Source organism: Anser anser (genome assembly GCF_964211835.1).
Source record: "Anser anser genome assembly, chromosome: 9".
Taxonomy (NCBI): domain Eukaryota; kingdom Metazoa; phylum Chordata; class Aves; order Anseriformes; family Anatidae; genus Anser; species Anser anser.
Genome location: NC_139729.1, coordinates 7214068 through 7345014, shown reverse-complemented (window position 1 = coordinate 7345014; position 130947 = coordinate 7214068). Strand labels below are relative to the sequence as shown.

Genomic DNA, 130947 nt, shown 5'->3' with positions numbered 1-130947 from the left:
ACGGCCCGGCTCGGGGTGGCACGGCACGGCCCGGCTCGGGGTGGCACGGCACGGCCCGGCTCGGCCCCGCGCTGGGCTCCCGTTAGCCAGCACCGCGGAGCCGCTCCGTGCCCCGACGGCAGCCCAGGGGCCCGCTGGGCTCCGGGCGGGGGGCACAAGGCCCCGCTGTCCCCCAGCACCCCCCCTTCTCCCTCCCTCCTGTTTATTCGTTTCGCCCCGCAGCCCCTCGCCGTGCCCAAGAAGCCTCCCGGGACCGAGCGGTGCCACCGGGCCCACAGCGGGAGCCGCCGTCGGGGCTCGGCGCTGCCAAACGCCGCCGGCAGGAGCGGCCCGGGGCCGCGGGTGTGTGCGGTACCGGCGTGTGCGGGGGGCTGCGGGCGCTGTGCGGTACAGCCTTACTAACGAGCGTTTGTTCCCAGGAATTTATTGTAGTATTCAAACTAAACTGCTGGAAAAATAAAAGAGGTAAAGTCTGCCTCGGAGCTGAAGTGACCACAGCAGGATATGACGCCAGGAGTGTTGTAAAGCCTGTCTGTCCTTAAAGAAGGTACTATTGTGCGCGGCCTTTTATTTATAACTTGGTAAGTGCCAGCAAACTCGCCTCCTTTACACTCTGAAGTGCCAGCCCGGCTTTCCACAGCGCTCTTTATTTGCAATAGTCTATTCAGCAACTGTCACTCCCGAGCTTCAAGTTATTCAGGACCTTAATCAATCAAAAGGATGAGAATCGCTCAGGTTCCCCCTTTGAAACGGAGCGAACAATGTCGGCCGGGCCGCGGCTCCGCTTCCCCTCCGCCGGGCGCGGGGCGCGGGTCGGGGCCGGGGGCGGGCGCCAGCGACCCCCCCCCGGAGGGAAGGGCGGCGGGGCGGGGGGAAACGGGGAGCTGCCGGCCGGCCCCGCACCGTCCCGCACCGCCCCGCATCGCCCCGCATCGCCCCGCAGCCCCCCGGCTTTTCCAAGCGCTTCGGGATGCAGAGGCGCAGCCCCTCCGCGGCGCGCAGCCCGGCGGAGCCCGCAGGGGACGGGGCTCGGGGACAGGTTGGTGCGGGGAGCTGCGGGGAGAGGGAAGCTCGTGTGGGATCGGCACCGCGTCGCCGGCGCCGAAACTTGGCCAAGGGGCGGCTGCGAGGCCCCAGCCCCGGCCCCGGCCCCGGCCCCGGCCCGCAGCCGCCGCGCGGGTTTCCAGGGGGGATCCGCTCCGCCGCCCTCTGCCCTGCCTGCGCGTTCTCGGCGGAGGAGTATGGAAGAAGCATCTTTAAAAAAATAAAAAATAAAAAGTGAAGAAAAGAGAGAGAGAGAGAGAGAGAGAGAGAGGGAGAGAGAGAGAGAGAGAGAGAGAGAGAGAGAGAGAGAGAAAGAAAGAAAGAAAGAAAGAAAGAAAGAAAGAAAGAAAGAAAGAAAGAAAGAAAGAAAGGAAGGAAACTAAAGAGGAAGAAAGAAAACTAAAGAGGAAGAGAGAAGGAAAGAGATAGGAGGAAGAGAAAAAAGAGAATGAAGGAGAGAGAATAAAAGAATGAGAGAAAGAAGGAAAGAAAGAGAGAGAAAGAAGAAAGAAGAAAAGAGAATGGAAGAAATGGAAGAAAATAATGGAAGAAAAGAAAAGAAAAAAAAGAAAAGAAAAGAAAAGAAAAGAAAAGAAAAGAAAAGAAAAGAAAAGAAAAGAAAAGAAAAGAAAAGAAAAGAAAAGAAAAGAAAAGAAAAGAAAAGAAAAGAAAAGAAAAGAAAAGAAAAGAAAAGAAAAGAAAAGAAAAAAGAAAAAAGAAAGAAAAAAGAAAAACTCTTTAAGACCCTTGGTGCTTGAGAGGCGCAGGCAGAGGCGGGGAGCACAGGGGCCCAGCAGCGTGCCGCCGCCCGCAGCCCGGCGGGGAGCACAGCCCGTGGCGATGCCCACCCGCGGGGAGCGGCCGCGAGTGGGGGCGGCTCGGAGCCCTCGCAGGACGAGGCGGAGGAGCGGGGTCCCTCAGCCCCGGGGCTGCGAAGTCGCCGTGAGTCGCGTTTCGCTGTCATTCGGGCGCGAGTGGGGTGTGAGCGGGGTGTGTGTACGGAGCGTGTGCGTGGGGCGGGGGTGTGTGCATGGGGTGTGCGTGGGGTGTGCGTGGGGGTCCCGGGCCGAGCCCTGCGCTGCCCCCCGAGGGCTGCGGCCCCCCGGGGCCGCCAGAGCCACGCCGGGGCCGCCGCGGTACCGGGCGGAGCGGCCCCGTCCTCCCGCAGCGCCCCGGTGGCGGTGCCCCGGGAGGGGACCGGCCCGGCCCGGCCGCCTGGCCCCGCTCCTCCGCCCCTCCTCGCCCCCACCCCGCATTGCCGCCCTTTAGGCCAGCACAGATGATTTCACGGTTTGCCAGTGGAAATAGCTAAAAACGCTCCTGCTAATTACAGAGCCCTTCCAGGCCAGGTGCACTTTTAATTGGATTAGTGAGTGCTCTATATGAAACCTGCAGCACATCAAATGGACAGTGAAAATTAGAGCTATTAGGAACAGAGGCGATCATTTCGGAACGATAACGTTGCTGTTTTCTCCTCTATTAGAAATAAATCAATTACACTGTTTCCGGGTTTGCGCGCATACATTAATTTCTCCTAAGGACTCCGGAGGGGATCTTCGCATAAGTGGGTCGTGGGGGGGCCGGGGGACAGGGCGTCGGGCTTCGGGGCTGGAAACGCTGGGGGGGGGGGGAATGGAAAGAAAAAAGGAGGAGGGGGGGGAGAAGAGAAGAGAAGAGAAGAGAAGAGAAGAGAAGAGAAGAGAAGAGAAGAGAAGAGAAGAGAAGAGAAGAGAAGAGAAGAGAAGAGAAGAGAAGAGAAGAGAAGAGAAGAGAAGAGAAGAGAAGAGAAGAGAAGAGAAGAGAAGAGAAGAGAAGAGAAGAGAAGAGAGAAAAATTAGAGAAAAATTAGAGAAAAATTAGAGAAAAATTAGAGAAAAATTAGAGAAAAATTAGAGAAAAATTATTAGAGAAAAATTAGAGAAGTTAAAGGAATTAAAGAAAGAGAGAGAAAAAAACAGTTATTTTATTTTCAGGCTATTTTCGAGCGCACCGAGCGTGTAGGACCGCCTGTTACTTCTGGTTCGTGTTCCCCGCTGCCCTCACAACAACCACCCCGCACCACAGCCGGCCGGGGGGCTGCGGACCCCCCCCGCTGTCCCGGGGCCATGCCCCCCCCCCCCCCCCCGGCCGGTGTCCCCCTCTCCCAGCACGGCCGCCCCTTCCCTCCTGCCCAGCGAGGTGCTGCGGGGCTCTGCGGGGTGCTGCGGGGCGGGGGTGCTGAAATTCAGCTCGGCTCGACCTCCTCGGCAGAGGGACCTCCGTACGACAGCACGTTGGGAAACGCCACCAAAAAAGGCACAAACCAAACCAACAGCGACAAAACCCAGGAACGTGGCCGGGGAGCGGCCAGCAGCAGCACCGTCCCCATTAATTGTTTTTTTTACCCTTTTTTTTTTTTTTTTTGGTGGCAGAAACATAATACTATTTGGCGAAAAAAAAAAAATTACCAGCAAAGGGCCGGGGAGATTAACGTTTGGAAACTTATGAAATGTAATCTGCATATCCAATTGATTCCCAGCATATCAGTTGAAAGGATAAAGATGCATATCTCCATGATGGATATTGCATTAATAGGCACATAAATAAAGGTTGAAAAGTCATCTCCGAAAGCTTTGAACCTTTTTCCTCCACTTTTACGTCCCGTGCGCACGCCCCAGCACCGTCTGAGGTTTTTTTCCCCCTTTCGAGTTCCGTTTTCATCAATTCACGGCCCCAGCGCCTGGCAGCCCGAGAGGGGCTCGGCCCCGGAGGATGCTCCGTGCAAGGACGGGGACGGGGCACAGGACCCCCCCGAACATCCCGAGCAGCCCCGGGGACCACTGCGGAGCCCCAGGACAGGGCAGAGCGCCCTTCTCCACCTCCTCGCCCCCCTGGTCCCACCGGAGCCGCCGGGACGCGAAGCTGCGGGGGTGAGGACAGGGACAAGCCCACGGCTCGGGGCGAGAAGCGGCCCGGCAGGGCTCGGCCGTGCAGGGGGGCACAAGGGACACGGCCCCCCCCAGAGCCCCGAGGGGCTCCCCTGCCGCCGGAAGGGGCGGAGGGCAGGGGCTGGTGGCCTCCTGCGGGGGTGGGAGGGAGGGAAGGAGGGAGGGAGAGAGGGAAGGAGGGAAAGGTGGAAGGAAGGAGGAAAGGAGGGGGGAGAGAGGAAGGGAAGGAGGAAGGGAAGGAGACAGAGAGAAAAGGAGAGAAGGAGAGAATGAGGGAGGGAGACAGGGAGGGAGGGAGGGAAGGAGGGAAGTCTCTCTGCCCCCCGGTGCCGCAGGGACACACGGGCGCAGCAGCCCCGCACCCCCGGGCCGAGCAGCGGGGGGCACCCCCCGGCCCGGCCTCCCCCTTCGCTCACAGCCGCGTTTCAAAACGAAGCCTCTAATCTTCGTTAACTACTTGTGAAAACACCAGCGACGATTAATTCCAGCGGCATCACGGCGGATTTCCACGGGGAGCCGTCCTGCGGTCGGACGCCAGTCCACTCAGGGTCTGGCGCACCCAAGGCTCGGAGCGGCCGAGGGGGCTCGCACCGGGAGCCGGGGGGGGGGTTCGGAGCTGGGGGGGGGGGGGACGAGGAGCACCCGTGGCCCTGCGTGACCCACGGCAGAGGAGGCAGAGCCCGGGCCTGCCGGCAGGCAGCGGGCACAGGCAGACATCCAGCCCTGTCCCCGGGGGACTCCGGGGCCGTCCCCGGCCTCCGCGCCCTGCGCCCAACGCGATGGGGCCAGGGACTGGCAGCGCGGGGGGGAAAGCAGGCAAGCAGCACGCCGAGCTCCGACAGCGAGGTCGTTCATCGGTATCTCGCCCAGAGATGGAGGATTTCACCAGTTGTTCTTCTGAAGATGAACTGGATTGGGACCTGGGAGGAGAGAAAATGAAAGGGGGAGAGAGAAAGAAAAAGAGAGGGAAAGAGCAGAAGAAGGAAAGGGGGAACGGGGAGAAAAGAAAAGAAAAGAAAAGAAAAGAAAAGAAAAGAAAAGAAAAGAAAAGAAAAGAAAAGAAAAGAAAAGAAAAGAAAAGAAAAGAAAAGAAAAGAAAAGAAAAGAAAAGAAAAGAAAAGAAAAGAAAAGAAAAGAAAAGAAAAGAAAAGAAAAGAAAAGAAAAGAAAAGAAAAGAAAAGAAAAGAGAGAGGAGGATAGTGGAAATGAAAGAATAAAGGAAAGGAAAAGAAGGGAAAGAGAAAAGAAAGGAAAGGGGAAGAGAACGAGAAAGGAAAGGAAAGAGAAAGAGAGGAGCAAGAAACAAGGCCGGCAGGAGGCAAAGCAGACCCCCGCGGGAGGGGAGCCGCCCGTGGGGCCGCTGGGGGCCGGGCCGGGCCGGGCAGCACCATCAGCACCAGCACCAGCATCACCAGCACCAGCACCAGCAGCACCAGCAGCAGGGCCGATCCCGGGGGTGCCGGCACGGCCCCGTCCCCCTCCCCGCAGGATTTCTGCCCCCGGGCACAGCCGCAAGGAGCCGAGGGCGGCGCAGCCCCTGCTCCCGGCCCCAGGTAGGGCAGCGGGGCCGGGGGGCTCGGGGCTCGCCGCTGCCCCCCGAGGCTCGCCGCCGGTGCCCCGGGGGGCACAGAGCCTGCCCGGCCCCCGGTGCCGGCGGGGAGAACCGGGAGCGGCCCCCGGCACACAGAAGGGGGTTGGGGGGCAAGGCGACCCGCCGGTACCTGGCAGAGCACCTCGGAGGTCCTAACCAGCGGCTCTTCCCCCCCTTCAGGAGGACACAGCAGCAGCTGCCGGAGCCACCAGAGCGCCGCTCGCTCCCCGCATGAGCTTGGTCCTTCCCTAAGTGAGCGGGGTGTAAATCCGTCCTCAGAGAGGGGCGTTCGCTGTCTAACCAGAAGTAAGTGCGGCTTCCACTGCATTTTGTACGGTTTCATTTCATTTACTTTAAAGCCTGCGATACTAACAGCCTGGTTTTCCTTTTTTTTCTTCTTTTCAGTCAGAAGAGTATTTTCCCATCCCCTACCATTAACTGCGCGACTAGAGTCCTCACTCACAGCGTGGAAAGCAAGCCACAAGCATCGCTCATCTCCGAGTTTTCTACACCGTAAAAAGTTTCATTATTTCCACATTAAAGGAAAGCGAATTTTGATTTATATCTCGCGCATATTTCTCAGGTTTCAGTCCTTGAAAAAAAACAAACCAAACGAAATAATTTTTCTTGCTATTACTATTAATCAAACGGTTATAAAATAACGACCTGAATGGATTTGTTAGGGCGGAAGGCTGAACAACATAGAGGGAGGATGGGGAAACTGCTTAGGTCTGGACCTGTAAGGAGCTGAAATCTAAGATTTAGATTCCCTGATAAAGAACAAGTAGGTTGGGGCGTAAATTCAAACAAAGATGTCAAAAACTTCTAGGCTATTCTTCCCAAACGCTGTATTCCAGCGAGACCAATCAACCTCACAGTATTTCATCTTACTGTAAAAATCCCCTTAAACTAGCCGAGGTGTTTCTTAACCGAAGCTATTTGGAAGAGATTACAGCCACCCCGGTCCAAAATGTCACCACCCGAATCCAAAGTTAAAAGTAAGCCCGAGCCCAGCTCGGGATCAGGGCTGCAAGGCCGGTGACAGAAGTGGTTTTTGGGGGGCAGAGGAGAAGTGTGCCAGCCGGACCCCAGTACTGCTCCTTCCTCACAACACGAGCAGAGGTGTTTTGTGCTGCACCGATCAGAGATCCACGTAGCTAAATACATCAGGTACCAGCACAGGCATCCCCCAGGACAACACACGCATTTCGTTAAGGCAGCCGTGGCATTTCTTCCAAACACCTCAACCTCTGCGCACACCCGCATCAAGGGTAAAAACAGGGTAAGTCACGGCGCTGTCTAGTGATACTACAAGCAAGCCACCAAATTTAAACGCCCGTCAGAAACATTAGAAATCAGAGCCATGAAAGACCTCTCACACAACCTGCTTCCTCGCCCGTTTGTAACATAATGAGAGAACGTGCAGTGTTTGTGTACAGATACTGCAGGAGCTGCCCCTCGCGTGGTTGAAGTGGTCAGAGGTTAATACAAACAAAGATGCAAGTTTCATTTGGCAATATAATACGTTAACAAAATAACTAACTTCCAGTGAGATTAAACCTATTTTCTAGACCAGACAGGGACCTCGGAGCTGCAAAACATCCTTAGCACAGGGAAAAGGGGCAGTGAATTCAGGAGGATTTATGCGTACACCAAGAACTCCCACAACATTAGGCAAAAAATTCTCCTACATTTTTATTTCCAGTGTCAGGCACTCGATATAGTGTCCATAAACATATCTCACAGTGTTAGTATCAAATGCACTGCTTACCCCTGACTCTGCAAGCAGAGTTGATTAATACCCATTTATCTGAATGATGTACACATTCATATCTAAATATTGGTTTCTTCAGCAGCTGTTAAATTTGACTGATGTGCACAACACACTGATATAGGAAAGAGACTGTGCCAGCCACGAACACAAGCAAGGGAGCTGCAGCAGCAGTTTTGGTTGCCATTCGCAATTGCTGTTCCCCTAAGTGACAGCTCTCAGCGCCAGGTCTCGGTACAGGACTGCACACCATTTTCCAGGGAAACTTGTAGCTCACACACATCCAAAAGTCCAGCTCTGCAGGATTTTTTTTTGTTGTTTGTTTTTTGGTACAATCCCCAGTCTTGGCCAGTTGAAAAGCGCGCCTGCTCCAGTGACACTGAAACAGGATTTCAGCTGGGAATTCACGTTAACTCTGTAGCTACGTCTGTATTCCTAAGTGTGCTAACTCGCTGTGAGGACAATTCACTCTTCCTTCATTTGCAAAAGGTATTTTATACAGTGTAATGCACAGCAAGCTACTTTGGGACTTAAGCCTTGAAAACAAACCTGAATCCCTGTGAACGGTAATTTGAGCTGCAAAAGAAGAGCACTAAGGTAAGAAGCAACAGTATTTCCATATGCACCTGTAATCTACCAACTTTAATCATGCATTTTATAGTGCAAGAAAAAATAATTAAGTTTATTCTGTTTTGGTTTCTGAAGTATGAACCCAGACAGGACTTCACTTCTCAGAGTAAGATGCTCTTTTGGATTCTCAGCCTGCATTACTATTATACAGCCTGATTTTAAAAATATCTTTTTGGAAAAATTAGACTCTGCTGCCTCAGCCCAGGCAAAAATAGAACCCAAACCACCAGTCACTTTTGGAAATTCAGGTCATCGATCTAACTTCCAGTGATGTGTGCTTCGGTACCCACTGCTGGTAGCTCCTTTTTTATCATTTGGCTTTGTGGTACATTTCTAGTAACCGTACAGGAGAGTAACTGCTCTGTCCCTATTTGTATGATAAAGGAATACAAAAGTGCCTCTCTACACAGGCCTTTTAACCAATCCAACTAGATAATCAAGGTTTTTACTCCTTCCATGCATTTACAAAACACTCAAGTGTTTTTCTGTCAAACCTGACTTTCATGAGATGATATCTGCTGTTAGGTAAATTAACACCGTATGATTACTTGCTACCTGTGGGCTGGTGATGCCGAAAGGAATATAATTTCTTCCCTGCAGTCACAGTGTTTATCAGAGACACCTTAAAATGAGAGAGCAGAAATAAAAAGTCCTATGCTATAGCACCGATGGTGCACAGTGTGTGTTAAGAGCATAACGGTGCTTTAAAAATTTGAATTGAAAATTGAAAGAAGTTGTAATGCGGTGGTGACCGTGCTAGGACGTCCCCTTACATCTGAAGGGGCAGAAGCTCCACTCTGCCCCTAGGGCTGTATCACGTACCCAGCCTTATCCCCGGCTGCAGTGAGCCCGTGAGCACTCCTCAGCTGAGAAATCCCAGGTACGATGGAGAGGAGCATTTCCCAGGACTGAACTGCTGAAGACCATATTTCAGCCACCCAGGTGCAGTGTCGGTGAGTTAAACTCTGCCCTTGCACCTGCTCTGCTCTGCCCCCTTGGACTGGCACCACTGCTGCCCAGCAGCCCACTCCAAATCATCGTCAGCGTACCATTTAATCTGACCTCCCTGTCTGGAGTCCAGCGCGCTTCCAATCCGGTGCAGGAACAGAGGGCTACCACGACACGAAATTTAAGATCTATTGGCACGACTGGAAACGGCAGTAATCTCTCAAAATTCACGTAGCCCGTGCTCTCGCAGAGGTCAAACAATTCCTGGGAAAACTTCAGGTCTTCATTTACTTTCCTGGTGCTCCCATGTACTGGCTGCAGCAGCCCCTGCCACAGGCTGTGCAACTCAAGAGTTGCAGAGCAAGAAACAGAGTACAAGAAAAAACAAAACAAACCAGCTTGCATTTCCCGTGGCTTTCCCCCATGGTGCTGTGGCATACCCTGCCTTCTCTGCTTTCCCCCCGTGTGCCTCAGAGCGCTGTTTTTCTGCTAGATGTGTGGATAGCGTAACTGATGTATACTGCTCCAGCTACATATCTCCACATATTTTTTGAACAACCAGAAAAGACAAGTGTTCTGACTAAAATAATTACAATAACAAAACACCACCAGTGACACGGTTTTTCTCTTCTGTATTTTACTTTTTTTTTTTTTTTTAACTGAAACTTGAGCAAAGTTTGGCTTTGGACAAGCGATCTGTACACTCAGAGGAACCCAAAATACAAATATAATACTGGGATTCTAGAGATGTATACAATGCATGATTTTTTTTCTGACTGGTACTGTGATGTGGGTCCAGACAAACGCTCCTGAAACCAGTGGAGTTTCCCAAAATTTGCATAAGTACAGAGAAGGATTTGGCATGTGGTCAGACTGTCCATTTTAATTTGGCTCTGAAATATTTTGAAATGTATAGGTAGGAACCTGATACGTAATATGACTGTTCAATTGTAAATAAGCCTGAAAATCCTGCTTAGGCCTGTGATCTTCAACTTTTTGTAACGTGCAAACCTCTAAACAACTTAAAGTTGACCCTCGCATAACAAATTTAAGGTTCTGGTGATTGATTTGCTTTTCTTACTTACCTTTTGCAGATCCTTTAGAAGTAGTCCACAGATCCCAGTTGAAACCATTGATTTAGACAAAATGGCAAATACTGTTTACAGAGAAAAAAGGCAAAAATAGAACTATGATACGGAATGAAAAGAGAAAGATGGAATATCAATTTCTTCCTGTAATCAGTATTTAAGGGCCCAGCTACGTAACAGCTCCTGTTGTGACTGCAGCTCCTGTAAACACGGCTGGGTCGGCGTGAGCTCGCTCAGACACCGCTGGCAGCGCATCCACGACACCCAGGGAGCCCCCAGGAGTAAAGCAGAGCAGGAACGAGCTCCAGCTGAGCTCCCCAATCCCTCCAAGGCAGCTGCGGCATGTTTACAGGAGATGGAGTTAGAGCAGTGCCCGCTGGGCGGGCCAGCCTGAACTGCGACTTACTGGAGCTTACCTGACTGCATACAGAGGCCGGAACACACGCTGCGTTCGCAGTAGAAGCACAAGCAGGTAAATCGTAACTTGGTGCATATGATGTACACACGTACATATTTGATATATTTATTTTTCTTAGAAAACATTGCTGCTGTTTATGTCCATTAATTTACATATATTTATTCTTACTACAGTATCATTTATAATAATACTTTCACTTCTATAGCACCTCCTCTTCAAGGATCTCCAATTGCTTAAAAACTTTAATAAATAAAGCCTCACATCTTGCCTTGTGAGGTAGGTCAACGCTATTATCAAACTTTACAGATGCATTAACTGAAAACAGAGAGGTTAAGGCCAAAATTTTCAAATGTTTGTACCTGAAGTCAACCATCTAAATTCTCATTTAGATGCTTAAATAAAAGTCTTGTGGTTTTCTTTGGTGCCGAACATCCACAACTACTGCTGAAGTCAACAGGGGCTAATAGTCAGGCCTGATTTTAGGAGGCATACCTTTTACACGGCCGTCAAACAACTCCAAGTTTGAAAACACTGGTCTAAATACACAACCCACGGTCAGAGCCAGAATCGATCCCAGTGATTTATCTCCTCAGGGCCTTTATATTATTAAATATAACTTTAAAAGGCTGGTGTGGATCTGGTAAATAAACGTGACACAAAAATCATATACTATTTCCACAAACTACGTCCATCATAGCAAAGGCTGTATAAATACCACTTGGGTTTGTGGTGGTGGTGTTTTTTTTTCTTTTTCTTTTTTTTTTGGGGGGGAGAGGGGTCCACAGATTTGTGATAATTAAGACTATGCACAGTACACATCACTTGTGCAGTCATAAAACACATCACACATCTTCACTTGCTGTCTTTACATGTCTACATAGTAAATTCCTTTGCACTTGTGATAAATAGAAGTGGTCAAGTAAAGGTCTATTAAGAGGATACTTGTCAGAATTCATGCAGACAGCTTGCAAAATACACATACTAAAAGATCACTTTTAAAATTCTCGAGTTGTTAAGCACGAAAATAATTACCTCATTCCAATACAGTACTGTGTAGAAACGTGGAATAAGCAGCATCATCTTATTCCCCATGTAATAGATTATAACAACTAATTAAGTTAAAAAAATTCAGGCACCAAATGAATTATCCTGCAACATAGAATAGTACCTATATAGAGTGCTCTCCTTAATATACTACAAAATCAGTTGTATGGCAATATTTTTCATTTCATAGTGTAAGTGTCTCATTGCGTTTCCCATACATCTCTGACGTGCCAACCGCACAAAACAAAAGCATTTTCTACTGGCCTTTACAGAAACTCCTAATACAGAAGAGAAACTTTCCAAGAGGGGAAAAACACCGTCTTGTGACAGCTACCCTGGCGGAAGGTAGGTGCTCGAGACACGGATTACGCTACTGTATTCCACCTTTACAGCGACGCCGAAAGTCCGTAGTTTAATGTGGGTTTCTCTCACTGTATAAAAACTGAAATCAAGGGGCCAGTGAAATAGCGTTCTCTACCACAGGACCCTCCCAGCTCTGCGTTAGAGCTCCATTAGTTAAATCATCTTCCGTAAATTGTTTCAAGTGTGCAACATAGCGCTTCAGTCTCCCACATCAAATGAGAATTTCAAAGAATTAAATAATAAAGCTTATTTTAAGCAACCAACAGAGGGCCCGGCGGCCTTCCGATAAAATTATAACAAAACCGTACGCGATACGCTGAGGGGTGCTTTGGCTCAGCCTGGTGAAGACAACACGCCTCTGTCACAGCTTCTATACGCGCTCTGCAGCCTCGTGAAAGGAAAAATACAAAACGCGCTGTTAACGCCGCGGTCCTGCCCTGCTCCCACCGGCAGCGAGGCACCCGAGTGCCTTCCAGGTGGGGGCAACAGCAAGCCGGCTTCGTGCAGGGCTCCGGCCTGCGGCAGCCGGGCAGCAGCGGCTGCAGAGGCGGAGCACGGCCCCGGCCCCGGCCCCGGCCCCGGCCCCACACCCGGCCGCCCCCCGCCGCCCCCGGCCCCCCCCCGGCCCGCGGGCGCTACGTGTCGGTCCTGCGGGCCGCAGCCCGGCCCCGCGGGGTGCCGTCGGCCGGGGCCCCGCCGGCGTTGGCCGCCGCCTCGGGCCGGTACTTGAGCCAGCAGATGAGCCAGGTGACGACGACGGAGAAGAGGGCCAGGATGCTGGCGACCGACAGGCAGATGGGCCCCACGGGCGACGGCGAGGCCGAGGCGGCGGGCTCGGCGCCGTACTGGTTGACGAAGATGAGGCCGGTGAAGAGCAGCACCACCATGGAGAGGAAGGAGACGACGACGCACACGCAGCCGGCGCTCAGCGCCGCCCGCTTGCAGCTCTGGCAGCTCTCGCAGCCGCCGCCGCCGCCCGAGGAGCGCGGCCCGGCCCGGCTCGGGGCGGCGGGCGGCGGGGCCAGGGCGGCCGCCGCCTCCCGGGCGCGGGGCGGGCGGCGGGGCGGCAGCGGCGGCAGGCGGTCCTGGGGCAGCGGGTCGCGGGCCCGCAGCTGCGGCGGGCAGGCGGCGGCCAGCTTGGTGTTGACGGGCAGGCCGTGGACGCGGTGCTCGGGCAGCGCCGTGCGGTGGCGGCACAGCGGGCAGGCGAGGGAGCCGCCGCCCGCCCGCCCCGCCGCCGGCCCCTGCTCGGCGGCGGCCGGGGGCTGCTGGGCGGCCCGCAGGTGCAGCTGGCTCAGGCACTCCTGGCAGAAGGTGTGCAGGCACTCCAGCAGCTTGGGCGCCCGCCGCTCCAGGTCGAAGTAGTTGTAGCAGATCTTGCACTCGTAGTCCTCGTAGCTGGGGGCGGCCGCCGCCGCCCCCCCGGCCGCCGCCGCCTCATCGTCCTGCCGCCCGCCGCGCCCTACGCCGCCCTTCTTCTGCGCCGGCTCGGCCATAACATGTCGCCGGAGGGGGACGGAGCGCCGCGGAATGGCGGGGGAGCCCCGGGCGCCCCTCGGCCGAGCCGCGCCTGGCGGGCGGGCGGGCGGCAGCCGCCGCCTCCTGGCCGCGCCCGCGGGCTGCGGCGAGCCCGGGCCGGGCCGGCGGCAGGCGAGGGGCGGGGAGGGGCGGGCCGGGCCGGGCCGGGCCGCGGTGCCGCCGGGCTGCCGCGGGGGGGCGGCCGGAGCGCGCTGCCCGCCCCCGGGGCCGCCCCGGGCCGCGAGGCCGCGGCGCTGAGGGGAGGGCCGGGGGCCGCGCGGGGCCGCGCTTGTGCCTGGGGTCGTGGAACGGCCCGAGCCGGAAGGGACCCGCAAGGGTCACCGAGAACAGCTCCGGGCTCCGCACAGGTCTACCCCGAACTTCAGACCGTGCGGCTGAGGGCACAGCCCGAACGCTTCTTAAACGCCGACAGGCTCGGTGCCGTGACTGCGTCCCTGGGGAGCCTGTTCGGTGCGCGACCACCCCCTCGGCGAAGAACCTCCTCCTGATGTCCAGCCTGAGCCTCCCCTGTCGCAGCTTGACGCCGTTCCTGGGGTCCTGTCGCTGGTCACCAGAGAGAACAGATCGGCACCTGCACCCCCACTCCCCCTCGTGAGCTTCTTGAAAGTAAGCTCACCTTTGTGAACTTCACTTCTGCAAATGGAGTCAGAAATCACCCCTTTTTAAAAGCCCGCACTGGCCTGCAGCCTCAGGGGCATTCTGCCCACAGTCACCTGAGGGACCCTTTCAGTGTTAGCTTGTCTGGTGCTGCATAGCATCCCCAGGGAATTTGGAATATACAAGGGCTAGATGAAAACAGTCCGTTTTTTACACTGCACCTCATTTCATTTACCTGTGAATTCTTGAAGTCATATAAATATATATTTTTAAGGGTCTTTGTCTGCTTGCTTGTTTGCTACTGCTTCCCAGTTTAGCCTTGCCTTCTAATTTAATTAGTTCATTGTTAAGTTTCAGGAGATCTTGAATGTGGGTGTATGTCAAATTATCCCAGGTGCCACCCTTTCACTTAATATTTTTGCAATTTTCATAACCCTCCAACTTTTGGTTAATTTTCAGAACACGTGAAAGTGCCTAGATCCAAGCAAATTGGAATTAATTTTTCAAGAAAATTATTTGAGGCACTGTATCAAATGCTTTAATAAAGTCCAGATATATCAACTGTGTTTCTGTTTCAGACTGCTTTGCCTCTGTCTTTTGTGTTCTGAGTTTTCTTATCTGAGTTGTATCTGCCTCGAGGTCAACTGAAACTCCACCTAATGAGTATATGAAAGTCAGCATTGGGAAAGCTTCCTGTAACTCAGGCATGAAAAGCACACAGGATAAATGGCAAAACTGAGCATAACTGAAAAATAAAAATGCTAGAGGTGAAATTAGGATGAATTTTACTTTTTTTGATAAAACTAAGAATGAGAAAAACTTGCGTTTTGTCGCAGGAACTAACTCCATCACACCCAAGCAAGGTTATCGTGTGGCATGAGGTCCTAGAGAAGACTTAATGGAAGGTAGAAGCAGGATGGAGAATTGTGACAGCAACAGATGTCCCCATCCCGGCGAGTGGTGAGCTACCGCTTTTGTCTGCAGAAGGATGCAGCTCGTATTTACCTGCTTGTATGGCCAGTGGTTCTTGTGCTGTCTGTCCTGACCCTCTGGCTGGCATGGGGCATCGTGGTCACATAGTGAGAGGCACAACCGAACGCCGTCCCATTTTCTGTTATTTTTTTCTGCTGGACCAACTCTGCAGAGCGGGTTGCTGCTGCCTGGTTGCGCAAGGTCTGCAGCCAGCGCAAGGAGAAACACTGGTGGCTGTGGTCAGGAGAGGAAACGAGGCTGGGACCACAGCAGCTGTGATTTATGTACACTTACCTCGCTGCGGAACAAAACCACTAATGATTTTAGCCCTCTTGTCAGCCCAGCGCCATGCCACCTGCGTATTGGGACAGCCTGGTCTGGAGCAAGGCTTGCACACCAGCGTGGCAGCCTGCGGGACGAGCTGCCTGCCCGCATCTGCTGGCAGCCTTCTCGGTGAGGGAGAGCAGCTTTGGTGGGCAGGCTGCTGCTCACGCGGACGTGGGCTCCATCACCCGGGTCCCCAGAGCGCCTGGCCTCCATCCCAGCTGGATTCTTCCCTTGTCCAGGCCCGTCGCTCTCTCCAGGTGGAGGAACTGGACAATGAGTACAGGTAAACATTTTCATAGGCCTTTCATTAAAGGTCTCGTGGGCTGGAATTGAAGAGAACAGAAATGTCTCCAGATTTTGGAAGAGTTACTGTAGTTCTCAAGGTCCAGATGTACTCTCTCCTTTAGTTGCTTTAATTGCAATTAGCATGTGTTTTTTGGACTGTCAGCTTGGAGGGCCTGTTCTTTAATGGAAAAGTTGTATTGGTTATTGTAAAAAAAACTGAAATGCAGCTGAGCCGATTCTGAGGGCTGACTTTTGGCTGAACCAGTGTCTGAGCCTTTGGATGTTATTCAGCAGAGGTTGTGTTATGAGTTCTGAGCAAAAGTGGCAAACAACCCTCATGAAATACACATTTTTCCACTTAAAATAATCATCCCGCAGCTGGTAAGAATTGATTTTTTAGCATTTTAAATATTGTGCCTGATTTACCCAGTGCAGCATGCCAGTTCTGTGCCGGTGTAAGCCTTGATCCCAGAGGAGTTGTAACAGTGAGAAATGAACCCACTGATGAGCCAAGCCCCAGATGTCGCAGAAGAATCCTCACGTTGGTCACAAGGAACGTACTGGCATGCATCTCTAGCATAGCAATAGAGTATTGTTTAGCTGTTTTAATTCTTTAGAATTTCTGTGTTACTGTACAATAAGCATGTTTAATGAAACTTGACATCTTGCTTTTTATTTGTAGGTAGGAAGGACGCTACCTCTGATGCATACATAAGACAGGAGCGGATCGGATCCCAGCCCATTCAAGGTAAAAATGCTACGAATCCCTTTTTGATGCCCATGTTTTCCATACATTTCAACAATTAAGTAGCTTGTATAGGACGGATGCGAAGATCACTGAAGTCGCACAGCTCTTTGGTAAGTCCTTGTGGTTTAATTTGGTATCGTGGTTGACAACAGAAGCTTTCTGCCAATGTTTTAAGATCAAGAGTGTTTTATAAAAGTCTGCTTATTGTATGAGTTTCTAGAGTGCATTACATAACTAAGTCTAGAGCACGTTTGGTAAATATTTAGAAGAGAACCGTCTTGCTTTTCATCCTTGTACTCAAACTCATTTACATGGGTTTCCTCCTCCAGCCCCATTTCCACTCACCTTTCAGGGGTAGCAAAAGCTGCACATTACATTTATGCCCTATAATTGGATTGTGGGATGCTGCAACATCATCTTCTGATTTCTTCACGTTAACATTTTATTTCATATAATGTATTTCTGAATAATTTATAATTAAAGTGCTTTTTTTACCTTTTCTGTCCTGGAACTACTTTAGCAGCTATTGCATGTGTGGTTTATTGCATTCAGTACAGAAGGGAATGTTAATTTCCAATAGTATTTGTGTGCCATTTTGGGGAGCTGAAAAAGGAAAGAGAAAGGATTATAGTTATGAGCAATTCCACACCAGTCAGAGCAAAATGTGTTGTTCTCTTAATGCATACGATATGAATGATGAAGAGGTAAATGGATGCGCAGGTACCATATTTGACACCCCTCTCCTCTCCAAAACCCTCTTTGTTGTGTTGTAGTTGCTAAATATGGTCCTGTGTCAGTTGCCTCAAGCAACGAGGAATGTGTGAAACATCCCAGATTTTCTAAAAGTGAAGCTGCCTCCTCCTGAAAGGTGAGAAAGGCCAGGAACTGACATTGTGTCTCCTTTGCAAGCCCTGACAAAACTCTGGCGCATTTGCAATAAGAGGGTGAGGGACGTGGGCTTTCAGCTGGGAATGAACACATCAGACAGCATTTCTGATTATTCCCACCCATAGGTTTTCCACATTCCTGTGTTTTCTGCATGTCACAAACAGGCAGCCGCATGGTGAGATTTGATTAAGACAAGATGAAGAAGCATTTAAAATTAGGGGTGTACGTCCACCAGTGCAATATCCTTCTCAAATAGGCCAGGTTGAATGGCAACAAGGATCATCACTAGAATTGCTACCCAGAGTGAACTCGTCCTGGACATGTTACTTAAGCCGATGGCAGGCATGGGCTAACCCTACATTTCAGGCAAGGTGGACTCCAGTGATTTAATCAAACAGTTAGTAACTGCTCTTAAATTGGTGTAGACTTCCAAGTTAGTTGCAGCTTTAGGAACAAATGTATTTTTTTAGAATTTGCCTTCTACTGAAACACACTTCTTCAAACCCTTCATTGATGGTATAGCTGAGAAAAGAATCGAGGAATTGCACTGTATGTAACTGGTTTTGGGTTTTGTTTTTTTCCAAAAAGAAAATAGCTAAAAAGGGGAAAAAATTGAACTGGGAGAAGTCCTTTGGTCTGGACAGTAGTGTGTTTCCTGCATGGCGTGGTAATAGTGAACGCTGAATTTGATGTTGGAGCGTTAATTTAGGTGCTGGTGCGGGGCTGGCAGAGCTGCGTTTGGCTTGGCTGGTGCAGCGTGCGGCTGCAGCGAGCTCAGCGAGGAGACTGGGCATTTGGGGATGAGGGACATCATGCCTCACGTAGCACCTTGGGGCTTATGTTAGCTACAGGTCAGGGCTCTGCTGGCCACATTAAAGCACCCACATTTGAAAATACTGCTAAAATGAATAATTACCCATAACAGTGGTTAGTGTAATTACTGAATAGCAGCATGGCTATTTGCTGTTGGGCAGTAACTTCCTGCCACCCAAATTGTCCTTGCAGTCTACTGAGACAGAAAAGCTATTTCTATGTGGAATCACTTAAAAAGATTATGTAGTGCTATGGGAACTTTATTTGCAATACACAATACCGATTTCAGTTACAGCTTTTGTTACAGCACATCATTGGCATTGAGTTGAAATAAGGATGGTTATCTTCAAAATAAAGTCCCGATCCAGTGAAGTTGGTAAACATTTTCTCATCAGCTTCAAAGGGGACAAATTTTTATCCTTAGTAATGACAGGGACACATTTTTTTTAACACAGCTTGGAAAAAACTGCTATTGCCCAGACCACAATATTATGTATATGTGCTTAAATCAATTTTATTCAGAATGAGAAACAGATGAAGGATTTGGAGATTTTTGCATTCGTACTATTGCATCACTTCAGATAATAAAATTGTGCTTTTTTTTGGTTTTTGTTTTAAGCTGAAGCAAGCACATGGGAGTTTCTTATTTTTTAAACAAACTTTAACATCTCACAGGAAATACTAGATTTAAAATTCACATGATGTGAACCTAAAACTGGAACTATTGCTAGCTGGAACCTAAGGGGCCATTCTATCAATTTCTCTGGGCTTGAGGTTCGTTTCAATTTTCCATTGTAGATATATTCCAGGTTTATGCTCAAGAAGCTCCCATGTTGGCAGGGGAGAAGACACTTCATAGGTTCACCTGAGCTGTCTCTAAGGTAGCTTGTGAGAGGTAGCTTGCAGAGCAGCAGGAGCTTTGAGTACCAAGTGTTAGGGATACATTAGGAACAGCCACAGACCACAACACAAAGCCTAATTTTTCTACTGTATACATCAGCAGCACGTTCACTGCGTGCGCTTCTGGTGCCCCTTCTCTAGGAAGGCATCTAGGGCAGAAAATATTCAGGAAGAGCAGGGAGGAGGAGAGGCTGGGAAGAGCTTCCAGGGGTAGGGAAGCAAATGGTCTGGGACCGCACGACCTGAGGAAGAGGCAGCTCAGAGGGGATGCAATAGTGGTCTGGTTGTCTCTGCTCAACCAGCCAAGCAGCTCAGACATAGCAAATGAATCTCCGGCATTAAAAGGGCCGAAGACTGCCAAAAGGGAGGCTGCCAACTTTTAAAGTGGCCCCGCCAAGGGTGACTGTAACTCTAGAGGGAAAGGAATATCTGATTTGTTACTTGGCATACTTTCACTGTATATTCTGTTATGCTGGCCCACTCATTTTCATAATATTGGAAAGGAAGATGAGAAGCTTGCTTCTAATGGGTTGATTAGATATTAAATATTTTGGAACAAAAAAGGCCAGAAACTGGGACGTCATTCTGATGGGGGTGAGAACTCAGGATGTTAGATTTGGAGAAAAAGCCCTCCAATTAGCTGAAAATGCAGTTCTAGCTGAGTCAAGAAAGAGACTCCTTTATTCCAATTTGAAATCTAAATTACTTTAATTGAAGAGTATATGGTTCCTGAGTTTTATGAGTAGGAATAATTGCAAATGAATTCAATTGCGATTTTTTTTTGGTACACAATTGTTTTTCCCACAAAAATGTGGACTAAATTTGTACTCCCACTAGTGAGTGCCAATTTGGAAAAATTCCACTGAATTCATTGCAGCTACCCTACTTGCACCTTCCTTTGTGAGTACAGAATCAGGCCCTGCGTGCATAATTTTTCCACTTTTAGACCTGAGGGAATATAATCGGGAGCCAGGCTGAGGTCCCATTCCAGATCAAGTCTTTCATATGCAGATTATAAAATCACTGAAAAACAAGCTTGGTTTGGCAGTTACTTTAAAAGAGACCTTGGGTGATTTTATCAACAGCAGAAGAGGCAATTCATTCTTCATGCTAGGAATCACCATATAACTCATTCTGGGAGATGCGATCTATACCGACTTTTTCACGGTGAGGGAAAAATACCGTATTTGGGAGACTTCTTAGGGCCACTTCAGGTCTCTGGAAGTTCTTCTGCCCTCAAAAACCTCATCCCATAATCTCAGAGAAATGTCTTTACCCAATTTATTTAGATCAATATTTTTGTCTTACTTATTTCTGTAGTCTTGTCTCATGTCTCTGACTGTCTGAAGCTTCAAATAAGATTTCAGAAGCTCATCCAAAGTTTCTATACTAATTCTATTAGAAGCATGGACTTTGAGTTAGCAGTGTGGGTCAGGTTTGTAGATGCCAAGGCAGGAAAGCACCCAAGGATTGCATCTTTGCTCAGCTCTTGCACTGCTAGAGACCTCGTAACCATGAAGAAGGGGAGTTAAAACATGATTTTCTCTTCAGCCATTGCCAGGAAAGCTGCTGACCAGATGGATGAGCCATGAGGGATGTGGACAATGGTAGTTAAATGCTCAGGAGTTGCTACCATTGTCTTTCAAAAGAATGTGTATTCCCCAAATGAGCACAAGCAAATAGAGATAACTATTTATTGGGCATGCATATCTTCTGTAAAACAATGAGGGAATGGCTGAAGTCTTGTTCTCGGATTATTTTGTGGGTCAGGAACATAAAGCAGTGCCTTATGAGTAGTAAGATCCAGCATGCCAGATACAGCTCTGGGTATTCAGGAACACTAAAGGCTTAGCACAGCTAAACCACAATTCTCCCCTGCAAGAAAATACTGACAATACCTGCCACTTGGTGGTATTTTGATGCATCTCAACAGCAAAGCATCTGCTCTAAGAGTGAGGCACGGGAGAAAATCATTTCTGTGGTGAGTTATAAGAGGCAGGCTCAGTGCTAGCTCCAATCTGACGTGGGATGATGGAGCTGCCCAGGCAAGCTGCCTCCTCGGTGCTGTCCCCACGGAGAGGCCAGTGAGGGCAGGAGAGCCCCATATTTCTGTCTCTCTTTTGGGTCCCTTTTCCTTCCTCCCTTCTCCAGTCTGAGGACGTTGCACCCTGCTTCAGAAGGTGCCTGATGCTCAGGAAATACATGGGTTTGTGCCGTGGTTTACGCTTCTTGCAGTGCTTGGGCCAGGCCTGTCCTGACACAGGCAGTGAAAGTCCTGCTCTGGAATGGTGCAGATCGCCTTAACGTCACCTGAAACAAAGGCAAACGCTGTCAGACTGCCTAATGGTTGTTTCTATCTACTATCCCATAAAAGATGTACGTATATATCCTTCTTGGTGTACCGCCAGTCAATCAACGTTAAAAAGTTGACATATGGGTGTGGGATTTTTTGCTGTCTTTAAAATAGTATCAATGACATTAAGGTTTGTCATGTAAATAGTAGAAATAAAGCAAAAAACCCAAGAGCTATTTATGGTTTTAGGATGGCATCTGTAGGGTGGGTGGCAGTAGAATGAAAAGCAGAGAATCTCAAGGCTCTCTGTAGCTGAATGAAAAGACTGAACATACATTTTTGGTGGTTTAAGAAGTGGTGGTTAACCTAGGTTCATGCATACAAGCAAAATAAACCCTATGAACTAACGTGCTGTCAGTAGAAGATTTTCAGAAAGGATTAGTGTTAGGCACTGTACATTTACAAAGCTCTAACTAAAATATGAAGATATACTTAGTTTATGACTGACTGCAAAAAATCAGGGAAGAAAATTGAGCAGAGGGAAAAAAATGAGCCAAAGTAAAAGAAATCAGTAGCCCAGACAGTTTGCAGGTTCTCTCCTTCTTATAGGATACAAAAACGGACCAAAACATTTGCCAGAAACTGAGGTTTTGTACCACAGCAGAATGGATTCAGTTCTGATGTCCGGGTTATCATGCAGTGGCAATGCCCAGCTCCGTGTTGCATACACGGAGCTTAGGGGAAAGAAAGAACAGCTCTCAGCCTGTTGCATTCCTAACAAATGCTTGGCAGCAGTGACTCATGCCACTGATAAACACTTAGAAAACATCATGCTGCAGCTTCAGGGATGATGGCTGAGGTTTCCTACATGTAAGGTGCCACTGAAGAGAAACTATGAAGCTGCCTGGGGGAATGGGACCTGGCTTTTAAATCCTCAGCTCTGAACAGGATGGAGAACCACGGAGCAACGTGCAGCGCACAGAGGGCTCTGGCAGTGGTCTCTGCTGGGGCAGGATAAACCAGTGCTGCTCAACACCAGTGGGTATCAATTTCTTCTCCTCTGGGAAGATTATGTGATTAATATCAACAACTCCTTTCCTTCAGTTTTCGCTCAGTTTTGTACGTGCTGGATGTGAGGGCATCCATCAGCAGCCAACAGTTTAGAGAAAACACGCCGTGGTCATGCTCTGTTTGTGCACAGGGGCGCCAAGCAAAACCGACCTTTTCAAGAATAATGGCTTGCTTGAAAGACAGGGAAGTTGTAAAAAGAAGGGCGTTACACCGCGTTCGGTAATAATTACTCAAGAACTGTCATGTTGTCACCATTTCTTCATCTGCCGAGTGAGAGTTTGTTCAAGATAGCGTGCTAAGAGATTTCTGGGAGTAAAACAAGCAAACAGAAAGCCTGTTTGTTCAGCTGACCTCTTTCAGCGGAGACCGCATCTCTGCAGGGCAGCTGCCCCACGAGACTGGCTGTTCTCGGGGAATCCATGTGTCGTGATCTAGGAGCCCCTCCATGCTCCAGACAGATGGCTTTACGTGGCCGGTTAGCAGAGGTTGCTGAATTGCCGTACCCGTGTGCTGTCCATCAGGCCAGGCACTGACTGCCCTGAGCAGGGACACGCTGGGCAGCGCCAGAGCACCACGGTGAGAGCTGCCAGGAACTCTTCCCCTGGTTTCACATATATCAAGGCAAAACTCAGCCCAGAGAGAGAGGAGTTTTCATCAGTTTAGGCCTGGGCTCTTGTTGAGACAATTTTTCCAGAGGGCTGAGATGGAATTGCGAATGAAACCAATGCAACTCTATTGATAGTCAAGGTTTTAAAAATTCTTAGGGGTTAAGTTAGTTATTTAAACACAGTGTTATTAAATTCCATTTTGTCATCATTTTCTCCAAACACTGAAACAGCGAACGTGTGGGATAAGGCTACAAATAACTAGAAATGTTGAGAACACCTCCAGGAATTTCACAGTAGAGATGCATGCAATTGAAGTGTCCAAATGATATGGTGCAGAATAATTATTTAAATGACATGCTAATCATTGATGGAAATTAGCAATACCATTTCAAGCAATGCAAATCATAAGCAATTACATAGCATTATCTGGTTACTTACACTGCAAACAGAAAAGTTAATTATTCCTACCCAAAACAGCAGCAGAAGCTTCAGCACATTCTCCTTCCTGCAGCTTTTGGAGATGCTTTCATCTTTCCAAGTTCTGAAATTCACTTTTCTTTTTGTACTTACATTCTCTAAAACTGGAAAGATGACCATATATATGGTAAGGATTTAATAAGAAAATTACGTGAAAGTTATAAAAACAAGGGTCTGCAATTCCATTTTTTCTGTGCCTAAACTTCCAGGAGTTGATGAGCAGTTTGGACCTTACAGGAGTGATATATTTAGCACACACAACACCGTGTACTGCTGGAGCTTCACATTTTTGAGACCATCTGTGCAAAGACAATTGGCTGTGTGTTCAGGGCACTGAAGGCAGCTGATGTATCAGAAACATGTTCCGATCTCGCCGTGCTGCTCAGCTGAGCTAACAAAGAAGGTGTTGCATAGAAAATGCTTTCTCGAAGCCAGAAAAGCTATGCAAAACGGGCAGGCTTGAAACCCATTACAGGTGTGTGGACTTCTGTTGCGCTTAATTGAGCTGGTTTTGTGTTACCCCCTCTCAAATGGAGATCAAATCTGGGAGAGATCCAGTGAGAACAGTGCCTATCCTGGGCTTCACATGGCAGACATGTAGCTGTTCCTGCTGCTGCAGAGCAAAGCCTGGTGAAGCATCGTGTTTCATGTTTTCTATTGACCTACGTTGCAAATTTTTTTTTTTTCCCTCAGAAACCTTCTTTAAATATAATTTTATTTGAACTTTGACATGCATTAAATCAAAAGTGAAGGATTGAAGTGCTGTGTAAACCACGTTTTCTGGTGGGGTGGTTTCTAAGGGCACATTGAACAGCACTTTGCCATCTCTTCAGCTTACTTCACAATCTTCACTTCTTCCAGATAAACTGAGAAAGCTCTAGTTTGTTCCCCGTGAGGTTGGTGGGTGGTCGGGTCTGACATGCAGTAGAAGAGTTGCCTATCCAAAATAATGTGTTCAGTAATGTGTCAACTAAATAAAGAAGAAATTGCAGGAAACTTATAAAAAGGGTAGTCAGGACATTGGTATTAAAACTATACAATTTTTAACAGTTTCCTTTGCAATTTGAAGAGTGAAAAATGCAAATCACCGAAAAACAGTGAAGGAAGATGAAAGTGAGCTGGGCTCTGAAGTATATAGAGAAAATGACTGAGGATAAAAAAGAGATACAGGATGATGCTGGTGAAGAAAATGTGGCCAACACCTGCTTAAAGACAACGTGCCATGATGCCAACGCATCGCTGGGATTTCTTTCTTCACTGCGTGGCCAAAGGAGCCAGTGTAGGTGCCTGCAAATGGTGCGGCAGAGGCATTGCAGCCCAGCAGCCCAGTGGCGAGCTCTATGGGTGCCAAGCGTGCTGGTGTCCACACCATTTCCCCCCTCACTTTCTGCCTTGGAGAAGCAATGATGTGGTGTTCGTGGGCACAAGCACAACCTGCCGCCACCTAACAGGGCTGAGGTGCTGCCCTTCGGAGTGAAGCCTGGTTGCTGGCTGTGTTTGCTCCTTCAGCCCCATTTCCTCAGTTTACGAGTCAAAGCAAGACTCGTCTGACTGCCAGGGCTGCAAACAGGCTGGCATCTGAAAGCGGAGCTGTGTTCTTATGGCAGCATTATCCTCCCCCGGTCGTGGAATTTGTACTTAGCTCTCAGCTTTGTTGATGCTGGAGGCAAAATGATACGCTGGCATGACAGCGACACGAGTTGTTGTTAAGGAAATGCTTTTGGTGCAAGGCACTATTTTCAGCTTACTAAAAAGTTATCCTTTGTTTTCTCATCTTGCGTGCTCAGCCCAGAGGTGAATTTCCTCCCTCATGAAAATGGCGCTGAGTGCTGACCAGCTGCTGGGGAGACGTTTTGGCCTGAGATGAGGTAGTTTCACCGGTTAAAACTTTTAGAATGTTCTTTGCAGCTGGTCCTTTTACACACTCTCAGAGAGCTACATAGCTCGTCCTTTGCAGCGGTCCTGCTTCCACTGCTTTTACAGAAAACTGCATTTTGAAATGCCAGAAAACCTGCATGGGGCATACAGAGTGTGGGATGGGCACTTCCTGAAGATTTCTGTGTTTCTTTTTCGTGTTTTCATCTTTCAAGGAGCCAAATCCTGAGTGTTTTTGTTGGCAGTCAGAGATAATGTGAGGCAGGTCTCAGGAAAAGGGTATTAGAGCCTTGCTCTGTAAGAGGAACATCAAGAGGAATGATTCATACGCTTGCTTTGAACAAGAACAAACAAGTTGTTCCATGAGCAGTGCCAGTGATAAAACAAGCTTCCTATAGATGTGTATTCCAAGTTACTACGAGCTTTCCACTGCAACAGTCACTTTTGTGCTCTCAGTTCTCTCACCAAACCCTCCATCGTCCCGGTGGCCTTCCACTTTTACTCTGTGGTCCTTCCTGTGATCCCATAATCTGCCCTGCAAGCATCCCTGTCCCTCTGGAAAAAAATGACCTGCTTGGGGCCACCCAGCAGCCCACACTGTGCCATTTCTCTCAAACGCTGCAGGAGTGCAGTTCCCTGGGGACCTCTGCTCCCACACCGACCGTGGCTCCGAGGTGTCGGTGGTTCACCTGGTGGTACGGGCAGGAGGGTCGTATTGGCATTGTCTGCCTGAGAAAATCGCCAAAAGCCAACCAGGAGTTTTCTTCCCTGAAAACTCTGTCACCTCAATCTAAACTGAATCGTCTCTTTCATTCTGGACATCAATCTCTGTCAGGAACATAGTGTTCACAAATCCCTTTGCTTTCCTTAGCAAAAAGAGGGGTCGTGAACTTCCATCAGCAGCTAATGCACCTCTTGCCATGCTGATTCAGCGAGGCTCAGGCATCTGGCCCCGTCAGGCATTCCCACAGATCTCCTCTGCTGGATATTTGCACCCTTGGGCCCCCCCAGCACCTCAGTGCCCCTCGAGGGTCGGAGCGCTGCTCCGCGGGACGTGGCAGGCAGCGCCCTACCCATGCGCTGACTTACCTCGCCCATCTGACTCGAGGACTGAAGGCATGCCTAAAGTTCCTTAGGACCAGGCGTGCCTCAGACCCATTTTGGTTTTTATTTTCAATGAAACTGCATTTCTGGCCCCGCTTTTTCTCCCAGTGGTTTCTGTGTGGGTGGGGAGCCACTTGCCTCACTTCTTCTGGGGCTGCCCCTTCCACACAGCATGGGAAGGGGCTTGGGGCTGGCTCCAGCCTTTTGTCACTGAGGCTACCCTAGGGACGCACGGGGGTAAGGCTGTGCAGAGTACTGCCTCTGCTAAAATAATCTCTGTGTCTGTTGAAGTTATCTGCTGCTGTCATCTAATGCCATGGGTGTCCTAAGCCACAGCCAGGAAAATGGTAAATTCCTAAAAGTACATCCCTCCTTGGCTTTTGCGGAGGCCACAGTGAACAGAAAATAAACCAAGAGCTGGAAATCATAGAATCATTAGGGTTGGAAAAGACCTCCAAGGTCGTCTGGTCCAATCACCGCACTACCACCAATGTCACCCATTAAACCATGTCCCTAAGCACCACGTCCAACCTTTCCTTGAACGCCCCCACGGACGGTGACTCCACCACCTCCCTGGGCAACCCGTCCCAACGCCTGACTGCCCTTTGAGAAGAAACGTCTCCTCATTTCCAACCTGAACCTCCCCTGGCGCAACTTGAGGCATGCCGGTTAAAACAAGCAATGCCCAGACACCTATGTACACAGGTACGGCTTTATTTCCCCAGACACGCCTATACACACGTGTATTTATTCCCCCAAACTCTGTGTGAAGACACCCCCTCGGTGCCCGCTCAGCCGGGCGGCCATTTTACGGGCTGAGGGACAAGCGCTCGTGGAGCCAGTGGGCGGGGCCTGGCGCACCTGCGGGGCGGAGCCACCCCCGGGGCGCGGCCGGGAGGGGGCGGGGCCTACAGGGGCGTGTCCGAACGGGGGGCGTGGCTTAGCGGGGCGTGGCCGGGAGGTGGGCGGGGCCTAGCGGGGCGTGTCCGAACGGGGCGTGGCTTAGCGGGGCGTGGCCGGGAGGTGGGCGGGGCCTAGCGGGGCGTGTCCGAACGGGGCGTGGCTTAGCGGGGCGTGGCCGGGCGCACCTGTGGGGGCGGGGCGGGGCCGGGCGGGGCCGGGCACCTGCGGCGCGGCGGCCGGCCGGGCGCAGCATGGCCCGCCTGCTGCAAGCCCTGCGCGGCTCCCAGCCCGTGGCGCGCTTCCAGCGCTGCTGCGGGCTCTTCCCCGCCGGCGACGAGGGCGGCGGAGGGGGCGGCGGCGGCGGCGACCCCGCCGAGGGGCCCCGGCTCCGCGCCGCCTGCAACGGGGCCGCCGCGGGGCCGCCGCGCAGCCGGGGGGGCAGCGCCGGCTGCCGGCCGCCCAACGGGGTGCGGAGCGGCCGCGGCTCGCAGGTGAGTGCAGGGGAAAGGGGGGGGGGGGGGGCGTGACTCAGCAGGGCCGCGGGCCGGGCCCCCCCCCCCCGGGGTGCGGCGGCGGGAGGGATGGGGGAGCCCGGCCGGCGGTGCTGGGCTCCCCCCGGCTGGGTGCGCGATGCTCCGGGTACCCGCACGGCGCCGCAGCCGCTGGCAGCGCGGGGCTGTGGCCTGCCGGTAAGCGCGGGCTGCCCCCCGCGCCTCCCCTCGGGCTGCCGTGCACGGCCCCGAGCCGCGCACCGTGCTCGCACCGCCTGCCCGGGCGTGGGGAGCCCTCGTCCGGCCCTGCCCGGCGCCTTCTCGGTTAGAAGAGAAGGAAAATAGGGTGCTCTTTCTGCCTCTTCGTGCTGAGCTCCAGCAAAGTGTTTCAAGGAAATTAGGCGGCCAAAAGATTTGTTTTCGCTGCCTGCTTTTGCAGCAACATGGTTAATGGATCAGTGTTGACACCAAAATCCTACCCAAGGCAATGCTCTGCCAACAGAGACGTTCACTTCACCTGGAGCAATCGCTGTGGCTTCCACATTAATAAGGAAACCAGAAAGTACCTTGCTGGAAGGGTGAACGCATCCTGGGCACAGCACCTGGCCATGAGAGCGGGAGGGTCTTTTACTACATAAAAACTCACTTCCCACTTCTGAAACACATTAAATTTAGATCTGAAGAAAATGGAGAGGGAAGGAACGGCTTGAAAAATGTTTCAGTGCAGTGTTAGAATTGTTAAGATACCTTCCTGGCCCTTGTGGAACCCGTTTATATGAGGAGGGTCTTCTGCAGCCGGCCGGGAGCCTCCTCGGGAATGGGCCCTGGCAGGCAGTCCCAGCAGGGAGGTCCAGCATTTCCATCCTGGTGCAGAAAGCAAAGTTGAATGTGGATTTTCCTTATGCTAAACAAACATACTCCATTCTCTGTTGCTAAATGGCCTGGGGTGGCCTTGATGTATCTGGAAAAAAAAAAGTGGGTTTGGGAGCCTAATACAAGTAGCAAAGTCCTCAGCTGTTAGCTTTTATGATTAGTGGTGTTTCCTTGCTCTTCTCTGTGGGCGTTTGCAGAAAGGTGCCAGAGCACCGCCCTTGTGGCTCACCCCTGGTGACCCTGGGTGGCTCTGTGCTCAGCTGGGGCATCCCTCCCTGAAGCGTGGGGGCCCCAAAGGCTGTGTTAGTGGGACAGGTGGCTTCTCTGAGGTAATAACTTCCATACTACTGCATCTTTCTTGCAATGATACAGTAGTCTAGAAGTTCTCAGGTTCTCCTGTGTGAGCTGTTGTACGGCCAGGAGGTTGGTCATACCTGCGGAGTACATAACTATGCGCTGGAGTGAGGCTGCTGCCCGTGGCTGGCCAGCTGCTGGGGCTGCAGCACCATCGCCCCGACACCCCCTTTTCTCTGCTGGCCCTCCAGCTCCCCATCTGAGGTGGGCTGGATGGGGGTAGGGGTGCTGAGGGTGCAGCTGGTGGCGGTTTGGGAGGAGATGGAGATGCCTGGCACGGTTGGATGCTCATGGGGGGGCCCAAGGGAGGGCAGTGAGGCAGGACTTGTGGGGGAGACCTTTAATTACCCATGTTTGTTGCTGGTGGTGCTGCTCATGGTGTAGCAGTGTCTTCTGTCAGGTATAACCTGCAGCTGGTACGTTCTCTAAGTCAGCAAGGCCTCGTCGCTGCTCTCAGCAGCACGATGGCTAGCTGTGCTCCTGGGCTTCGTCCCTCAGCCCCATCCGCCCCGGGAGCTGCTGTGGGATAGTGAGGCAAGGAGTGACGTGCTTGGATGTGAAGTGTTTCTTAAACATTGGATCTGCTGCTTAGTCCGTGTTCCTTGTGTTCCCTGCCAGATCAGTTAGAAACTCCTTTTCTAAAAAAAACCAAAAACAACAACAACAAAAAAAAAACTTCAAGTGAAAACACTGATATCTGAGGATAATTCATGGTGTTGCTAATGCAGTGTGCTATTTATGCCCTGGCTCAGGCTTAGTATTGAACCCAAGGGCTTTAATTGACGGTACTGATGGGTTTTATTATTACAGAAGACAAGACAATAACTTCTTATAGTTACGCTGTCTCTAGCTGGTACTTCTTCTGCACTCCTTTCTACGATTAGTTTGATTTACAGGGAATCTACATCTGAAACTGGTTGTAAGGTATTTTTCCTGATTTTCTTTGTTGCTGTATGTTTTTGTATTTGTAAGTTGCACACAAACAAATACTAACTTTCCAAAGGATTTTTCAGTGTTTTAGTGAATAGCTAAAAAAATGTTTTGTATATTTGAAACGCAGAGCGCTGCTTATCTGTAGGCTCCTGATGGAAGCTCGCTCCTGAAGCTGATATCCTGAATTAAAGGCAACAGAGGGAGGAAAAAAAAAGGAAAAAAATCTTATTTCAAGTTTTCTGTAGATATTTACTCGTTTCTTCTCCCCATTTCCTTTTCCGAGATGCTTTATCATCTCTTGCAATCTATCTTTCTGACTGTGAACGAGTGCAGTTCATATTTACTCTGTAGTTATACCTTAACTGTCAGAACTGCTCCGGGCGGGTGTGATGTTTACAGGCTGCCTGATCGCAGTTACTGATTGCACGGCTCTGCCTTGCGCCGTGGCTGCGGAGACTGATGGCCGGGGCAGGGAGGCGAGGGTAAGGGCAATGGAAAAGGTGGATGAAAATGCGCATCCATCTTGGGGCACTGATGTCCTCGAAGTGTGGGTAATTGCTGGCAGCACACAGATGAAAGCCCTGCTTTTGCTGAAGTGGGGTGTCTGGCAGCTTGACGCAGACTTGTTCCAGAGCTTTGAGGTCTCTCCTCTGTAGAGTTCCCTTGCAATAGGTTTTGCATCTGGGATTTGTTTGAAGGTTCCCATGGAAGGCAGCCACTAAGGGATGTTTCAGTCTGTAAGTGCAAGAGGCTTTCGTGAGGTGATTGTGATGGCGCTTTGGGCGATGGCATACAGTCCCATCCAAGACGGGATGGCCGGATAGCTGCAGCGAAGCCCAGCACGTGCCATTTGTGACCGGCGCTCGGTGACCTGGCAGATCTTGCTGTGGAAGCGCCCGATGCTAATAAACGTTTGTGAAACTTCACTCGCTGATGGTAATAGGGATCGTGTGTAGCTGTACGGTGCTGTTAGGGCTGCTGCTGCTGGCATGGGGGTACGTGAGGGGCCGCGGTGGTGCTGGGACCGGGCGCTTCATGACTCAGCACAGCCTGAGTCATCCCTTTGGAGGCTGCTGGACCTCGTAATGAGGAGCTGTCAGGATCCTGGGATTAATTCCCCTGCTTGGAGGCAAGCCACTTGCTGCTTTATAATTCTGCTGAATGTCTCGGGCCATTACTTCGGCTATCAAGCAGAAGAGTAGGAGTTCATCTCTTGTCGTTTTTTTCCTCTGTATGTCTGGAGTCTGGGGCAGCTTCAGTGGGCAAGGGGCCAGAGGAAATCTCTTCTCCTGGAAAATTCCTTTGGACAGCCAGTTCTTAGGTTACCTCCCGTATGTGTTTTATAGGAAGCATTTACAGGTCATCTGGGCAGTGGAAGGGAACTATTGACTGCTATGGCCTTGCAGGCAAGTACATCTGAGGTCTTGAATGTGTGCGCAGTGTTGTCTAAAGCGTGAGAAACTACATCACAATTATTTTTTTAAGGAGACTATTCAAGTTCCTGCTTCATGGGGCTCCATATCAGTTCGATGTAGTTGGCACCTGTAACTTATTTTTTCCGAGGTAAACAACCATTGGTCTAGATATAGAGGTACACGAATGCTTTCATGCAGGGTTATGTTGCTAATTTATTACCATTTTAGTACTACATTAGTCAACGTGTATTACTAGATGAAAAAGAGGTTTAATCTGTCCTTTCGGAAGCAAGTGGCAGTGCAATGTATTGCTGCGGAGCTCCTGGAGTCTGGCAGCACAAGTGCCCGCGGAGCGATGCCGTCGCTCCAGCAGCCCGTGTCTGTCCCTTTTGCAGCTAGTTAGACCTGACAGGGGTATGGCTGTTTACTTAACAGCTTAACTGGGTGCGTTGCCCTCAGCGTTCCCTATCGATGATTCTGTGTGTGTGTGGAGAGCATGCAGGTGCCTCACTTTGCAGGAGAAGTCGATGTCGGGCACCGCAGCCATGCCACGGGAGAGCAAAGGCCAGGCTGCCCGCCACCCCGGGCACTACAGGAGGAGCCCCCGGGGGAGCAGAAGGGGCACATCCCTGTGGGGTCAGTGCTGGGGTGAGCAGCGAGCTGGCACGGAGAGAGGTGTTTGTTAAGCTCCGTCAGCACCCGCTGGTTCGTGCTGGGCGGCGCGGAGGTGTGGGAGCCGCTGGTGCCACCAAGCAGGCTCCAGTGGGTCGCTGCTGCTCTGCTTGTGCCTGTCGCCGTCAGAAAGAGCTGGCATCAGCACGGCTTGCGCTAATTGCAGCTAGAAACGAGGTTAGGAGTGAATGAGCTGCACACATCCTATCTACATCTCTCATCCCCAGGGCTGCTCAGGTGGCCTCGGAGCTGCCTCTGCAGCCCTGGCTGCTGTTCAAATGCCCTGTGCCTTGCTGGGGGTCTGTGTGGCTACCACCGTGGTTGCCCTAGTGAACCCAAGCCTTGCTCGGCACTGCCTTAGAAAACTGCGCTTTGACTTGACTCCTAGCCAGGGAAGTGGTCGCTTCTCCCTGCGCTGTTGATTGTAGCACATAAAAAAATTCAGAACTGTCTGAAAATGGCATGGTGTCACACTGCCCCTTGGTCCTCCAGGAGCCTTGCTGCTCCGTGCCTCTCGAAATAGACTTCTGCTGTGGAAACAGTCTTTGGCTGGGTCCGTCACGCTGCTGGGTAGGACTAAGGGGCTCATCTTGGGTTTCCAGGTGATGGTGTATTTCTAAAACTGAGTCTTCAGCCCAGAGCAAGCTTTTTGCTCTGAAACATGACAGCAGAGGCCCGGTTCCTGCAGTTGTCGAGCCGTGCTCTCGTGCTTCTGGTGGGTTTGGCTGCGGTCAGCTGGGAGCAACCAGGAGCCAGGCGTGCTGGGGAAGCAGCGCTGTGGGGCTTCCCCTCCTTCCCGGCCCCTTCTCCAGCTCGGGAGCAGCCCGGGTGTCTGGCAGCCGTGGCAGTGCCGGGACGGCTCTGACTCAGGCGCCTTGGCAGGGAGTCGAGCAGGAGGCGGTGGTGCCGGCGTGCGGGCAGGTGGGCGCCTGGTGCTGGCGTTCTGCATCCAGAGATGCTGCTGCTGGTACTCAGCCTGCAGAGGTACGAAATGCCGTGGAGTTTTGGAGGAATTTCTTGATCTGTTTTGAGGCTGGAATCCTTGTCCTCTTGAGCAGTCGGTAATTTGCCTTCTTGGGTTCTTAGCTCATGTTTTAACTCTCTCCGCAGGTACTGCTGCAGCTATCTAACCCCTGAAACATCTTCCTCTGCCACTTTGAGGCGTAGGCTCCGTGGTGTACCTCATGAAATTGCAGTGTAATTCTGGAGAATTAAAGTGCAATTACACAAACCTGTTCTCCCACTGTAAATCAGGGAGGAAGGGCAGCCTTTTCCTTCTGTCCTTCCCTCTCCTACTTCTCTTGTGCCCTGTTCCTTCCTTTTTTTTGCGCAAGCCAGTCCTCCTGGAGTAAGGAAGATGCTGAAGCTCTTGGGAAGCTCTCCCCCTGCCTCCATCAGGGCTCCTGGAGCAGCTTGCATCCAACCTACATGACCTCTGGTGGGGACAGCAGGGCTGGTGGCTTGCTGAGAGGATGGAGAAGCTGAGCTAAGCCTTTCCAGTGCTTGTGGATAAGCAGCTGCTACGCATAAGCAGTGCTGGTGGTGTGCACCTTCCTTGGCAGGAGGCTGCTGTTGCCGCCACTTGTCAGTGGTTAAAACCAGAAGCTGAAGAGCTGGAAGCCTGAGGAGTTTCTCGGGCAGCTAGAGTAGTCACGAGAGAGATACGTTCCCACAGAGCATGCAAGGAAGCGTGAGGGTGCTGCTGCCCTCTGTGTCGGGGAGGGAGGTGGCCGCTCAGCAGTCTGAACGCTGTGGTGGAGGGTGGACCTGTTTCAGGTGTCTCCTAGTGATGTTAGGAGAAAAGGAGTGCAATTGTGACACCAGGAGACCACTCTGTGGGGAAGATCAGATGAGTATTGTTATTAACAATATCTAGAAATCCAAAGTGTAGGAGCTGGTAGGAATCGGGGTATCGGGTCTCCAGGCTTCTGCTGAGGAAGGAATTTATGAAGTCAAATGGCTTGAGTTTTTTGGAGTGCCACAAGGAACCTCTTTTGACAGAAAGCAATGAGTACAGAGGCTCTTCAGAAGAGGTTTCATAGCCACAGGGGAGGAACCAGCTGGAAATGTGGGTGTGGGGGCTGCTGCTGGAGAAGTGAATTTAGGAGGAGCTGGAGGACGAGAACAGAAATCAAATAATCTCGTCAAGTTGAACGTACAGTGGAAAACTGACTTCTGTTCAATGCCTTTTGAACAAGGGGGTATCATAAATAACTACAGAATGGAGAACGACAAGCTCGGTAGTGCCTTTGTGGAGGCAATGGTTGGAGCAGGTCCCAGGCTGAGCGTGGCCCAGGGATGCAGTGCTGTTCTGAAAGCAGCCTGCAAGAGGAACGAAATGGTGCAGGGCTGTGCCTTCAGCATCGCTGTGTCATGTCTGGTCTGCTTAGAGTTACGGTGCCCACAGGCGTGCGAAGTGCCGTGTCTGGGAAATACCAAATACCTTCTGCAGGAAGCACCGGGTGGCTGTGCTGTGCCAGAGCAGGCTCCCTACGTCCTTCCTGCTCGCCTGTAACAAGCTTCTCCCTGTCAGCTTTCTGAGGAAGGAAACACTTTGTTCCTTGTCTGCGGTAGCTAAAATAATGGTGATAAGTTTAAATTTCAGTGAGAAAGCGTCAGGCTGGGTGGCAGGGAGAGCAAAGCGCTCTGAGATTGCCTGGAGCAAGCAGCGGAGCCTCCATCGCTGGTGTCGGTGAGGACAGGTTAGACCCTGCTGTCAGTGACGTGAGTGCAATCTGTCTGTCCTGGGTGGACAGACAGACAAGGCTTCTGTTAGTCTGTCTTGCAGGAAGCAATGGGGTGTCCTCCAGCTGGCTGCAGGTGCTGTCCTTCACGAGATATCTGCCTAGCTGGCAGCCACTGCCTTATGTCTCTGAAAATCTTCTGTTTTTTTCTTTTTAATTAAGAAAGCTTTCTTTTAGGAAGATGATTCTTTTTCCTTCGTTAATTCTTCCTATTAATTGCTAAGCAGGTCCTCTGTCAACTCTAGTCTCACTTTTTTCCATTTTATATTCAAACAACCCAGCAGATTGTTACATCTATTTGTGCCCTTTCAGTGAAGCAAGGAGGCCTAATTATGTTACTTCTAGAACAATGTACAGAAATATATAATTAAGCCTGCCTCCCAAGTACTAATCAGGGCAGAAGGGAAAAGAATCTGAAGATAAGAGAGCTGAGGTGTCTTCCCTGTGGACCTGTGCTGGCCATGCTGTTGATGACGTGCGTGCATCCATCCTTTGGGGATGAAGTGGGAATGCTGGATCAATATGCACTGATGGAAGTCGTGATGAGTGGTGCGAGAGACATCGGCTAGGGAACTGCTAAGGCACCTTGCTGAGAGCTTTGCATAATGGCTTTTTGTTTTTCGTTGGTGCTTGGGATGAATTAAGCTGCTGAAATGCTACCAGAAATCCCCCTAACTTTCAGACTGCTTGTTTGTCTGAGACCATTGAAAGCACCGTGGCTGGCTGGAAGCTCTCCCACTGTTACCTCTTGCGTCTGCATTAAATGATGATTCAAGGCTGTCCCTAATAGTTATGCCATCAGCAGATGCCACTATAAATACGTGCACGGCAGCTGCAAGCTGGGTGATGCCTGTCTGTGTACCAACCGACGGGGCAGACGAGCCGTTTCTGGGAACGGGCAGAACTTTGTTGCATTTAAAGAGGGTTTTCCCCTGCTTGGTTTTTCTCCATCCCATGGTCTCTCAGGTTTCAGTTAGCTGCAGGTCCCTCTCCAAGGACAAGGACACTGCACAAAGCTCTCGTGCCCTGGCTGCATCACATTCTGGAGGGGGGGAATCACAACCTAAGTAAAAGTACCTGAGCAGAGCAGGGAGCTGCATGCTCATGAATTTGGTTAGGTGAGATTTGTCAAGCTTTGGGGCTCCTTATGTACATTTCATAGGCTGTGCGCCACTGCTCTCCCCTCTCCTGTCTTTCCAACATCTCTGCAATTGTTTCCATGCTTCTGTTCCTCCTTGCCCTGTTTCTCACGTTACTGCTGGTGCTGTGTCCTCCAACCCATCCCTGAGAGGGGCTTGTGGTGCTGCAGCCATGCAGGGCCTCTTCCTGGGGACACGGCCCCCTTGTCCTGGCACCCTGTCCCACCTCGGAGCGGCGAGTGTCCGGGCTGGTGCTCCCGAGGGAGGCGAACGCGGGTGCGCGGTAGGTGTTGCTGGCTGCTCTCCCCTGCTTGGTGGCACCCAGCTGTGCGGATGGGTGGGAGGGCTGAAGTCTCTCATGCTGTGTTCTTCGCCTTCATTTCCAAAATCTGATCCCTAATGTTTTCTTGTGACTTGGTAGGTTGTCATATTAACTAGTTACAGCTAATAAACGTAAGCGACATAAAACCGACTGCTTACAGACAGTACTGCAGCACCAATGTTTCCCCCCAGATTTATGCTCTGTGCCGTACTGCATTGCAGGACCGAGCTGTCTGGTTTCTACTGTCTGCGTGTACAGCAGCACCTAGACGGGAATTTGGGGCTTTTTTCATGTGCCTTGTCTTCAGCAGCTTCTCTAAACTTTGTGACTTTTTATAGTGCAAAAAATCCCTCAAGTAAGAAGAATCACAATGCATTAAGTAGGGTCTCTGGGGGAGAAATTCCCAATCTTCTGCCAAGTTTCTGTTGCAAGTGAAGTAATGTAGCGACTTCAAGAACCTTAATTAATTGTGCTCGTCTCCTGAAAGATCCCAAGTAATCGAGAGCTGGTACCAAAACGTTGGTTGATGGTGTCTCTGGGCCAGGCTCTGAGCCTTAGGGCTGGTCCCTGGGAGATGGGGCAGAAAAGCCAGTGCCTGTTCAGCTCTTACACGAGAGATCCTACAGGACTTGGAAGGGGGGTGGTATCTTTGCACAGCTTCTTTCCTCTTGTGTGGGGTAAAAATACATTTAAAATACTTGTTACTAGCCGTTAGCTGCTGTTGCTCTACCTCAGCTATAGAAGCTCAGTGTCCCTGAAGTGCATACGTTGCCAAACACTGGGTTCCCGTTGTACTGTGGGCAGCGTGCTGGTGCCCCCAGGGTCCCTCGGGTGCTGGTGGTGGCTCGATGGGGTGGCTCGGGGCCGGCTGGGTGGCTGCATCCTGTGGGGACGGCCCCGGTGGGCACCTCCTGCCCACCACCAGCGTGTGGAGATGGGAAAGTCGGGCTGAGCTGTAATAGCTGCTCCTGTGCGAATATTTATTTCGGGCAGGTGCTTCGTTCAGGGAGACTTGCACACTCATGTGCATCGCTTATAGTTTGAGCAGCTGATTTTTTTTCCAAGTAGATGAGAAGGGTCATTTGTTTGAAATTATCCATCTCCCGTGTCTGGGAATGCTGCGGCTTATTATACTTTTCTTCTGAAATGTTCTTAAAATTCTGGCTTTCCCTACAGCCTTAATTACTGTCCATTAAAAGCTCTCTGCTTCTGACCGAGTAGTGACAGAGATGGATGGAGGGGCTGACTCACTGCGAGAGCTCGGAGGTTACAGGAGGCAGCGAGTCACGTCAGTACGTGAAGCAGAAACTCGTCTGCTAAAGCTCAGTCGTGTAAAAGTGCAGGCTGAAAAACTTCCGAGTGTTGGAGGATGCTAAACGTTCACACAAACTAATTGTGATGGCGTCTTCCTGCGCTGAGGTTAGAATGGGAATGAGAAGGGAACACGCTCTGTGAAATGCAGTGATAGTTGCTTTTGTCAGGAAAAAAGGGACGTGGGGAGTAAGTGTTAGCTGAGTGCCGGGCTTCGGCCCTGCTGCTGGAACCAGGCAGGGACCTCTTGTGGGCCGCTGTCCTAAGGCACGAGGAGCAGGTTGGTGGGCTTTCTGTAATTACGACCTTAGGATCATGATGATTGCGAACTTTAATTACCACACGCTCTCTGAAAGCAAGCGGAGCTATTCCGAGATCCCTTTCACGCCTATCCTCTGGCTGTTGCCGTCACCTGTCACAGTTGTGGGCTTTGTCTCGCGCCTCGTGTGTGAGCCTGTTTGGAACTGCTGGTGTGTTATTTAAAAAAAAAAAGTGTTTAAAAAAGTCAAACTAACAAGTGGGAGATGACTTGTGATGGAGAAGAAGAGAGAAAAAGAAAGGCTTATAAAAACCAGTGTGGAAGGATTTGGCCCTGCCTTCTGCCTCAAAGTATTTTTAGCTCCGATTTCTTTTAGAACCTGAATAATTATAAAATTGCTTTTTTTCCCCTACAAAACAGATTATTGTAATTAGAAAACTTTATCCCTCACCCCACGAGGTTTCAAGTAGAAAAGAATTACCGTGGGGACATGTCTGATCATCTCTTATCTAAAGCCCGTAATTCCTGGTACGCTGGAGACGGTCGCCTAATTGAGGAATTAACAGTGCTGGCAGAAAGCGTTCTTTTGGGACACACAGATATGACCAAAGATGGTTTAATGATCTCAGGCAGGGGCATCAGAGCTGCTAATTGCACCGGGGGTGTTTTCTCACTGGTGTGTGAGGCTCGAGACGTTTCGGCTGAGAGCTCCGTCGCTCAGCCAGCCATCGCACGCCGCTAGATTTCCTGAGAGCGGTGCCGGTAACTGATCCGTGACCTCCATTACTAATGCATGGGGGAACGCTCCTGCAACCCGAGCGCTTCAGAAGTGTTGACTCATCTTTTCTCTTTATTGATGCAAAAATCAATTTAATATACGTTTTTTTCTGCAATAGGTGAATGAATGTAGTCTTTTTCCATCCTGCTTTGGTGGTTTTTATGCAGTTTGCCTTGTCTCCATACTGAAGGCAGATTAAGGGACTCGAACGTCTAATTGCTCTTAAAATGAGTCACAATTGAATGTCTAGACTTCCTAGACAATTTTTATGCTTTCCCACTGTCACGTAGGATGAGGTTTTCTCTCTGGTAGATTAGGCTCACAGTCAACTCCAAGCATGATAGCTTTCCTCTGAGCTTTAGGAGTTCACGTCAAAGCTGTTTTACCTAGGGAGTCTCTGAAACCTTTGTGTTCCCTTCACAGCCCTCATCTGTAGGATGTTCTTTCAGCCCCTATTTACCCAGCCAAATCCCATGCATGTCTTTTTTCTTGGGAGGGGTGAAGAGAGTTTGGCTCTCTTGCCTCCCAAATCCTCTTCATACGCATCTTCCCCTTTTTTCCAGAAGCATACAGGTGTTTGCATACAACCTGGCTGCATGTTGCAGCTGCTGCAGCAGGGCTGTAGCAGGCTGCTTGGTGATGTCCCAGTCCCAGACATCATCATCAGCAAACCCTCGCGTCCTCCGTGCTACGCGCAGCTCCGTGCGGCTTCCCAGCTCCAGCGGGCTGCCTGCCACTTAGAAGAGAGAAAAGTAAAATTTCCGGGACTGTCGAAGTAAATTTGCCTGACATAATGAGGCACATTTTAAAAGACGTAGTCCAGTAATTCCAGTTTACTGTTTTCATCTCAAAACACACTTCCAGCCAAAGTGGTGGTGGCTCTTTTTAACTGCAGATGTAGAAACTTGGAAATAAAAGCATCAGTACCCTTTTATTAAATGTAGATAATTTCCCTGAAGCAAAGATTGATCTGATCTCTGGAAAACCTTTGTAGATGTGACTGTTACCCTTAATTAGTCCTAATGGATATCTGATCTCTGCAAAGTGTAATTGAGCTGTTACAATGGTCTTTGAGTACAAAAATTGAATTTTTTCTTGATGTTTGTTCTAACAAATGATTTAGTTTAAGGGTTGGGAACCATAGCAGTGAAATACCTTGGATGTTTGATATAGTTTTCTAACTCATTAAACATCCTGTTGTTTTCAGGGCTGTCCGCAGAAATATGTTGTGAAGAACTACTTCTACTACTACTTATTCAAGTTTTCAGCTGCTCTGGGTGAAGAGATCTTTTATATCACTTTCCTTCCATTTACCTACTGGAACATCGATCACTCTGTGTCTAGAAGGATGATAATCATTTGGTCTGTAAGTATTTAAAACACTTAAGCACGTACTTAATTCTGTTGCTGTAGCAAATGAGTATTTAAGAGTAAGAATAACCTTTCAAACGAACTAAACCTCTTCAAACAAACAAAAGAACCCAACACTACAACACTATTTATATGGTTCTCAGTGTCTTCAGCCTTGCTAGGGTGAACGTTTGAACATGGACCTGGCAGTATCTTTGACTACTGCTCCCCTCCTCGCTACCTGGGGTGTTACTTGCAGTGTTGTCCATCAGAAATACTGAAGCATTCTCAAATTAACAGGCTTCAGCATTGCTTCAGCCTTCCTAAATGCACTGTAGGGGATCCAGAGTAATGTGTTTCTATTCTGGCTCTGAAAACCAGGTGGATAAACAGGCACTTTATTCTGTACAGGAATGTCTGTTCTGTCACTACCATTGCCTGTCTTGATATTTATTACATCTTTGCCCAAATAAGATTTGTTTTAGACCAAAGAAGGGAGGTAGGAAGCATCTCTGGTAGATGATGGACCCTGGAGGTTTGTTTGTCAATCTACATTGATTTGAGAAATTGAAACTTGACAAAAACTTGGATGCGATACTTAGCTTTTTTCATTACAACAGTGCTTCTCCTTTACTTAGTCAATTCTGGTTAATAATATTCTGTCTTTTGTCCAAATAACATGATTAGAAATAATAAAAAACAATTTGAATTGGGTCATACACTTAAAATGCATCCAGTCTTGGATGGAAGGCATCAGTTCTCCTGTGCCAGTAACCCTAGTCAATAATTTTTTATAAAGAGAACAGGAAGAATAACTTGCAGATGAAATTCAGAAGTAGGTGGACGCTGTGTAATTAGAGCTGGGTTTTGGCCAGGAGTACACCTACTGCTTCTGGAAGTGTGCCACAGAATGATAATTGGTAGTCACTGCCTTCTGGTTTTGCATATTGCTCAAAAGTGACTCTTCCTAGCTGCTTGTGTGCCTCTGAAGACTTGCCTTGCCTTTACCTGGCAAGGAGGCTACCTGATTACTGGCCAGATCTAGCCTGGCTTAATTAGAGTACACAAACGTGTGATATTATGACTATTAACATTATTTCTCAGTTACCAAGGGAGTTGTGGGGTTTCATTTTTATACTGAAAAGGGCAAGCTGTTTTATATATACAGACTTCTGACAATCTGTAGCTTTAGAAACATTTTAATTATATTAAGGATGAAATGGTTCGAAGTATTATGTAGACTTGGCGTTAATGTTATGGCAAGCTCAGCTGGACGGCTTATTTGCTTTTGAGCAGGAATTGGTTCATGGTGCTAGAAGGGGTCTGGGTTGGTCCGAGACACCTCGCTAACACGTGCTACAGCGGGATCGGCTTAGCTGCAGGGGAGTGCCGAGGTGTTCAGTGTGACACATCTGTGCTTTTCAGCTTACTCAGAGCTTTTTGGCAATGGCACTGGAAAGGCACCTGCCTGTGGTGGAAGGGGTGCAGGTCTGCAGGCTATCTGCCCTACCGAGATCTGAACACTCTTCTCTTTCTGTGCGGATGGTGATGATGGGCTGCGACCAGCCGTAGAGGAAAATAAATGTAGCCCAGCAGTGTCTGACAACAGCTACTAGCAGAGCAGGGAAAGCAGCAGGGAAGAAAGCTGTCTGTGTTGAGGACAGGGCAGGTACGCTGAGGCTGGTGTCCGATGGCATGGAGCAGCTGGAGCATGGGGCTGGTACCGCACCGAGGGCTGAGCAGGAGGGAGTAGGGTTCCTCCTCGTGCTGCTGGGATGAAGAGACACCACCGGTGGTGTTCATCATCCCTGGCAGCGTTAATTGTGGTACTTCATCCCGTGGGTTTGGGAATTAAACTTGGGAGCTTCTGCTCCAAGCTGGAAATGATAGAATTGGGGTCCCAGGCTGAATCAGGGGGATTCTTCCCTTAAAAATTAGAAGTATTAATGCTGTTTGCAAGGCCTTCACGACATCTTATCTGCGATAGTTTCTGCAGAGCCAGTCACCCACATTTGAGAAGGATAAATTCCAGCTGGAGCAGGGCCAGGGATGGCTAGGGAACAGGCTATTTTCTGAGCAGAGACTGAAAGCTGAGATGAGCCCCTAACCAAATGAAGTCGGAGAGAGAAGGATGCTGCCTGGGAATGCCAGGGGAGGGAAGGAGCTGCTTAAAATAAAAACAGTCACAAGAGCAGATGTGTGCAAGATAGTCGTGAATAAGCTACATTGAAGCTGGAAGCTTTGAAACACAAGGGTCAGGTTCATAGCTGCAGGAGGGCAGGAAGAAGGATCGTGGAAAGTGCATTTCAGCAGCAGTTGAGGCTGCCCTTGGTGCCTTGGTTGTGTTCCCCAGTCCCAGGTCCTCAAAACCAGCTGTTCATGTCGGTTCAGTGGGGTGGTTCTGGGAAATACGGGCTGCGGTCACATCCAGGTGTTCTGGGAGCTTAAACCATGCATGATGCTTCCACGGTGCCCTTCGTCTGGGGATTCATAGCACGTCTGTGGGCTTTGCCTTTTTCTTCACGGGCAGACGAGTGAAATACCTGCCTGGTGTCTGAGAGCAAGGCGCGGGGCTGGTGCTGAAGGCATCCCGATGTCTGCGCTTCCCTCCCTCAGCCCTTTGAAGGGGACGCTCCTCAACCTGCACAAAGGTGGCTTTGATGCTTAGTGCTCCTGCTTCAGCCAGGAAGTCCGGAGGTGGAAAACAGCTTCAAATAAAACAGCTTCAAATAAAACAGCTCTCGGGCACGCTTTAAGCTCACCGCATCTCAGCTTAAAAGGTGAAAGCTCACTTGAGTATTATTTTTCTTTAGAGTGCATAAATGTAAAGTGTACCCACGCCTCTTTTAAGCCCATGGAACTTCAATTTGCACAATATAAATAACAACCAATTGTACAATATAAATAACTGCCCAGCGTGGACTTTGGGGCGGGCGTGGAGCCGCGGGTGTGCCGGGGCGATAAGCGAGCGGCCGGGTGCCTGCAGCCGTGGGCCTGAGGACACTGCAGCCTGCCGCCTCGCCTGGCTGTGCGGAGGAACAGCCCTCCAGAGGCTTTAACCCCTCGGAAGTGCTGGCTGCCCCCAGTTCAAAGCTCAGCGCTCCGACAGCGAGCAGGAATCTGCCCGCGTTCACCCTGCCACTGCTGTGGCTGTATGGCAGCTGGGTTCCTGGCTGCCGCTTTGAAAAGCTGCTTTGCAGCAAGCCTTGCTTTTGTTGGTGGTTCTGCCTCTGTTTTTGTGGCGTTTCTCCAAAACAAGCCCCTGACAGCTGGTCAGCACACCTGCCCCAAACACGAGCTCTCATGTTGTGCCGTGCGAGAAGCTGTCCGGCTGCTTCGGGCACGTCGGTCACTGCACCCTGAGAGGTGCCCAAGGGCAGCTCCAAGGGGTGGCCTTGTGTCCCTGCACTGGGGGTGCCGGGGCTCCCCAGCCTGCCCGTCCTCGCCGTGCGTGGCCCTCTCAGGGGGAGCACGGAGCTCCCCGAGGGGCACCTTGCTGCTGCAGCGCTCATCTGCCACCCTAGGCTGCGGCTGCTGAGCGCAGGGGCTGCGAGCGGCGCCGGCTGGGTGCTTGGCTCAGTGCCTCTGCCTTGAATCAAAGTCACGCCTGCCTTGACAGCCCTGGAAAGGAGCTGGCACTTCCAGGATGCAGTCTTTGCTTCTGCTTGGCTAATCTGCTGCAAATGCCGGTTTATTATTAGTGCATCCTTATTTTTTTTCCCCTCTCCACTGTGTTCCTGATGTGCTCTGTCACTCCTATCAGCATACAGTGAGTACGAGGGAAAACAAAAGCAACATCATTTTCAAGCTGTAAATTTCCTTCCTGGGAAGGTGACAAATACTTCTGCAGTCCATCCAGGGTTTCCAGAGCCAGATTATTGAGTTGCTATTTTAGAAACAAAACCGGTGGGTTCCGAGTCAGGCTGGCACGGCCTGGCACGGCACGTCTCGGGGAAGGAGCTGCCGATGCTCTTTGACCCCACATCTCTGGAATTTCATCCACTCCCTTTAGTAGACCGAGAGCACAGCCAGGAGAGCTGCAAAATGGTGAGTTTAAAACTCGTATTCTGGTTCACCCTTGGCAGACCAGATACAAGAGTGCGAAACGAAGAACCAGCCCGACTGCTCCTGCCAACCCTCCCGGGCGGGTGGGACGGCTGGGAGCCTCCCTGTGCTGAGGCCGGGGTGGAGGCCAGGGGCCTGGCACGGGAGGAGGACGTGCCCCGCTCCCCACCCACACCTTCTGCCAAAATGCCAGCGGTCGCCTTGGTTTCCCCGGCACGAAGGCTCAGGTGGGAATGTGTGCGTGGAGAGGGACCGCGTGTGACTCGGAGCAGGAAAGGCACAGGAAAAGGACCCAGAGGCCGTTGTGCTGCTATAGCAATGGCTAATTGCGTTCCTGGAGTAAAATGTAAGGCTGCTGACCCACAGCAGCGACAAAGCCTTGCCCTGTCCTCACCGGGGAAGGACTTTGCCTGGTGGGCAGCATGGCACGGGGACAGTCCTGTTTCTGTGTTGCTTCTGGTGCTGCAGGACAGCTCCTGGAGAGGGGGACAGCAAGGAAGTCTTTGCCCGAGTGTTTTGTTAATGCTTCTTGTCTCAGCCAGCTTCCTGTGTGTCCCTTCCTAGCTATCCGCAGTTAATTACATCCTATGCCATCCATCACGATTTTGACTTTGTTGCTTCAGTAATGGAAAAGTCTCCAGGTTCAGACAAACTTCCCCATGCAAAAGCAGAGGTAGTTTTTAATATGCAAATTAAAATTAATTATGCTGAAGATGCCTGCAAATGGTTTTCCACCAGCGCTGCAGAAAACCCCTCTGGTCTGTGGCTGGTGCTGGGTGAAACGCAGCTGGTACCAGAGCTGCACGCAGAGCAGCACCAGGAGCCACGGCGTGAGACACGAGGTGGACACAAATGTCAGGGATGTAAGGAAGAAGCAAACAGAACAGTAGAGCACAAAGAGATGACTTGCATCAAGGTTCCTTTTCTTGTCCTTGGCCTACAACAGATCAAATGATGCCTTTTAGGGTGTTTAGGTTTGGAAATGCATACCCGTGCTGGTGGTCAGGTGCTGTAGGGCGACGTGCTGCAGGGCCATGCCTTGACCTGCTGTTCCCTCTTTGTCCGCAGCCACCATAAACGTGCGGTTTGCCTCCTGTAGGGTAGGCTGGGAGCTGCAGCAAGGCCACCCAGTCCTCTGATCCTGGCTTTGCGACCGAAGTGATCCTGAGTTACTGAGGGTCTGAGGCTGGGGTAATTTCTACCCGTGTTAAATTTGTTCTGGGCCATCAAGGGTATCTGGTGTTGTGCAAACAAGTAATGCAAGTTAAGTCCTGTGGGGGAAGCTCAGCTCTGTGTTCATCTTTAGCCTGTGCTCACCTTTCCATCTCCCTTCTTCTTTCCAGTGCTCCAATGTTTATGATTTGAGGGTTTGTTACAGGGCCTTTCTCACCTGCTATGTTGGAAAAAGCTGCTGCAGGCTGCTTGCTTTCTTTCCTGGGGCTGCTGGAGAATAAATCCAAAATGACAGAGAAATAAGGCCAGGAACTAATGAAGTGTGGCGTAAGAGAACACACCGCTTAAACGAGATGGACTCTTACTGTCCTCAGAGGATGAGAGCCGCCTGGAGCACAGCTCAGATGCTCCTTGCAGTGAGCCACCACGCTGTGAGCCTGTGCTGGTGTGACACCTGCAAGGCCGTGGCTGCCCCGTTTTGTCCCCGCACCTTGTGGGGCACCGTGCTGCTCCTCACCATGTGGCGAGCACCCACTGCCCCAGTGGTCCTGTGCCCCTGCGCTCTGCCTCACGTCTGGGAGCTCCGTGCTGCAGCAGCCCACTGAAAGGCAGGTAAATAAAAGGGCAGCTTTTAGCAGTGGTGTGCTTGTTGGAGCAACCCGTCAGCTCGGCTGCTGGGATGTCCTACTGCACCCATGGGTGCTGCTTCTGCTCACCAGTGCAGGACATTGCACGTAAAGCCCTGTGCCCAGGGGAGCTGAAGGTGAGGGTCTGGCACTGCAGAGAGCAGCGCTCAGCCTGAGCATGCTGGGCTCCCCTTGCTGCCCTACAGAGGCTGTCTCACCTCTCCCTGCTGTACGTGGCTATACAATGCGTTTTTAAAAAATGTATAAGGGTCAGAAATTATCCTGGAATGAAAGGAAGAAATGTGTTGTGAGAACAGCTGGTATTTTTGCTTACCCGTACACCCTCCAGCAGCCAGCATGTTTGTGGCCATCAGAGGAGCCCGAGCACAGCCTTCATTTCCAAGGTGACTCACTTCCCTTTCGGTAATACCTTTGTGTATTAGGGCTAATAATACTTCTACAACTGGAAGTCGTTATTAGAGAGGACTGCTGATAAACTGGCTTGTCCGACCTTGCTCGGAGGTGGTATCGCACCTGGTAGCCTCAACACTCTTATCTTCTGCTGCAGAGTGACTTTGCTTTCAACCCTGGCATTTGGTTATCGCGCAGTGAGGAGCAGAGGCTGCAGCAGCAGGCACTTCTGCCGGGGCTGGCTGGGTGTCAGGGACTCCCCTTGGTGCGCCCTGTGCTGTAGGGAGGATGAAGGAATGTGGCACTCTGTTCTTTTTTCTGGGTCTGGTTTGTGAACCCTCAGTCCCAACATCCTGCTCTTAAGGTGAAAGTATTTTTTAAGTGGCTGATGGGAGAGATGGATGCAGCGCAGCTGGTGGCGAATGTGGCAGCGGATGGGCATGCTGCTAGCCACGTGCCAGAGCAGCACAGCCAAGGAAGGATGTTATTTTGAGAGCTCTCCTTTCCTACTGGAAGTGCAAGAAGCAGAACGGTGAGTTGTCTTGTGCAGCAGCTGAGCAGTAGCTTTCATGACAGGTGTCAATTACCCTGATTTGTGTCCTAAAAAAGAAGTTTTGAGTTGCAGAGCTTGTTTTGCACATATCTGGGTGTACTATCCAGGGAGGGGTGGGGATACAAGAAAGCAAATGCCTTCTTTTTTGTTCATGTCCTTGTTGTGCTGCCTCTTGCACCTGTTCCTAGCATTAGATCCCTTTGGGATCTCGCAGCACCTCACTCGTGCAGAGCTCAGCAGGTAGCTCACAGAGCCCTTGCTGAAGCCACCGGCACCCCGAGCAGGTGCTTTGTTATCAGGGACCGAGGCAGGAGAACTGGTCGGTTGTGCTGCTCGTTCAGTTTTCTCCCTGCTGCCTGCCCAGGGATGCCCGGGTGGCTGCGTGGGGTGTGTTGTGCGTGGGTGGAGCAGGAGCTGCCAGCAGCAGGACAGCCCTGGTGGCCCCGTGGAGCTGCTGTGATGCTGGGAGGGACTGGCTGGGGCGGGTGGTGGTTTGGGGTGGTGGCAGAAAAACGTCTCTGTGCCTCTGCTCTGCAGGACAGGGGTTAGAAGGGACGGGTTGGGAACTTACACTTGGCCAGTGTGGGACAGGGGCCAGCTCTCCTCCTCGCACTGTGCTACTGCGGTGACTTGTCAGTGAGACCTGCTTGTGGTCCCAGCTGTGATCGAGTTACAGTGCTGTGCAGGAAAACAGCTGCTGCCTTCGCTGACCAGGATAATGGAAAATCCTTTAATAATTCAGGGGATGAACTCTACTCTTGGGGCGGTGGATTTTGCAGCAGAAAAGCTCAGATAGCCATGGTTCTGGGATGGGCAGGGTGGGAATTCCCTGTGTGGGCTGACAGCCTGTGGCGGTTCCTCTCCCCAGATCGTGATGTACATAGGGCAGGTCTCCAAGGACATCCTGAAGTGGCCTCGTCCCCTCTCGCCACCTGTTGTGAAGCTGGAGATGCGGACGGATGCGGAGTATGGGATGCCTTCCACCCACGCCATGGCAGCTACTGCCATCTCCTTCTCCTTTCTCATTGCAACCATGAACCAGTACAAGGTAAGGGCTAAAAGAAAAAGTGTTAAAAAACAAAAAAACATAAACAGCAACAGAAAACAAGCCTACTAGTCTCCTTCCAGCAAACTGCAGAAACCTCCACAAATCCAAAGCTGTTGCCACTTCCAGAGGAGCTACGTTCATTTCCACTGCTGCACACTTCTCCCTGTTATCTGTAGCTGGCTGATAACGGATACAAGAATAATTTGGGTGGAAGTCTCCCTGCTTTAGCACAAACCCAGTTCATAGATGCACTGCGGTTTGGAGGTTGTCGCCTTCCCGGTGACACTGAGGGAACCACATGTCACCTATTTTTGTCTGATGCAAGGAGAAGCATCCTTGGAAATGCCCTGACTATCGCTTGTGTTAGGCTAATAGTGCATAACACAATTTAAAAGCCTGTTTTTTGCAGAAGTAGCATCAGTTTCACTGCACTGCTGCTGTAGGCTGCTTGGGGTGATCCTATAATTATTTTTCCCAAACCTTCAACCTTTCATCTTCCTGAAAGTTTTTTCCTGGAAAACCATTGCTCTGTGATAGTCATTTTAATGTCATGTTATGAATCCTAACAGGCATTTCCTGTATTTTAGCAATAATAACTTCCTGGCTGCATCATTTTTAAGCATGTTTCTCATTCTCCTCAAGCACATTTCAAAGACAAACCCCTATAATCAGTCAAGAGGACTCATGGCCTGGCCGGGAGATCCTCTCGGGTTCCTCAGAGGCCGTGCTGCCAGCCGTCTGCTCCCTGCTGGTTGTACTGCCATCCAGATGCAGATGTGGAGCTGCTTGCAGGGGCTGAGCCTCCTGGTATAAAAGCAGCACGTCTCCTCTGTTTGTCGGGGTGCTGTGATACAACCGTGCGGGGGTACCCGCTGTCAGGAGTCACTCCATCCCCCCTGCCTGTGGTACTTTGTGCTGGGTCTGCCAAAAAGACCTGGGCAGCAGTGCTTTCTCCTCCTTGATTGATAAGCTGAGAGTGGGGCACGCAGCTCTTCGCAGGCTGCCTTGTGCTTGTTGGAAACTGCCGTGAAACAAACAAAGCTGCTGTAAAATAATTAAATGGTTTAATTGCCTCCATTAAGAAGGAAAAATCTCCCTGTACGTTATAGCGCTGTCTTCCAGAGCTGCCCTCGTCGTCAGTTACTGGACTGGACCAGCTCCCAGGCTGCAGGGGGAGTGAAGTGGGCGTAAATACGCTGGGGGCTTGGAGGAGCGAGGAGGAAATAGTACTGCACGAACCGGGGGGGACACCTGCAGCGGGGCTGAGCTGTCTGCGCCGGGGCACGACCAAGGGAAGGCTCGGCAGGAGCTCGTGCGCCCGACGATGCTGCGGGAGCTTTTCTGCGCTGACCTACGGCCAGCCTGGTCAGGCGCCAGGCTCTGGGGAGGGGATGGAGGCTGGGTTACATTGGGTGAATGCATCTCACGTTATTTTTTTTATCCTCCAGAAAACTGCCCTTTAGAGAGTGAAACGAACCCATTGGACATGTTTTCAGTGGAGCCCTAAAATGGGATTTGAATGAGTGGAGTGAAGGGCTAATGTGTTAAGCTTATTCTTTATCTAATGTGATTTTTTTTTTTTTAAATATGTTGATTTATTTCAATACTTCTCCCCATGCTAGTAGGCAACTCAGAGAGGGAATTATGTAAAAGCAGCTTTGTAAGAGGCTGATTAAACCTTAAACGCCGGAGGGAAGAGCGGCCCTGACTGCTCTAGCAGCGGGATGGCCGCTTCAGCCCAGACATCGATTTCCCCCTGCCCTGCTGCCGCAGCACTATCGATCCCGCTGCCTTCTGGGCAGACAGCATGGCTCTCGGCTCCCCTCGGGCTGCGAGGTGGCAGCGAAACCTCGGGGATCGCCTGCAGGACGCGCTGCGCCTCTCTTCTGGAGGCCCTCAGCGCTAAGGCCTCGCACCGGGCGGACACTGAGGGGCAAAATCCTGCAGGTGCCACCTATTTCCCAGGCCTGCCCCTGCTAGGGTCTTGTCTCAGCTCACACGGATCTCTTTGGACGGCTACGGTGTGTGAGGTCCCAGGCCGTTTGATTCCGTACCCCTGTGGAAGTGGGTAACGGCCTAACGTGTGCTTTTCTTTCTTTCCGCAGTACCCCTTCGAGCTCGGCCTGATGGCGGCGTTCGTGTTCTCCACGCTGGTGTGTCTCAGCAGGCTGTACACGGGGATGCACACCGTGCTGGTGAGCCACGCTGCCCTGTCCCCTGCCGTCCCCTGCCCTCGCCACGCACGCAGCGCGGCTCTGGCTGCCCGGCCTCCCGTGACGGGTGACTCGCCTCGCCCGTGCCACTGTGGCAATATGTAAGCTGTGCCTTCAGAGGCAGCTGCGAGGAAACCCTGGGGCTATTGCTACTTGAATCTGAAGGGCAATTACTGCCACAGCCAGCACCGCCACGTGTGGGTTTAAAGGCCGGGTGAGGTTGGTGCGGGGTGTGGGTTGTCACTCCGTATTTTGAGACGTTAATTGCAAGGAATGCACTTGGGCAACTGGCAGGGCTCCCTAGCGAGGCTGGTGGTGCAAGAGCACCCGTGTCCTCAGCAGGAGGCACGGCCTGGGCTGGGCACGCCGGGGAGCGAGGGGGCGATCAGAGCTGGGACCCCCCCCCGGCAGGGGGACAGCCGGGTTCCTTGGGCCTACAGGGCTGCAGTGACACCGAACAGCATTACAGGGAGCTGCTAGGAGTCAAACCTGTAGGAAACTCATCCCTACAGGGCTGAGATGCACAAATATGTTGTCCGAAAATAATCATCGGAAATCTGTGACGCAGGACGAGCTGGTTGGCCACTAGTTTAGAGGTGTCAGCCCTGCTCTGAGGACAGATTTCAGTGTAACTTACATCATGCAGTACCTGATGGGGGAACATTACTGCCCTGTTAGGGAGCTGTCAGGGGGAGCCGGCTTCTGCAGCGTGAACAGCAGCCAGCGGGCTCCACCAGCAGCTGGAGATGCATTGCTTGTTGGCTGCATGTAAAGAAATAGTGCATTTTTTATAACTAATAATGATGCTGTAATAAGGAAAATAGATGAGTGTAAGAGAGAGCCTTTTGTGTGATGGTTGTCTATAAAATATAGTCTGACCTCCCTGCCCAGGCATACTGGATCAAAACAATATCTTAAATCTGATCTGGAGCCATCCTTTCTTCACCAGTGACCTTAAGTCAATCAGTAAAAATTCTTGGCATATTTCCCTTGCTGTTCCATGATAATGAAAGACTCTTCTAAATATAGATGGATTTTTAGGGTAAAGAAGAAAAAGTCCTTTGTGCCTCTGACACTATTAAAAAGGGCTTTAAAATTAAGGGGGAAAAAAAGCTGCTCCGTGTCACCGTGAGAAATGCTGCCTTTCAGAGGGCCGAGCATCCTTCACCAGGGGCTTCTCTGTGCAGGGAGCTGGGGCAGCGCTGGGCAAGCTGCATGAACGTGGCCTCTCGCCATGCATCAGCCTCTTGTGTGTGGCCACAGGTGCTTCTGGAGGGAGGGCTGGGGCTCGGGGCCGTGCCCAAGCCGTAGGGACAGCGTGTGGCTGGGCCGAACAGCACCCCGTACCCGCTGCCGGTGGTGCTGCCTCCTGGCTTCTTAACTGAGCTCCTCCTAGAAGTGAACACCGAAGGGTATAATTAAGCAGTCATAATGTTTTAGTAAAGCAAATGAACAGGTAAAACGTATCCACATGGAGCGTAACTGGGTTTTCCCATTTAAGGACCCAGAGCACCAAGGGCAAGGCGGTTCTCCTGTGCTTTGCTGCGGCTCAGGCTCGTGCTGTGGGGCAGCCCCCGCCCTAAAACAAGCCTGTGTCGGCATTGCTGGCAGTGCTGCTGGGCCGGGGGGCCTCAAAGAGCACAGCCACTTCAGTCGGAAAGGGGTTGCCGTTAAAGGCCCTCTGCAGATGCACTCAGTGGTGTGAGAACTCTCTGTTGCTGTATTCACACCAGAAGGAATACGATGATTAGAGGAAAGGGAATAAGCACCAATGGCCTCAGCTGTTACCGGGGGAGCTTCTGCCTTGGAAAGGGATGGAAGTGACACAGTTGCCTTGTTCAGAGAGAATTTAATTACAAAACCTGCCTTCACTGCCTGAGAGTATTCCCCGTTTGTAGGAAGCAGAGGAGAGGAAGGGTCTGTCACTTCCTCATCCATCTCCAGTTATGGGGCCTGAGGAGGTGAAAAGCGGGAATAGGAGTTACCTGGAAAGGAAGAAGCAAAAATCTGGGAGCACTTTGAAGCAGACAATCTGTGATTTTACTGAGATTATTTTTGAGGAAAAAAAAAGCAATGGGAGAAACTAGGACTGGGGTTTGTTGTTGGTGGATTGTCTTTGTTTTGTTTTCCCCAGACAACTCAACTGTATTTTGGAAATGTATGTATATATTTCCTCTCCCTCTTAAAACTATGGCCCAGTTTTTGATCCTCAACTCAGTGGGATGAACAGATTTTGGTCTCACCACTGCCAGGGCATGTTGGAGTCATCTGATGTTGGAACAGCTGAGTGATGGTGTTCTCCTTGGCACGCAGTATCCCAAATAGATAGGAGAAATACCACGGCAGATCGTGTTCAGAAGGGCTTCGTCAGCTGAGGGCAGCCCCCAAAGCAGCGTGGCAGGCTTTCATCTCCCCTTTACCCTTTGGGGCCAGCCGTGGGACCTTGTGAACGCGCCACGCTGCTGAGTCTCTCCTGGCTGCAGTGCAGACAGCGCCATGCCCAGCTTTCCCTAATGGGAAAGCAGTCCTGCCCGATGCTGGGGAAGTCAAAAGGATGCCTTTTATCACCAAAAAGAAGCCTGAAAGCTGTTTCTGTAAACACAGGTAATTGTTTTTTCCTTTTCTGAAAGTACAGGGTCAGGCTGATGCCTTTATTTTGCCCAGAGCACTCCCCTGGGGACGGGCTGCTCTGTGATGCTCGCCCTGCTCGTTTTCCATGTGGAATCTCAGGTTTTTAATAACACCATTCATCCTGAAATTATCTTTAAATATTGTAAAGCTGGTAAACAAACAGTGGCACTTCACATGCGCTAGCAGTACCGTCCTCGTGGGATGGAACACAAGTAAGGCATTTCAGGGTGGAAGGGGGAGTGTTGTGTCACACCAGTGCTGAATGAAGCCAGGGAATTCAGGCAGTAAGTGGCTGCGTACAGAGCAGAACAGAACTGCTTTTTCCCTGATCGTTCAATCAAAGTAATATTTTTGAGTGCTGCTGTGTTTGGGGTGCTGGATCGATGTTCTGGGGGCTTTTTTGGTGCTTCCAGCTCCAAGCTGTGGCATTAGCTTGGTTTTAACAGGAGGCGTATAGCAGGGTCTGGCCTGCAGAAAGCCAGACCACGGGCTTTTGCAGTCCTTAAAAAATAAAAAATAGTGCTGTGAGGCCTTGTGAAATAAAAACAAGCCAAGCAGCAGGACCCTGAAGGGCCAGCAGTGAGGGTTAGAGGGCAAACCAAAACGAGGGCTTTCCAGTCCAGCTTGACGTATGCGAAGTCCCTCTGGTTGGGGCCGGGTGCTGCATGGCAGCAGGGGCTGTTTTGGGGTGGAAGTGGCCACATGGGGCTGCCGCAGTGCTGGCTGGTGCTGAGCCAGCTGCAGCATCCCTGGGGAAGGCTTTAAATAAATGTCACTGCCTCGGGCAAAATTCGCGCCTGCCCCATGTGAGAATTCCTTTGTAATTGCAGGCTGGAGGAGAGGGGGTGAAGAATGTGCTTCTGCCAGCGCTGGACATGTCCCCACCACAGGGAGAAGCTAGGGTCCCTCTCCTAAACACAGTGTGGAGATCTCAGAAAAGCAAATTTTCCTCTCAGACATCAGGGTAATCCTTCCTCTGCTGGTCTTCCCCCTAGCTGGACAGAGGAGGGGGAAGAACCATTAATCCTGCACTGCCAAATGTTGTGCAGCCCTGCGCTGGGGCTTGGCCTCACCTCCCTGTGCTCTCGGCACCAGCCTGTCCCCTGCGGCGCTGCACCCCAGGGACAAGCGAGGTGCATCCGGAGCCTGGTGGGGCTGTGGGGCACGTCCCCTCCTGGCTTCACAGCAGTGTCTGCTAAGGAGCCTCCGAAAGGAGGAAGGCCAAGCCTGTGTACTGCAAGCGGTATAAACCACTGCTCTCTGAGCTCTTTTGGTTGCACACCCCTACCAGTAAGAGATGTTTGACCATGCACCCCAATATATGTGTATTTATAGGTTATATACGTGCACTACTGTACTAATGCATGTCTACGTTACAACATACACAAAAATAGAAACTAAGGGTTTCTAATTAGCACTAAAGAAATTAGCACTACTTTTTGAATATATATATATATTTCTACCAGTAATAAATACACAAATATATTTTCTTCCCACACCCCAGAGAATCACCTCGGGCACCCACACTGGGGACCCCAGGTACAAACTGGAGCAGAGCAGGCTCTTTGGGTCTGCGTGAGAACCACCCAAGCTGTGTTACTGCACAGGGGGTCAGCAAGGGGACGGCGCTGTACCACTTGGGGAGCTTTAATCAGGTCCCTAAGCAGAGGGTGACGAAAGCTCTAGTGCCAGAACAATGCAAGGGTTAGCTGGGGAGAAGGTGCAAAATGCAGAGGTGTCCATGGGGATGGAGCCCGCGGGCATCCCAGTTTGGTTAAGTACATACAGCTGGGACAGAAAAGCATGTGAAGAGCTGCTGAATTTCTGTCCTTGATCACACAGGGAGGAGACATCAGGATGTCAGGACTCTTTTTTCTAATGTAAGGTAGACAGATAGCAGGGTGGGAAGTGACCTCCGCAGCAGTGGTGGGATTTTGGGATGTCTGTGCTGGGAACGAGCCCCAGCTCCTCTGTGTCAGTTCCGTGTGCTAGGGCCAGGCCCAAGCGTGTCTTCGTGTGTAAAATCCTCATCTAAAAGTTGGTATCGGAAGATGGATTATTTTTTGTGAAATATTGACACCTAACATTATTTTACGTTTTAGTTATCCGTAAACAACTTCATGTATTTCCGTGACTATCCTAGTGTAATGGATAAGGAGATAAACGTAGGTGGAAATCTGTATGAGGAATGTGCAAAATGGCACTTGGAGTTGCTTAAAACCAAGTGTGCTGTGAATTCATTACCTGGTAGTTGTAAACAGCTGAAGTTTGGGTGTGCTTGAGTAACGCGCTTACCAGAAATTCGTTAAATATTTCAGTTGTGAACAAGTCCTCTCATTCCTGCATAATTACAAATAAGTTCTCATAAATAATTCGTGTTGGTCTGTGACCATGCATAGAAGTAGTCAGCTGTCACGACTTGCTGAGGAAGGTACAACCTTGAGAACAGGACATTGCTGTATGTGATTAGCTGTCGCATTGGCAGTGAATTTCATGGTCAGAATACAGAGTCTGTTGCATCCCGAGCAATACCTGGGGCAGCACGGTGACACTTCGTACGCTGCTCTTTATTTGCCTGCTTTCATACAGAGCTGCTGTTTTGGGCTGGCTTCTGTCTGCCTTCCCAGCATTGTTGTTGACAACAATCAAGTTCTCCAAACACCTGATTTGCCTCTGTTAATAAATCAGGTTTTAACTACGGGCTTGCCTCAGGCACTTAAATACCAGCCAGATTTCGGAGGCTTGGGCAAGAGCTTTCTCACGGGTTTATTCGTGCCCGGAGGTGCCCACCTCTGGCCGGGCTGGCGGCGCTCATTGCGTCCGTGCCGAGCGTTGCTGCCCCGCTTCCTGGGGGGCGTCTCCAACAAAAGAGAGCATCCTTCTATTTATGCAAAGCGAGTGATAATCCGATCGGTGTGATGAAATTACTTGTAGGATTATGAGAGAAAGGTTTGTGCTGAGGCAGCTTATTGTAACGTTGTCTGTGAGATGCAGTTGGGTGTCTGCTTCTGCCATTCAAGTGACGTACAGAGAGTGCCTGTAAAATGTGAGAGCAGGGGAGAGGAAGAGTCTCTTGTTCTGGGTGAAAATGGGGACCCTGCTGCCAAGCCTGGGAGCAGCCGTGTTACTCCCCGAGCTGGGAACCACTGGGTGCAGAGGGAAGGTGGCTGAAGCCAGAGATGCTTTCCCCTTGTGGAAAGTTGGATGGGAACAGAGCCACCCGCTGACGGCATGGGGCTGCTGGGGTGGGGAGGGAAGCAGCGGCCTCCCTGTGAGCGGCTGGCAGGGCTGGAGGGGGCGACGGGCGGAAGGGAAGGGCGGGTTTCTTACCCCAGCTGCTGTGGGCACGGAGGTGATGGCAGGGAGCTGGTGGGGGAGTTGTGGCTGTGTGAGCCTGCACCTGAGCAGGAGGCAGCGGTGGGAAGAAGCACAAAGGGTGCTCTAATGCTGATGCCCCCTCTCGCTTCTGCTTCGTAGCTGTTTGCGAAACCACCCCTCACTCCTCATCTGTGAACTTGAGGGCGTCAGTAGGTGCTGAGTTCAGGCAGTTCTGCTGCTGTTGCACGCTTATGAATGCAGGTGTTGGTGTTTTGCAGTCATCTGGGAACCTGTGTTTGGCCTTTCACCGAGCTTTTGAACGTGATCTCTTTACAGGACGTGATCGGTGGGGCGTTGATCTCGGCTGTGCTGCTCGTGCTCTTGTATCCTGCGTGGGACAGCATAGACCACCTGCTGCTCACCAGCCCCTTCTGCCCGCTGCTGTCCATAGCCGTGCCTCTCGTCCTGTGTTACAACTACCCCAAACTAGACTATTACAGCCCTACCCGGGGAGACACCACTACTATTTTAGGAGCCGGAGCTGGAGCAACCGTGGGATTTTGGTTAAATAACCAGTACGCGGCACCAGCCTACACCGGTGAAAATTTGGGGTTTCCTCTCATTACCGGTACGACGGTGGTGCTCGTGCTGGCCAGGTTCTTCACAGGGCTCTCTGTTATCCTGCTGACACGTCAGCTGATGAAGAACGTGGTCCTCGGCACGTTATGTTACTGCTACAAGTTCCCCATCAGTGACCTGGAAGCCCGGAGGAGGCTGGAGGTTGAAGTGCCGTATAAATTCGTAACATACTCATCAGTGGGCTTCACTGCTACCGTCATCGTGCCACTATTGCATGGGCTGTTAGGATTGATCTGAGCACATTTCCCTCCTTGAAAAGTAAATCATAGCATCACCATTTCAGGGAGAAGTTGTTCAAGGCAGGTAACTTGATCAAAAAGCATTTGTGCCTTTCTGCACTGGCCCAAAATGCCCGATTCTGAAGATTGAGGGGAATCACTGAACACAAATTACTGAGTTAGAAATCACTGATGTCGCCCACACCCTGTGACGGAGACCCGTGTTCCAGATGATGTATGTGACAAGCGCAGAGCACGAAGCCCCATCCCCACGGGACCGCCTCGCTGTGGGTCAGCGGTGCCGGGACGTGGGGCTGGTGCCGTGCCGCTGCCTTGAGTGGTGGGAGCATCTGCCCGGCTGCTTCCACGGCCAGGGACAGCCCAGCTCGGGTGTGCCTGTGCATTCCCCTGGGGGAATGCAGTGGTGGGTGTGCTTGTTGCTTTTCATACCATCTTCTGAAAGCCAAGCCATTTCTGCAGGCCTGGTTTTACCCATTGCAATCCCATTTTATTAAAAAAAAAAAAAAAAGTAAAGCAGAAGAAAGAAAAACCCAACCCAAAGCATGTGAAGTGATTTCTAACAAACCTCTCTAACATTAACCAGCTTCCACTGAGAGATTCTTGTGCTGTACAGCAGAGCAGAGTTACCGCAGTGGTGAGGCTCGCGTTCAGCCTGCTTGCCCCTGACCTTGCTCCCCTGTTGGGGCCGGGATGAGGCTGTCCCTCCAGTGCCGGGGCTGGGGGACAGGCAGTGCCCTCAAAATGCCTCGCGGCCGGTGCCGGGGGTGACCGGAGTACGGCGAGAGGTGGTGCTGAGCTGCCGTAACTTTCTGGTGCCGCACAGCATTGCGATTGGTCTTCCACGCACCTTGCAATACCTGTATAAACCTGTAGGATAGTAGTTAGGGCTGTTGTGGCTTTAATTCTCAGGCTGCACGTTGATAAATGTATATCTGCTCCAGGACCGATGAGCTGTTGAGAAATACAGCGGTGAATGTGGTCTGCTTGGCTAGGAAAACGTAATGCTGCGACTGCAGAGCTTCAAGGATGGCTGCTGTGCCGTTTCCTGACAGTGTATAGTAAAAGAGTTTTAACCGTGTACGTTTGTGTTCTTGGCTGCAAAAAAATAAATAAAATAACTTGAAGAATGTAAAGGAGGTGCTTTGCCATCCGTTGGCTGCTTGTACAAACAGAATCAAGTTCAAACACCGTAGCTGGTAGTTTTGGCTGAGCGGTTGGAGCACTTGCAAGAGCTGAATGACTTTAAAATATGGGCAGTAACCTCCAGAAGTAGTGCAGGCAGAAATGTTAGCCATTTGTAGATTTGCCCAGGCCATGGCTCGACTATTTTAAAAGGGGTTTGTGGACACGTCTGTCTCCACGTGTGCATGCGAACAGCTTAAACAAATTTTCCAGCAGGGCAGGAGCGCACTTGCACCTTGTTTGAGCCACCAAAACGGATGGGTCTGTGCTCAGTTGGGATGCTCTTGGTCTTCTCCTCATATCCCACCATCAGATAGCATCCTGGCTCTGGCCCCACCAAGGATGCTCTCTGATGCCCGCTGCGTGAGAGCGAAGGCGCCGCAGCCTGGCAGCGGTGCCGTGTCACGGCAGCTGGGACAAAAACTGGGAGAAGCCTCCCAGCGGGTCGGGTGTTGGGCCCACGGTGTGGAATTGGGCGGTCTCGAGAAAGGCGCGGTTTGGCGGGGACGTCTGTGCAGTTTTGTGTGTAAAACTTCACTTCTGAATCACGGCTATTTTATGCTATGAGAATTTTATAAATTATACTTGATAAATCCAAGCACTTATGTTAAATACTAAATAAATATTTTTATCTTTTATAGTATTCACCTGCATGTGGTTCGTGCAATACATGCAAACTGTACTTGGTTCAAATTTTAAAATACAGATATTTTGCAAGATTTGGTGTGGTTGTGTTCGTCTTGTCCTCTGTTCCTACTTGTAAATGACTGGTAGAAGGGGAATGACTCGCAGTTTGATAAGGTCCCCCTGTACAACCCGCTCGTGGTCTGCCAACACACTGCTCTGTCTGCTAGAGGTGGAGGGAGAGCTGTTCTGGTGAGAGGCGTTGGAAGATCTGAGGAAGAACAGAAAACCCGAGAGGACACAGTACCAGGGACCCTGGAGGGGAGTGAAGCCTCCCAAGACAAAAGAAGATTAAACAAGGAAGTTGTTAATATTTGACCTAGACACTGGAAATTTGGAAAAATCCTTTTTTTTCCTGTAGTTTTGCCAGATGAAAGATAACAGAATGGGTTCATTTTCCATAAATCTTGCTACCTTGCATCACTCTTTTCCACCGTGGTTTTTGTTCTAAAAAGCTAATGCTCAGAGTACACGTATCCTGTACCAAGCTTGTGGTGCTAATTAACCCCGAAGCCCCCATTATAAATTCACTTGCAAATATCACCAAGGGGCAGACAAAGAAAAATAAAGATTGCAGAGGCCTTCTCTAGCTTTGCGTTAGGTACCTCGGTCATCGAATACGACTATGAGCAGTTTGTAAATATCAGACAGTTGGGTTTGGGCCATGCGGTAACTATGCTAGAATTACGTGCCGTTCCCCGCCTGTCCAGGCGCACGGATCATCCTGAGCACGACGCTCCTGAATTTCAGAGCCGGAGCAGCCTTGCAGGCACCGCTGGCATCGTGGGCAGCTGGGAGTGGGTTCAGTGGCTCTGAAGAGGCTTCAAATTTAACCTCACTGTTGACTCTGCTCCTCTGCTCCTGGCAAGCAGTGCTGCTTCCCCAGCACAGAGCTGGTGTCCTGCTCGTGGAGTACTTGGCTACTGACATGAAACAACGTGAACCGGGAGAACTGATCCCTGAAAGCCGTGCGACGCACGCCCCTGCAGCTCAAGCCCTTAGTGCCAGCCTAAGCCAGACTTTACACTCAAAGGACAGTAAATTCACGGGAGAATTGGGATGCCCAGAGTCAGAAAATCGTGCATACAGAAATATATTTAGTGCACACAAGTATGCCTGCACTCTGCTGAAATGCAAATCTGCCTTATTGTCGTCCTAATCCCCATGCATGACACACTAATAAAGAGGGTTTTTTAATACTTACCATCTGTGGTACAGATTGCTTCCCACACTGTGAGCTTGCTTGGTTACAGTTGTGTAGGCATCGGGGAGAGAGAGATCCTGCACGCGGCAAGCTGGATAGTCCCTCGGGAGGCTCGGAAAGGCGGGCTGCAGTTTTCTCGCTCTCCATGTGCACTCAAGTCGGTTGTGCAATGTCTGTGCTCTCATTTCACGTCTGTCACGCAGGGATAAGTAAAAACTACGCTGCCATCTGAGGGGAACCGCAGCGTTCCCAGATGGGTAGCTGTCGGGCATTTTTCATGATGTATTAGCGCTTGCACCCCACAGCCGTGCCTGCTGCCCCCCCCACCTGCTGAGACGAGTGACCGAGCTCCCACTGGAAAGCCCGCACGGTTCCAGAGGTGGGGGTGTGCAGGCGCAGCTCCCAGAGCTGCCCTCTTACCTTGTCCTCACCGCTGCACCTCACCTCTTCTCCCATTAGCCAGCGGCCGGTACGTCCTCCTCCAGCACCCGGAGGTCTAACCCGGCACTGCTCCTCCTGGGGCCGGAGGCTATCCGGCTCCGTAATGGAAACGAGCCACAATAAATTGGCCTAATGCAAACTGCTTACTATTGTTAGCGTGCAACATTAGCAATGGTTATAAGATTGCAAATGAGCGATAGCCAACTTCATTAGAAGCTGGTAAGGAGCCTGCTGAAGCGCACTGAGCTGGCCACCCACGCAGCTGCCTTGCACCAGAGCGGATGCATCAAGCGCTGCCGTGTCTGGCTGGAGCTCCTCAGTTTCCAGGGGAGCTGAGGCACAGTGCCCCGTGCTATAACTAGTGCCAGAAATCCACCTAGACGAAAATCCTGATCAGTGAGAGGTTTTAGTATAACGTTAGGGGCAAGGCTGCAAGAAAATCAAACTGCCCAAAGCTGCTTGGCCCCGCTGTGCACCTGGGGTTAAGGAACCCACTGGTAGGGCTACGCAAGTGCAGCAGGGACCATGCTGGCTTGTACAGACAAATATCCCTCAGTCCGACAAAAGCTTTGATATTTTTCAGTTCCTTGTGCAAAAGACCAGTGGCATATGCTCTTAAATGCATTGCTCCAATTTGGTTTGGAGCTTCAGAAACCGCTAGGCTTACATCAACCATGGAAAAATTCAATTCCACCCACTCCCCTTTCTGAATTTAGAATGATAAAGGAGCAACAGTTATGTCTGGAGTAGGGAAGCAGATATTACACACATCTTGCTTACAAAATATCTCTGGTTTTCATGAAACAAGTTTTCCTCCCCCACCATTGATGAGCACATGACAACCGTACAGAATAAAAGCTCAACTCCTTAGTTCTGCTCACATTCACTCAACATTTGCTCTAATCAATTATCTTATTTCATGCAATAAGAAAAGAATGAGATTCCTGTTATGCAGCCATAATCAGTTACAGTATGAAGCTGTGTCTGTGGAACATTTCTGATTTTGAAAACTAATCATGTGCTCTGCCATTATATTTCTCTTGTAAAACACTGGGCTTTCACCCAACTTGATACTTTTTTTCCCCCTCCCTTAAAAACATCGGTGGCACAGTCTCATCCTTGATGCCACATTCTTATACTGTAGAAGCCTGCCTAATTGCACTGTAAGGAACGTATTTACCCATGGAGCCAGACTTGTTTTTTTTTTTAGTTTATTGAAACTTAAAAGCATAAGCGGATGTTCCCTGCAGAGAAAGACAGAGGAGCAGAGGGTGCTGCATGTGAAAGTGGACATCTGTAGGAGGACAGAAGTCCGGTCTTCACAGGAAAGGCTCAATATTGATCTCTAGGGCAGAGCACGGCATGGTGAGCTCAAATTTGGTGATAACATCAGGGTGTAGGACTCCAAGTTTCCCAACGCTCTGACCTTTGGCAAAGATCTCAGCACAGCGACCAGGGAAGAAAGCAGAGCCTGTAAAGAAAGCAAGAGAAAAATCAATATTTCTCTGGGCCAAAGAAGTCAATAGGCATTTAACATGGAGAACAAAGCGCTCAGTATTAAACAGTTCTCTGTGCTAAGATGCTAAGAATGGGCTCTCGCTTTCTTGCATTAACAGTTGTCATGATTGATAGCGAACAAGGAAACCATTTGAGTTAAAAATAAAATGTGAAGCCCAAAGCGTGGGCATTTTTTGCACTCCAGTTGTTTTGACTAATTTACTCTTGCAAAAGGAATTAGCACAGATAAGTCAAGTCAGAGGGATACTGAAATTAAGAACTTTTGCAGGCTTTAGGCACTGTTTAATACCTGAATGTTTCCCACCTTACTCTGTTTAAGGAAATAAAGCTTGCTGTCATCTAAGGGGTAAGTAGACACGTCACGCTTGATTACATGTCACATAATTAGAAACAAACTACATTCCTCATCTGGAGAAGAGCTTTTAAGCAGATTCATATACACTGTAAAACTGGGGAACAATGAACAACTCTCCTAACAGCAGCTCCATTTGCATTTTTTGTCCCTGTTCTGAGCGAGCGGCATTTTTATCTGATAGCCCTTCGGAAGAGCGAGCCAAACCAAACCAGCAAGCTTCTTCTCAAGCCACCTCTTTCAGAGCAAGTGTGTCCACCTGGGAGCAACAAAAGCAAAAGCAGGCACGTCTGCGAGGACAAGGAAAGGCTCCACCTGCTGTGCACCCAGAAAGCTCTACTCCCCTTCCAGTTTTGATAAACATTTTCTTCTAAGTTCTCTAATAACGAGGTATGTGGTACCCACATCAACACCTCCTGATGGAACCGGCACTGCAGGTGGTACTGCCCACGTGTGCTGCTACTGACACTACCAGAATTCATCACAACAACTGTAGGCAAGTACCACCTGCCATTTGCTCAAATTTAGTAAGACTTAGGATGTTTTAAATGCCTTTCCCTAGAGGAAAACTGCAGAATGTATGTTCTGAGGTGGGAAACTCTTCACAGAGGAAAAAAAAAAATCTCCCTTCTCTTTTTGTGGTTCAGCTCCAGCACGATTCGAGTACTGTGATGCTCCAAAAGAAATTGCATTACGCTAGAAAAAATGGGCTCTGTGGCCTAAGCTGAAATATGAAGCTTGTGTATATGATATATGTATATATATATATATACTATTTTGTTACTTCCTTCAATTATTTTAATCCTGAAAATGAGAAGAGGGCTGGGTGTCACAGAAGCAAGGCATGGTGTGCGGGGCCGCCAGCTAGCAGTGCTGCAGACAGTGCTGTGGCCTCAAAGGAGGAAAGGGGAGAGGACGACACGAGGCTGCTGGAGCCCAGGCTCCCTGCTGCCCTTGTAGCAAGCTGCCTCAGCTGTGGCTTTATGGCAGTGGCCTGCCCAGAGAGAAGGGCTCTCTCTGGGATTGCCACTCAGATATCAGACAAGTCAGCATCAGAGAACAGCCAGCTGCCATGCCCTCTCCCCTTGCTCTGCATCTTTTTCTCAGTATCCCAAAATCCAACAAAGCATCTCCTGCAAGAGGAGTCGGTGGGTGGGTAGGAGCCAGGCTGCGTCAGCGCGGCTGGGGACATCCCTGCGCCAGCTGCCTCTGAACGGTGTGGAGACAGCCCAGGAGCTGCTCCACAGTCAGCCCTCGCCTGTTGCTGCCACAGTGCTCAGCCCTGGATCCTGCAAAGGAATCACAGCAATTTCATTTCTTACTGACAACCCACACTCTGATTGCACCAAATGCTGTTTAAGCTTCAGGATCAGGACAAGCCCAGGATGTTTCAATGTGTTTACCAGGAGCTATTTAAAAAGGCCCTAAAGGGCCAAATTAACCTCAAACCTCGGGACCATTTTGAAGGCACTCTGCTCACTAGTGGCCAGGCCCAGAGATGCGATCCTTGCCAGCTCCCCGGTGGAAGCAGCTCGTTTAAGCTGTGTCTCCTGTAAGGTTTGTAGTCGTAACTTGCAGCTCCAGGAACGAGAGCAGCGACTGGGTCTCTTCTATGTCCAGCAGGCTGCAAGTGTGAATTGACTTTACGTGGGTACTTCAGTTTTGGCTGCCTCATGAAGTGTGATGGCAGTAGTAAATGATCACAGGAACATTAAGTAAAGATTGTTTTGAAGAATATTCTGAACCGGTACATTTTAAATCGTCCCGTTCCAATCTTAGCTGTGAACACAAACCAACTGCTTCCACTGGACATACAAAAGTGGAATTATTTAAGCCCTGAATTTTACTGACACGTGACTCTAGCCAAACAGACACTTTCCACGGCCAAGCTGCAGTATTCAGAATGAGCGTTAAAATAAAACTTGACAAAACAAATTTAGAAAAGAAACAAATGCCGCACATACAGATCACTCTGCAGATTGCGGGAGAAAACACAGTCTAAAGTACCCTTGTAGTTAGTGGTAAAGGCTTTCCTATTTGAGCATAAAGCTGGTATTGTACCACGGATGTGAGCAGCATACAGTGACATTCTTTTAGAAACTTGTGTGTAAGCTTATACTGGCACAACAGCAAGAACTAAGCATATGTTAATAATGTTGGCATGGTACCCCCCTACAAAACTATGGGAAAAAAATGAAAAAAAGCTTTGACAATACGGTTAATTAAAATACTGAGTCTAATTTGTCTGTTCTTTTGAGCTTGTGTGTAGCTTTGGGAAAGTTACTTTATCTTCTCGCACATCTCGTCCCAAACGTATCATGAGACTTAACCATTTTTAAACTTTAGATATTTGAATGGAGTCAAAAATAATACTGCACTGAATCAACCCACTGCAAAGCCAGTTACTGGCCCTGCATCTTTGTAACAATTATACATGTTTTTCCTCATTACGGTTTCACCCCTAGCACCCAGCGAGATAGGCCGAGCCACAGGCTTCTCCCAGAGACCAGCTCAGCCACGGGGTGTGACCCCGTGTTCACCGGCGTGAAGAGGGCACCATGCTGAAGGCAGCTTCTAAGACCTGCGCTGTGTCCCGTGGTGCCGCACAGTTCTGTAATTTCAGGCAAGGAAACGCTGTTACGTTACCCAGGGCACGGCCAGTCAGTCAGCAGTGAGGCCGAACACGGCCAGGTGGGGACATGAGGCCGTACCCAGCCCTCACAGCCACAGCACCTCCACAGAAGGGTCACTTCGGTCGGCTGAAGCAGGTAAACTGAGCAGGATTAGTGGCTTGCAACCCCCGAAGAGGAGGTGGTGGCTCTCCACCTGAGAGGGAGAAGGGGAAAAGCTGCGGACTTGGCTCAAGCCTGTACCACACACCACGCGTTCAGGAGGCCTGCCTGCTGCAGGCCGCGCCTGAGGCACTCGGCCACGTGCTCGGTCTCCTGTGCACAGCCATTGCTGGGCAATGACCACGACGTTATTTACTTTGAGATTCCTTGCTGCAAAGATGTAAATACGTAATTAATATCAAGAGGAAACACTTTGCTCCACAAAGTGTAGGACCTTCAAACCACCTCTTCATTTCTAGCTGTGCTAACCCTGAAGCGTTCGTAACTTTGCAGGACACTCGCTGCACCGTGTGCCTGGTGCTTCACAGACACGGTGCTTGGGCAGTATTGTTCTTGTCCGACTGGCAGAGCTCAGACAATGAGCCAATTAAAATGAAAGAACCTGTTAAAAGCTTTAGGATCCCATCTGTCTGGCTAACACTTGGCTCTTGCACCAGAGAAACCTGAGCTGAGGAATAGGTTTACAGATAGTTTATGAACTCTAGTTAATAATGAAACTATTATCGTGTCAACTGGCTGCACCACGGCATGCCTCGGAGGATATCCCTGTTTCCCTGAATGGCCTCCAGCCTGCATCCAACAGATGGGGGACCTGAAGTTCCCTGAGCCAAGTGATTCTCCCACAGGTGGTAAACGAGGGAGCTGAGCTCACACCTGGGACCGGGTGGTGGTCCGCGTGTCTCTACCAGGCCACCACGACTTGGAGCAAATGTAAATTTCAGATTAAAAATATTGATATTGAAAGGGAAGCACATAAAGAAAGATAAAACACAGAAGAAACATAAACAAATGTGAGCAGAAAGAGGGGAAAAAGGGAAACAGGCGTTTTGCAGCCAGGGGTGTGATTGGCGTGAAGGACCACCCAAGCCTAGAAAAGGAGATCTAAGGTAGGGGCACCTCCCCGGGCTGGGCCAGGCAGCAGCTGCAGCAGGGCCTGGCCAGTCCTTGCAGCAGGACAGTGAAGGAGGCATCAAAATAACCATAGAACAAAGGTAAGTGATTTTTCTTGCTTTGTGTGTTTCTTGTAATACCAAGGAAATAGCAGTGGTGTTTTAGGCTCCTAGCAAAGCTTGCATGTGTGTTGTGTCCTGGGCCATTGTGTCAGCTCTTGGAGTAAGGTACAAACCTCCGAGTGAGAGTCAAGGCTGTAGGAAAGATAGGTGCTTAACTGCTTGCACATACAGGGAGTCAGCAAAAATTGCACCATTGTGTTGCTTCAATGTACCACATGGTAAGCTGGCACCTTGCACTCTTAAGCCCCAGTAAAGCCTTGATGCCAAAAGGAATCCAGAGGGTGCCTTCTGTGAAAGGTTAGTGCAGCGACCTACAACTTTGAGCAGGAACTGAAAGCTGACAGTGGTGTCTGTTGTCCTATCGGTGTAGCATTGTTAAGAACTGTATGGCTGTGAAAGACAGAGAAAGGCTGAGAAAGGCTCTGGCTAGCCAGGTAGCTGCTAAAGCACACCTGAAGGCACAGTTACCAGTGAGCGTGCCAGGAGGTGACTGCATGTGTGCTGGTGCAAAATATCCAAAGTCTGCTCTTCTAGAACTGGTTGCTTGTGCTATCAAGCATGCTGAGTGAAAATTCATTTAAAAGTTGCAATTTACTATACCAACCACTTTAAGAACAACAAACTCCTCGCTCTTTTGATACAATCCTTTCTGTTCTGCACACAAATAGTACTTCACAAACTTCACCTTGGAATCCAGCCAGGGATCGTATTGTCCTTGCTGACAGAGACTTACACAATGTCAGAGGAAACCAGAAGGTCTAGCAATGGAAATCCACCTATTAATATGTCAACACTATAATTGCTGGTTGCAAGAAGGGGTGGGGTGAAACACAATATGCATTCCTAAAGAAGAGATGCCAAAGCCAGTCATGTTTTATGCTGATATCCTACACACAAGTGAAAGACAAAAGCTACTTCTCGTGGCTGCAAGTAAGAATTGAATTTCCAATGTTCAGTGATGTAGAAGTAATACCTTTAATTAAAGCTTCTGTAGCATGTCCTCAAAAATCTGTAATTGCCTTTCTGTATTCAGGCAACGGGGCCACTTTGATTGCTTTGGGGTAATTCTTTGGCCAGTAATCCAATAGAGCATGTAGTCTTTAGCACGTTTTCTGGCTAATTGACCCTCAAAAAGCTCCGAGCTCCCTGCACTCTTTGTTGTCAAACACCTTGCACAGTTTCTTTTCTCTGCTTTACTCTCCCTCCTTTTCAAAAAGAAATTGATTAAAGTAGTATTATAGGCCTACAGTTGCACTAAGCCTTCAAACCTACTTGTTTGTTCCTATAATTTGAAGGAACATCGGAAGCTGAAGCTTAAGAAGGTAATAGAGAGGAGCTCATGTGGCCTCTGAAGTCTTTCATCTTAATTCCCCATGCCCTTAGTGAAAGGGCAGCTGGTGTGACTGGCTCCTTCTGACTCACCTGTCCAAGTATTTTACCTGTGCTACATTGTATGGAATTTAGTTTTGAGGTTAGTGGTTGTTTTTCTTTTTAGGATCAGGTTCTTCGCGCTTTTGGCTAATTCCTTCTTTAGGTAGATGCATTCAAGTACAAACTCACAGTATGCCATCAGACTAGACAGTACTTTTTTTTTTTTTTTTAAATAGGCAACTATCTTTTCTTGTGCGTGTATGCAGCGCAGTCAGGTTCCCAAAACCTTATGCAAAAAGCTCCCAAACTGCAGCAACCTCAAAATCACATCTTGTCATGGGATGATCTACCTTAAGCTACTACTTAAAAATCAGAGACCTCAACTCTTGCATGATTTCTGGAACACTGTAAGGCTAATTTCTCTTTTCAGTGAGAAGCAAACTTGATAGTATTTAAGACTATTTAGAGATCAATGATACTATTCTGCAAATACAAACTTAAAACATACACCTTTGAAATACTGTCCTCTGTTCTGATTTGTCTGAAATTAAAAAGCGCAAACAAAAAAGCCTCCTCTTGTAAATATTTTTCTGTGATTGGCTGCTAAATGTCAGTTACTTTTACAATGCCTGCAATAACTTTGAACTGTAAACAGTGTGGAGTAATTGTAATACTGCTTGAGCCTGGAGTCAGCTGTTACAGTCATGTTAAGAAAGAGTTGCACTGAAACTGGGGACGGCAGAGGTAGCAGTCTTTTCCCCTCATCTGCCTTGAGAACAGAGAGTAATGCAGACTTCTAGGCTCTAACTTCATTTTTCATTCTTGTTGTGGCAGAGGATGTTGTTGGGTGTTTGTGGATGTCCAGAGGTTGTCAAGAACATAACAGGTTCAGAGCTCCCCTTAATTCTTTTGTTGTCCTCCGGATTACAGTACTGTCAGAACTAGTTAAGACTATGTGGTAACAGCAGTGTGTTCCTGCCTCTTCTAATGGAAGGCAACGTGGATGGATGCTGAGGCTAAGGAAAGCAGACATCCTGGGTCACTGATCCAGGTAATAGGATATCACATAGTCAGTGATGAAGTATCATTGTGACTACTTACATAATGTTTACAGAAAAAGTGAGTAGAAAACCTAGAAAGAATTTTACCATTCATATATTTTTCTATAAATCAATATTTGTGTACCAAGCTCAATAAATTTGCATTTGTGTGGCAGTTGCAAGAAACAGCAATTCTTCACTGGACTTGAGCTGCACTGTAGAGATACCATTACATAGCTCATCTTCGTTTTTAGGCCAGTTCTGAAATTCATCTGTATCTGAAATGTTAGTTTGTCCTGTCTAAAAGTCCCAAACCCAAGTTGATATCATGTCACAGCTAACTTTTTGTTCCGTGACTGCTTTTGTCCCTCTTTAAGTACCAAGAGAAAAATTCACCTTTCACATAAGAATCCTTCAAAAACGAGGAAACAATAAACCATATTCTATGGTGGAGGGGTGCAGAATACTCCACGTTGCACAGTAAGCCAGTAGGTTTTAGCCTTTGGGCTCTGCTTTCACAGAGGCATTAGAGGATAACAAGAACCAGCACTGTCAGTCTGCAAGTCTACGTTAATACACGGCAGTTTGCATGACGTTTGTGCATCCCATGCCCTGGACCAAGCTGTGTTCCCCTCCCAGTATGACCTGACACCGCTTGCTGAGATAGACAGCAGCCACCTGATGGTATGCTTTTATGACTACCACATTTCATGCTGTTCAGAAAATGACTTAAACCTCCACGAAACGGTACATAATTAAGATATAAATCTCAGCGGATGCTGAAACTGTTAGTCAGTGTTAGCAACTAAGCCTACTTTTGTAGACCAGAGCCCTCTGGTCAAAGCACACGGCTGTACCCCTAGGAACAGAGCTGCTTGAACCAGCCGACTGTCAGCCAGCCCGGGACCAGAAGCAAGGCTGTGACTATAATAAATGTGGCTATTCGCTTCTGGACCCAAACAAGGGAAGTCTTTGCCCAGGCTGAGTCTGCACCAGCTCAGCATGTCTTTGCTATCTACTGTTTTCTAATTCGTGCAGTACAAGTGAAGGTCAAGTCAATTCCTCTACCAGAGGCATGAGACTCACTAATCTTAATATCCTGCATTTACACAGATGTAAAAGTTTGAGACAAAAATCTTACAAACTCATGTTTAAAATTTGGTTGCATATCTAACTGGGAGAACATGTATGTCATACTAAATTTGAAGCGCTGTCACTGCCTCTGTACCACAGTTCAAAAAATCAAACCAAACCAGAGAGCTGCTTAGCTACAGTGTCACAGCAATTTCAAGAAGTGCCAGCACACCACTGGGCCTTCACGTAGGGCCCTGATGAGAACAGATGACTTACGCACCAGACGTGGTGTTGTTATCAGCCACCGGGCTTTGGGCTGATGCCGCCCTAAACGCTGGTTTCGTAACTGCCAGCCAGCAGCATTTCTCTGCATCTTTATTAAAACAGATGCGTATGTGGGAAGAGGTTTTCATTGGATCATAAAAGAAGCCCTTCACTTCAAAAACAAAACCAAATAATTAAAAAAAAAAAAAACCCTCCCCGCCCCCCATGCTCAAAGCTGTGACACTGAGGATAAATAAAACCAGAATTATTTTAAAAGCCCAACGTACTGCGGTGATCGCTATGGCTACAGATTTAATAAGACCCCCCATCACAGCATTACTGTTGTAGTGAAGATGAAATCAGAGGAACACTTAGCCGGCCTCTAGCTGGAGCAGGGCGATGCTGTGCCAGGGAAGCCGGCGCTGCGCCCGCCTGTCAGCTCGCCGGCACTGCCCCTGCCCGCTGAGCGAGGTCTGCAATTTGCTGCTATTTCTGCTTACTGGCTTGGATGAATCATCTCTTATAGAGAGGGCTTTGCAACAGCTAGGCTGAAAACAGTTTCTGATGAAGAAATAATTTTCTATTTCAAAACGTAAGGAGACAGTATTAAAAAAAAAAAAAAAAGCAAATGACCTAATTCTGTGTTATGTAATGCAAGTTGTGCCAGACTTCACAAATTCTTGATGCAAGGAAGATTTTTATCTTAGACTTGCTATGATGTGTGATTAAAAAAGATAGTTGCCTTCAGGAGCAAAAAAACAGTATAACTCTGAAGAGGCCTCCCCAGTAAAGGAGCAGCAGAAGAGCAAAGACTAAATGCTAGGGAGGAGAAACCAATGTCTCGGGCTCAAACACAAGCGCCCATGTTTCAGATGGCTCTGTGAGGTGACAAACTGGCAGAAATAAAGTCTAAGCATCTTGAGAAGCACTGCTATTGTTTGGAGCAACCCTGATCTGTCAGAACAAAAGGCAATGAGAATAAAGAATTGTAACCTTTATTGGTTAGTACTTGAAAAAAGAGGATGGTACAAGCCCATAATTTGTCTCCTCGCAAGCTGACTTGACACCCTTCCCCAAAATATTTCTGTAGTTTCCATGGATTTTTTTTTCCTCCCACTATTATACCACAGGAAACATAGCTCTGTGTGAGGCAATTTGAAGGTGTTTGCCATCTGAAATCATCTTCCGAATTCAAGAAACAAGTATTTTCTTTGTTCTTACACAACATTTCATATGTGGGGAAAAGCCATCTGTCAAACATGGCTTGGTAATGAAAGTTTAAAAGAGGAATCTAACCTCTTGTTGCCCCATGCTGTGCTAAAAGAACATACTTTTCTTCTACCCGATCATCTTTTTTTTGGGGGATAAGCTTTGTGCAAACATTACAGGGTGTCATGAAGGCACATTCAAGAACTTCCAGCAGAGGAACTGAAATGACCATACGAAGAGAAAAAAGCCCTCCTCAAACTTAAATTTGATAACCTCTATTTTTTTTCTCTATAATAGAGAAGAATTATGTAACACAAAGCTAATGAAATGAGACTTATTTCCAGAAACTAACCAAGGGTTTTGCCACAAAACTGTTTCAGTGTTGTTTGCCATAACTGCTTCACTTCCACTAGCAAGGCACCTCTGAGATGTCCAGTGATACAGCGTTCTGTCACATCTTGATAGATCGCATTCATATGTAGAAACTCCAGACACTGCAGACTCCCGACGTGGCTAATTAAATAAAATAAGCAACTCTCTCCTGTTCTGCATCTTTGCCAGGTACCTCCTTGGGTGTTAATTCAATTACAGTCAAATTTGAAGTATCAACGCTGGTGTGGGAAGATGCTTGATAGGACCTGGCTTAACTTTGTAGGGATTTAGTTCCTATAAACTGGAAGTAGTGTATTTACAGGAAGGAAATAAAGAGCAGAGATAATAGGTAATTAAAAGGACATTAAGTGAACTGCCACACCCAATCCATTAGATAATTTGACTTCAGCTGTTAGAACTGTAATTTTTCATATAACTAAGCTCTATTGATGCTGCAGGGAAAATTGCTCAAGAGCAAGTGTGAGAAACTAATTGGAAAGTCATAAGGCCTGGAAGTAGGAAAGCCAAGAGAACTAGTGACAAATAGCTAATTTTGCAAGATGCTTTATAGTTAAGCCATTGTAGCGCTCAGTGGTAGAATTCCTAAAAATCCTTGCAGAATTAGAGTAATATGTTTAAAAGTAGTAAAATGAATCGGATAAAAACAGACACACAAAAAACCTGTCCCTACCTCTTAGACCCGTTAATGCATGAATTGACTGTAAGAAAAAAATCTAAACAGGAGCACACGTTTCCTTTATTTATCTATGAGTAAACACACAATCATTGACACTCATGAATGATGCAATGCTTGCCAAGACAGGAAACTGAAAAGCCAGGATTGCTACTGAGGGCAATCAAGCTTGAATTCATTAAACCAGAACAGGTATTAACAATGCCAAGTTCAACAGGGGTACTAAACCTCTGTGTGTTACAATCTCCTACTCTAAACTGATCACCAAAGATACATGCATGGGCTCAATTCTACACACGTAACTCAGAATTAGTCCTGGACTTCCCTCCTCTTGTCTTGTGAATTGAGATTAACTTTGAACAGAGATTTAGACTGTGATTTGTTGTATAATTATTATTATAAATGTTTATTTATGTCCTTAGTTATGGAGATAACTATTACACCTCTAATTTCACAGCTAAGCCTTATTAAATGAGAAGCTATTGCTATGATTTACTGTGGAATTAAAATTTTCTACACTTTACCACACCTTTTGTTTAATTAAGGGCAGTAAAAAGAAAGGAATTTTTTTTTCAAGACAACTGTCAATTACTAAAGGAAATGAGACTTAGTAGGCATGTAAGTATGCATTTATTAAGTATGCATTTATGTTGAACACAAACTGGCTGACTTCCCAACCTTACTAAACTGTTGATTACCCTAAAAGAATGAATGGCATAAACATTAAAAAAAAAAAAACAAAACAAAACAAAACACACAACCTATATGTATGTAAGACTTTAACTGAAATTTACGAGCCAAAAATGTACAAAAAAGTAGCTGATGTCATAACCTCATGCTATTCATGGATTGTTTTCCCATGAACACTATTATTTCATCACATATCAATAGTCAGGGAAGGCAGTGTGACACAGTGAAGCAGTCCTGATTCACAGATTTACCAGTAACATTTTCTGTGAACATGTCGAGTTGCTTTACTTTCATAAAATATGGGTATTTTCCCTTCTTAAACAGTTTGTGCCTAATTCATTTACATTTGGAAGATAAAGAGACACTTAGAAGGTACTGCAAAAACAGGGCTTCTTTCCTTAAATCAGGGACAGTCATTCAAATATTTTAAGGTGAGTGAGGGTAATTATACCTTATACCTCACACCACACCCTTGAAGGCTATGATAGAGAATCCACCATTAGTATTTACTATGCATAAACTCTTTTTTAGCTTAAGTAAAACTTTACTGTGGACCCAAATCCCACAAGTAACATCGCCTTTTGCGATCCCAGTCCTGATTTCTGGAAGAGAATAGTCATCTAGGACACAGGATAACCAAAATGTGGCAAAAAACGTACCTGTTTCTGCAGAGATTAAAACTTGAAATTAAGAATACCTTCCAATATAGTTATCAGAATGTCACTAGTTTTTACTTCAAGGGAAGTGAAACCAATTAAACCAATTAAAGTCATGTAAAAAAAAAAAGACAATTCCATTACATAGCATTATCTAACACTTGTTGGCTCCTTCTATTTGTAGTTTTGTTCTTTAAAAATAGTTTTGATCTTATTTTGTTTACTTCCTAGTCATACACATTCATAGTGACCTGTACACTTTATCAATGATATGGAACTGGCTAAAATGTTGAGATTTTTTCATGCAAAAAAAGGTATGCTCCATAATACACAGATTTGAGGAGTGATGCAGTATTTGTACTCATCTGTTTGGCTTTTCTAAAATATACCCAAAATGCTTCTAGGCCAGTAATTGTAGAGTTCAGCAAGTCTACTCTGTATTTTAAATCAATGGGTAGCATTTCAGAGTTCTGTCTTTGAAATTTTATAATTTTCTGTATGTAGTGGTAATAAGGAAAAAAGTATCCTCAGTAACTTTAAGAAACTGAAAAGTACTGAGTACCAAATGTACTGAAATCCTTGAATTCAGCCACTTAAAACCCTCCCTTCCTTAAGGCTGCCCTAAACACTTCATTTATTACCTAGCTCAAATTACACCAAAGAGTAGTGCAAAGGCCAGGGGACCGTCACAATTTCACCCATATTTTCTAGCATCTGTACTTTTTTCCACAGGTGTTGCTACAAAGGCAAAAAGGCTCTGACCTTAAGGTCAAATCACAGGGCGCTTAGGTGTTGGTAGACAGCAGGGGCTTAAATGACCATGATTTGCACGTATGGATCAAAGAAGAATACAGCAGAGGCATTTCGTTTTTCAAAGTGTATTTGGGAAAGAGGCAAATATGTGCCCAGTACATCTCCCTTCTATCTATTCTTTGTTGCTTACTCAAACATTTTTCCCAGTATTGTTTTCCAGTAATCACTGGAGCCATTTTAATCAGTCACACAAGGAATAAAGCTGGACTAAAGCCCTACCTTCACACTGTGTTGCGAACTAGTCTCAAGTTTTGCTTAAGATCACATACAGAAAACGTACCTGGAATCTTTCTAAATCAGAATCAGTGTTGTAGGATAAACCCATTTCTCAGTGCATAAACATTAATTTGGCACAGGCAATAAAAAAGCATGCTCCATAAAGATGCATCTAAAAATCCATGCCATGTGTAATGTCCTGATTTAAAGCCTGAAGTAACTAGTACTGCTCTCTTTCTGAATTATTTCAGTATGCTGCAGTCTCTTAAGATGTTATAGGATATCTTTCTGCCTCCCTCCTCCCCCCGACTCTGCAATTGACCTTACTCCATCATCTGCTGATATTTTCTCTCACGCACGCTTAACTCAGAGATTGCAAAGCAAGTCAAAAACAAACAAGCCCCTCTAAGCTACTTTGACTTCCAGCCATCTCTGCAGTCAAGGTCTTTTAAGTAAGTTGGTGTAGTGACACTGCATTCCCTTTGGCACCAGAGTATCAGCCATCTGCACTGTTACCGAGGTTAAATTCCAATGTCAGGAGAACTGCAAGGATCTACATGCCATCCCAGGGGAATTTCTGGATCGCTGGTGAAACAGGAAGTAGTAGGCACTTTTGTCTACAGCCAAAAGCCACAAACTGCTTGTAATATATTGCATATGACAAGGCATAATCCATCCTTTACACTAAATGCACTGCGTAGTAACATCATGGGAATGCAGGGATTTTGAAAGGATATTGCAAATCCACAGCATCAGGAATACTAAACAGTACTAGGATCTAGAAATAACTTCTTCATTGTATTAGGACTGTTCTTTGAGATCTTTTTCCCAGTTGCTTAAGTCAGTCTACGTTATTGAGGTGCTATAACACAGAATAGAAAACATTTGCAAGTATTTTTACTACGGCAAACTTGGTATGTCTATTCAAAACAAGTTACAGAGGGGTTTTGAGAGAGAATCTGACAGTTAGGTTTGACTGTCACTTCAATGGCAGCTGGGTACCCAGCTCCTTAAGGCTCTTCTAAATGCCCCAAATAACACTTGCTGTTACCTGTTCTGTACTTGGCAGAATTAGAACAAAACCCACAATTGTTTAAAGAGCCCTCCGGTCAACCTGAAAATCATAACGGTTTTAATTAGGAAAATCTTTGAAAGTCTGCCTAAATCTTACTGAGCAAACCACTTTGTGGAAAAAAATGGGAGGAGAGGGGCAGGGAATCGATGTATTACAACTGTGCATTAAAAATGTGCCAGGAGACCCCTTGGTTGAAGTGTTATGTTTGGCGTTTCTGGCAGCACGCTGTGAAACAAGGAGGCATCTACCAACTTTGCGTTACAGTTTTACAAATAGGAAAGCTCATCAGGCTGTCGGGGATCCTGTAAGTGCAGAAAAAAGGCACTTCTTCAAGCTGAGCCAATTTATGTCATTACTGTATATGCATCCGTGCACTGGTGCTCAGAGAGAAGTATAATTGCAAGCTGCCATCCCTGCAGTCTTGCTTTTCTGCAGTGTAATTATTACACTGTTATTTTAGTTAACAGAATAGATTAGCTGCTGGTGATTGTTCTCTTGCATCAATCTCATTACTCCTTCAATAAAGCAGTATGGTCAGCTTGCTTTCTTTATCTCTTGCATGCATATGCACGTACGCGCACAGAGGAGTCTTTGCACTTAAGGATGTTATTTTTAATTCATGGGCAGCTTACTCTGTATGGAGAATGAAGTGGCCTGTTAAACAACTGCTTGTCTAAGCAGTCTCAAAGACAGCAAGCAGGTCTTTGAATAAAAGACGTATATCTTCAAATGAATATAGAAATAAAAGTTGCATATATAAATAAAGGGTACAGATAAAGCTATAAACTAAAAGATCAGGTGTAAGAAGCTTTCTTTTCCAGGCACTGTTACCCAAAGAGAACATAGTGGGTATCTGGCATATACATTAATTCGGTAAATTCCTATTTACCTTATCATTGGATTAATTCACTGTAAACACTCTCTGAAGCTTATGGCATACACTTTACTATGAGTCTCCTCCTCTCCTTAAAAAGCTGTCAACTTGTAGTTTATATAAAGAACAGCTTGCAGAAAAACATTAAGCCTGTTTTACAATCAGTGAATGCAGTTAATGCCTTTTCATTTATACTGTGGTGTGGTAGCATATAATAAAAATCTCTTAGTGCCTACTGCTGACAATGGGCAGTTCATCTCACGTTGTAGGGGACCACCTGAGCTCAACAACAAGCTCTGCAGGACACAGATGTAGTGTATTCCTTACCTTCAGTTGCCTTGATCACATATCCATTCTCCTCGCTTGGTGGTACTTCCAGAAGTTGCATGACCCTGTCCAGCAAACCATGGATGATCTCAAACCCAGGGCTCTTGTTGTAATAAATGGCACATAAATGTCTGTAGTTTCTTGCACCTACATCTGAAGAAGAAGGAAGTAATTACATGATCTGGGAAACCTTATGCTTTCAACCTTGCCTTTTTCATCTGTTTTCTTCTGCTACTGACTGAGGTACTTGTAGCTGAAAGGAAAAATAAGAACACAAAATGGCCTCTCTGATGCACCTATCTAAGGAAATAAGGAGATTTCTTTAACCTACTAGCTCTCACAATCAGAAATGTAGATTTCAAGTGTCCCATGTCTTGGGCAGGAAATAGCATTGTTAAATACAAGCATCTCTACACAATGACAAGTACCAGGCATACAGTTAAGCGCTAAAGAAATTCAAAACAGACAAGTTTTCTTACTGAGTTTTTGCATTTTGACTAGTGGTGTTGCTGGGAAAACTAGATATTGATATAACTCAGTTGCAGAATAATTACCTATATAAAACAACTGGCCCACAACTTGAAATGCCTAATAACATTAACAAGGTAATCAATCTATGGTAAGGTCTAAATTCACACAGGTTTCCAAATCACAACTGTTGTTTTTCATCATCTTGGACATCCCTGAAACCAAGTGACAATGTGCTACTTCCTATGAACTTGAGACTGTGATACAAACGTGTCCCACTTTGGACAGTTCCTTAACTCAAAACCCTACTTTCTTCCTACTGTAGATTTTCTTACATTACTCATTTCAACAAAAATATATATTTTTACACTTTCAAATTGAATATGTAGTTGTATGTTCCTATACTTGTACCTTCAGGCTATACAGCTGCTATGTATACACCATCTAGGACTACTGTGGTCTATTTAGAAGCTTTACTCATTGCAGACTTCAGGGTTTTTAGTTTTTTGAAAGAAATGATCTAGGAACAGAGTAACAAGCTGATGGTCACAGCTGCCAATTCTGCTATGGTGAAATGCAAAATACTGATTAATGTAGTGAATTCATTTATTGCCTTCAGGTCTTCACCTTCTCAAAGTTGAACAGCAAGCGCGTGTTCAGCAAAGTTGGTATAACAAGGGAGAAATTTGTTCAAAGCAGGGCAGTAACCCTCTACATAACTATCTTCTTCCTCTGGAAATTCATATGCTTTGGAACTATCTCCAGTATAAAGGTACATTATGTTTCAGTTTGGACCAGACCTGCAGTTCTTAAGGCAATCTCCTGATCATCGCCACTTATCACGCTTCTGTTCACTGTGAAGCAATCCTGCAGCACATAAACTGGAGTCCTTCAGTTGCAGTTCGGCTGGGAAAGGTGTTCCAGAAGGACACCAAAATAGCTTAAAGCACTAAAGGGCATTCAGCACGTTTTCACTACAGCTAGTCAAAAACACAGCTTGCTTTTTTACAACATGGACTGCAAGTCATTGGCTGATCTCCTTTTGTACTGCACTGCTTTGTGGTATTGACACAGTGCAGTAAGTTGCAGCCAGATTTCCGTGTGTAAATTTCTTCCCATTCTAGAAAGTCCTCTGGTATCTGCGGACTTTTAGTTGTTCATGTCTAGACAGACACTCTCATCTTCACCTCTTCCTCTTAGTGGTAGTTAGATATAGGGAAAAATTTATTTACTGACAGTAATTGCTTAAAAATAAATCATAATAGAAATCCTTAACACCTCTGGCTAATTGTAATGTTTGAGAGGAAAAGGGGAATAAGAGCTTCTTCAGTAGTGAAGGAATGAAGGAATAAAAAGAATAACTCCACCTGGCCTGCAAGTTAAGGCAGGCCTGTACCACCTGACATAAAGCTGCGTGAGTAGGGCTTTCATATTTCTTTCCTGGAAATCAGCCAAAAGCAATGCACATGAAATCTAGTATATTACAGGGTGAATTATGTTCTTTATACAGTGAAATTGTGTGCACAATGGGCATTTATCAGGACTTTTGGTCACAAGGCATCTCCGTCAGACTCAGTGTTCCCAGGAAAAAAGGAGCTGCACTGCGTGCTGCCCAGGGAGACGGCGTGGCTGAAGATCCCTACGTGGTCAGTGACTTAATTCACAGGAGGTACAGCTGCACCCGCAGTCCAAACTGTATGGAGGTTCTGGATGGAAGTATCAGAACCGAGTACCTCAGACCTTGAGATAATTCTTTTTCTACAGGGTTTAACTGTTCGCTGCCTTCAATAGAAGCATTAGGGGACATCAAAAATAGCAGGTGCCAAGCTTCAAACAATAAGAGTTTTTTTCAGGCATCACCTAGTTAAGCAGTGAAATCTCTCACTCACAAGATTTTGGGAATGCCAGAAGTTCACAGAGCTCCTAGGTTACAGTGGAAGCTCATAGGGAGAAATCTATCACATCTTACTGAAGCCAAAGAATCGAATCTGAATTGGTACGTCCCTGGGCTACAAATGGCCAGAGAATGGAAAATATTATATATACTTACTTGATCTTGTACTTTTCCCTCGATAAACACGCCTAGCTATTGTTACAGCCAGGATATTAGGCTAAGTGAGCCTTTGGTCTGATCCACCCTAGCTGATCTTTGAAGTACAGTAAGCTTAAGCACAAGCAGAAACTCCAGCGTTCACTGGGTGTTCCCTGAGCTGGTAATGCCTACCACATAAGAAGTTAGACACCTAGTAAATCTACATCTTGCTTATTTGGTCCGACTGACCATTTAGTAAGAAAAATCTATCAAAAACTAAACAGGAAAAAGTTTACCAAGTAGACACAGAAAAGGGGATTCAAAAGGAACACGAAATACAGGAGCAAGAGCCTACACAAAAGATGAAAGCTCAGCCTTTTTGAGCCAAAAGTCATTTAAAACTTCTAGAGCAGCAACCTGGCAATATAGCTGCAAGTTTTCTTGACAGTCACTGAGAGCTGGACTTACTGTGACAGTAATTCTGCGTTTTGTCACTTGGGAAACCTTCACTGTCATTATTGTAACCTGCAGTATTAAATAATGATGGAGAATTCAATCCTGAAGTTTTATATTACAACATCAACACAGAAAAGTAAAGGTTGCAGAGAAAATGTCAATAAACACGACATCTGACTTTTGTTCTCATAGCAAGCTGGCTGTTCAGTCACATCATTATTGTGTGTCTCTGTTTCCCGGCTCTAATAAGATGCCAGTCAGTACTACACAGTCACGAATGGTGGATAATCTATTTTCATGTTGTGTTGTCCAATGGAAAAGAAGGAAGTGTTCTTCCCTTCCTCAAGTCTTCATTTGTTCCTAAGAAAGCAAACTTTCTGGGCTAGACATTCAGTAGCATGATTTCACTTTTCTCCGATCATTACGCTAGCAGAACGTGACAGCTATCTGAACTTTACTTCATTACTATTCAAAGTCGGTGGTGTCTTCAGATCACTCTTCTTAAGTAAAGCATCGGAAAGAAATGTATACAACAACTCTTATACCTCATGATTTCAAGCCAACTGTGAAGATCTTTGGTAAAGTAAAGGATGCATATTGAAGCTTTCCAAAAAGCTGTGTTATACAACTTATTCCTTTACAGCTACAACACAAGAAGTTCATTCACTGCAGACAACAGGAGAGAAAAAAGTATTAGGAATTGTATGTAAAAGCTGGCTGACGTTAGAAATGCTTCAGTTCCTTATAACTCACTTAAGAGATCTCTTGTGTCATGCCATGAAGTAATTCTATTTTTTAAATTGGCCTGCCAAGTATGTCAACCTAAATTATATATATATTTCTGAGACTTCAAAGCACTTCCTTGAGATGCTGCTGAAAAACAGTCCAAAGGATGGACAGCTGGTTAGGAATATGTGAGCCAAAGAGTGCAGAGGAAGATAAAGCAGTGCTGTATGCTGCCCCCTTCCACGTTACGGATGCTTCAGAAAAGTAACTTAATCTGAAAGGGGGCACCTGCTCATTTAAACTTGTATCACAGCCTCATGAAAATCCACAGCTATTTTCCGCTTGTAACTAACGCTTCCAAGCAGAGTTTGGAAAAATGCTCCAAATTAGGCATCAGCTCTTCTCAAATGATGTAAATTATGTTAAAAATATGCTACCATAAGCTTGCCAGGTTCCACAGGATCACTAATCTGAGGTGATTTTGTGATGGATTCATTTCTTTCATTGTGATGAGCAAGAAAAGGCATTCTGTGTTAGGGGTAGCGGTGTAAGGTAATCATTTATACACTGAAGCAGTGTAACTATCCTACTGGAAGTGACTATTCTAGGGTTACAAGTTAACTACACAAATGCTATGTAACTTTCTCAAAATCAGCACGTTTCCTCTTGCCTTGAGAAGAAACATTTCTGCTCAGATTTGGTTCCATTTAGTTATATTAAATCTGGCACACATTTTGCTAATTTAGTACGTCAAGACTTTCTGCCAGATATGTCTGAAGAGAAATAAGTTCTGTTCACCTTGGTAAGCGTAGGTTCTGTGTAAGTAGGCATTTTATTAAAAACCAGTGTTTAAAAGCTAGGTTCGTTCACACATGAATGACTACAAGATGCCATTTCAAATACAGTTAATGTCAGTACACTTTTGACTCATACTTCTTACATTATTAATTGGAAATTCTGCATGCCAAAATCATGAAATAATAAAATTAAATTAGTCAGTCTGACATAAGCCTTCTGCAGGAAATCTCATTCCATATGTGAGAGGACAATCCCACGTTTTTCAGTGTTTGCAGTTACCAGTTCTTTCTTTCTCCCCTTCCCTTTCAAAGTGTTTATTAGGCAAGTTTAGTTTTCAAAGTCTGGGAAAAACAGTAGTTATTCTACAGACTACATTAAAACAATTTTAGATATTGTTCACAGCCTGCAAGTTCTCAGCCCGTGAGAGGGCTGCCTAGGAGGACAGGGTACAAAGCTGCAGCCTCAGAAGTGTTTCTTACATCTGTTGCAGTGATTCCCATCAAAATGAAGCACGCTACAACATCACCGTTTACAAAATTGTGAAGCAGCCATTCACATAAATGAAAGCTTTCAAGAGCTACAATTAACATGAACAAAATAAAAGTAATCAATTTAACTTGCAAATTTTATAAAGCCAGGATAAACACGCTCCTTATTCCAAGATAAACAGCCCCTCTCTTGGTTCTGAGGAATGCTAATGCTATTCTGTCATCTGTACCAAGTTTTTTGCACTTCAGCTAACTTATGCCCCCCAACAAGGAATGAACTACAGCACCAAAATGTATTTACCTAAAAAAAAGGTACATGTTTTCCTAAAACTGCTTGTTTAGCTTGGCAAGGCTTTCCCCCCCTTTTTTTTTTTAAAAAAAAGTAATCTACAAATTAAATTCATCACCAAAGCAATTTACTTGCCTTTCTGTTTATGCCTTATATAAACCTTTGTTTTGCAGATCCCAGATACCTTAAACAAAACCACTAAAATCTGAAACCAGATAATGAAACAACAAAACCATTTCTGCTGCTGGATTTAAAGTAATGTCAGCCTTTTCCACTGAGAGGCAAAATTTCATCCCAAGTTGTAACCTACTGTACAAGCACATACTCTCAAGAATTGTAGCTGTGTACTCTTTTTCCCTTGGTATACCGTATAAAAAGGAATTGGTAAATTTCTTTAGAAAAATGTTTATTATTTTAAAAATCCATTTTTATATTTCATTTTACTTTGGTACACTTTTCCTTATAAAGAAGATAATCTGAAATTTTGATACTGTACAGTGAAATCAGGGCATAGAGGCCCCATCGCACAGGAAGGCTTTCACTGAAGCTTTTGAAAAGTGATCTAGCTGCTTTTGCTGTTTCATGTAAATAATTAACGTTACAGAGTAGTTCAAAGGCAGCCATGCTTTCTTAGCATAGTTGGATGAAAAGGAAAGATAAGGAAAATCTTTTTATGCACGAGTGGGGAAATTTTATACTGTTGGGCTTTTTGTTTATTTATACATTTTTAAACAAAGACTTGCTCTGTTCTTTACCGAGTATGCGTGCTACAAATCTGATTCTTTGTATTGGTTGTCAATATTCCAGAACACAAATTTGGGGAACAAATACTAGCAATCCTGTTTCAAGGTGATGGAAAGGGGATTCACGTTAAGATAGACCACAGAATCATTAAGGTTGGATAAGATAATTGGTTGGTAAGATAACTGCCCTGACACCCACATTTTTGAGGTATAGTTGTCCAGATTAGAATCACGCTGCAAATACAACCTGCCGTTCCCTGACTCAAGACATTTTGCTTTTCCACTGGTAACACTGCGCTTCTTTGAGACTGCAGCAGTTTAAGCAGGCTCTAGTACTCTAATAGCAACATACCTTAAATATGTTTAGAGCAGGTTCTTTCTGGTGTAAAATTGCCTTGAGTTTATCCTTGTATGCACAACTGGGAAGCAGTCACAGTCAGGGCTACCAGCTGGAGCAGTCCCCTTGCAACGTGGACATGAAATCCTCCAGTAGCTGCACAGTGTGTACCCTACCACTGGCTATTGGAGTAAACAGCATTGCTAGGAAAGATGCAATACAGCTCTAATAAATAAAGTCTTGGAACTGTAACTGATTATGTCAAATCAATCCTCCTTCTATTCCTCTGGGTGTTGTACCAGCAGATCAGTGTTGCAGATAAACCCTGTGCTGCCATCTGGGAACTTACTTGGGGTCCAGGTCAAGCTGACCCTGCAGTTCTTAGTCATTCCTTCTGTTTCTTTAAAAAGCTGGATCTACTTTCATAGGTATCAATCTGCTGGAAATTCCTAATTTTTCCCAAACTTGCACAATCTTTACTAGTTTCCCAGAAAGCTTCTGAAACTAACCTGGGCCTACAATCCTTTCAAAGAAGAAATTTAAGAGTTACTAATGCCGAGGAAGTTTTCCTTACCTTTACTAGGATCTTTTACTACAATGTCAGAAATCTCAAAGAGCTTTAAAGGCAAGGGCATCTTTCGGTTAGCAGCAATAGTTTTCAGTAGCCCAGGAAGGAGGGTAGTACGTGCCACCTGCAGGACAAACACAGATGCTGCAAGTGAAATACATTGCAAAATAGCTAATGCTACAGTTCTTAATGTTTTGCCAGAATTCAGAAGTAGTCAGGTGCAAATACTGTACTAATCTCTTATGCTTCATCATCTTTGTTTTAGAATTATTAGAACTGAAAATGTACATTCTCTGTATGTTCTTTGTACTGTATAGCCTGAAAGACCGTATGCATGAACTGTTTTTGTTCTTGCTCAGTACCTTTTATGTTTGTGGTACATTCTGCATTGAGCAGTTGTAATTACCATGCGGAATGATACATACAAACAGGTGATAATAGTCTAAACACCTTATGACAGTGGCTTTATAGGACTGTTTAGTTGTGGTAGCAAATAGAACAGAAAATACATGAAGTTTCCCTAAAATTACATTCCTTAATTAGAACGTTTTTTACAGCAGAAGAATGTTTTTACCATTAGAGGAAAGACCTGGAAAGGTATCTCTGATATTCAGAGAAATCAGACTTACCAGAGGTCTTGGGAGGAAGATACCACAGTTTACTGAAACTTTAAGCCTTTCTATAAAGTGTTTACCTTTGTATTTCTTAGGTTAGAAACAAAATATGCCTCAAAATTGTTTTCCATTTATTTTACAGATCTCATAATATCTAGTCATTTTCCCTATAAGCTAAATCATAAAATATCCCAAATTGGAAGGGACCCACGGAGATCGAGTCCAATTCCTGGATCCCCAAAGGACCACCCAAAAAATCAGACCGTGTGTCTGACAGCAAAACACTTCTTGAACTAACATTGTCACTACTTGTAAGAGCTGATTTATCTCCCCTGACAAAAAGATAATTTCTCATGATTATCCCAAGTACAGATAAATACGTTTGTTTGCCTCTGTTCAGATGGATCCACTCAGGATCACCAAGGAAAAGCAGAAGGAATGTTACCAGACTATCACTGACAGTTAACATATTTGGATAATTATTTGAAATAAAACAAGTATGATGATAAATAAAGTAGTAAAAATCCCCTGCTTATTTTCTCTGGAGCAGATTTCAAAGACAAATAGATGCTTTCAAAATTAACCTGAGGTCCATCTTCCCAATCAAACATTCATGTAGTCACACCACTGATAAATTTCAGATTCAAAAAAAGAAGCTCTAATACATATATATATATATAAAAAAAATAATAATATATATATATATCCAGAAAAAAAATAAGTGTGATAACAGCTACTTAAAAAAAAAAAAAAAAAACAAAACCAAAAAAACCTTCCCATTCAGAGCTCAGAAGGTAACTGCAGGTCCAATATTTCTATTTATACTTACTAGCTTTTCTAAATGCAGGTGTTGATCAATAATCTGGGTGGAATTTTCTGTAATAAGATAGCTCAATTTTGCTACATGACATCATACTGAATACGGTATTTTACCTTACTGAAAAGCTAATAGTGTTTCACACTGAGTAAGTTATTTCTTAGTGAAGGTATAACAGAAAATGACTGCTAGCAAGTTTAGTGCATACCCACATCCTCTTTGCTGCAAGAAAGAGTAGCTCTATAGCTCTGTAGATTGTTTTCTGTTAGTTCCTTTCTTTCCTCTTTATACATAGAACCTGCGACACTGTTGCTTCCAAACTTGACCTGAATTAAGTTACTTCACCTGAAATTCTGCAGTTTTGGGGTTTGCTATGTGTACTGCTTTTGTTGTAGAGATATCTGTGCCAAGTTTATCGGCAATGTCTTCTTGAGAACACTGAGAAGAAGAGATGAAAGAAGAAAAAAGAAGGTCATATCGTTAAAACAGACTGAGCCAATGACAAAACTTGACATCTATGATGAACAATGCAAGCATAGCTGTTGCGCTGAGGCCCTCATGTACAACACCCTCTTATAATACAAATTGAGTCCCAGTCTTGAGACAAAGTAGGCAAACTGGTTTATCTACAAATGTTAATTACTAACCAAAATAAAGCTAGTTAAAAAAAGTAGTGTTTATTAAGCTTCTGTCATAATTTGCTGTCGGAGGCTGACTTGCAGTGGAAAATATACCTTATTCAGAAAATAGTACAGGAACGGCACCCAAGCTTCCTCACAAAGAAAACAATCCCTTTGGGGCTACTGACAGAAAGTAAAGTACTATCTCAAACAAACAAACAAAAAAGGTCATATATCTAAGTCTTCAATGTTCATAGCTATGTAAGATTCTCATAGCTCTGTTTTTGTTTTTCTGAGCTGGAATATTTCTCAAGTCCATATTCTCAAGGTGTAGTTTTAAGCTGATCAGTAAAGCAATACACATGTACTTTATCAGGCTCAGACAATGTCTGTGCACATACAGCAACAGATGCGACTGATAAGATCCACACTGCAAATTTTCAGAATTTATAGCTTTATTAATGCATTAAGAAACCAATAGCAGACTAGGCATGTAATTGAGGATTTGCCAGTATACTGCAGTCTCCCTTTGCACTGGCAGCATTCCGAGAAGTGTGTTGATAGTCTAAATGTGAGGAAAACGAGCAGATGATAACATCTGAAAGAGCAGATTATTGACTAAAAAAGAAAATCTTAAATGAATGCTGACCTTAGGAGGATAAAATTGTGTTCAAGTTTGCAGACGTGTATCTAAACTGCAGTATGTTACTACGATGCAACTAAGTGCATTTTGGCTAAATTTGAAGCCCCCACAGAAAGCAATGTTACTCTGTAGCAGTGATAATTTAGGGCTCAAACCAGAACGAGGATTACATTCACAAATATGGAAGCAGTGCTTGTCATATAGCACAGGGTCACAGAATGTTGTAGCAGAACTGATGTTTGCCATAGGGACAGACCACATTGCTGTTTCAATGAAGTGTTGGTGACAGCAGACTGTGGATTTCATCGTGCCATAGCAAAAATTCAATATGTAATGTGATAAAATAATATACTGTGTGATCTTCTGCTGTGGCAGTTCATAACGGTTCTCTATTGTACTGTTAAAATATACTCAACGTTTTTGAGCATATCAACTATTCAGAGCTGAAACAAAAAAGGAATTATATAGAGGCTTTTGCTTATGCTGTGAATTATAAAAGTTTGACCATGTTTTACACAGTAGCTCCCCAAGATGGTACTACCACAGGTAATCTTCGTCAAATGCTAGCACCGCAGGAAGTAACATCAGTTATTATTGACTTGTTTCTTAAATGAGTAACTTTTAACAAGTAATAAAATATTAAAACTGAAATACATTTTTCAGGCTTTAGAGTAACTACAAATTTTGCATTTTAAGCTCTATAAAATGTGAAGGTGTTAAAATTTTATTTGATCCATTTGGATTACCAACCTCAGTTGCAATACCTAAACTTTTCAAATGCATGCAAGTGTTTTAGGAGCCTGCATCACCATATCCTAAAATCTTTGAGTACGTTATCAAAACTTCACTTGTGATTCCTTAATCTGCATTATATAGCGCCTAGAGGGATTCTTAAAATAAACTCTGACTGAATAATTATATACCAACTTGGTATCTAATCCAAGGAATCATGGGCAGGTGACAATACTGGGAAGAGACAAATAGAAAGCGTGATCTCCGAACTGTGGTAATATCCACCAGAAATTATTAAATTTTGATAAATTGTTTTCCAGATTATCAAACTACGATGAATTTCAAATTGGGTGATCAAAATCTCTAAAGAAAGTTGCTGTCTTACAATTTCATACTGTCAAGTTAAACTAAAAACAGTACTTTAGCAACTATTTGTGCCTTTATACGTGGAATTGCATGCCACATTAGCAGTGACTTACTTTCTCTGACTTACAAACTCACAAAATGTTACACTGTAATTCCAAAGCACTAGTAAGCAGTCACCTGCTTAAAACAGTAACGGATAATACTGGTACATTTATACAACGGCATAGTCTCAACCATCCTCTACAGTTTCTGTGCATTGCCTTTCAAACATGCAAGTAAGAAAATGTTAAATCAACACAATATACCAGGGCAAAAGTGAGTGCTTCGGTGAATCCAGCAGCCGCCAAGTCCAGTCTCAGAAGTTCTGTGAGCTTATTGAGGGGGAGCTAAAATGAAACAAAAAACAGTTTTTGACTTCCATCTAAAAACACTCTTCTGTTCTTTCCCGAGGTGATTCTGCCTGTTACATTATGGTGAATTCACTAGGGAGCAACTCTGCTTGTGTGCTTAAAATTTTTGAAAGCATCAGCCAGCTGCCTTTAGGCTTGCCTGAGGAAATGAATCTCCCAATTAGAGATTTAATATGGGCTCCCTGCTTAAACCCTGTCTTTTTTCAAGTACCAGCGACCACTGGTCTTGGACTTATTCAAATCTGTGGGGCATCTGTTTTGTATCCTATCCATGGTAAATACTTCTCAAGGCAAAGCATGTCAAAATATTTAATTCCTAAGTTCTGTTTTCCCCAAAGCCCTTCTGGCATGCACTAGTCATTTACTGACAACAAAGCGCTTATTTGAAGGGGCAATCTTACTTGATTAGCTATGGTGTACGTTTTCGGAATAGTCATCTGAATGTTGTTATAACCATAAGCTATTGCTGCATCTTCTACGATATCACATGCATGGATAATGTCCGCTCTGGTAGGAGGGATTTCAATCTCTATATTGTTCCCATTCCCTATGACGTGTGACTTCAAACACATCCTAGTCAGCAGCTTTGCAAGGCTTGATGGAGTTTCACTGAAACAAAACAAGAGAGTAGTAATTTACTGATCTTACTCTATACTTTTTAAAGTAATCAGTGTTTCTGCTATGTTGCCTTATTTCCTGAATAATCTCTAAGTGCTTTACAGACTGTACGTAAACTCAGCATTCCAACAAAACCAGCTCAGATTCTGACTCTGAGACAGTCATTTTTCTTTACTTCTTAACAGTTGTGTGAGGCCATGAAGAACCATTCCTCTTTTTTGAAAACAGCGAAGAAAGTCCTACAGAGTTGATCTAATTACCAAAGTTAACCCCAGAATTTTTTCATAGATTAAAAATCATGGTGTAAACATTTTTAAAACAACGTAATAATCAGTGTTTAAGTACCTTTTTCACGATTAATGCTTAAATAAAAAAAGCTTTTATTTGCAGTAACACACCTGATTCCTATCTTCTTGTTAATGAGTTCGGGTTTCACCTTCTCTTTTCGGTAAGCCAGTTCCTAAAAAGAAAGGCAAAGCTTTTCAACATACAGAACCCTTGCTACCTCTAAAAGGATTCAGTTTTGACATCTTGCTAATCTAGCTTCTTCTGTGATACTCAAATGTCATCCACAGAAGACAGGTGTGGAATATTATGTTAAAGTCAGTATTTTATGATAACATGATTCTTGAAAATAATATTACAGTACATGATGCAAAAGCTGTTCTCAGTTAAGCCAGGAGTTTGAATGCAGCATGAAATCACTGTTATTGAAACTTCTGATAATTTCAGATAAATGCAAGTAACAGAGTTTCTGAAAGTTTCCAGTCACCGGTTCATCTTAAGTCAAAGCCCTAAAGCAGTGAATGGTCGTGCATGAGACTGCATGGTCTAGTACAGATCAAATGACTTTTTGGAGGAAAAGGAAGGAAAACTTGTTACCTCTGTATTGGCACAGAAATGTTTACCATTATTTAGCCTAGGAAGTTTGTAATGTATCTATAGAAAGCTATTGTGTATGTATATATTTAAAGTGTTTCTAAACTTCTGGATAAACAAATCCATAAAAACCTTAGCATCTAGAACTCCGTGAATTTTTAGCTCTATTTTATGTAGGGAAATTGCATGCCTAATACAGTGATTTGTTTTGCTGGATGTCACTTCTAGATTCTAGGTCTTTGCTCTGAAGACTGCAGTTACCATTGTTAAAAGAAAGACCTAAGATACAACTAGAAAAAGTCTCAACAACAAAAAGGTTTCTTTCTCCCTAATTAATTTGTACTTGCTTGATACATCTAATTTTATGAACCCAACCAGATCTCTGTCTTCTGTCACTTCCAGGAAACAGGAGGGATTGCACTCTTTATGCTTTTTTGTTCTCCTAAAGAGACTGTTGCTGCACAGAGATATACCTGGCCCTCCTAATACAGGCAAACCTGCACTTGTAGTCAACATACTGCCTAAAAGGCCTTTACATAGTTGGAGTTTATAAAATGAAGGACTGAAAAATGCAGTGTTAAAACGTTATTTTAACTCATAGGTATTAAAGCTTCCTGATCTGATAATAAGTTATGCTGAGGCTGATTTCAGCTGCCTGCTGGTCTCAGCCTGAAGGACCTCTTTCTGCATTCCTTTTTTCCTGACATGGAACGGGTAGGTTTTAAAGGCTTTAGACACAGATTATGACCTTTGATTGCAATCTCTACTTGTTTCTCAAAATGTCTGTATCACATAAACTCTAAACCCACAGTAGTGGTTACCACACATAACTTTAAAGCCTAGCCTTCTTTCTTGAGTATCAAACTGTGAGACTATTTTTAGCCTCATAAATTGGTGGAGCTTCAGAAGGAGTTTTCAACATCAGGGGAAACTGAGGCAGTGTTCTTTTTGTGTGGGGGGTTAGAGAAGGCCCTGACTCACTTGTTACCTCCACAGAAAAGATGATAATATCGATAATATCACCCTTATACTTCATGTAAATAAAATCCTTTCCCCAAGGATAGTAAGATACCATCTCACTATGCTTACCGGATAGATGTGGGTCTTCCCATTAGGAAGAATTACTTCTACTGCTTCAACACTGTGAGAGACAGAAAAACAGAACTAAAAATGTTTTTTTTAAATGTGGCCCAAATGTAAGGTCTTTCTGACTAGATTTATACTCACGTGAATGGCTTCTCACAATATTCACTAAACATCGTGACTATAGTATCAAGAACAATTTTTGCCTACAAAATAAAGATGATAATCACATTGAAATCTGTCCTCTACTTCTACTGAAGGCAAAGTATAATAAAAAAGGGAAAAAAATCTTACCTTCTGTTCTCTCTATACTATTTAGTAACTTAGAATCCAAAATCCTAGCAGTCTAAAATACCAGACCAAATTTTAAGAAATGTTTTGCTTCTGCTGCAAAGACGTTTACACTAAAGCTTGAAAAATGGAAATCTTTGCTCTTCAAGGCTCTGAAACACTTGTATGTTTTTGTTAAACTGTTCTGAAGATACAGAGATCTTTATTACCAGGTGGAATTGCATCTTCCAAACCTTTAGTTTAATTAGTTACTTCACTCAAGTTCAAGTGAGAATGTAGAGGTCGAAGGATTGTGCATTGTTGAAGAAAATATTGTTAAATTAGCTTCACTTGCAAAATTTTTCAGTGAATAGTTGATATTTTAAGACATTAGTATAATAGAACCTAACCATGAGATTCAGCTCAACTTCTCAATCTACAAATACTGTTTTTTGATGCCTCACAGTATAATTTTCTTCATGTAAACAGAACAGCACTATTTTTTACTATCAAAGTAAGCAGCAGCAAGAAGGCTTCTAAGCAAACTAAAAAATAAATACATTCCCCACTATGCAAATTTGTGTCAATAACACATCATTGTGTAGTTGGGTAAATTAAAAGCATTTTTTGCTCTTAAGCATCAACGTACACATTTTAGGGAAACTATCAATGAATGCACAACCTATATTCAAGAATAGGCAATTATAACAGCTGGGCTTTCACGCTTCAGCTTTGAGTTACAGAATTTGCATATGGAAGGACTTCCATTTGACAATTATTTGCACAGCATCCCTGCTTGAAAAAGATAACTAAGAAGAAAAAGTCTTCTCCCTTCCCTCAGCCCAAATTTTAAGCTGGAGACTAAATGGTTTTTTACGAAGAGGATTCCATCGAAGTAAGCAGTCTTAATGAACTTTCCTCTTTTTGAAGCCTTTCAGACTTAGAAAAAGTGCTCAAAACCAAAAATAAACCTAGTTCACTTATATTTTCTAGTACAAACTGAACACATACTGTCATCACAAAGACCTAGTAAAAACAAAGCCCACTGAAAACACAATATTGTCCATAAAGCAAGTCTAAAACTCTGTTGAGGGAATTCCACGTAGTCTCACAACTTGTCCTGCCCCTTTGAAATGGGAGGTCTGCTCTGTAAATGCCTGTCTACTGCAGGTCTTTGTTGAACATTATTACCCAAAGGGAAAACAATGACATTACAGTATATCAAAAGCAGAAAAGATTAACTTACCTTTGTCATATCTGTGCCTGTACATTCAACAAAAACATTTCTAGTGTTTAGGCTTATTTTTGAATGATCTCCTAAAACACGAAGAGAATAACAAATTAAGAAATGGTATTACTTATCTTGCAATGACACTGATTACTTTGTGATTCAGAAAAGATCATCATCTTCCCCAGCTTAACAACCACTATGTCTACTGCACCAACACTCAGAATTCTTACAAGAACAGCAGCGCTTTCTATTATCAAATTATAAATCAAGAAGGGGAAAAATACTGCACATTCTATCAGAAAAGGCAGACCAGACTTGCTGACCTAGCTGTCCTTCTACATTGGAAGGTACACAAATCTACAACCACTCTCTGTATCCAGTTGAAAAAGCAAGCTAGCAGAATAGCAGCCATCTGCTGGTGGCAGAGTGGTTCTTCACTTCCAGAGCATCTCCCCTTTCCTGGCTTTGGCAACACATCTGCCTTTGTAACACACATAAGAAAGCAGCCTTGGACAGGGAAGATTGAAGTGGTTTTTTTTAAAAAGTGACTTACACTGATAAACATCCATAGCTGCTTCTGCAAATAACCAAGATCTCGACTGTCATCTGAGCTACTCTGGCTTTTGTCTACATTAGTGGCCTAGTGCATAGGATGGGTTCCGTTTAAGCATGGATTTGTTTTTTGCCTGTCCTTGCTGTTGTGGGGTATGCCCTGAACCACATCACTGATGCACTCAAAACTTTTTCATCTTGAAGAAGCAAGGTGGACAATGCACTTAGGGGCATCATCTAAAACGTTTTCCTTGCAAATTGGATGCCAAGTCTCCAGTAGTCAATTCCTTTAAAAATTGGGGTTCTGTTAGTAAATGCTAAGTTATCTGAGGAGGCTGAACAGAAATCTGCCTCATACTGCCTGTTAGGCATATATGTTCAGTGCATACGTTGAAAGAATTTCATTGCTAGTCACCAAATGGTGTGGACATATGCAGTCCTAGAATTGTTTGAGGTGGTGCCAAATAAAACCTTAGTCCTTCTCACCTTTCCTTGCCCCATTCCCTGATGCAGATGCACCCCACAGGAGGCAAAGGGAAGCACACGCTTAGATATACACAGGCATTCTTGCTCCCTCTGATTCCAAACAAGTCACTTAGCTTCTGTTTTTCTGTTTCCTACCTGGGAAACTAGGTCACAGCTAGACTGACAGTCAGGTACAGTGGCGAGGTGAAGACGGAGGGAGGGAGAGATGCTGTACACCCTTTCCAGGATGCTATGCTGTACCCCTTTAGAGCTGAAATGTACTCAGCTCTTCTGGACTCACTTCAAAGCCCATATAACCTTTCTTTTAAGTACTTGTAGATAATGGAAAAAAAAAGCAAATATTTACATTTTATTATCTGTCTAAAAAGAACTGTTAACCTGGAAGCTTCTCTCAAATACTCCTCTTTAAAGTACAGACAGTTTTAAGAAATTTAGCTTAACCTTTCTGATGAAATGTAAACAATGTGCAATGTTTATACGTGGAACACACTGAGGCTGGAGCAAGCCTAACTGAGAAGGATCAGATATGGCTGTTGACAGCACCTTCAAATTCAGAACAGTTGTTCTTAACCAGACGCTGTCACAGAATTTGAGCTGCCCTTTAAGATGATTTAGGTTAGCTGTTTAAGATTTGGATAAAGATTTTCAGGAAAAATACATCCAATGAGATTATCCCTGCAGATTTTATCAGTCACTACAGGGAAATGGTTACTAATTTTTGACCTATATTGATCTATAGATGTATAGAAATACTGAAATATCTCTGTTAAGGGAGTAGTTTTTGCCATGTCATTAATTGGTTTCAGTAAACATGGTTCTCAAAAATCACCCCAAAGCTTCTTTTGCATTCAGAGGAAACCCATGTTTGGAAACACTGCAAAAAAGAGTTTAGACCAATTTATTTTTTTAACCCATTAAAGACTTCTTGAAGTTACTTGTGATACCAAAAGGATTCACAAGAACTGCTTCACACTGCTGCTAAATACACTGGCATTAAGATGTAAATAAAGATCCCTGTTCTAACCATTTAAAACACTACAAAGAAGACTATTCTAGTTACCAGTTTACAAAATAATTTCTTACTTCTTTTAGCTAAATCATGAATGAACAAACGACATGTCTAGGTATACAAAATGCTTTTCTAACAAAGGTTCCTACCACAAGGAACCTATCTTGAGTTTATATTATAAAAATGTAGAAGTATATGAGAAACTAAGTGCAGAGGTTTGCAGTCGGACTTCTACATTGTCTTGTCTGAGAAAAGAGGAATACTAGGAGCCCGAGGACAAAAAATGTGGCCTTGTTTAAACTGAAAGAAATATAGAATTCCATGTGAAGCTATAAGTGAAACAATTTGAATAGAAGAAAATAAATGATATTGCACATCAACATTTCTGTTAGACACCCTGACTCACAAAACAGCAGCAACAGCATAAACTAGTCATAAGAAATCTTACCATTGATGATCGGTGGCATGGACAGAACAACACCATTGCTGTCATATATGACAGGATAAAGTGGTTTGTTTTCAATCAGGTGTAAATAGTGTCGAAGATGGCTGTCAGTCTGGAAAAATAAAGCATAACCCTAAATTTCACATTAGCTCACTTATGAATTTTCCATTCTACCACAGTCCTCTGCTGAGATATTAATGGGAACTTTTAAAGAGGGCAGGATTGGGTTTACATCTAGGTACTTCACTAGCAAAAGCTATGCACTGTCAAAAGCACGAAAACTTGGAAATCAGAGAGCTTGTTTTTTGTTTTCTTCAAAAATGTTATTTAACTTTTATTTATTTAAGGATTCTCTCAAAAACGTGTAACACATGCTACCCAAACAATGCCCTTGTTCACCACAGCAGACCTTCTACTGCCAAACCCACAAGCACCCATCGTTAGTTTATCAGAACATTCCTTAAAACTGCTAAAAATGTTCACTATGACACTTTTCATGATGAATTGCTGAATATTGACATGTTTACACTTAAATTTGATTCAAGATTTGCATCTGTTCCAATGACATGGGTATATGCTCTACCAAAAATAGTTTACTTTTAGTCTGTCTGATGCCTTGTTCTCTAGCTTTCACTTGTCTTCAGTCAGATATCTTTGAGAGTTTCTTTTACCTCTGTATGTGTGCTCCAACAGAGCTCTATATTTTAATAATAGTATCATTTTCAAGTACTGATGTTTAAAGTGGCTTACATAAATACTGTAAAATTAGACCTGTTAGAATCTTTTCCTAATGCTTACCTGGTTTCATCAGGATACTGGGCCAAGAGCAGTGCTACGCCTGCACAGCATGTAGCTGAGTAAATAATTTAATGTTGCCACCAAGTAAGTTGGCCCAATTAAAATAACATTTTAAAAAATATTATTTACATCCACTTTTTTCTCAGCTTTGTACAGTGAATATCTTCACAGTAAAGGCAAATATATAAACCTTTTACAGTACTATGAAGAGTATCACGAAAAGCAATCTTTGTGTTGATAAATTGGGAGGCTAACATTGAATTCACTATTTTAAGAGTTAGGTTTAGACATCAAACAACATGATATACCTTTCATGGGCAATATAATTTAAGTATTACCATGCATTTCTCTTGAGTAACCAAAATGTGGAATGTTGATTGGCTGAAGGTACAGAAGATGGCTGGGTTTTTCTTGTTAGAACAACCCTTAATGCCAGGGGTATACAAGATGTAAATTCTTGGAAACTTAGCTTCCTGTCTTTAGCACAGCAGCTCTGAAAAATGACACTTACCCTATACAGATCCATCATTTGTGAAGCTGTGTACTCCTGCGATTGGTTCAAGGGCTTGAATTTAATTTCAGAAGGTGCTTTAGCTGTAAAAGTAAATGGACCAGCAATGGTGTCCAAGTCATGGGTACCTATTGCTACTAATGCTCTTCTCCTAGAGAAAGAAGGCAAAATAATGACTTTACTAGTAATAGCTGGAGTTCATTTGAGATGATGTTATGATGCTCAATATTCCTGTACATTCATAGATCTTACTGAAAAAAGCAGATGGGCAGCGTTGAGAAGCCTAGAAATTAATTTCACTCTGCATGCTACTGACGAGATACAAATGTTAACAACCCACACAACAGTCAAAGGCATATCCAATAGGACTACTGCAAAAGGATTTTTCCTCAACCTTTGCAGAAAATGTAGCAGATATTTATGCTGAAATGTATTGAGAACGGGCAGAAACAGGGAAGGAAATGAGAAGGATCAAGAGAGCTGTTGTAAAAGATTTTCCTTAGCACAAATATAAATATAATGCTTCTCCCCAACAGGCCCGTGAAATCTTAACGCGATTAAATCATACACAAACACTATATGCTACTTTAAGTTTAAGCACTAACCTGCAAATATTTTGGTGTAGCTTTTCTTGGAGGTCAATGAAACTGTCATAACGTTCTTTGGTAAAAGTTATGTTACGAAGAACTGCAGCTACAGCATGAGGACGGACTTTGGCAGTCTGCAACAGATTATAGATTTCAAGTACACAATATACAAAACTTGAACTGATGAAATGTGCCCTTTCCTTCATAAAATCCTCTTTTATAAAGTAGTAATCAAAATGAAAAATCATGAAAATACATTAGAAATCCAAAGGAAAAAAAAAGCTAACAAAACAACTCCAAGTCTGGTAGAGGCAATGAGGTTTTCAATGTACCCTGTAATAGCCTAGAAGGGAAATGCAATCCGACTACCTGAAACTTTGATTTGACCTGCTACTAAATTCACCCAGAAAAATTTGTCTGTTCCTCCCCACTCCCCTTGCTAAAAATAAATCACACTGAGTAGAAATATTTAAATTTCTTTAGCTCTTGTTCTGCAAATAAGATTTCCAGTCTCACTGCCGCTATAAAATCAGTCCTGATAATCAATTTCATAGCTATCTTTGTGGTTGAGAAATGTTCAATAAATATACCACAGCGCAGTAAACACTTTTACCTCTTCAGTGATAATCAGCCTCTGACCTTCACCTTTAGCTGGTATTATCTTTTCATACCTAGGGAGATTTATCCTAGAATAAAAATAGAAGTAAGTCTATAACTGAAAAACAGAATATTTGCAAAATGCAGGAAACTTTAGAAATGTGGCAACAACTGTATGTAGAAAATTTTGTTAGCAACTGTCCTGGTTTTGGACATTGGGATTTGGGCATGTAGATTTTATTTATGCTGCTTAAACATTAAGTTTTCTATTGAATGGTAAACAGATAACTAAAATAGAAAGGATGCCTTCATGAAGATAAAGTCATAGCAGAAAAGTGAAATAAATTATTTGTATCAGTACTTATTACAGAGGAGCACAACAAAGTGCCTCTGCAGTTGTTGTTTACAGAGGATGAGTATCAACTGGAACAGCAGTTGAAAAAATTGTAGAACAGATCCAAAATGTAACAAGATTCTAGTCTAGTCTCTTAGAAGTATGTAACAGGCCCTCTCCAGAGGAACAACAGGGAAGCATACGGACATCTGACAAATCCAGCTGATCTATACATCAGACTGTCCTCAAAATCCAGTCAAGTGGCAAGGTTATTGACCAGAAATGGATGGGTATTCAAACAAGTAACAAAACACACACAAATCTCACAACTCTGTTACCTTTCTTTAAAGACCTGCAGTCCTCGGACCAACCCTTCGAGGCAAAGAAGATCATATCGATTGGCAGGAACATCGATTTTATAGAGAACGATGTCAGATGCACCCTCTGCCTTTCCTTCACCTTTTTCTTTACTTATAATGTCTTTCTCAGATGTCTGAAATAAAGCAAAAAAAATGTTTTTAACCTGAAATATCTTGACATTGTCAGCACTATGATAGTGAGATAATATAAATGGAAAAACTATTAAGTAGAAGTTTAAAAGTATAATTTGGATTTATATAGCAAGTATACATGCCAAGTATCAAAAATAATGTAAAATCAATATCCTTCTCAGATGTAAAGATCGTAATGCAACATATCAAAAGAAAAAAATCACTATTAGAATTTGAATTGTTAAAACAGAGAAAGAAGCACGAGTCTGCAGGCTAGCAGATCCCAGTAGAGAACTAGGACCTTATTTACAGCTACACATCAGGAAAGATTGGTATTAACAGGTCTATTCTAAAATACAACATAACATATAGTGTTTAGATGTCTTTTGAAAAACCTAATTAAAAGAGCAGTTAATTCAAAAAGCAAAAACAGAATGGGGTCTACTGGAACAAGATTTATGTTGATACAAGCAAGAGGGTCAGCAAACTTTCACAAGTACAGAATCTAGTTCAAAACTTGAAACGTAAATGAGTTACAACTCAGGAAATAGAATGTCCAGCGCAAACATTCTTGTGGTATTGCACACAAAAATGCATACAAAACACAGCCAGTAAGATCTTGCAAATATGTTTAATATTTGCCATATTTGCCTTGTGGCCTTATTTATGCTGCTAAATTAAACACATTATTTGTCAACCGAGACTGCCAACCTTCACAAACTGTAGCACTATGCCACATTGGGGTCTCTTGCCCCCTAAAACAGTAATTTTGGGGTCTCCTTTTCAGATTCAAACCACCTGTGTTAATACAATCTGTTACAATAGCATTTTATACAAGACCCTAAAGGTACGTGTTACATGCTCTGAACTGTGCTACAAAGATATATGAGAACGTTTCAGGTTGAAAAGGTTGCTGCAACACTGCTGAGGGATTGTGCAGGTTAAAGGGGACACTGAAGTCCTGTCCACATCACTTTTTCAGAACAGCCCCATGGGCATGGTACCCTCCAGACCTTGCCTAGGTATTTTTTTTTGGTGCATAGTGGAGGGCACTGTCCAGCACTATAGTGGGGAATCCAGTGGCAATATGCAGTACAGGCTCCTACCAAATACATATGCTGTCATTCTGCTCCATCTATTGATCAAGTAACAAAAACATGACTTACAATGTCATCGAGCTCCAGACCAAACTCAAAGCAAAGCTCATCAAATTCTTCATCAGCTGTGGGGGGTGGGAAAAAAAGTGAGTTTTGGTTTACAAGCAGAGCTCAGAACTCTAAAACGAAAGTTTGTTGCGTTTATTTTGTTGCATTTATTTTGAACGTTTTCAAAGCAGATAACAGGCAATTTTGAAAAGGGGGTGAAAGTCACGTAAAGAATTTTGTTTGTCTGCACCCGAGTAGCGGTTTCCTTAGTACGTGCATTTATTGACACGTTATTTTCACAGTTACAGCGAGGGCCTCTGGGTGTCAGAGCCCAGCCGTGCTGCCAGCTGCTCGGCTGCGTGCCGCAGTCACCGCGGCCCGGTCAGACCCGAGGAGGACGCGGCGGCGCGGCGGGGCCCCCCGTGCCGGCAGCGCCTCGCTCCGGGCCGGGCTCGCCCCCGAGCGGAGCCCCGCCGTGACACCGCCCCGCCGCGGCGGGGGAGCCTACAGCCACCGGCGTGCGTTGGGGAACTAAGCCCGCTGCTTCGGCCGGGAAACGAGTTCTCCGGTCGCGTTTCTGAAGAGATGCGAGCAGAGGGCTCGTGCCGCCCCCCCACCCGCTCCCCACGTTGCCCCTACAAGCCGCGCTGTGGGATCGCCCGGTTCCGCCCGTGCCCGGCGAGCCGCCGGCGGGAGGCCCGTGCCCGCGGGGCCGCCCTGCGGCCGTGCCCCGGTGCCGCGGCCGGGCCGTGCCGGCTCCGTGCTCGCCCCCCGATCCCCGCGGCCCCCCGGGGCCGTGCCCGCACTCACTGTAGCTGCGGCCCAGCGCCCGGAAGAGCAGGTCCCGCCGCACGCTGACGGTCGGCATGGCGGCACCCGGCCCGCCCCCGCCCGCCCCGCGCCTGCGCGGCCGCTCGCCACAGCGCTGCCGCCTGCCGGAGCGCGGGGAGGGCACCTGAGGGGAGCGGGGGTGTGTGTTGTAAATAAATTATTTTATTCCTTAATTGCGTCGTCTGCGTGCCTGGGGGGGGGGGCTGTGTGTACGTGTTATGGGTTAAAAACGCGAGGCTGAGCGCCGCCTTATCGTGAGGCGGCCGGGCTGCGAGGGCACCGGGGGGTGGCAGCGGGGGCTCGGCTGAGGGGGGAGCTGCGGGTGCGGGGCCGGGCCGCGCTCGGAGCTGTTCCCGGAGCCGAGCCGTGCCCTGAGCCGTCTCCGGAGCCGTGCCGAGCCGTGCCCGGAGCCACCTCCCCGTCCCCGCCCGCCGGAGCCGCGCCCGGGCCGTTGGCGTGAGGGGCGCGTCCCGGCCCGGGGCAGGTGGTGGCGGCGCGGAGCCCCGCGGTGCCGGGCGCCGAGCATGGCGCTCCGCTTCGCCCCCGTCAACGTCCCCCTGAAGAGGAGGATCCAGACGGTCGCGGTGCTGCAGTGGATCTTCTCGTTCCTGCTGCTGGGTAACAGCCTTCCTCCCCCCGCCTTGCCCCAGAAGGAAGGGGAAAGGAGAGGGTTTTCCTTTTTTTCCCTAACCGCCGGCACCCCCGGGCATCGGGCTGCTTCGTGCTCCGCTTCCACCGCGGGACAGAGGGGTGCCGGGGCTGCCCCTGGCTCCTGGGCTCGGGGTCTGCTCTTCGCGGGGAGCTCTGGATGTCTTTCCTCCTCTGGGTCTCTTTCTTCCCATGGAATCCTTTAAAAATATGTTCCTAAAATGCTGGTGACAGCATCTCGTTGGGCTGCCCTCTGGGTTTCTAAGAGAAATTTTTAATGATTGTCACCGTGAAGACTGCTACATCACTAATGCTGCTCGTTACTGATCCTGTCAAATAACTTCGTGTACCGTAGTTCAATAAACTTTTTGTTTAAATAGGTGATGAATTTGAATAAAGATTGGCAGCGAACTGAGAGCCAGTAATGCGACCACTTCGGTAAACTTATGCAAAATGTGCTTTAAGAAAGCTTTCTTAACAATTTTGCTTAGTAAACTTGTTCCACTGATTGTTCTTCTGTAGTGAACTTTCCTAATGTCTTAACAGACTCTTATCATTAAACATCTAATCACAACAGCAAATCTTACGGGTGGTTATCTGGAACTTGTTGAAATGAGCCACTCGGTGAGGTAAGCCGACCCTTAATCCCCTGGGACCAGCTCCCCGACCGTGCAGGTTGGCAAGGCGTCAGGGAGAGCCGTGTGTGGGACAGCCCCGACCCGAGGGATGGAGTGAGTGCCTGCCTGTGCCTAGCTGGCAGCGTCGGAGCACCTTACAGTAACCTGTGCTTTAGGGTTACAAGGAGAAAAGGACTGCATGCGTATCTTCCTTGTACATCTTGGAAATCCATTATCATTCAGATGCTGCTCTGTTGTGTTTCAGACAACTGTTAGGTTGTTTGGCCATGCCCAGGTCATTTATGTACGTGAGGGAAGTACGGAGGATATGGAGCATCTTCACAGACTTATCCCTAGCATTTGGCTGGTTTATGTTACCTCTAAATTATATGGGGTTGGACTATAAACTGTTTATGTTTGTGGCTGCCCTGTAAATAGCCTGTGCTTTTTATTCTCTGTTATTGAATTAATTCTCGCACATCTCATTATTCCAGTCTAAATAATGCAGTGGATATGAGCGTCAGTGGAAGGAAACAATTTTTATCCTAGCATGTGTGGTAACAATGCTGCCACCTCTTTGAGGAGTATGGGAAGTCCCATCCCTCTGTGCTTACTTGAAGTGAGTGGGCAGCAGAGGATCCCCCCTTGCTGCAGTTAAGGGGGGCAGCAGGCAGCTGTCTTCTGCAGCTGGCACTGCCTGGGAATAGGTGTCAAGGAAAGTCAACAAGGAGGGGGTCTTACAGCTGCTCAAACTGAATACAGTGAGTGCACGTGACCATGAAAAAATCTGTTGGCAAATGCCCCCACAGAGGACAAATTGATGCTAATAATAATCTGCTTTCATTTATCTTTAGAGCTTTCTGGGGTGACTTTGTCATTTTGTATGTGCATCCTTGCAGTTACAGGTCAGTCAGGATGGGCTGGTTAAAAAATTCCATTTGGATCCAGGAAAAATCAGTTGGTTGGCTTTAGTAACTGTAAGAACTGAAAAGGTTGTTGGTTCCTAATGTCCTGGATTGCAGTTATGCGTAGATGTCCTTTACCCTTTTGTGTCTGCTGAGCTAACAGATGTGGAAAGAGTGTTTGTTTAAGCTCTCGAATTCAAAAGTGACTCTTCCAGATCGTGCAGGCAATACCCAGGCACAAATGAAATACTGTGCGAATTCATGGGGAAGGCCGAGGGGGGTTGGTGGTGTTTGGGTGGGTGTTATTTTTCTAATATGGCTGGAACTAGTTTATACCAAGCAAGACTTTTCTGCAGATTCAGTGTTTCTTATATAAAAATCAGTCGGTAACACCAGATGATAACCAGTGATTTGTATCACAGGTATCATATAGTGTTTCTGTTTAGAGCAACGAATAAATAGGGTACTGGCTTAGTCCATAAAGTTGTCCATTGAGGATGTGGTGAGGTGCCATAGCTGAATAAAATAGCCTAGTAGGGTGAATTATAAAGTAAGAGAACTCTAAAAATTAGTGCCTGGAAAGACAGAAGGTGAAGCAGGTAATGACATCCTTTAAATCTGGTAGGTGGCACGGGAAAATGTGCTTTGTTGTGCAGACTAAGCTGTAAGGGGGATGCGAGTCTGTTGTAACTTTGAGTCTGTGATGTGACTTGGATAGAAGACTCTGGAAATCCAGCATTGTTTTTCTCTTCCTGGCTAAGACCCTTAAGAGTAGCTAAATTTAATGTAAAAAGTGCATTGTGGTGGTGTTTGCACCTTGTTCTCCCTGGCACCTTGGTTGCAATGCTGCATGGTTTTCTTAAATCCTGGAGCTGATGTTTGAAAATGCCCTCCTGCTTGTGTGGCTAAAGGCTTCGCACAATTTGGCCTGAAGTACGCACACGCGATAACTGCCTCAGACGGCAAACCTCAGTTTGCAGTTGCTTTCCACCACTCCGAGAAAGAGCTGATCACTCAATGAACAACTGGTTAAGTTCTGCTCCTTCGCACTGCTTACTGGCCTGGGCTAGGTCTGCGCTACAAATGCGTTGCTTCTGCTTTAGAGCGTAGGCAGAATAAACCTGCCTCTGCCTCCAAAAAGCTGCATAGATGTACACAGCGTTTCATTAGATACAAAAGGAACCTCCTTAAAATTCAGGGTGTAAGTTCCCATGCTTTCCTGCTATGTTACTGTAAGCTGCCAACATTTCCCCTCAAGCAGAAAAGAGGAGTTTTTATTGTAGCAGTGGGTCTTCTGTTGGTTATCCAGGAGCATGATTCCAGAAGCAAAAATGACCTCTAAAATACTGTAAGCGATGTCTAGGAGCTAGTCTAACAATTTCCTACACTGTGCTGTTTGAAACAGCCATGTGGAAGTGCAACAGGCTAAAATAGTTTAGGTAAAGTTCCATGAAAGAGAGAAGTGTCTCAAATGGGCTTGTTGCTTTTAAAAGAAAACTGCCAGCCTGGAGTCTAGGAAACTAAAGCTATCAAAATTGAAAAACAAGAAACACAAAAACTGCTGTTTCTTGCTGCGTTAAGCAGAAATCCAAAAAAGCTTCAGACTCGAGCATAATTTCAAGTCATGAGGGTTTCACTGCTGAAACAGCAAGTATGTGAAGTGTTGCAACTTCAGAGTACCTATTCTGGCAAAAAAGCTGCAAGCTACAACTTTGATAAATGCATTTTTCTGTGTGTAATTACTGTCACTGGATGTTCATCGGCTTGGCCAGGGACTGACAGTCCCAGGGCAGGTCTGGCCCCGTGCCGAGCTCCTGCAGCGCCGGATGCTGCACGCTGGTGTCTGCCTCTGCTCTGCCTTTGCTGTTGTCCAGCCAAACCCCAGGCAGAAAGTCACCTGGAGAAAGGAGACCTGCAAGCCCACAAGCGCTGCTGAGATGACCAGGGGCAAGAGCAGAGAGGTTGCACCGCTCCCATCTTGCATCCCATTCCCAAAAGCAACTGTGACAGGCAATAAATGCAACAGGTGTCACTGGTGTTCAGTGCCAAATCTTTGTTTTTAAGCTTGGAAATCCTTTCCTTAAGATTCCTGACTGAGCGCATTTCACTACAGTTAGTAGAACATCTGATAACCTACACTGGTTCCTAGTGGGAGGATTTCTTTCTCTTGCACAGTAACCGAGCAGCACTTTACCCGCAGTACATACACGAGTTGCACAGGGGAGCCGTGTGTCTGGGCACTGCCCACCTGTGCGCAAGGTTCGCTTTGTTTCGGGAGGTGCTCAGTGCCTGGGCAGCAGCAGGTAGGTCGAAGTGTTCCTTTCAAGACAAAGCAACGTAAACAAAAGTCAGTGAGATTTGCTTACGGTGCTGCTTTGCAGGTGCTGTACCTTTTGTTTTTCATGCTCTCTGATCTGCAGAAATCAAATGACAATTGGACCAAGTAAAGCGAGGAGGCGAGCTGGTGAGCTTCTCCTCTGTCGGCTTCTGTGCACATGGTGCAGGAAGGGACAGAGGGATTTGGGCATGTACAAAATCAGGTGCAGAACTAAGTAAGTTGGCAGGGGTGGTTCTTGGTCCGGATGGTGAGAGATGGGGGAGAGAGTGTTTTTAACCTCGTCAGACAAGGATACTGGGACTTTGTTTTGAGGTGAGGAGGTGGTAGGGAAGCATGGTACCTCTTTCACGGCTTGTTTTCTACGTCCAGCAGTGGCGGGGCTGGTCTTGTCCTTACTGGGGGTCTAGGAAGTGGCTGTTGTGTATGTACCCGTGTTTATTTGCAAAATACTTAATAATACAAAATCAATACAGAATAAAAGCTATACTTTAGTATGCATGAAGCCACAAAATAATATGCTAAAGGCACTGGTGTATATTAATGTGCATCCTGTTTTCTAGTGATTAAACTTCTGTGCATGCAGCATGTAGGATGAAACACTGAATTTGGCTGGAGACAACTTTGAGTTATGGCTCCGGCTTCCCCAAAATAACAGAAGTGATGAAACATTTGCCACAGAGTGAGATATTGCTGCTGTAATAATAAGTGACTTCAGCGGTGAGAAAGCAGGTGTGCAGCGGGATGTGCTAAAGCAGGGGAAAAAAAATAAAATCCTTTTCCCCAAACATGTCTTGATGTTTTGTTATCTGGTGCTGGTTTGATTCATCAGCTGTAGTTGGCTAATTAAAGCCACTATTTATTTTTTTTTAAACTTGCTTTCAGTACTCCAAGCCCTTCCTGGCAAGCTGGCTGATATTGCTGCTTGTTTTCACACCTCTCTGTGCTCATCTCTCCCTGACGTGCGCTGCTGGCCCTCGGGCAGGGATCGATGTGTGATCACAGGGAATAACAGGGTACTTGCCGATGCCTGACTGACTAGTATTTCTAGGAATGCTAGCTCTACCTACGTCTCAGGGAGGGAATTTAACCATGTCTGTGGGTATGTAAGTGCAGAAAAATGGCTGTGCTGCGTCAGGCATGAGGACCATCTACTGTGGCATCATGTGTGTGAGCATAACTAATACTGAATGCCCAAGGAAATATGTAGACTAATACATTATTTGGCTTGCTGTCTCAGGATTTGGTAATCAGTAACTCAGGGGTTTACTGTATCCAGGCCGCTCTGTCTAACAGTCAATAGTGCCTAATGCTCCATATCTCTTGTTTATCAGTATTTATCAATGGAAGGTCTGCTTCCTTGGGAACAGCAACCAAATTCCAGAGTAAACAAGCCCTCAAACCAGCCTCCGAACCTTGGCATCCGAGGGTTTGTATTTGTTATCACAGTAGTGTTGAAATACAGCTCACTTGGTAGGAATGCTGAAATATCTTTGTGACTGGGGCTCCTGACTGTGACTGATACCCTGAGAAGGGACGGGTACGTATTCAACACACGCTCCTCTCCTTACCACCTCAGTCCTGCAGATGGCTACCAAATTCACGTGGATTTCAACAATTTTCCAGTGCAGTTACTTTAAATAAATTCCCACCTTATTTTTGCTGGGGTAATATTTTTTATTTGGCAGCCTGCCACAGGTAGAAAGAGGCAGCAAGTTCAAGTGCTTCTGGTGGAAGTGTGCTTGTAGGTGGAATTGTACAGACTAGTAGCATCTAAACAGGGTGGTATTAACGTTACATACTCCATATTTTAGAGACTTTGAGGGTAAAAGCTGCAGAGCAGTACTCTGCAGGGGCATGAGCTTGCTCACTGTTGTCTTTGCAGACTGCCTCCTGTTAAGTCTTCCTTGGGTGCGACTGTAGGAGTTCATTTGCTGTATGCATTACTTCATTTGAATTTCTACCCCTTGCTTTACCATTTGTACATAACTCAGAAAGTATTTCCAGAAGCTAAGGTTGATGGTTTTTTGTTTGTTTGTTTTTTTCTCTAATGAAAGAAGCCACTAGCAGGCAGAATTAGTTTGTAATGCCAAAATCAACTTATTACTGTTACCTTGAGAGATAATAGAGAGGAAAAAATGCTCATTAGGGACTAAATCATCACTGTGCAACTCTCTGCTTTCCCTCCAATGTTCTGTTCCTCAAGCAGCCACTCGGCAGCATTGCTGCTCTGAAGAATAAGGCTGAAGAAAGGTCTGTTCTGCCCTAGGTACGTCACTGTACTTGTTAAAGAATATGCCATCTTTCATTTTTCCCCTGTGGCCATAGAAGTAAGACACAAGATTTTCAGCTTGCTTTCTTCCCTAGGCATGCTTTATGTATTTGTGTGCACGTGCGCTCAAAGCCCAGAGGAGTAGCAATATTAAAAATCACATCTCTACGTGTGTGTTCACTGGAATGCCAGTGGCATAAAGATGTCCTGCTTATCGCATCCTTTGTGGGATGAGCTTCAAATCGGTCAACTCTGAAAGCCTCCAACTGATGTAAGCCGTGGCAGCACAATGTGTTTCCAAAAAGCTTCGCTACGGGCATCCGTGTGCTGTTGTTACAGCAGGACCTGCGGCGTAGTTCAGACCTGAGCTGTCGAGCAATCCAGAGGTCTCGGTGTGGGCGGCTCGGCTTTGGAAAGCAAATGGACTGAAGTCGCTTGTTACCCCAGTGCTCTGGGGAGCCTGTAGTGCGGGTTGCACTGAGACCAGCACCCTGGCCACTGAGGGTACGCCTGCAGCGGCTGGACGTGGTCTGTGACTGCTCTGAGAGTAATGGGAGGCTTTCTTCCAGTGGGTGAGCTTAGATTCGGTGGCCATCACAATAGGTATTGCTCAAACGGTTTTGACTCCTTAGTAACTGCAAATAGGTTTGGAGCTTCCACCTGCCGAGACCACCTTTATTTCCCCACCCACTGTGCTGGTTTCCTACTTCCTATCTCTGTGGTGTTTAGCTGTTTTATGAGTTTCATGCCCACTGCTGCAATCTCAGAACCTATTTAATGAGCGAAGCATCAGGTGCTTGAGCATCATTGGGCAGGACAGCTGCTGGTGCTGCTACCTAACACTATTGTTATTAATTCAGGTTCAAGCGAAAAAATTACACTCGCAGTGTACACTGGAAGTACATCTCAGGAGGATACAAAAAAGTGTCAAAGTCCAAGTCACTTACCTTTTGCCTAGAGTTTGTTTATAAAATAAGGTAAAGCGGCTGCCATTTATTTGCTCAATGCCTTCTCTGAAGGAGAAAACACTGGTTTTGTGTTTATAGGCACGTTGGTTTTGAGTCATCGGTGCTCAGCTCACCTTGCTATGAGTTAATGCATGGAAATAATGAGGAGGTATGGTACAAGGAATTCGCTTTGCATGTCTCATTGTGAGTGCAATAATAAATGGGTTTTGTCCTACAGCATGCTGAGCTTCTCTCAGGAGATGCAGAGAGCACACTGAACTCCCTGCCCCTTAGATGCACACAGTGACGTTGGCTCCAGCTCTATTCTCGCTAAAGCAAAGCAGCAAGCGTGCTGATCTCCACGGCATGTTTGCCTGCACAGCACTGAATAGTGCTATCTTGCACTTCTCGCTGCTGATTTAATTAGCTCTCACAGCAAGGATGCTTTGATCCAAAGCCCCTTTCAGCTATTTGGCTAGGTAACAGATACTTAAAGGCCATGTGATTCTGCACTGAGCCAAAAGTCCTTCTGAAAGGAAGGCTCAGAAATACAAATACTCACCGACTCTTCACGAGAACTTGAAACTCATTAACTTATGGCAATTAAAAAACTTCTTGTGCTTATTCCAACTTAGTGCATGAACCTTGTCATCTTGTCCAGATTATTATTGCTATGAATTTCTGTAGTTTCAGGATTCATTTTTTAAAGAATAGATAATGACTTTTCCTCCAAATACTCCTGTTCCCAATTTTGAAGCGTTGCCAGTGTGGGGTACCCAGGGAGTTCTCCCTCGGGAGCAGTGCAGGTGAGTGCCATCCTTCACGCACATTACTTGTCCTCTGTTAAAAGTGTTCCCTAGAACTCACTGTTGCAGTTTGGGGGAGTTTTCGACATTGACTTTGAAGGTCTGTGGGTCTCAGTTAGCTGTGGTATTTTTCTAGAGCTTTTGCTGAGGTGTATCTTTGCGTGAGACCAGGTTTGCCTGTTTAAGCAGGAAGCAGTGGGCTTCTGTACTGATTGTACCGAAGCAAGGAGTGTCCTTCAAACAGTGGTGTTTGATCCTGCTTCTCTTTTGACTTAGGGTTGTTCCCTTCTTTCCTTTGAGCAAATGCAATTCCTTATTTTTCTGCTGATTCCTGCCAGAAATGGGAATATTCATTCATTCCTTTCCTAAGCAGTCTAACCGGCAGCTTTGCCTGCTTTCTCTGCTTCTCAGCTACCTCATAACAATATATCCTGTTCTGTGCTGAAGGCACAGTCAGACTAGAAGCAGGGATAAGCTGGGAGAAGTTCAGAAAAAAATAAGTATTCGCGTTGGAAGAAATACAGGAGTGTGCATAGGCCAAGTTAGGCTCTGATTTCAGCAGCTCAAAACCTGCTTGAGGGAATCCGCTGAGAGTTTTCAACTCCCAGATAAACCCTACTAGAGAAAATCTTTAATGAGGCTGATCTTAAGTAGGACAACTGGTTTTTATTGTTGGTTCATCTGCTTATTTCAAAGTTTTCAGTTCTGCCAAGGTTAACACTGTATTAGTCAAATTATTGCCTGATGTAATTCTTTCAAGGTTTCACTTCTCTCTCCTCACTTAGGTGCCTGGCCCAATATGTTTCACCTTTTAGGACATACCGGGATATTGCCCTCATGAAAGCCAGTCAAATGTGGGACCTACAAAACAGTTCTTAAAAATCTGCTGTGTAAAATGCCATAGAATAATGCCTCTTTTGTGCAACTCTGCCTGTTGAGTCTGCCAGTGAGGACTGGGTCCTGTTTTGCTTGCCGTCGTATAAATATAGGATGCCAAAGCCCAGGCTCCCTGGAATTCAGCATCTGCTGCCGTACTCTGATCCATGACCTGATGCGTTTTGCTCACAAGAAGCCAGAGTCAGCAGGCTGATGTAAGGTGTACTGTAGGGCAGAGAGCAGCGTGCACCTCTGCACTGGCTTTACCTCACTGCTTACATCTGCCTAATTTGCTGCAACAGTGCAAAATTCTGCAGATCCTACAAAGGTTAATGTCTCCATAGGGAGTTTCCCTGAATTTCAGGTTTGAGCCCCAAAGTAACACATTCCGTGTAATAATTTTTTTTTCTGTCTTTTTGAATTGTGTATAATACACTTCCTGCATATTGATATTGTAGTAGGATGCTACAATCCTCATTAACCTGTGTCTGAAAGTAGCAGGGCTTAAAACTGATACTGTGCTCCCACAGAAATAGTGAGTTTCTGATTGCAGTGACATGTTCAGAGGCTGAAATGAAACCTCTTAATGTTTTGGTCTTGTCTAGCACATCTTCTTTGTCAGCCGCAGAGCACTTTCTGCAGGGAGTAGAAGTACCATCCCTACTATATAGGAAGAGAAATTAAGAAGAAGAAAGGGAAAATGACTGCCCAGCAGCATTCCTATTAGAAAAGAGATCTTGCTGCAGCCCTCTCCTTTCAAACCTCTCCTCCCATCTTCTCGTTCACGGGAGCGTCACATCTTTGTTAGCTCTTGCTGTCTCCTTTTAGTCTGTCCTAGGTAATCCAGATGTTATCTGCCAAATGTTAGCGTTTGCCCTCACCACAGGGAGAAGACAGATGTGTTGGTTCTCAGCTCATGCTTTTGTTCTATTAAAAAAAGCAAGCATCATCTTAGGCTGATTCCCCCAGTTGTGCAGAATAAGAAATATAGACTGAGATGATGCATCCTTGTAGGTAATTGCCTCAGTGAAACAACATTCACACAACGTGAAACAAGCTAACTTCAATTTGTGTACGTTTTCAGTAGCATCCCCGGTAAGAATGTGAGGGCTGGGAATTCAAGATCTTAAAAAAGACAGTCGTGATTAATGCTAGTTGTGATGTCTTTTTTTTTTTTTCTTCATTTGCAGCACAGTTTTGCTGTGGATTCTTTGTGATCTTGATTTTGGGCAACTTCTGGTTCCTTGCTGTTCTGTACCTTCTGTGGCTCTACCTCGACTGGGAAACGCCATGCACTGGGGGCAGACGGTCCCAGTGGGTCAGGAGCTGGACTGTCTGGAAGTACTTCAGGGAATACTTCCCCATTCAAGTGAGTAAAAGGTTTCTCACTGAACTGTAAACATTTGAACAGAGACAATTTGAATAGCCATGAACATGGACTAATGCCTAGGACTCATCTTTGGTATGATTATAATGGTTATGCCATTTAAAATCTTTTTAGAACGTGGGAAACCTGAGATTTAGTGTCAGAAAGGGGCAGGGGAGGGGGAACAGGGGCTGGATTTCTGCTTGGACTGTTGGGTCACAAGACAGTGCCTCCGCACAGTAAATGCTTCAGAGATGATTTTTTGAGATTTATCTATTTAAACTTTGTTCAGCTCTAAAACAGACCAGTAAAGTGCTTGGAAGAAAGAAATGAATTGTCATTGGTTCTGTATCCTGTCAACCTGCAATTTCCACACGTTTTTGAGAACCCCTGTGAAATGAATATTAAAACATCCTCCACCATCTCTCTTTTTCAGCTTATAAAAACTTCAGATTTGAATCCAAATCACAACTACTTACTTGGCTTTCACCCTCATGGGGTCCTGGTAGCTGGAGCCTTTGGAAACTTTTGCACTGGCCCAAGTTTCAAAAATTTATTTCCTGGGCTTACTCCGTATCTTCATATTATGCCCATCTGGTTCAGCTGTCCCTTCTTCAGAGAATACGTAATGAGTGCTGGTAGGTAAAATCAGAGTGTCTCAGCTGTTCTCCATATTAGAGCTTCTGCTTCAAATGTAAGGTCTTCTCCTGTACCTATAAGCTATACCTATAAGTTATTTCACTTCAAATGATCAGTACTGAATTTAGAGCACTGGCACTAACTGTTGTATGATGAACTGTTGTTGCAAAATAATTTTGAAAGGTTTTATTAATTTTGCTAAACTCTATCATGTATCGATATTTAAAATTGATCCTACTGGAAGTCTGAGGTACTCTATTGCGTCGTATGTGGCATATGCAATGCAGGTGGGTCCAGTGCAAGGAAGAGCTTTACAGCAGGAATGGTTCACAGTAGTTGTTCTTCTTGCAAGACTGCTCAGAGAATAAGGTCTATTAAATCTAATAAATTTTGTTGGGTGTTAATGATAGTTATTAAATCTGAAACATTATGGTCAAACACCATATTTCTACCCTTTACAACACCATTTGAGTTAAACAGATAAGGTCAAGTAATTGCTGGTCATTAGAGTATTACTGCAAAATTTTGCCTAATACTTCTAGATGTGGCAAGAAGGGTAGAAAGGGGAGCAGGAACAGGAGCTAAGGAGCCTGTGGCTGAACTGATTTCATCTGCTGACTTTCCCCGGCCCAACAGCGAAGGGGAACGGAGCCTCCAGCACCTGTTATGTATAAAAGGGTCATGTTTGTCATCGGTACTGCAGTAATAAAAGATACAAATAATAAGTAATAGAGTTTAGGGAATAGAAAAATATATAGTGAATCAGGACTAGTGTTCCTCTACAGTGGTTTAATACAGGAATTATTTTACCTAAATTCATTAAACTACAGCATTTGAGTAAGTACGGTCTGCTGGACAAGAGTAGGTTTGGGAGACAGATCTAGCTTTCAGTCCTGACTGCAACATGGACACTGTGATTTCAGACTAACTATTTATCTGCTCCATGCGTGGGAATGTGCCAAGGGTGCCCAGATTGATACCAGAATTGCAAATCCACATACACTTCAGCGTACCAGAAGCGCATTTTAGTGCAAATGTTATTGTTAGAGTTTTTCTAAGGCTTCCAAGGTTAAGGGATTAGTAATGTTGCAAGATGACAAATTTGAACATTCCCTAGCCTGGAGGTCAGTTTACCTCTTTTTGCCATCTTGACCTGTAGAAACAAGCATTTATGTGCTAGATGAGAAATAACTTGAGTAAAAATCATGCTAAAGAATAGTCAGCATCTTAGCATGTTTTTCACCAGTGTGTAGCTGATAAACCAATATTTTATAATTTGACTCATAACCTGTATTATACCAAAGGGGATCTTTTGCTCCCCGTCTCTGAAGTCTGCCAGTTGTCTTTTGGAAGACCAGTTACAGCATTACCCAAGCTGCTGTGCAAGGGAGAGTGGAGAGCAGTCCCCTGCCTCCACTTCAGCAAGGAGAGGAGTTGGTCCTGGGGAAAGACAGTGCTTCTAGCTTTCTCTTCCAGGGAAAATGCATGCTGACTAGTGAATGAGCATCACTCACATGATTTGTGTCCTGGGTCAGCTGCCTTCTTCAGAGTAACAGTGATTGTGAAGGAGTATATGGCAAATGGAAATAGCTTTTTACTGAGTTCTCTGAACTTGCCCCAAGATCCAGCTATTTCTCTTGGTGGCCAGCTCTCAAAACTAGATCACAGTCATTGTCTTTGTTGTGAAATGTTCATAATCCATTTTGTAATGTCGGTAATGTGAAAAAAGGAGGTGAATCCTTCACTCAGCATCCAGAAGAGCACAGTTTGATACTAGCCCTGTAAAAACAACACAAAAACAAACCCAAAACACTACAACAACAACAAAAAAAAAACAACCAACAACCAACCAACCAAAAAACACACAAAAAGAAAAAAAAACCACAACAACCTAAATTTCATCTCTAGATTGTCATTTAGAATATATTAATTCAACACAATATAACTGAATATGGCTTCTGGGTGAGTGGTACCACTATGAGCCTTTTAAATAGGACTTATGGCACAAAGTTGCTCTGGAGGGGTCAGCTATTTCTGTTAGAAAGGACACTTTTCTGAATGTCAAGTTCAGAGCAAGGTCTGAGTCGATGCTACAGACTCATACATCAGTGTGCCTCTGATTAGAAGTATTAGTATTGGCAGGAGCACCAGGAAACTACTGCTATTCTAGCCTAAAGAGATTAGCCTAAATAAATTTGAGTGACAGGTCCTGGTTACTAGAGAATAAGCCAATGCAATCATTGGGAATAATGCAGCTGAGCCTTTCCTGCTTCTTCGGACACTGCTGTGTCCATTGCCTGAGGTGGAGCTGCTGCTTGTAGCTTTGAGAAGAAGGGGTACAGCTTGGCACTGTAGATCCTCATTTGACTTAACAAGTCCTCTAGTCATTCTCTTAAACCCTCTGTGCTTTATGGCTTTAGCTGCTGCTTCAGCAAAACCTGCTGCAGTTCAGCTGTGCTGTTCTCGGACATAGAGCCTGAGGTGGAGTTGAGCAGACAGCCAGCTGAGACAGAAAGTTGACTCTTCCTAAAGATCTCAAACTTCTGTGGTAGGCAAGCAGCATTTTAGCTCATCAGTGTGAAATTAAAGGACTTAACTAAGGCCAGATCTGTTGCAGAGTGAGGGTGTTGAACCCAAATCTTTCAAATCTGTCGTGCTGTAACTATTTAGAAACATCATTTAGACATAATTTAGAAATATTTTATATATTCCACTGTACTTGTAAGTGAAGCATCAGTGAGTGACTCTCGGAATGTTTGCTCCTAAAGGAATGGTTTCTGCCTCCAAGGAGAGTGTCTCGTACGTGCTGAATAATGAAGGAGGTGGCCATGCGTCCATCATTGTGATCGGAGGAGCCGAGGAATCCCTGAATGCACATCCTGGAAGTTTGACTTTGAACATCCTCAAGAGGAAAGGCTTTATTAAAATGGCCTTGAAACATGGGTAGGTTTCCCGTCTGGACTGTCCCAGTAAGCACGCTTTGAATACAGAGTCTTAAATATAGTACAAATTGTATGTAGTAAACTCAGAATTAGAATTTGAAAGAGCTATTTGTGTATGAACATGCAAATATCTGACATAAGAGCTAGTCTGTACACCTAGATCCAATCCGTGTGTCGAAAAATCCCTTTTGTCTTTCATAATTTATGAGCAGTAGGTGGACTTATTAGCATATCTTGGTGATCTGTTTTAGTTGTTCTATGTTGCAGTAGCAAAAAGTAAGAATTGTGAAACAATATTAGTAAACCTTGGCTTTTATTGCTGACCGATGCAGACGTTGTTTTCTCTTATGTAAATTGGAGTTATAATAAGACAGAATTTTCTTACTACTCTAAGCCAAAAAAATTTAGAAAGCTAGACCCTGTTTTATTAAATCACTGTAAAATGTATTCCAGGAAGATTTCTTTTCACCTTTATTCTGAAGACTTTTTTTTTGTTTTTGAAGATGGTTGTTTACAAAAGTAAGTTTTGGGGAAATTTGGAATGAATCTCAAGAAAAACTAGCTTACTTTTTACTATCAATCGTCTATCAGTATGTAACTAAACAGAGAGAGCATTAATATCTTTTGAATGCTTTACACAGCGTGAGCTGTTGTTTATACCGAACTAGTCTAGAAATCTAATGTACTGGAAGTATTCGAACCAATGACTTATTCCTGCTAAGCTGTCTGTTAAGCTCCCAGGATTATACATCGACATGCAAAACGATAAGAAAACGATATTAATCCTTGACGGATCTGTAACAATTTTTAAACTACTCATTAGAAGAAAAAAGGTGGGCTCTGAGAAGTGCTCTGCTTTCACAAAGGATGCTGAGGTAAATTTTTTCTAGAAACTGTTATGTGTCAGAATATTCCAAGAGGGTTTTTTCTATACATGTCACGAGGATTTTCAGAAAAAAGCTGTACCCTGATAAAGTAACATTTTAGTGGAATTTGTACCCAGAAACAACACTCGTGTATTTAAATTGGGACTTTGATCAAAGACACATATAGGTACTAATCTCTGTTCAACCACTACTAAATTCATGAGTAGTTTTTATTTATTACCATAATGTTTGGAAGATTATTTAAGTCCTTTTTTTTTTTTTCTTTTGAGCATGTCTGATCTGTCAGTTCACCAAGGTTGGTATTTATCTCTCATCTAAACTCATTTGGATTGAGAAACTAGATACTCCTCTGCCTTTCAAGGCCTTGATTTCAAGAGCATCCCCACCACATGACAACACTATCAGGGCACTTACAAAACACAGTAATGGCCACTTTGTTCTGTATTGAGTTCAGTGCTTCAAGTGATGGTTCTCCTCTTTAAGGCCTAGTGTCTAGAAATAATGCCCTACCTGACTGACTTACCTACACCTCACACATGATCATCCTAACCACTAGACTATGAGTTATTCTGGGTCTGAGCACCTTCAAGACAAACAGCCTCTATGTGAACTGTAGGAAACCTGACTTCATTTCTGTATTTCTGTCCTGGTTTTGGACTGTATGACAATAGGACATGATGAGACTCTAGCGGCTACAGCTCTTGCAGCACTGTAGGCAGACCTGAGATCCTGTGCCAAAGGCATCCAGTAGTCGCTTCTGCTTTTATCATTTGTTTCTAACAACTAACAGAATCCGAAATGAGCTTCCAACTTGTGGAAATGAAAGGGCAAGGGAGGTTTGCAGTGTGAGGAGGGTGAAAAGGACACATGCTGTAAGTGCCTGCATATCTTTCTGGTGCTTGTGATCCACAGCATCAAATACCAGGAGAGGAAAGGGCAGTGCATAGACCAGGAGTCCTGTGCTCCCTGGCCCTGGCTCTTACACTGCCGGTACAGAGAAGTTCTCGTTCCTCAGCTGGGAACTCATCAAATTTGCTCTTATGTATGAAAGCTGAAGTCCTCTGCACTTCTGGAAGACATTTTGGTCCAAGGTAATACAGATATCTGATATGAAGTGAAGAAATTCTAAAGATATGAAAGAAGTGATGAATCAGCTAACTTAGTTTCACAATCAGAAGTTACTTATTTCTCTGTCACAACCTCCTACATAGTGTCTTGCAAAAGTCTTTACCATCCCAATTAGAAGAAATCTCTCAGTCTCGGGGTGCTATTGCACCACCAGATTTTCCTGTTTGTCTTAATGTTGTAGTAAAAAATAGAGTATTTACACAGCACACTGTGTACCAGGCTTTCCAATATTTTCTTTACTGGTGGCTGGGTGATATGTTGTATGAGAAACCACCCTTTGAGAAGACACCATTCAGGATAGTGAGTGGGAATGACTGTATTTGGGGATCCTCACACTTGAGAAACTGTAGAAGCAGTTGTTTTGTCCATACAGGAGAGTTTTGGTTGTCCACAGTACTTTCCAGACAGCTCTGTCCTAAATGTATCCTCCTCAGGCATTCAGAGCTTTGTGATAACTCATCTCAACAATATTATGGCAATGCTATTATTTTACAGTAAGTGTTTTCTGAAAGATAGTGTAAACTGAATGGAATGAATGAAACTAAGACTTCAGTAAAGCAAATAAAACCTCTCAGTATCCTTCAGAGACTGCTTGGGATTACTCTGGTAGTTTTTTTGTTGTTTTGTTTTTGTTTTTTAAGCTTAAACTGTGTAGAATATTGTTTGATCAAGCTAAGAATTTATCTAAAACATACTGCAGTTGAGGCTTTAAATATAGTGATGCTTTTGCCTGTTGGAGATGATTGCACTGATTCCATCTGCCTAAGCTGTTTGTTTGTCCAGGAGCTAGTCAGTGCCCTTCCTCCCAGCCAGTTCATGAACGGAATGAAAATTTATTAGGCTGTGAAGGAGCCAGAGTGAGTTAATATAATTTCTGTGAGTATGATTTGACCCCTGATAAAAATAGATCAAGGCTAGTTTTCGAAGAAGTCTGGAGGAAGTAGGATTTCACTGGGAGTTGGACAGTGGGGGAGTTCGGCATTGTACTCATGTTTGTATGGATATCTGTTTTTTATCATGCTTTTTGTGCTGAAATCAAGTGCATGCATTATTCTAGTCAAAAGGCAGAGGAAGGCTAAGATCTGTTTCTGACACCACCCAGCTGGGAGCATTATAAGGTTAGCAATGAGACTTCTTTCCTTGCCAAAGGAGAAAATGCAGTGGAACAAGAGTGGACTTGCTGAAATAGTGGTGGATAAAACCATAATTATGATGCATACAATTATTCATTTTTATTATTATGAATGATCATAAAAGGTTGTAATGGGTAGCAAACAGCTAAATACTGTCCGAATACTCAATGCTACTTGTGTGTGAATGACTCTTTTTTTTCTTTTTTTTTTTTTTGAAACAAACCCAAAAACCCTACACAGCCAAAAAGCGGCTCCCCATCAGAAGAACTGAATACCTGCTACTGATAAATACTAGAGCTGCTGAAGATTTCTGTGTTGGTTATTGGGAAAGTTTCCACACTGCTGATGTGAACCAGAGTGCAAATGCTGGCTGGTGTGGGATCCTCACTGTTCATTGTGTTGCTTTACAGGGCTCATTTGGTCCCAGTGTTTTCCTTTGGCGAAAATGAGCTGTTCAAGCAAGTTGCAAACCCCAAAGGTTCATGGCTCAGAAATGTGCAGGAGAAGCTGCAAAAGATAATGGGCTTTGCTTTACCATTGTTTCATGCTAGAGGAATATTTCAATACAGTTTTGGCTTAATACCTTTCAGACAACCTATTCATACTGTTGGTAAGTTCCTTGTGCCTTTTCTAATGCTTTTGCAAATGTTTAAAAATGCATAGATGTTCTACTAATATCTGTGTAAATTTATAAATCTAACAAATATATGGCTACTGTGCAGCGAAAACAAGTATATGAGGTTTAAATATACCTTTCCATCCATATATATATATATATATATATATATTTAATTCCTCTCCTCCCCCATGTCAAAGGAGGAAATCCTTTCTCCCTTTTCCCTTGCTGTCCCAGAACAAATAGTATTGTTCATTCACAGTTATTCCCAGGCTTATAGCTGCAGCAGTCCTCAAGGAAAGCAAAGAGGTTGTCCAGTCCATACCAGAGGGCTGGCAGAGCTCTGCAGCCACTGCTGTGGATTCTGGGTGCTGCAGTTATTTTGTAAGATGCCCGGCATCTTCATTTCTTAGCCCTGCAGAGAAGCAGCAGTTGGATGTTCCTGGTATTGCACAGCTACTGCAGCGGCACTCTGGGGCAAGGCTGCTGGAAGGAGCTGGTGTTGTTCTGAGCTGGTGCTCACTGGGACTGGGGGGGATGGAGGAGCGAAGAGAGAGGGCGCCTTGCAGTAGCTCTGCTGCAGCCCTTCAGCAGGCTGCTGCCTGGTTGGCCTTCAGCTCCCTATGGTGTTCCCCCCCCCCCTCTTTTTTTTTTTGCTATGGAAAGATCCATGTTTAATTAAGAACTTGCATGCCATGTTGACAGGCAGTTTGGAAGAGATTTTTCTTGCAACAAAACTTGTACGATCTTATGAAATCCTTTACCTTTGGTGTCTCTGTTCCCTCATGTTTGAAAACGATTTATTACCATCTCCCTGCATTCGTGGGGGGGGATTGCGGTATGGCTCAAAGCAGGCCTGAAAGCGTTAGCTCACCTACTGAAAGCTGCAGAGTTGTACTGACCTCCACCCAAGCCGGTTAGCTGTGTTAACAATGTGGCCAGGAATCTGAGTTTCCTCCTCCTGGAGCAGACGCTAGCTCAAAAGCTGTTGTCCCTAAAGCAAAGAGACAGTTCAGTAAAAGCAAGGTCCCTGAAGTCTAAGTGTGCATGTTTAGGGCTTCACAAGTGAAATAACTTTGCTTTTCCTGAAAATTATTACTGCTTTTCAGAAATAGAATCAGCTCTAGAGTATTGATTTGAGCATTTTGCTTAAAGCTGAATCTGAGGAAGATCTGTGTAATTTCTAATTCCACAAGAAAAAAATTCTCTGCTCCCAGGAGAACAGACTCCTGCAGAAAGGCTTGGGGGGTGGTTTGATGTTTCCAGTCAAGCTCCAAGAACTTCTGCATCTGATGTGTAGTGATTCCCCCCCCTTCAAAGTATTGCTCCAGCCTGGGCTGGGTTCTCACCCGGTGTAGGCCCTGAGAGCTCTTGGCAGCTGAACCTGCAGCAGGAATATGCAGAGTGGCTCTGGCTGCACTTTCTTTCCCGTTAGTCAACACCACCCAATTTGAAGTGGCAATATGTGTTGAAAGGGATTTTCAGGTGCTTTTGTAAAAGCTCCTGGAGAGTGCTTTTAACTCTCTGTTTTTCTAGAAGGAAGTTAAAAGAAGATTTAAAGATTACTTCCTCTGCAATCTTTGTCAAGTCTATTATGCTCTCAGTGCCTCCATTTATTTCCAGTGAAAGAAGAGCAGCTGTCAAAAATTGTAGTGATTGAACAACGTAAGACTCAGGTTGTGGGAAGTCTCTGTCAGCAAATTGGAGTTTTTTTAACTAAAGCATTTTGTGGAGGAGACAGCCCTCTGGACTTCTGTGGGCTTACCTCATGTTCCCTCCAGACCTTACTCCAGCTGAAGAAGTGTGATAACAGGCTTCACACCGTGTCTCATGTGTGGGGAATGTTTAGGTTGGAACGATATTTGTGGGCAACTTATGGCTCAGAGACACCTTACAGGGTTTGGGGGTTTTAAGTGCTACCACTGAGGTAACCAATGAAATTTCTGGCACAGGTGCAGTGATGCCCATTTTGTATAAATTGGAGAATATCTCTGTTTCCTTCAGTGTTCATGTGTTTGCGAGGTTGTAGGCCTCACTCTTTCATCTGAATTTGAACAACAGAGAGGGAAAAAACAGACCCAGGGCCTAGGTTTGTTCTCAGGCCTCGTCCTGCCTTTCACAAGAGAGCTGTGCTGTGACTCTGCCAGCTTGCTGGGAGCTGGGGCAGAGCCATTACAGGAGGGAGAGCAGTTTTACTCGAAAAGAGATGTCAATGAAGCTAATCCTGCTGTTGTGTTTGACTTCCAGTGGGAAGCCCCATCCCTGTAAAACGGAACTTGAATCCCACCACTGAAGAGATTGAACAGCTACATGCGATATATCTACAGGAACTAAGAAAATTGTTTGAAGAACACAAAGGAAATTATGGGATCCCTGAGCATAAAACTCTTATCTTTGAGTAGTAAATTACAATCCGTAATTCTAAATCTCATGGAAAAAAATACTGTATGCCGAAAGAGTTCTTTCTTGCAATCTGTATTTTGTAATCTGTAATTATCCTTGTGTAAGGAATAATTTTAAGAAGGGATTATTAAATAGTTTATTGATCTTTATTTTATGGATACAAAAAAAGCATCTTTAGGGTGCGAGCCTCGAAGCCAGTACTGTTTCGAGTTGTCCTTTTAGGTTCATCTGTACTAGAAATGCCAGTGAGAGACTCAACACTGATGTTCTTACTACCATGGTGCTTTACCATAGCTTGAGCAGAGGAAATTGCCCCAGCATGAGAGCAAGAGCAGGAAAAGTGTATATACCACAGAGGTCTGTCATTAGACATTGGGACTATAACCAACATGTATCAAATGCAAGTTGTCCTCTTAATGTCAAAAAAAACCCCTGCTGCTCTTCCAAATAAAGTTGTATATTTTCAGTAGATGGCTATTACAAGCCATTTGCATGTGAAATCATTAATAAATAAGAGTTTTCTGCCCTGAACAGGATATCAGCAAAATTAATTTGTCCAACTAATAGAGCAGACCAAACGCTGTTTGCAGGAAGAACAGAGCGTTGAGTTATTCTGTGCGCATGTATGTGCTGGGTGATGGGAAGCACTGAATAATGTGACTTTTTTGGACAAGCTGTACTTTGGATCATCAGTTTGTAAGATGAATCAGCTTTGTTCGGTAGTTTTAGTCTCAAAGGAGACGGCAGGCACAGGACAGAAGTATACCAAGGAAGCTGGTGTGGGAATCATGAGAATTTCACCTCTTATGCAAATAAAAAGTTATCATATGCCAAGCACTTCCACACAAGGAAGGGGAGCCCAATTTGTTCAGTCTAGGTCTGAAATTTTACCATGGAAAGTGTACTTGATTTCTCTCTTCTTCCCCACTGATAGATGTGGGGAAGTACGTGGAAAGCAGTGCCTTGGAGTGACAGCTATAACTGCCAAAGCAGTGGGAGGACAGCTGTAGGGTGCGGCAGCTTAAGAGGATGCTTGGTGTACAAACCAGCTGCCTAGATTTGAGAGGTTTATCTTAAATGTGGATATCCATCTAAGAGAAGAAGAAAAAATATCTTAGCCAAACTCTTTTTCAATTAAAGTGCCTAGGTTTCTGAGATGGTTTGTAAAGAGAATTATAGTATAAATATATATATATTTAAATGAAATTCTTGTATTTGTAAATGCTTTTCATCTGTGTGTGGACTTAGCAGACCTGGTTTTACTGAAGTGTTTGGTTTGCTGTAAGCAGTTTTTGCTCATTGGGCAGCATGGGGCATCTGCAGCTGGGTCGGCTCAGCATAAGTGTGCTCTGGGAATGGTGGTGCTGGCTCCATAAACACAGTTACATTGGACACATCTGATTCTCCTCAGGAGAAACGCAGTTGGCATTTTGGGAAAAGTTAAAAAAGTTAAAACTTTGTAAAGAAAAGATCTTAGCAAAATTAAGGTCTTCAAGGAAAAGGGTCAAAATATTTTGACTCCTGAGGAGTGGATTCCTTATGAACCAAAGCCCCAAAGCTGTGTTGATATTGCCAGACAGACCAGATGTATGTTGGTCTGGAGTTCTAGAAAACCTCCAGCAGATTGATTTCCTTAGGAGGGCCGATATGTACCTTCTGGTATATAGCAGTCATTCAGAGGTGGCCAGCCAGTGAATCCTGCTCTCACTTTCTTTAGGACTACGGATGTCTCTCTGGGAGCCAGGATGAGAGCTGGCATTCTTGCCGTTGCCTTCCCAATGCTTTTGGTGCCTGATGATCGCTGTGGTGTAGACATATTACTTCTTCCTGCTTTGTCCATCTCTCCCTGGGTTAAGATCTCTGAAGAACTGTGTATGCATAAAAAAGAATGAATATTGGCTTATCATTCGGCAGAAACAGGGGAGTTACAAGCAGAGCTTGAGAAGAGGAAGCACTGTGAGTGTGAATGTTTAGCATGAACTTAAGATCCGGACTGTTTCAGCTCTTGGAAGGGCATGTGTCTAGGGAAGTCAAAGTGGCAGGTTTGATACCTGGGAAGAGGTCTCCAGCATCCTGAATGCTGTAGTAAGTGATGAGCCCTGAATAATCACTGACCCATTTTGGCTTAGCCAGCTATGTGAAATTTCCTTTGGTTTTGTTTTTTGCTGCCTGTCCTGATGAGGAGTGCTGATACAGTCATGAAAGAAGAATTTGGAGTCTGTGTCAGGCTTCCGTCCTAGATCATCTGCTCTAGTGAGATATTTCCTCTCATTTTCAACCTGCTCTTTTCCTAATACCTTAATGATATAGAAGCTCAGGATGTAAATTTGAAAACATTAGCATTGGGGTGAGGGTGGGAAGTGTTTGGGTTGTAATAAAATCAATTTAGCTAAAAATTCTAAGGAATATAAAGATACTGATTTGGGGGCAATACCTGGTCCAGAGGGTACTCCACAAATAGGCTTACTTCTGAATTCCATGAGAAAATTATTTGTGGGCTCTGAATATCATTCATAACTGGCATAGTTAGAACAAGTAGGGATTATGTTACTCTGACTACTAGCATTTGTTATGCTTTATAACACGGGAAGACGGAGGAAAAAAGAAGTCTGAGCAATATAAGTATATATTCTTGCTCAATAACTACTGCATATTGCCTGTGATGGTCCTTACAAACTACCTTTTATTAAATTTTCCATATGTCTAGGACTATTTTAAAATAGAATATCAATCTCTAACAGGCATGCTGTCTTCTAAAATATTTACCTCTGTGTTAGTATTTGGATTTGTAGAACAGCCCTGCTTGAACACCAGGTTGCTTCAGAGCAACCTGGAAACTGTAGATCTGTTGTGAATAGCTTCACCTGCTGCAGCCATAGGGAGGCTTCCCACATTCATCAGAATATCATTGTAGTTTCCAGTTGCAGTTCATGCTTGACAAAGCAAGAGCAGGCAGCTAGTAGCAATGGTGACAAACCCCTGCCCCATCTGTGAGCAGAAGATGAGGTGGTGCTCAGATTTTTGGTGGGATGCCCACACTTACTGTGACCTGCATTGTGGTGTGTTACTCTTAGTGCCTTTTAATGAGATGGGTAATCCCAGGGATGCTAGTCATCTATTAAAAAGATAGATGCTCTGCATTTTTACCATGCAAGTACTGCTTCTCTGATGTGCTCAAGCTGGCGATGCCTGCCTGTTGCCTTGTGAGTGAACATCTCTACCAAGTTTGACTCACAAAAAGTCTTTAAGCATCAGTCCTTAAGATTTTTTACTTTCTGAACTACAAAGCATATTTTACACTCTTTGTAACTCTTTATGGCACCAGACAAATATGAATGTCAGTTGTATCAATGATAGATGTGGCAAGACGGTGTGAGATAATAAAAGTTTGTACCAAAGAATGCTTGTGTGGACTGGAATTCAAATATTTATCACTACTATTCGATAAAGGATTTGTACTTCATCCGTTGGACACCAGGAGCCTGAGCGAACTCAAGAGGTCATATTAGACTAGCTATAAGGCTTAAATAAGGGGTCAGTGAAGATGGATGGATTGCCTGCTGCAGTCTTGTGAGCAATCACCTGGAGCCAGGTTCCTGCTGACGGTCCAAAAGGGCTTGAGGAAGAAGGGATCCACGGCAGGGAAAAGGCTGAGCTGCAGCTATCCGCAGCCAGGAACGCAGTTCCAGGGAGATGCAACAGGCAAGCCAGAGCACAGGAGGGTGGGTGGACTCCCCTGAAGAACTGGTGATAGAGCTTTTAGTTGAATTCAACTGAGTGCAAGCATAAGTTTGAATTTTAGGTTAAACTTGTATTGAAGAGTCAAACTGCTAGTATCAGAACCCCAGAAAGAAGAACAAACCCTGTAGAGGCTCTGCTTAACTCTAGAAACTGGGGAACTAAATAGCTGCTTGAAGTAAAATAAATTAAATTAAATTAAAAACAAATAAACAACAACAGCAAAACATAGCATTTTTCTATCGGGAAGAGGAAAAACAACTACCTTAAAACAGCGATGCCTTTTAGTTTTTATATTAAAAAAAAAAAAAGCAATGCTTATACTAACAGCTCCACTGGCAAGTATGAATCCCTAAGCCTGAGAAAGGCTGAGGATATTTTGTTACTGTTTTAATATTTTCTTTATGGAAGGATCCCACTTTGCATCTCTGCATACCATAAAGGGAATAAAGAATTAAAAGCAGTGGCCTTGGATTGCTTTGAAGTAGTCTCATTACACCTGTGTGTGTAATTGGGAGGAAGTCACGGTTTATCAATGCACCAACATCACATTTTAGTTTTACTGAAATGCTAAAAAGAAACAAGTTATACCCATAAAGCAAGAAAGAGAGAAAAATGAGGAATGGAGTGCAACTGAATTTTCTTGCTTTCTGAAGTGCTTCAGAGACACAAATGCTGATTACAGCTGCTTGTAATTGGTTAATAATGTTACCTCCATATTGAAGTAGTTGACTGTGAAGGGAATTTGGTGGCTGAAGGATGTAGATAGCTTTTCAGTTGATATTTCTTGTGGTTGTATCAATTCTGTGTCAGCTAAGCTGCTGGAGTGCTGCCTGTAGTGCAGATCCAGCAGCCCCTTGTCTTTTCTCAGTTCTACAGACAGAATATGGGTGTAGAAAAAGAAGATAAGAGAAAAAGGAGGAAATTTACTTAAAATATGAATGTGCTGGATAAGTGTATCAATCTAAAAAAGTAAGTAAAAGAAGAACCATATCCTTTTTAGTTTCCCTCTATATCATAAAGGTAAGTTTCACAAATCGAGAAAGCCTGTGAAGAGGCCTTGTGCAGTGCAAAGAGGAAGAGGTATTCCACTGAAGTATGCTGGGATCATGAAATACTTGTTACCTTTGTATACTGTTTCTCTGACAGCTAACCTGTTTTACAATGTTTTACATGTTGCTAAAATTTGATGTTTCTAGTGATGTTTCTCTGAATTTGTTTCCTGCAAAATACAACGAGAAACGTTCTATCAAACTTTCTCCCTAACTGCCTTAGTGACCTCCTGCCCAGCAAAGGCCTGCCTAAACAATGCGTCCAGTTCAAACAAGCAGCCCCGTGCACTCTGCACTGTTGTCATTCTTGCAGGAGATGAGAGCTGCAAGCTGGGGAAAGCTCGCGCTTGTTGGCTCTGGGAGCCCTGGCCTCCACCTAGGGAGCTGCTTACCAGAGGGGCAGTTACTGGTGAGTGGCCTCGGTTCAGCTCTCGGAAAGCACGTTGCAGCCGATTTTGTGGCTTGCTGAGGCCAGGGGCCAGGCCCTGAAGGGCAGGCAGTGGCGGTGTGGCTGGTCGGCTGCAGGGGATGGCTCTGCTTCGTGGTGGATGGGTGGAGAGCCTTGTCGTCGCCTCGCTGTGGCAACAGGAATGCATTTTTGATAAACTATGGACTAAGGCTCTGCCATTTAAATGTCATATTTTTTGGATGTAATGTGGTATTGGCTTTTTTAAGTTTCAAGAAACCTGTAGTAATGGAACTAAATTCATAGCTGGATGAACACTTCTACCAGCAAGCTCACCATGCTGGACACAAACTCAGAGCTGGCCAGGCTCTCCTGGCAGCTTTGTGAGGGGCTGTTTTTAAGGTGCCTTCATAGCCCTTGGTGGGACAGGTTGAGGCTGGAGAGGCAGAGGAGAGAAACAGGAGCTGCCTCCTTCACCTTCTGCATGGCTTTCCCTCACCCTGGTGCCATTTCTGTGTTTTTTCTTTTCTTTGCCAGCTCTTGCATTGCCACCTGAACGGTGCTGAGGCAGGTTGGTGAGCAGGGCTCGTTGGGGCAGGGTGGCCAGGCACCACCACTGTCACAGGGGGTGTGTGGCGCGTCCCCTCACCCTGACCACCCTGTGCAGGGCCTGCAGCCGCTGCCTCTGGCCCGGTGGCCGTGCTGCCCCAGCTGCACGCGGGGTCTCCTCAGAGACGTGGCATTTACAGACAGAGTGCTGTGTCTGACTGGTGGCACCGTTCCATATTTTATATGAACCTGGTCCCTGTCCGCCATACAGGCGGCGAAGGAAGGCCCAGCGGCAGCAGCTGAGGCGGGACACGGGGGCCTGGCGCCTCACGCCCGGCGGCCATCTCGGCGCCGCGCTCGGCCGCCCCCACCGCCGCCAGCCCCGGCCCCTCGTTTCCACTCAGCACCGGGCCGGGCGTGCCATGGCCGCCCCGGGGGGGGCTGGCGGCCGGGGTCGGGGCCGGGGGCTCGGGCTGGGTGTCTGTCCTGCCACCGCCAGGTGCCGCCGCTGTGCCGCGGCCGGGTTTGCGGCGTGCCTCCTTCTTTCCACATGCACAGAAAGTCTCTGAGGCAGGCGCTGTGGCAGCACGGTTTTGGTTTTGGTCCGGTCACTAGAGTCGTAAATAAGTGTTGAGAACAGCCGACAGACGGTCCTCGGTACCAAGGGCTATTCTTTATTATCGTATGAGAGGCTATTCTTTATTATCTCTCCCTGGATATCAAGGTTTAGGCATGCACTCGTTTCTAAAAGTGGACATAACCGTGACTAGGCAGTGCTCCCCCAGCCTGGGGAGGTGGGATGAGAGGGACAGCAGAGGAGGAGAGCTTGTCTTGCTGCCCCTGCTCGGGGAACCTTGGGACTGATTCCCTACAAAGCTCAAGCTTGATGGGGTTAAATGCATTGACTCTTTGCCTCCTGATGCTCGGGGCTGCGTGTTTGTGCTCCTGTGCCCAGAAGTTGCCACTGCTGCTTTGATGCATTCATTGCCTGCTACTGTCTCATCTTCTTCCGCCTGATTTCCTCCTGGCTCAGTGTTTTGTCGGCAATTTTTCTCTATTTAAATGACTTAGTGGCTTTGCATTCCTCCTGAGTTCTTAAGGCTAAGAGGAGGAAAGAAAGCGAGAAGAAAAAAAAAAAAAAAGGCATGCAAGACTGTTGCTACTTCAGGTGCTATTTGAAATGTCTCATCACTTCTTGATCTTCAGAGAAAAGCTGAAAAGACCCTGTGAAAAAGATATTTAGTATTCTCAAGCACAAATTGGAAACCTGGTTATGTTTTATAGCAGAACGTGTTGTTCATTGTGTTCATCGTTTTGATGAACAAAACCCAAAACCTCTCTCCCAAACCCCACTCTGCTGTCCTGCACTTGCCGTGTTGTCTCTGTATGATGCTTTTGCCTCTCTCTTTAGCAACTTTCTGTTCCAGTGCTCTGTGAAGTGAGTGGCTTGGCTAATGATCGACCAAAATATTTGCTTTCCTTCCCTGGCATTTGTTTACTTCATGCAAAGTCAGAGGTAACCCCCTCTTTGAATACACCTTGTCCTTGGGGAACAAGCAAAAATTGGTGTTTTTAGTACTTGTGCTGCTGCACATCCTGCCACGGTGTCTGAGACATCACCACTGTGCTGCTTGCCCCATCTCTGTTGGACGTCATCTCTCCCTTAGCAGAGCTGGTAGGACAAGGTGCACGTCCACATCTCAGCCTGGCATCTTACCTCAAGCCTTCGCTGAAACTCTGGTTGGCAGAAACTGGCAGGGGTGTGAGGATGGGGCAGCTATGGACAGGGAGGGCCCTGGCTCCAACATCTTGTGGGAGCTCACCTGTGTGGCCCCCTGCCCCAGGACAGCATCGATGCAGTGCTGCAGAGGGGGTGCTGACAGGCAGATTCTATGGGAATGTGTTTCAGCATTGACCTTCCTCGTTTAAGACAAACTTTTGTCCTCCCTTAGGCATTGGGGTTAACAGGTAAAGCATGCTTGTTTTCGTTAAAAATTGACAGACATTCATTCATCTTTTAAACTCATGTCTTTCTTGCTTGAAAAATCTCATTTTTAGAACACAAAAGACAAATTTCCAATGTTAAAAAAAAGGATTTATGTTTAATTATCCTTTTTTATCTTAGCAACAATGATTGAGTTTTACTGCATCTATACTTAAGTCACAAGAATTAAGAAATGCTTTTAATAAGTTTACTATCCTGTGCCTTGACTCACAGCCAGTGGTGAAGGCCTTATCGTATAACATTGATTTCTGTCACTATTAACTCCATCAAAAAAAGTTTTATCAGCTATGAACCAGAGATAAAAAAGGCTGTAATTTGACCATAAAAATCTGACGAGGTGGAAAACATTTGCTTAACTATCATATAATATGCTGGTTGAGGAAGTGTGTGTTATTACTGTAGCTTAGTTAACAGCGGTATCGTATGAAATGCGTTCTGGTAACCACTTACAAATTAGGATAACTGCTTTTCCTGTTCTGGAGGAGTAAATAATACCATTATTGGAAATCCTGAAGCATGACATGCCATTAATTCATGAAATTAGGCATCTGAAGACATTGTATTCACACTCTTTTGAGGAATAAGCAGGTGCTATGTAAACACACTTTGACGCCAAAGGGCATTTTATCTGCGTAATGATTGTAAATTAATCCAATTAGATTTGACTCAAGTTGTGAGAAGCTGAAGTTTCCAACCAGCCCCTTGCCTGTCCACCATCTCCTTCCCTTGTGGATGGCTTCCTGTTCAAATTAGACTGCCTGTTGTTATTCATTTTGATACAAAAACATGTCTTAGATTTTCTAGTTTGATAGGCAAATATTGAGGAGTGTCTCAAAGAAAGGACATCCTTCATGGGGCTGTCTCTGAGACCTTTTCTAGAAGTTTTTCATCCAGTCATTCAAAAGCGGAGCATGGAATCAAAGCTGTAACCAAGTGCACTTTTTATCGTGAAAGGAGAGGTCCAATACCTTCTTTAAACCTGGTTGTCATATCTAGCTTTTGTGTCTGCTTCCTACATACTGATAGTAACCAGGGAACAGTGCAACAAGTTTCTATTCCCAGCGCTGATCAGCATTTCCTAACTTCAGGGTAAGCAACTCTGCTGCTCTGAAAGATGGTGTGAGTGACAGCAGGCTAGTCTGTTACATCAACTGCTCTTGGAGCAGTAGTTGACAGTGCTAATCTGCATTATGTGGGATTAAACAGGCACAGTAATTAACTTGCATAAGCGCTTTAGCAACTTTTGGTATTTGAACTGCAGCATGTTCTGTATATGGTGATGTAGAGCACCTATAGCGTCCAGACAGCATGGAGGGAAGCTGTGGAGAAGGAAATGCAGCTGAAATTGCAGGTGCTAACAACAGTGAAAGGGAGAGAGAGAAAAAGTGCTACACAGCCAAGCCCAAATATTCACAGTCATTTTATCAGGAATTAATGTGCGCAGAATGTTTTACAGGTGTGTTGAGAAGGCATTATGGATACTGTGTCCACAGTGCTCAGCGCATCCAAACAACTAGGGAAGAGATGTCTCCATTTCCAATCCTAGTTTAAGTATTATTTTCTGGTGAAAAGTGAAGTTGTACGTAGGAATTGGTCTTTCAGTTTTATAGTGTTTACTCATCACAAACCGTAACTTTAATTCTTTGTGTTATGCTCGGGAGATTCAGTTTAAATGAGCTGAACCAAATTCCTAATCTGAACTAAAATGCTGATGTAGACATGCCAGAACTTTCCCCCAGTCACTCTCCTCAGGTTCTGGATTTTGCTCGGTGACCAAGCACCAGCACCTTCACAGCATCTATGCTGAGAAGCACTACAGAAATAAATCCAAAGCAATGTGTCTTTTTCACTGATGTATAGCAACTCTTCTGATGCAGCTAATTCAGATCTGCCTTGAATCAAACAGCAGGAAGGCCGAAATGCAGTTGACTGTAGCATTTTCTTTCTTTGAAAACATACAGTGCGGGGGAAAAGGTCTTGAAGTCAGCAGGAAAACCTGAGAAGACTGAATTTCCCTAGTATATTGTGTGGTATCCTGGGTCTTACGCATCAAGCTTGTTTCAGTTTTACTTGAGGCAGAAGTTAAGAGTCACTAACAGGTCATCTGAAATTTGTAGGGCTTGAGGAAAAAGTGCTGATCCAGTCTGCCTTGTAGACAACGTGGGTTTTTTGTTTGTTTGGCTTTCAGACTTGGGGTCCTCTTGCAAGCCTTGCAGGAATCTGTTCTCAAGACCTCTTTGCCTTTCAGGAAGCGTTGTTTTAGGAGACTGCCCTTTTCAGAGCAAAGCACTTGAAGTTTTCTCATCACCCCGACAGTCCCATGTAACTCCAGATGTTTTAGAAACTGTTGGGAAAATGCTTGCTGCTGAAGAAAACAGCTTAGGTGTGACGGACTTTAGCCCTGTGCCACAATCCATGTGGGAGTGCAGAACTTCAGAGTCCTAATTCAGTCTTAAAAACTGGTAGTGACCCTGCAAAAAGTTATTTTAGACAATGGCTAATCAGCTCAGGAGGATACCATTTATAGGTACCGATGGTGTAACGCTGTCTCTCATGTTTGAAAACAAATTCAAGGGGGAAACTAGGCCTTCTGCTGCCTTCTTGGTCTTTTAACCAAACAAGTAGTCCTGAGCACTGGTCTAGGACTCAGGAGCAGGTTGGTGTGCAGGAAATGGACTCCCAAAGGTGTTAAAGGGCTGATAATTGTGTAATAGACAAATAAGAGTTCATTAATGGATTGCCTTGGGACTCAGCCTGGGCCCTCATACTCTGGGCCTTGGTTTACCTCTTTGGCCACTGCGTTGTCGCTGCTCCCCAGGCTGCTTCTGCTGCAAACGGCTGGAAGCGTAGCTAGATGCCAAAGCCTGCTGGTCCTCACAGCTCTGTCACAGGCTAGTTTCCCTGCTCCTCCTGTAGCACCTGGAAATCCCACTCCTAATAACCAGTCTGTGCAGGCTGGTGTAAAAAGCAGACGAGAATAAGTTATCTTAGTGGCCTGATC

The 130947-nt window shown here is 45.8% G+C and overlaps 4 protein-coding genes and 1 long non-coding RNA gene across 9 annotated transcripts; 3 read left to right on the top strand and 2 right to left on the bottom strand.

The window, feature by feature from the left end:
• Positions 1-9622: 9622 nt before the first annotated feature.
• Positions 9623-13481, bottom strand: RNF228 (ring finger protein 228). The gene has a single exon (XM_083848998.1). It carries the CDS (start codon positions 13318-13320, stop codon positions 12460-12462), a length of 861 nt encoding a protein of 286 aa, XP_083705124.1. The 5' UTR covers positions 13321-13481; the 3' UTR covers positions 9623-12459.
• Positions 13482-13546: 65 nt separating this feature from the next.
• Positions 13547-25129, top strand: LOC310904373. 5 transcript variants are annotated; one of them, XR_014588259.1, is made up of 4 exons: positions 13547-13969; positions 14797-16292; positions 17066-17160; positions 23552-25129. It is a non-coding gene; the product is annotated as an uncharacterized lncRNA (long non-coding RNA). The 5 variants fall into 5 exon arrangements; XR_014588263.1 differs by lacking the exon at positions 23552-25129 and having other exon boundaries at positions 13551-13969; positions 14797-15542; positions 16227-16292; positions 17066-23536; XR_014588261.1 differs by lacking the exon at positions 17066-17160 and having other exon boundaries at positions 13552-13969; positions 14797-15542; positions 16227-16292; positions 23552-25091.
• Positions 25130-27444: 2315 nt separating this feature from the next.
• Positions 27445-58679, top strand: SGPP2 (sphingosine-1-phosphate phosphatase 2). The gene is made up of 5 exons (XM_083848996.1): positions 27445-27715; positions 39723-39881; positions 47562-47741; positions 49847-49936; positions 56240-58679. Exons 1-5 carry the CDS (start codon positions 27476-27478, stop codon positions 56777-56779), a joined length of 1209 nt encoding a protein of 402 aa, XP_083705122.1. The 5' UTR covers positions 27445-27475; the 3' UTR covers positions 56780-58679.
• A 2801-nt stretch (positions 58680-61480) lies between these two features.
• On the bottom strand, positions 61481-99799 carry FARSB (phenylalanyl-tRNA synthetase subunit beta). Its single transcript, XM_083848986.1, has 17 exons — positions 99656-99799; positions 98867-98922; positions 97548-97702; positions 96892-96964; positions 96297-96412; positions 95692-95842; positions 94386-94494; positions 91906-91976; positions 90534-90595; positions 90396-90447; positions 88826-88887; positions 88211-88418; positions 87705-87785; positions 85384-85476; positions 83614-83731; positions 76703-76855; positions 61481-61763 (listed from the first exon to the last, which is right to left on the bottom strand). Exons 1-17 carry the CDS (start codon positions 99711-99713, stop codon positions 61612-61614), a joined length of 1770 nt encoding a protein of 589 aa, XP_083705112.1. The 5' UTR covers positions 99714-99799; the 3' UTR covers positions 61481-61611.
• Positions 99800-99945: 146 nt separating this feature from the next.
• Positions 99946-123594, top strand: MOGAT1 (monoacylglycerol O-acyltransferase 1). The gene is made up of 6 exons (XM_083848997.1): positions 99946-100294; positions 110273-110451; positions 110885-111086; positions 113856-114030; positions 117588-117787; positions 120041-123594. The coding sequence occupies exons 1-6, from the start codon at positions 100201-100203 to the stop codon at positions 120193-120195; spliced, it is 1005 nt and encodes a 334-aa protein (XP_083705123.1). The 5' UTR covers positions 99946-100200; the 3' UTR covers positions 120196-123594.
• The last annotated feature ends 7353 nt before the right edge of the window (positions 123595-130947 follow it).

What these genes read in the sequence shown, in the direction of transcription:
- FARSB (XM_083848986.1), bottom strand. Translation starts at nt 99,713, where the DNA reads ATGCCGACCGTCAGCGTGCGGCGGGACCTGCTCTTCCGGGCGCTGGGC. An exon ending in GGCTGATTATCACTGAAGAG is followed by an intron (nt 96,413 to 96,891) that starts GTAAAAGTGTTT and finishes AATCTGTTGCAG; the next exon opens with ACTGCCAAAGTCCGTCCTCA. An exon ending in CCAAAACTGCAGAATTTCAG is followed by an intron (nt 83,732 to 85,383) that starts GTGAAGTAACTT and finishes TTTGTCCTGCAG; the next exon opens with GTGGCACGTACTACCCTCCT.
- SGPP2 (XM_083848996.1), top strand. Translation starts at nt 27,476, where the DNA reads ATGGCCCGCCTGCTGCAAGCCCTGCGCGGCTCCCAGCCCGTGGCGCGC. An exon ending in GGAGCGGCCGCGGCTCGCAG is followed by an intron (nt 27,716 to 39,722) that starts GTGAGTGCAGGG and finishes TGTTGTTTTCAG; the next exon opens with GGCTGTCCGCAGAAATATGT. An exon ending in CAACCATGAACCAGTACAAG is followed by an intron (nt 47,742 to 49,846) that starts GTAAGGGCTAAA and finishes TTCTTTCCGCAG; the next exon opens with TACCCCTTCGAGCTCGGCCT.
- MOGAT1 (XM_083848997.1), top strand. Translation starts at nt 100,201, where the DNA reads ATGGCGCTCCGCTTCGCCCCCGTCAACGTCCCCCTGAAGAGGAGGATC. An exon ending in AAAATGGCCTTGAAACATGG is followed by an intron (nt 114,031 to 117,587) that starts GTAGGTTTCCCG and finishes GTTGCTTTACAG; the next exon opens with GGCTCATTTGGTCCCAGTGT. An exon ending in ACAACCTATTCATACTGTTG is followed by an intron (nt 117,788 to 120,040) that starts GTAAGTTCCTTG and finishes TTTGACTTCCAG; the next exon opens with TGGGAAGCCCCATCCCTGTA.
- RNF228 (XM_083848998.1), bottom strand. Translation starts at nt 13,320, where the DNA reads ATGGCCGAGCCGGCGCAGAAGAAGGGCGGCGTAGGGCGCGGCGGGCGG.